Source organism: Siphateles boraxobius, unplaced genomic scaffold, assembly GCF_051911475.1.
Source record: "Siphateles boraxobius isolate OS27281-9 unplaced genomic scaffold, OSU_SipBor_1 5, whole genome shotgun sequence".
Taxonomy (NCBI): Eukaryota; Metazoa; Chordata; class Actinopteri; order Cypriniformes; family Leuciscidae; genus Siphateles; species Siphateles boraxobius.
Genome location: NW_027509141.1, coordinates 31,784,976 through 31,902,145, shown reverse-complemented (window position 1 = coordinate 31,902,145; position 117,170 = coordinate 31,784,976). Strand labels below are relative to the sequence as shown.

At 38.8% G+C, this 117,170-nt stretch overlaps 3 protein-coding genes and 1 long non-coding RNA gene across 6 annotated transcripts; all 4 read right to left on the bottom strand.

Moving 5' to 3' along the window:
* Positions 1-5,004: 5,004 nt before the first annotated feature.
* On the bottom strand, positions 5,005-116,108 carry LOC143711405 (uncharacterized). Its single transcript, XM_077202850.1, has 15 exons — positions 116,090-116,108; positions 115,486-115,818; positions 115,108-115,404; positions 114,245-114,544; positions 114,085-114,123; positions 113,550-113,588; positions 112,960-113,013; positions 112,770-112,805; positions 108,661-108,954; positions 108,279-108,574; positions 45,860-46,163; positions 45,482-45,778; positions 44,041-44,340; positions 43,193-43,240; positions 5,005-5,060 (listed from the first exon to the last, which is right to left on the bottom strand). The coding sequence occupies exons 1-15, from the start codon at positions 116,106-116,108 to the stop codon at positions 5,005-5,007; spliced, it is 2,712 nt and encodes a 903-aa protein (XP_077058965.1).
* LOC143711848 (uncharacterized) lies at positions 23,103-32,495 on the bottom strand. Of its 3 annotated transcripts, none has more exons than XM_077203916.1 (11): positions 32,485-32,495; positions 32,208-32,261; positions 32,056-32,106; positions 31,279-31,323; positions 30,607-30,681; positions 28,532-28,550; positions 28,213-28,264; positions 28,028-28,097; positions 24,296-24,382; positions 23,907-23,956; positions 23,103-23,789 (listed from the first exon to the last, which is right to left on the bottom strand). In XM_077203916.1, the coding sequence occupies exons 1-11, from the start codon at positions 32,489-32,491 to the stop codon at positions 23,703-23,705; spliced, it is 597 nt and encodes a 198-aa protein (XP_077060031.1). In that variant the 5' UTR covers positions 32,492-32,495; the 3' UTR covers positions 23,103-23,702. The 3 variants fall into 3 exon arrangements, with proteins under 3 accessions (XP_077060031.1, XP_077060032.1, XP_077060033.1); XM_077203917.1 differs by having other exon boundaries at positions 32,056-32,103; XM_077203918.1 differs by lacking the exons at positions 31,279-31,323; positions 32,485-32,495 and having other exon boundaries at positions 32,056-32,103.
* LOC143712129 (uncharacterized) lies at positions 53,354-56,012 on the bottom strand. The gene is made up of 2 exons (XR_013195006.1): positions 55,818-56,012; positions 53,354-54,139 (listed from the first exon to the last, which is right to left on the bottom strand). It is a non-coding gene; the product is annotated as an uncharacterized LOC143712129 (long non-coding RNA).
* Positions 58,739-62,890, bottom strand: LOC143711849 (uncharacterized). Its single transcript, XM_077203919.1, has 9 exons — positions 62,776-62,890; positions 62,600-62,662; positions 62,300-62,377; positions 62,146-62,164; positions 61,947-61,998; positions 61,759-61,831; positions 59,959-60,054; positions 59,003-59,052; positions 58,739-58,888 (listed from the first exon to the last, which is right to left on the bottom strand). Exons 5-9 carry the CDS (start codon positions 61,980-61,982, stop codon positions 58,805-58,807), a joined length of 339 nt encoding a protein of 112 aa, XP_077060034.1. The 5' UTR covers positions 61,983-61,998; positions 62,146-62,164; positions 62,300-62,377; positions 62,600-62,662; positions 62,776-62,890; the 3' UTR covers positions 58,739-58,804.
* Positions 116,109-117,170: the final 1,062 nt, after the last annotated feature.

Genomic DNA, 117,170 nt, shown 5'->3' with positions numbered 1-117,170 from the left:
TTTGACCAAAGCATGATGATTATATACAGTAATGTTAAGGCCGATTCACACAGCACAGAAAGACACCGACCAATGCCAACAATTACCAGATTAAAGAATTCACTTCTCAGACATTCCACGATCCGACACTAATGTCAACATGTTAAATCGGCAAAAACAAGAGCTGACCGATGGCATCAAGGCACCAACAGAAGTAACACACTGATACGACAAAGTACCTGTTGCCCATTGTTGGTGTCTGTTGGTGCATTGTGAATGGGCCTTTACAGTGTTTAATGAAGTCATTGAAAAAACAAAAAACTGACGATATTTAGTAAAGTTACCAGTGCTGATGGATGTTGGGGTTTTAATAGTGGAAACAGCAGCTACAGCTGAAAATACATTGCAAAATAATAAGCTATTTGAGATATAATAAACACTATGAAAGAATTGTAATGTTTGGTACGTGTTTTAATTGAACGCTAAACTATTGTTACAATGGGTTGCAGCAAGGATGAAACAGGATCTACGTGCAGTAGCTTTATTTAAAGATTAACAAAAAAAACATGATCACAGGAACAGGACAAGTAACTACATCTAACATTAAGAACTGACAAAGAGCAAGAAAGAACACAGAGTTTAAATAGACAGAACTGAAGAGCACATTAACATGACACCTGAACTAACAATCAAACACCATAGAAACAAATAGGCAGTGGGCAGAGAAAGACAGAACTGAACTAACTGACAGAACAGAGACAAAGACAAAAATTAAAACAGACTGACAATGTGACAACTATACTCACATGTTTTTGTGTCCATTTGTGAAGCTTTTTGAGTGGATGTTGCTGTTGAAACTGCAGTGAGAACATTATAGGGTGTATTTAAAATGAATTTTTTTTAACAAAGACTGGCATAAATCTTTAAATTAAGTTATAGCTGTAACTGTGATAATCAAACAATTGGAATGTGGAAGACCAATCCAATAGGAACTAAGAATTTTGAATGATATTAGGATGCTACAGGAGAGAGTGTTCAGCTCATAAGCAATATACAGTCTCATCTTGAGTCATGTGACTTCCCATTAGCTAAGTACTAGGTAACTTATGACATGCTTCGGTTAAAGGTGCAATATGCACGAATTTTCGCCACCAGGGGTCGCTAACCTCTTCCAATAACAAAGGCGTATAATGATGACGTGTATTCCGCATTAAGCATAAGTATGGATCTTGTAGTCAAGCTGATGGATCTTTTGTGAATGAGTGAATACACTGATATTTTTAACATGACTGTGGTATGAAGCAGGGTGCGATTGCTAGACGTATACCAGCGCCACACGCAACGTGAGTCCCGCGGATGTAAAGGAATAAGGACATTTTATTCTACCGAACTACACGCAACTGCTGAATTAATCCTCACACAGGTCAGTTTATTAGACGAATTAAACTTGAGGTAATGCAGCGCTGTTTCACTTGCTCTAACAGTTACACGATCACACTAAACGGCATTTGAGTGTTTTGAATGTTGTTAGTTAGGTTGTTTGTTGGCTGTATGAGACTAACAGTATGCTAGATCAACATTAGAATAACATACAGATCATATTGTAACATTTCATCATGTTGAACTAAATAACATTGATTAGTTTTATGTACATTTGCTCAGCTGTCTAATAAAGTACATGCAGAACTCGCGTCTCTGTCAAGTCGAAGTTAGTCACGGACGTGGAGCTCTCGGTATCTCGAAAGATGTTGATCTTCGTTTTAGCCCTCTTTTTGTCTCAAAGTCTGCTTGCCATGGTCCATAATGTTTAAACAAAACAACAACAGCGTGAGCGTCTTGCTAGGCATAACGGCAATAACCCGGTTGTCCACGTCTGTCGCCATGGTTACTAACGGAGTGTGAGCGCAAACCTGGCGGAAACCGAGGCTAACACGGATATGACGCCATTGACTGGCGACTCCTCACCCCTACTCACACGCCCCGTTTCCTTGGTTAAAATCGCAATTTTCTCACGATTTACAAATAGTTGGAAACATTTGGGATATAGTAAGTAATCAACAAAACATAATATATATCATTGGCCTAGTGGTTTTTGGATATTTTACTGCAAAAATCCTGCATATTGTACCTTTAACAGGCAGAGGTTGCCATGGAAACTGAAGGAAAAATAAGGCCACAAAAATGTAGATACATTATTAAACGTTAATGTCTGGGGGGAAATGCAATTCATAAACAGTTAAACATTGAGAAAAGCAACATAATTAAAGTAAAGTTGAGAATTTTCATGCTCAGTGTTTGGAATCTTAAGATCCTTGCACAACTTTCCGAAAGAGTCAGAAACTTTCATATTAGTTTTTTCTAATGTGTCATTCAGTGGCTGTGAATTGTCGAAACACCTCTCAAAATACTTGCTACGGATGCGAAAAATGCCGAAAATCTAACCCAATCTGAATTTTTTTATGAATGTATAGACTAGCTTTCATCAGGCACACAAGCAAGGGCTCTCGCTCTCTCCCTCTCTTCTTCTCACAATCATGACGTAAATCCACAGCTAAATCAGTGAGTATAGAAGCACTATGATTACAATGACCTCGGATTGAAGTGTCCCGGAATTATCGTACATTATGGGATTTTTTTTATTATTGATTGTACATCGTACAGAGGTCAAATGATCGTACAAATACGATAATTATCGTACGTCTGGCAAAAGTGTCGCTTATTATTATGAGTTCATGTAGTGTAACAGCACAGCGCTTCTGGGTTTTACGTCAGAACGTAGGTTCACTATTGGCCGACGCTGGTCATGTGTGTGATGCTGGCCAATAATGAGCCTGTTCTGATGTACAACGCAGAAGCGCTGCGCTGTTACACTACGTGAACTCACGTCAGAGGCCTACAAAGAAGAAAATGAATAGTTGAATAAAGTCGTTATTTTTGTTTGTTTTTGCACACAAAAATTATTCTCGTTGCTTGATAAACTTAAGGTTGAGACACTGTAGTCACTTGGACTATTTTAACGATGTCTTTACTAACTTTTCTGGGCTAAGAGATATCAATTACCTAGATTATGATAGATAGATCCTAGTTATATCACCATAGTTTAAAGTTTAAAGTAGTTTGAAGTTTGAAGTAGTTGGAAGTTTAAAGTAGTTGGAAGTTTAAAATAGTTTGAAGTTTAAGGTAGTTTAAAGTTTGAAGTTTAACGTCGATAGATAGTTAGATAGATAGATAGATAGATCGTCAAGAAGATTAGTTCCAATGAAAGAAAGGTTAGTTAGATAGATAGATCGTCAAGAAGATTAGTTCCAATGAAAGAAAGGTTAGTTAGAAATAAAGATTAGTTAGAAAGAAAAAGAATGTATAGTTAGAAAGAAAGAAAGATTAGTTAGAAAGAAATAGTAGATAGATAGTTAGAAAGATAGATAGAACGATCTAGATAGATAGATAGATTAGTAATATTAGATAGATAGATAGATTATGGTTGCTATGCGGTTGCTAAGGTACTCAGGGTGGTTGCTATGCTGTTGCTAGGGTACTCTGGGTGGTTGATATGCTGTTGCTAGGGTAATATGGGTGGTTGTCGGGTTGTTGCTATGCGGTTGCTAAGGTAATCTGTGTGGTTGCTAGGCTGTTGCTATGTGGTTGCTAGGATGTTGCTATCCGTTTTGCTAAGGTACTCAGGGTGGTTGCTATGCTGTTGCTACATGTTCTGTGTGGTTGCTAGGTGGTTGATACTGGGTGCTTCTCAATTCTTATTTGTGCATCCTCGTTTCCTTTCCTCGCTTCCTTTCCTTGCATCTCAGCTCCACCCCCTGTAGGTTGTGAGGGAAGGCTGCAAGGAAAGAAAATGAGAACGGAGGAATCGAATGAAAGCTTTTTTATACATTGGAAGACTCGATCACTCGAGCGTCACTTCACAGCGTCATCAGCAGCGCTCAAAGGATCTGCCCTTATGTAGTTTTAGTTTCGTTATTTAAGAAATTCATAATAATTAATAATAAAGCAAGATACCCTGTTGAAATATGTGAGATGTGTGGTTTATTTCAACTGCAAAGGTAAAGTATAAATACAAAAGATTGTAACCGATATGAAGAGGGAGGAGAATTTATACGTGCGTCACGTTTAGTCGATAAAACTCTTCCGCATATGATACACCCTTGTATCCTCGCTTATAACTCCTCAAGAAGCATCCTCACTCCTCGATTTACAGTCTCATGTTGAGTCATGCGACTTCACATTTGCTAAGTACTAGGTAACTTATGACATGCTTCAGTTAACAGGCAGAGGTTGCCATGGAAACTGAAGGAAAAATAATGCCACAAAAATGTAGATACATTATTAAACGTTAATGTCTGGGGGAAAATGCTATTCATAAACAGTTAAACATTGAGAAAAGCAGCATAATCAAAGAAAAGTTGAGAATTTTCATGCTCAGTGTTTGGAATCTTAAGATCCTTGCACAACTTTCCGAAAGAGTCAGCAACTTTTATAATAGTTTTTTTTGTATTTGTCATTCGGTGCCTGTGAATTGTCGAAACGCCTCTCAAAATACTTGCTACGGTTGCGAAAAACGCAGAAAATCTAACCCGATCTGAATTTTTTTATGAATGATGAAAGTTTCGGAGGCAGGGTGTAAACACGATTGACACAACGTGAGGTATTTGTATTTGTAAATATATTTATTTTTTAACGTTTGTAAATATCGGACGAGAATTTCGGATTCTGTATGCAAGGACCTTTAGAGTTGAGCCTTGGTTAAGTAAATGGTTCCCACATATATATTTTTTTAATCTGACGTGAGGAAGAGTGGATGAACTTACACGTGGTTATCTTTTTTGGCTTTTTTGTGCTGGTTGGCAGGTTTGACTTGGAAAGTAGGTCTACTACAAATACAAAAATCACTTTTGAGAAGGGAATCATTTTCACTTTTAATTCAGAAGTGTAATAAGTAACTTATCAGCTGCAAATATACAAATTATCACATCATTCAAGGTGTAATAATTTATTTTGATTTTACAAACTCAATTACTTACAGGTTTTCAGGGTTGTTGTAACATGTGCAGTGGTAGCTGATGTTGAAACTGTAAAGATAGTTTACCAGTATTATAGTAAATGTCAAGACATCATATAAACGTCAATATACAAAAATAACGTTTTTCTTACTATGTAGTATGTACAGGTTTATATTCAATGAGGAGATTACTGAACCAAATGAGATGAGTTGATTAGTTGTATATAAACTGACAATATTCTCACTTATTATGAGTTCACGTAGTGTAACAGCACAGCGCTTCTGGGTTGTACGTCAGAACGTAGGTTCACTATTGGCCGACGCTGGTCATGTGTGTGATGCTGGCCAATAATGAGCCTGTTCTGATGTACAACACAGAAGCGCTGCGCTGTTACACTACGTGAACTCACGTCAGAGGCCTACAAAGAAGAAAATGAATAGTTGAATAAAGTCGTTATTTTTGTTTGTTTTTTCGCACAAAAAGTATTCTCGTTGCTTGATAAACTTAAGGTTGAGACACTGTAGTCACTTGGACTATTTTAACGATGTCTTTACTAACTTTTCTGGGCTGTTAGATATCAATTACCTAGATTATGATAGATAGATCCTAGTTATATCACCATAGTTTGAAGTTTAAAGTAGTTTGAAGTTTTAAGTAATACTTTGTTATACTTTAATGGCCCCTCATTAATTATTCCTTACTTAATACTTTCATGCTGCTCATCTGGAATCCTTACCTCTGCAGAGTTGAGCCTCGGTTGAGCAAATGGATCCCAGTTTTTAAATCTGACTTTTAAATCCAACATATTAATTCTCCACAGTAATTTTTAACAGTGAATGAACTTACACATGGTTTCCTCTGATGTGCTGGATGACAGGTTTGACTTGGATTGGAGGTCTAATAATATAAAAAATAACTTATTGCAAGGTGAATTAGTTTTAATCCAGAATAACAAGAAAAAGTGGTATCAGTCATTGACCTGCTACTGTACGTTTCAGAAGTGGACATTAAAGGTAAAGCTGATAAAAAAAAAAAAAAACATTGTAAAATTTGCAGTGCTGTATAATAAAATGTTAAACCGCCACAGGTAATAATGAGCCTGAAAGAACAATTACCACATCATTCAAGGTGGAATAAGAATTATGTCCTTTTGTTTTACACTATTACAGGGAGCAATTGTAATATTTAACTTTACAGCAAACATAAAGACGGTCTTTGTTGTTAAGGGGTAACTTCAGAGCCTTCGAATACAACTTTATTATGCCATATGATGTAATTCTGCCCTGTAATGGTTTAAATCCAATAAGAATACATTTTTAAACATTATCAATATATAAATCTCAAGACTCACTCTGGATTGTTATTGTCATTGGATCAGAGTGAGGAGATGGTACGAGAACTTGTGACTTCTTCACAGTGTAGAAGCAGGTTATTCTCACAGATGAACTCTGACCTTCTGACCAAATACTGATCTGAGATCCAGTGAGTGAGAACTGACATGATGAGCTCTGTTTTGAGAAACTTTCTCTTCCGTTTATGTTAAAGACACACATCTCCATCTTCAGATCTCCAGTATTCTTACAGCTCAGCTGAACTGTGTCTGTTTCCATAATAACTGAAGTTGATGTTGTTAACTTGGCCTGAGGAAGACCTAATGAGAAAAGAAAGGAACATTTTATGTATTCATCAAGAGATCTCAGAATAGAAGCAGGTGACTCTTCTGAAAGGTAAAAAAAAACAGTGTCCTTAACTTTCATCATGTTAGTCTTTTGTTATTTTAAACTATTAAAAAGCAGTTTTTTATGACATCATCCTTAAGGAAGTGATATTTTTTGGAGGGGAAATTACAGCACAAACATCAGCATTAGCAATTGACGTATTTTCTGTGATTGCTTGTGTATTAGTTGTGTATCAAAAATCTGTTTGATCATATAAACACTTCAAAAGTTTTTTTAAACTGACTGTCAATCACTCACTGCAATGGCTATTACGGTGCAATTAATCCAGCCATAATGTCATGTGATGAGTTTAACCAGATCAGAGCATATTTCTGAAAGATACTTAAATTGAAATACTTCTGACTTCAACACACGTGTATTCATTTGTGAATTAATAACAAGAGTTCAAGAAGTGCCGCACAACAGTACTCGCCCAATAAGAACTTGCAAAGAAACGTTTAAAATTTTAAATAAATTGCTTGCCGTTTCTTCTCTCACCATCATAGATGTGCAGAAACAAGCTTCTTTCTCTAGACTCACTATCTTACAGGATCAACTGCCAGAATCAGCTTCAATATGTTGTTTCTGACTTCATACACCGATCAATACATTTATTGTATTTGACCCTTCAGTGTTGTAAAGGGTGGTTGTAAATAGTATCCATCAAGAAGTGCCATAAATGTAATACACAGTATCATTCAACTTTTCTCATATGTTTTTATTTGTTGTATATGCTGACCTTTTCTTTTAATGATCAAACTTTCATGTTCTAGCATACATAATATTGGCTTAAAAACTCTACAGTTGTCTCTCATTAAAAGTGCTCAATGATTACAGTAAAAAAGTCCTCACCTCTGATGGTGTGTGTGTCACTGCGCGGTGATCTGATCTCAGGTTCAGTGTTGATGTAATAATAACAGCTCAGCTCTCTGCTGTTCACTGGTCGTGTGAAGAGTTCAATATAGCTTAAATAAAACCTACAATAATTATCTCCAGACTGTCTCTTCTGAGAGACGCGTCTGTGCAGAAGAACATCCTCAGTGTAGAGACTACAGGTGAAATCAGCTCTGACTGAAAGTGGTATTTCACAGGCTATGTTGATCTGGACATCATCAACACTAACACTGATGAAGGGTTTCTGAAGTGAACCTAAAGTCAAATAATCCAGAGTTATTAAAAACATTGTAATAACAGTTTGCAACACAGAAGATCATCAGTGAAATCTCTCACCTAGAACCGTCACTGCAGCAGGAGAATGAGATGATGGTTTATCAATCTCGTGCTCATGTATTATGTAGAAGCAGTAAATGTCGACTGATGCAGGTGATTTTAAATCTGCCCATCTGAGCACTTCAGCACCAGTGAGCTCCAGTTCACATGATGGACTGACTTTTGTATTCTTCTGTTCACTGTTTATGTAGATATTACATTGTTTCACTGTAACATCTGCTGGTGTCTCACAGCTTATCTTCACTGATCTGGACTCTCTTAGCACATCTGGAGATACTTTTACAGCAGGAGATTCTGAAATAACCAAAACAGATCAATTAATCATTACATCTTCTTACTGATCACTTTCCAATCAAAGTCCATGTTTTGATTAAACCTTTAAACAAATTGAAATCTCATAAATGTCCTTGCAGCAGCACCAAACTGAATTTGAAATGTAGGGCAGGAGCTATTTGTTTACTGATTTAAAGTTGATAATTTTATCCCTTAAAATCATCTAAGTTAATAAAAATGACATATTTAAATGTTTTTTACATGTGAAAATAATTTTCAAGCTGTAAAATAGCTTGAATGTAACTCTACACCCTTGCTTCATTAATTTTACACAGATTCATGATTATGATTCACACAGTCAACTGTGGTAAACATTACGCAAGTGGAAAATATTGATTTAATTCTGCCATATATTTTCAAACCAGAAACGAATTACACATGGTCGCCTACAAATGTTATGTATCCCTCAATGTATCCCTTTCTTCACCGTCGGACACATAAAGGTAATTGTTATTGGCATCTGGCTTGATATCAAACAGCTAATAATGTATTGCTAATGTTATACACAAACCATGTTCCCGTTCACCATCTCAGAGTCAGACAGCTGGTTTCTAACAATCAGTATGCTTAGAAATGCTTTGAACATCAAAGTCAGTGGAGAAAGACATATTTCATCATAACATGTATCATATACATAATTCATCCACTTTATTGCTATACCGGATTTTTGATGTCCCTTCCTAAAAGTTATTTATTTTGTTCTTACTGTGTAAAATGCCCACAGAGTTATAGAAATGATAGGAAAAGCCCTGCACTTCACGTTGACAGGTTTTATTACGTTTGTGAAGGTAGAAAACGGATGGTTTCTAACTGCATTTTTGAGACTGTCTTCTTTGATTCACTGCAGTTTAAAGAAGAAAATACTGTTGACTGGTGAATTTGCACATAGTTGTCTTAAAATTATATTAAAAACACCCAATAGACATAAACAGCATTAAAAAATTAATTTTCACCTAAGGGGGGTCTTTAATTTTTTTGTCACTTTCTCATGCACTTCAAAAATGGCATTCCTCTGATTCTGATAGCTTTTTATCAGGATATATACATTAACACCAAAAATAACTTTTATATGAACATGTGCAGATGTAATAAGTTGTTTACGTGACGCAAAATTGTAGGTTTAACGTGTTTGCTGTGTTTGCAAATATTTTAGACAAACGTTTTTTCACTACAAATGTAGACATTCAGTGTTAAATTAACATTAAAATGACAAAGATCACTTACTGTAAGACTGAACCTCCATAAGAAGCTGAAAAGCAATGAAGATGAACAACTCCATTACAGCGAGAGTGAGACAAGAGACGAGACTCACACAATAGGTGAATTAGGAAGTAACACACCAGACCACAACCATTTGATGCTTGTACAGTCAGAACTATAGAGATGAACGTACATCATAAGACCACATGCTCAGCTGTGTTCACTGTAACAGAGGGCAGTTCTGGGCCTCAGGCATTAGAACAGCAGAAGGCAACAGTGTTCTGTTGGCGCTCGTGCACGCTGCGTAGTCTTCAAACGATTCAATCTATCATGTAAAAGGACCATTCACCCAAAAAGGAAAATTCTGTCATAATTTACTCACCGTCATGTTGTTCCAAACCTGTATGAATTTCTTTCTTCTGCTGAACACAAAATAAAATGCTCTGATGAATGTCAGTAAACAGACAGTTGACAGTAGCCATTGACTTTCATAGTATGTTTTTCCATACTATGAAAGTCAATTGGGAACATCAGCTGTTTGGTTACCCATATCCTTCAAAATCGTCCATATTCTCCATAATCGTCATAGTTGGCACGAGGCTTTAGTTTTGCGACCACAAGAAGCACAGGTAATCCCCGTCATTTTCTTGGACATGAAACTGGTGGAACGTTTTTTTGATGTCACATATTACAGCTATAGGATCCCTCAGGACACTACAGGACACCTGTGAGATTGTTTATCATGTCTGGTCCTGATGACAAAAAATGTTCATTGAGACTTGTACCTTTCAATTTCGTGGAACAATCAAAAACGACCCGTAGCTCGTCTGGCTTTTTTGGATGGTAGATGCTATGATGAGGTATGTACCACTTTTCACCATCAGTTCCATCATCATTCACTGTTTCTACATCACCTCTCTCGTTGTACTATGTCTTGTATTTCTCGTTTCTACAGAACTTCTTGTTGAAGTGATTGAGTCTGACTTTGGCAAGCTCTCAATTGTCAGGTAAGTATGGCGTTGTTTGAACGGAAGAGGCATTTCATAATTTCCTTGGAATTTTTCTTTATGCTTTATTTGAGTTTGTCTAGGAACGTGATATCATCTTGAGAGATTGTCTTGTCATCTGCTGTGACATTCCTAAAGTCTGTCTCGAGTACACGGATTGCAACCACAGGTGTCAATGCTGGTATCTCCTTTGTGGCTATTCTGTGAAAAAAACGGACTTCTTTTGATTCATTGATGCCTGGTGTGGAGCAGCCCACAATACTCCATCCTAGATGTGTTGGACTAGCAGGTTCAAAGGTTCATCATCTTGTATGGCTTGCCTGTGAGGTAGCACTCTGGGGCAGTGGCAGCCGATTAGTAAACCTACATCACAGCTGAGAAGAGGTCTTCTCTCTTGAAGGTAATCATGTCTCTGAGTGACTCCAGGGTAACACTTTATTTCGATGGTCCACTTTAGATATTCTACTAACTATAAGTACCTTTGCAGCAACAGGTTAACTAACTGTCATTGGAGTATTCATAGATTGTCTGCTTAATATTTGCTAACACTTTATTTTGTTGGTCCCCCAACAGATATTCTACGGACTATAAGTAACTTAGCAACTACAAGTCAACTTGTTCTCGTAACCCGAACCCGAACCCTAACACCTAACCATAACCTAACAGTCTACTGACAGTCTACTACAGCCTACTAATACTCTAATGAGAGTTAGTTGACATGTAGTTGAAAAGTTACTTATAGTTAGTAGAATGTCTAAAGTGGACTATCGAAATAAAGTGTAACTGACTCATGGTGGTAAGTTTGTGATTTATTGGTTTAGTATCCACTTATCAAATAATATAGTTTATCAGCTGCTGAGATGCCCTGTCCATCTATAAGTGACAGAAACTAGGCTTTCCAGTCCACAAACTAAATTGGGTCTCCGCTGAACACCGTAGGCTCGGGTATGGGTAACCGGTTGATGTCTTATCAGCTATACCAATGCTATCACCCTAACCTATGCTGTCCTGACACTTCAGTAAGAGGTGTTGACTGGACAACATTGTATTGCTGATGTGTCGTTGGGGAGATTTTTTTTCTCTTACTTTCATGTTTCTTACATGGTAACTTGCACAATACGTAGTGCTGAAATGTGTCATGTTGCGCCACGTTGTCGACCAAACTCCTAACTTAGAGCGTAAATGGAAACAAAATAATTTAGAGGTCTTTAGAATCGCGTGGAAAGACAGTATGTCACGTTTTAAAAGGCTCTAAAAGCAGCCAGGGCTGAGCATCTCCGCAAGCTAATAGAAAATAACCAAAATAATCCAAGGTTTTTATTTAACACCATGGCTAGACTAACAAATAAACAGACATCACCAGAGCAAAATATTCTGTTACAGTGTAGTAGTAATGATTTTATGAATTTCTTCACTGAGAAAATTGAAAGCATCAGAAACACAATTGTAAATGTACAATCTTTTATGGTGTCTTATGATTCAGCCTCAATTATCGCCCCTCAAGAACAACTACACCGCTTTACAAATATAGGACAGGAAGAGTTAAATAAACTTATCATTGCATCTAAACCAACAACCTGTTTATTAGATCCAATACCCACTAAACTACTGAAAGAAGTGTTACCTGTAGTGGAAGTGCCTCTTCTCAATATTATTAACTTGTCTTTATCTTTAGGTCATGTTCCAAAAATATTCAAGTTGGCAGTAATACAACCTCTCATTAAGAAACCGCAATTAGATCCAAATAACCTAGAAAATTACAGACCCATTTCAAATCTTCCATTTATGTCTAAAATACTAGAAAAAGTTGTGTCCGCTCATTTGTGCTCTTTCTTGCAAGAAAATGATATCTATGAAAAATTTCAGTCAGGATTCAGACCGCATCATAGCACAGAAACTGCGCTAGTTAAAATTACAAATGATTTACTTTTAGCTTCTGACCAAGGCTGTATCTCAATACTAGTTCTACTCGACCTTAGCGCTGCGTTCGACACTATAGATCATAAAATACTCTTGGATCGACTACAAAACTACACTGGTGTTCAGGGACAGGCATTAAGCTGGTTTAGATTGTACTTATCAGACCGTTATCATTTTACAACTTTATTTTAGAAGGATGGCCTTGTCAGGGTTCACCGTCTATCTCTGCACTACATTCCCCAGAATCCTCTTTGGCGCACCTGCAATCACTCTCCCCTGAATTCTAAATCACCCGCACCTGTTCACAATCAGCAAACCTCATCTGCAAGTCCCATAAGAACACTCTCCACAGCCTCAGTCTGGGTCAAGCCTCCAACAGGAACAGACCATCATCCATCGTCTCCCGAAGTCCCTGATGCACCCAGTACCTGCGAAGTTGTTTATACGTCACCTTTGTGTGTATGCTTTGTGTCTGCCTTAACCTGACCCTGGAAATGGAATAAATCTATGTTTGAATTGGAACCTGTCGATAGTGATGGCAAAATGAGGCTTCCTGAACCACTGAGACCTCGCAGACCATTGCTTCACCCAAAGGTTCATTACTCGAAGCTTCATTCAGCATTGCTCACTAGTGACACCTAGCTACTGTGCAAAGAAATAGCAGACCAATTAATTCATTCTGAAACAATGACCTGAGCAGACTTATGATGTCAGTATACCCCCCTGTTCTGTTTTATTTATTTATTTTCTTCTCACTGTTAATGTCTGTAACCTTTCATTTGCAATAATAAAAATACCTGAGTAGACATTTGTCCATTGCCTGGGTATAAAATAAAATATGTATATTTCTCTGTCTGAATTTACTTCTGCAGAGACAACTGACAACTGACGCACGCACGCACGCACGCACGCACGCACACACGCAAACACACACACAGTTATTTAATGATTCATAAATGGTTTGGATAGTGACAGTATGAACAACAAAAGTGACACTGTGTTGAGTGCAGTGCTTATGGTGGAGGGAGTGTAATAAAGTAAAGTGCAACAGAAAAGTGTGGGGTGGTGAAGGTTAAGAATTGTTTCTGGTGATTTTGTGCATTGAACTGTTACTATTTTTGTGCAGTGTTGTGCTTATGGGACTGGGGACGTAGAGGAACGAAGGAAGGATTAAAAATTATTTTTATTGAGGAACAGAATTTTTTCAAGTGTGTTGGGGCTTAGACGATTCCTCTTCTTGGACAGAACCTCTCCAGCCTTGGAAAGGATCCTTTCACATGGAACAGAGGATGCGGGGGAACATAAAAATGCCAGGGCCAGATGGTATAAATGAGGATACTGATGTTTATGTTGAGCCCAATATACCAGTGGATCCTCAGATCTTGTGAGATTCACTTCAGATAAATATCGGTCCACTTCTACAGTAGCATCTGCTGTTGCACTTGAGCTCCTTCTACCGTGTTCAACCGTGCTATCCAGCAGATGCCAAAGGTCACCTAATAATAGAGGTACAAAGAAAAAATACTCCATTAACAATGGTTCACATTACTAAATCACTAATGTGAACATTCACACAACAAACACATATAGTACTTACTGTTGTCTGTGGATTGGCCTGCTTCTGAAGAGGCTGGCAGCTGAGTTGGGGGTATATTGGTGGAAGCAGAATGGAGACCAGAACTTCTGATTACAGTAGCGCATTCAGATTTTAATCTTGATATGCCTTCTTGCAGTTTCCCTTGATTTAAGAATCCCAGTTTTTTTAATCTGGGATCCAATAACGTGGGTATGGTCATCACACTTATTGATTCTAAATTTACTGCTTGTTCCCTGACCCTCCGTACAAGGCTGTCACCCAGCTGCCTTGCTGGATTGGACTTGAGGCCTTCTAGCTTACTCGTTACAGCGTGATTAAGTATCTTCATCAAAGGAATCACTTTGGAGGCAGACACCCTTTTCTCTCCTGAAAGCTCTACTGTAGCCTGGCGGAAAGGGGCAAGAACATGTAAAGCATCCTGGACTGCCTCATACTCCAGGGCTGTAGGAGGGGTGATGTCGGTCTTTAGAGAGGCCAGGGCTGCCCCCACTGGCTCTCTCAGCTGATAGAGACGTTCCAGCATGTTGTAAGTGCTGTTCCAGCGAGTGTCCACTTCAATTATCATTTTCAGAACTGGTCTCCCCATCTGCTCCTGTACTTGGGCCAGTCTCTCTTTTGCTACATTTGGTTCGAATGTCGTTGAAGCTACTGATGTCATCAAAAGATTTCCTCACAATAAGGTTTAGTGCATGTGCAATGCATACCGCATGCCTAACATTCAGTGATCGTACACATGCTATCATGTTGGCTGCTGCATCAGTTACCTTCCACTTAACTTTATCCTTTATGCCCCACTCCTCCATGAGCTTGATATGTCCAGTAGCCAAGTTCTCAGCAGTATGGCTCTTAGGGAAATGCTGTACACCTAGTAAAATAGTGCAGAGCTTGTCATTGTCTATAAAATGGCAAGTCACTGCTAGGTAGGCATCCGTGTTTAGCGATGTCCACATGTCAGAGGTAAGGCTTATAGCCTGAACGTTCTGCAACTGCTCTCTTGCCTTCTCCTTAGCCTCCTTGTACTTATGATCAACCATGACCTTCAAAGCCTGTGGATAGAAATAAATGCAGTTACTCTTACTTTTAACTTCTTAAATAATGATGAACCACTTTATTAATCACATACCTTTCTAGTTGGGATCACGTAAGTGGGATCCAACACATGCAGGAGCTCCCTAAATCCATCATCATCCACAATGGAAAAGGGTTGGGAGTCCTTGATGACCATGTTCACCAGGGCCTCATTCACCATTTCTTTTTTGGAATCTATAATAAAATAAAATGCAGGTGTATTGTAGGAGCCTAAAACATTATTTAAATAATGTTTTTTACTGATTATTATCAATTACTTTGACTACTGTGTGGATTGTTAGTAGTCTGTGCATGCTCGTGCAGTGCTCGATAATGCCTGAGCATAGAGGACGTGTTATTGCTTTATGTCAGCTCCTGTCAGCAAGCATTTCACCTTGAAACATAAATGAATAGACATTAAATATAATACAGCCATATAGTGAGGATTATTATATAAAGACAGTAAAATAATAATAATAACAATAATAATACAAATTGTGTTTGTACCTTATTGTGAGCAACCATTTCAAAAAACTCCCAGACAGGGGAGGATTTCCTCTTTCTTGCTGGCTCCATTACAAGGAAAAAGGAAGAGGTCACAAAAAGCAAACAATTCCAAAAGGGCAATCCAAATCAAAAAGCAGTCCAGTCCAAATCCAAAAATCCAAAGCAATCCAAATAATCTTATCTAATTAATATAACAATACTATAATATAGCTACTATAATTAATACTAACAATATACTATAACTAATCTAACCTGATATAATGTAATAATATACAGCCCTGATACATATATTGCACAATAACGACGATGAAACAACTCTCTAACTCCAACTCTCCAACTCTCTAACTCTAACTCTAACTCTCTGTCTCTCTGACACTACTACAACTGATTCTACTACTCCTGCAACACCCACAAGGAGGCGCGAGTTTCGAACCCCCTTTATCCGGAAACGACACTCAGACCGAACAGATGACGTATCCACACAAACCGAGGCCTCGTTTGTCATTAGTCACGTGATTTTCACCTTAACAACACAAGCCTCGAATCGCGGCTTCATCTGGCACGGCCATTTTTGCTCGACACAAGCTCCGACGCCTCGCTTCAAATGTCACATCACTACCTGTCGACCATCGTCTTCTTCAACCCGCACACACCCGTGACAGGCCTGTTACTTTATCCACTACAGTAAAAGACCTGGGTGTTATTCTAGACCGCAACTTGTCTTTCGAAAATCATATTTCATATGTTACAAGAACAGCCTTTTTCCACCTTAGAAACATTGCTAAGCTACGTAACATGCTATCTGTTTCTGATGCAGAAAAGGTTCATGCATTCATGACCTCAAGACTAGATTACTGTAATGCTTTATTAGCTGGCTGTCCTGCATCCTCAATAAACAAGCTACAGTTGCAAAATGCAGCTGCTAGAGTTCTTACTAGGTCAAGAAAATATGATCATATAACACCAATTTTGTCATCTCTACACTGGTTACCTATTAAGTTTCATATCAATTACAAAGTACTACTACTGAGCAATAAAGCCCTAAATGGTCTAGCTCCTGTGTATTTAATGGACCTTCTATCGCCCTACAATCCATTGCGTTCTTTAAGATCACTAAATTCGAGGCCTCTGGTCATTCCTAGGATATCTAAGTCCACTAAAGGAGGGAGGGCGTTCTCACATTTAGCTCCTAAACTCTGGAATAGCCTTCCTGATTTTTCGAGGCTCAGACTCGCTGTCCCAGTTTAAAACTAGATTAAAGACGCATCTCTTTAGCCAAGCATTCACATACTGCTTACCTTTTATACTACTGTTGAATTAGATCGAATGCATTCATTTTATGAACAGCAGCTATGCTAATTATTTCCCTTTTGCTTTTATGCTGTTATCTCGGGGCGCTAGTCCCGATGTAAATGACGTTCGTCAGCTCCAGTTTGTATCCAGGCTCTCACAGAGACTTCAGATGCCCCAACACGTGCGATGAGATGACTAAACGCCTTTGAAGAGACGACTCGACGCCTGTGAAGAGACGACTCGACGCCTGTGAAGAGACGACTCAAAGCCAGCGATATGTTATGCCCTAAATTAATACATGATTAACTAACTGTTTTTTCTCTATGTACATTTCTGAAATGCACTTTCTGTAAAGCTGCTTTGAAACAATATGTATTGTGAAAAGCGCTATACAAATAAATTTGAATTGAATTGAATGTTCATTCTGTGTTGACTGAATCTTTGTCTCTTGTTTTATTTCTTCATCATATGATTTTACTCGGGCACGAGCGACCTCTAAATCTCTGGTCTCAAACTCAGTTCCTCGAGGGCCACAGCTCTACAGAGTTTTGCTCCAGCCCTAATTAAACACACCTTATCCAGATAATCAAGGTCTTCAGGATTACTAGAAGCTTACAAGGTGTAAGTTGGAGATAACTCTGCAGAGCTGTGGCCTTAGTGCTCTAAATCCTTTTCTCTCTGCAGCCGTTCTAATTCAAACCTCTGAGTTTCTAGCTCTTTTCTGAGTTGCTCTTCTAGAGTTCTTATTTTTTTCATTTCCTGGTCTTTCTATTTGCATCATCTTGTATTCAGTCTCTTTAGCAGCATATGCTTGTAGAAAATAAGAAGATCCAGAATGGCTGCTAAGTGTAACTATGAGCTAAAACTTAATGTAGACGGCCCTTTCCTGTTCTGCATCAAACTCGCCATCTACTGTTGACAACCTTTTCAGCACAAATTTGACAATGTTATTGGTCACCGCTTCACATACATTAATTTTACATCTTAAATCAGCAGTGTGTGTGATATGTTCCCTTATTTCTATATTAGCTCCACAGATTCTGCCTTACTTGCTGATCAATATATGAATTGAATAGCTATAGAGTAGTCAACATATTATATAATTTCTGTACATATTGTTTTTTTCTTTTTAGAGGTGCAACAAGTGAAGAAATGAAACGGTTCATTCATGTTTTTAAGAGCATAAAAGAGATGTTGTTTCCACCTGGCAGGAGGTGTAGATTCTGTAGCTGTTTTCAAAGTTTCACCAGTAGAGATCGCCACTGAATCAGCAAAGAGAATTCAACAATGTCACAGAGTCCATTTAGTTTGGAAATACCACTTTAATAATAGCAGGCTACTGGTATCAATATTACAGCATAATAAATCATCGTAAAACATATCAGAAACGCTTTACTTTATGAATGTTCCACATATACTCTGCAGTTCAGAAGGTTTGGGATCGACAAGATTTTTTTATGTTTTAAAAATAAGTATCTTATGCTCACCAAGGCTGCATTTATTTGATTAAAAATACAACAACAAAAAGGAAATATTGTAAAATAATACAATTTAATATAACTGTTTTCTATATTAATATATTCTTAAAGTTATTCCTAATTATCATAATTTTATAATTTATTAAAAAGTTATAATTTATTCCTGTGATCAAAGCTGAATTTTCAGCATCATTAGCCTACTCCAGTCTTCAGTGACAAAATCAACATTGTGATGTCTGGATTTCTGAACATAGATGATATGTATTACCGTCAAAGACAATGTTAGAATGTGCTGAGTGTTTTATTCTTACATGTGGACAAGTGAACATACCAGGATATGAGTGGTCGCACGAGCCGTCAGCTAACCACAGTCCATGTCATCATCATCATCATCATCATTGGTCGGGTCCCCTGGCATGGAGCTCGACAATGTTTCCACAATTCTCTATTCTTGGCGATGCTGATGATCACTTTTGTTTCCTCTTCCCTTTCGACATGGGTGAGTGACTGACTGCACTTCGCTGCGGGGAGAGTTATTTGATTTCGGGCTTTTTGACTTTTGTTGTACTCGTCGATAGAGCCCCGGATTTTGTGTCTGAAGGTTAGGCGAGGGGCTCCTCGCTTGTTCTTATCAGACAGTGGCCCACGAACTCTAGCTGTAGCTGACTGGACGTTGTTTGGTCAGTATGTAGAGTTCCTCGTTTGTCATATGGGCGTCTGCTTGTCTATTTCCCAGCATGGTTCGGTAACACTTTCTTGCAAACACATCCAGTTCTTCCTCTAGAGCTTTCGTTAGAACCCATGTATTGCAGCTATAAAGCAACACAGATAGGCAAGTTGTATTAAAGAGCCGAGTCGTGAATTCTGTCGTTGGTTTGGGTGGTGGAGCGGTGAGCAGTTTCTTTAACTTGGTAAAGGCCACCCATGCAAGAGATATATGATTTTTGACTTCTTTCTCCGTCGATATTATGTAGGATCCAAGATACTTGAATTCGTCGACGATTTCAACGTCCTTTCCGTTGATTAGTAGATGTTGTTCATTGTCACTGGAAGCATTCATTTGCACTTGGACAGTCTTCTCCTCGTTTAATTCTAGTCTGACTGTGCCAGCTTTTGGTTGTAGTTGGGTGAGCTGTTGTTGTGCCCTGGTGAGAGAATTTTCCAGGGGAGAAATATCTTCGGCAAATGCTAAATCATTAAGCTTGCATTCGGCTCTAGATTCTTTGGCTATTGCTGTACCGCGTTGCGGTCTCGTATTACTCGACGAACGTGATGTACAGCGGTAGTAGTTGTGCTCTTGTACCTTCAATGACTCTTCGCAGGATGTGGATCTGCTGTGTGCAGCTGCGCCTGCTTCTGAAGCCTGCCTGGTTGTTTCTGAGCAGCTTGTCGATTGGATTCTGGATGCGGTTGAGGAGAATGGGATTGTATGTTTTTGTTGCGATGGACGTCAAGCTGATTTCTGTAGGTTGCCCTTGTTGGGCAGTGGGATAATCAAGCTCGACGTCCATTGTTTCGGTGCGCAGCAATGCTTAAAAACGAGCTTGCAGAGTTTGAGCAATTCGTTTACTATGAATTCGCAGCCGTCTTTAAGGACTTCTGCCGTCATTGCATAATCGGGTCCTGGCGACTTGTTCCGCTTAAGCTGTTCAATCGCTCTCACCGCAGCCTATCGCGTTGGACTCGTTGTTGAAATAGAGATGTCTGGGCTTGGTTGGAAAGTTGAATGTTTCCACCTTCGCGCTCTTGTTGTTGAAGAGTTTGCAAGTTGAAGTACTTTTGCCCCAGTCGCTGATGAGCTCGGTCTTCGAGTTTGGTTGAGAGCCATCGAGCATTCGGACTTTGCTTGCTGCAGCATTTTGCAGCAAGTTCCAGGTCGAAATTCGCTTGGATGTTCACGTCTTTCAGCTTGTGATTCTGAAAGGTGCACCTGGCGATGGATGAGCTTCTTGCTGTTCTCAGCGCCAGTTTGAATGGCGCTCACCATCTTGTGGTCCGGTCCAATGGCGCAGGTGTTGCGCGACAGTTTTTGACTGACTTCCACCACTTGGTGTTGAAGACAATGTGGTCTAGTTGAGTGAAGTCTCCTTTTGGGCTCTTAAATGTGCGGATTCTCGTCGGTCAATTTCGGAACCAAGAGTTCGCTGGGCGCAGACTTGAAAACTTGCACATGCTGATTAGTCTTCGACCATTGTCGTTTGAGATTGCGAGGTAGCTGAAGTTGCCTATCACTTCAGGATTGGAGTCGTGGCTGTCCTTACCAATTCTTGCGTTCATGTCACCGGCAAAAATGGTGATGACAATGTGTGGCGGAATTGACTTTATCAGCTTGTTGAGATCGCCGTAGAACGTGTATTTTGCTGAAGAATCTGATGTCTCCGTCAGGGCGTATGCGGACACGAAGCATATTTTGGGATTGCCTTCTAAATGCATGGCAATTGTGTGCTTTAGTGGTGACGGAGATGATCGACTGAACGATTCTGGTGTTATATCAGTCCATGTAGCTGTTCTTCAAGATTATTTCATACACCTCAACCTTAGGCTTAATCTGTACTGTTAAGCACAGACAAAACTGAGCAGAAATGTTATTTATAGAATTATTATTTGCCTGCTTCTCAGATTGATTCAGCATTTAATTTGTCAAAGTCAATAAATCAATAAATAAGTCTTAAGATGCATGACGTAACAAAATAGGAATGTTTCACAGTGCTGTTTGTAAGAATAGCATACACTGTCATCAAAAGATGAGATGTGGATTCTTCACAAACTTTATAAGTTTTACCAGCCTAAAAAAAGTACTTGGAAAATAACTTTTAATTGCCTAATCCCTTTACATTAAAGGAAAGCCATGTTATGTAAATAAAAACATATTTTCCATCAGTTTTCTATAATTTATTTAAATTCTCTGAATGCACTATTTGTAATCTTTGGGTTATAATAAGAGATCTCTCATTTCTCTTAGGGGTCCAGCAACTCATGAAAGCAATAAAATCTGACAACATTGATATCATTGCTTTTTCAGAAAACTTAATTTCATGGTAAAAGGCAGCAGCATGGTTGCCAGAAATTCACTTAAACTAATACTGTGAGAGTATTTGTTTACAGTATAGCATATTGGTCCCTGTATTTTGTAAAACATTTAAATGTATATTCAATTAATGGTATAATGTTAGTATAGCAATTGGCTTGAATGACCAAAATAAGCTTTTATTTTGTAATGATAAATGTATTGATAACCACTATGATAGTACAGGTAAAACAGAAAGTCACATGATGAATCAGAGTGACCTGTCCATAAAATTCAGCCAGTACTCATATTTGCACAGGGTCATACACACAAATACACTAAAACAATGCAATAAACATTAACTAAATAACTTAAAATGTAACAAAACATTTTAAATGTACATTATTCAAAGCAAAAATAATAAACAAATCTATATAAAATATAGCCCAGGCCCAGTCTAATCGTAAGAGATGTCACACAGGGACTTGTACTTTTACTGTTTTTCACCATAAATACATATAATTCATGATAATATATGATAATTCATTGTTTTTACTTCCAAAACCCATCAATTTGACAGTATTTTACAGTTAAAGGGTCAAGATGACATGACAAGATTACATCAAATTTGATCTTTTGACATATAAACGGTCTTTGTGTCATGAAAACATCCTGCAAGTTTCATAGCCTAAAAAGTCCTCGGTATAAACAAAGCATTTATTTAATCAAGCTCCAAAAACGTTTAATTAGGATATTGTGGGACTGCAAGATTCGGTTTACATCATCGGACCATAGGCCCCGCCCACTGGTGACACTCGTCTTAACCAGACACAAACGTTGCGTCGTGTCAAAAGCAAATAAGCCATTTATAATAACTCACGCTGTATATAGATAGGTTACAATATACAGAATACAGATACCCTTTAAATTTAAGATGTATCCATGCGCTACTGACAAGGACGAGTAAAAGAACTTTGGTTAGACTGTTTAAACAGCATTTTCGTTTCTGTAGCTACAGACTTCAGAAGGACACCTTCCAAAGGAACAAGTGGATGGTTTATTTTTATTGGCGTCCTGGATCAGGTCGAAGAATTATATGTTTGTTCAGAGCTTTTTACTGCGTTTTTTAAACGAAGGCACGGTATAATTGAGAGTTCGCACTAAAACTTTTGTTGAATTATGAACTTTAAACTGTGTGCATCGACTGTAAAAAAAGATTGATGACGCTGGATTGGATATGACAGCAGCTACATCCCAAACTGTAAGTAAACAATTTCATCTGTAAAAGACAGTTTTATATGGATTGTGTTTTCAAAGCAATAGCTGTTGATTATTTTTTCAATGGAATGACTTTAGCTAACGGTGAAAGTTTACTGATAAGGCTTAAAGTAGCCGCCTATTAAAACTGTCTAATTTCAGACAGAGGGATGGTTAAAAATAAATTTGATAAATATGTTTTAATATTTTAAAGGGATAGTTCACCCAAAAATGAAAATTCTGTCAGTAATTACTCACCCCCATGTTGTTCCAACCCCGTAAGACTTTCATCTTCGGAACACGAATTAAGATATTTTTGATTAAATCTGAGAGCTGGATCATTCCTCCATAGGCTACTTAAGGGATTGAAACTTGTTCCCCGAAAAGTTAAGACATTGTTAAAATAGTCCAAGTGACTACAATGGCTCAATCTTAAGTTTATCAAGCAACAAGAATACTTTTTGTGCGCAAAAACAAACAAAAATAACGACTTTATTTCAACTATTCATTTCCTTCTCTGTGGGCCTCGAGTCAGTTCACTAGTATAATAGCTTAAGCTTCTGTTGTTATACGTCACACGCATCACACACATGACCAGCGTCGGCCAATAGTGAGCCTACGTGTGACGTAGCACTACGCTATCACACTACGTTAACTGACTAGAGGCCCACAGAGAAGGAAATGAATATAAAGTCGTTATTTTTGTTTGTTTTTGCGCACAAAAAGTATTCTTGTCGTTTGATAAACTTAAGATTGAGCCACTGTAGTCACTTGGACTATTTTAACGATGTCTTTAATAACTTTTCGGGGCTGGCAAGTTTCAATCCCTTAAGAAGCCTATGGAGGAGTGATCCAGCTCTCAGATTTAATCAAAATATCTTAATTCGTGTTCCGAAGATGAACGAAGGTCTTACGGGGTTGGACAAACATGAGGGTGAGTAATTACTGACAGAATTTAAATTTTTGGGTGAACTAACCCTTTAGGTTCAATATTATAAGTGGTTCCACACTAAACACAGAAAAACGAAAGTAAGCACCATTTTTTTCTGCAAGTAAAGATACATAATAATTGATATACTGAAACAACAGAGGCTCATCAGTGGTTCACCAAACTGTAGTCTTGATCTCCTGCCTTTGAATGAACTGGTTTGTCAGGGATCGTGCAGTACAGGTGGTAAACATTCTTAAGGAATAAAACAGAAAGATAGGAAAGACACACAGGATAAATGTCTTGGCATTCTGTACATGATGGACGTCTCATTCGTTTGTGTGTTTGTGGTGTGACTGTGTTTACACATACCTCATTTTCCTTTGTATTTCCCTCTTTCTGTTGTTTATTGACCAAAACACCTGTAATGCAATGCAGAAATGTCATATCACTTCTATCACATGTTGACCTTCATGAACAAGCTCTTTGTCATAAAGCTTTAATGTATTTAAAGCTTTGACACTTTGCACAGCAGAATCATCTCTTCTCTGACTCATTCTGTGCAACAGTGTTGTGATGAATTTAATATTTGTCTCACTTCCTCAATGCTTATATGTGAGCATCAAAAATGCTGTTTTTGGACTAGAGGCAGTTTTGAGTTGGGAAACCACAGTGTGTTTGCATTGAAGGTTTAGTACTAGTATTAGTAGGTTTGATTCCTCATGATATGACCACTTAAATGAAAGAAATTATTGTATTACCTGAGGGCTGGCAAATTGAATTTTCAGACATAATGGAAGAGTAAGTTGCTGTGGGATCTGGTGTGCTGTCCTGATGGGTGTTTGAGACTTTTGGAAGAACAGCATGATGAAAAGGGTCAAACAGAGTCAATAGAAAACCATCCAAAACAAGAGGACAAATGTCAAATTGCTTCTCCTAAAGATTCATACGTGGTGTGTGAAGATACATCACGCTTTGACGTCAGTGACTGCAAACACATGTCTTGATACCAAACATGATGCACCATTATTGAATTATTGAGTTCAGTTACAAAATAGCTGTGAGAGCTACACAGTGCTGCAGGGGTTGTGTATTTTTGTTGCCAAAACCCGTAAATGAAAATCAATGGGTTTTTTTTTATGGGTTTTTGGTTAATACAAGATTTTTTCACACTTTATTTATATGACATAATATATATTGTAAAACCCCTTTAGGATTTTTTAACATTTTAAAGCTTTTTTCTTGTCTTGAAATAAGGCAGTTGCAAACAAGTGACTAAATTGGACTACACAGGTTTTTGGAGCACATTAAGGTGCAGTTTACATGCATTTTGGCCATTCATTTATGATGTTTTGGGGGCCTGAAAACTTTGGAAACGGATTTCAAAGGGCAAGTTTTTGAAAATGTTACTGTCACGGGGTTGACAAGCATCTTGGCGGAACTTTTCTTTTTGGGGATATGTTCCCCTGGGGGACAATGACGGCTGAACACCAGAACGGTTCCGGTTCCTTATGAGAAGATCATGGCGGCGGGCGAGGTTTGATGAGAAAACTCGCGTCAGGTGGCGGCGAGTGGGATTACGATCCGTGATTGGGACACGTATTAGGAGAGAGCGTTATAAAAGCCATTCTGAATGAGAGAACAGTGTTGTGGTGGACTCGGAGGGATACAGGCAGTGGGGCAGAGATTGTGAAGACTCCTATCAATTCAAGTGGGTGAAGAGTTATATATTCTTTGAATGAATAATGAGGATTGTGGAAAACGCGCTCTGAGTTTGGCTGAGCTTCGACTCTTCCTCCGATTGACTTCTGATTATTACTGTGGCAACCTTGGACAGTTAAGTACCATCTTTAATTCTAAAGAGAAGGTAAAGATTTACAGTTTCTACTGTGGAGGCTGAGTCATGTGTCTGAAAGCTGGGAATTAACCAAAACGTCTTTCTGATTTCTTTGATGCCAGTGAACAACAGTGTTAAACTGACTCGTGTACAGCCCCTGCTTATTCGATCCATCGGGGAGGAAATGTCAGCTGGACGGTGAGGGGAATGCCTTGGGGTGCACCGTGCGTCTGTTCAATTTTGCAGTCCCATGTGGAAGTGAGCACAAGTGAGTTCTTGTAGTGTTCTGGTGAATTTGCGTGAGTGTGGATTTGTGGTTTCTGCTTTCCACTCCAAATCACAGCTGACTACTTTCTTCCATGCCTGGGCCGTTGAACTATGTTGTTTAAATGACTCCATGTCTATCGAAGAGGTGTTATACAGAGAGAATTTCCAGTCCCTTCTGCTTTCTGGGGCAAAGTAATGGAGTCGACAGAAAGTCCTGAGGAGGCCGACACCGTCTAGACCACACTGGTGAGATCGACCAATTCGATTGTGTTGTATACTGATAAGTGACTCTGATGTGTTCTCCATCAGAAGACTAATATCGAAGCTCTGCTGTTTGAGAACCCACCTGGCCCACGCTGTTCCGTTGTGAAGCTCTGTTGTTTGAGCGGTCATCTCCCCAGAGTCCAGTATGCCCTGAAGAGGAGTCGTTATAAGTTACCCGTCGCCTACCTGGCCCTTGCTGTTCCACTGTGAAGCTCTGCCGTCCGAGAACCCACCTGGTCCACGCTGTTCCGTTGTGAAGCTCTGTTGTCTGAGCGGCCATCTGCCCAGAGTCCAGTATCCACTGAAGAGGAGTCATTATACGTTACCCGCCACCTACCTGGCCCTTGCTGCTCCACTGTGAAGCTCTGCTGTTTGAGGACCCACCTGGCCCACGCTGTTCCACTGTGAAGCTCTGCCGTCCGAGAACCCACCTGGTCCACGCTGTTCCGTTGTGAAGCTCTGTTGTCTGAGCGGCCATCTGCCCAGAGTCCAGTATCCACTGAAGAGGAGTCATTATACGTTACCCGCCACCTACCTGGCCCTTGCTGCTCCACTGTGAAGCTCTGCTGTTTGAGGACCCACCTGGCCCACGCTGTTCCGTTGTGAAGCTCTGTTGTTTGAGCGGCCATCTGCCCAGAGTTCAGTATCCCCTGAAGAGGAGTCGTTATACGTTACCCGCCACCTACCTGGCCCTTGCTGTTCCACTGTGAAGCTCTGCCGTCCAAGAATCTACCTGGTCCACGCTGTTCAGTTGTGAAGCTCTGTTGTCTGAGCGGCCACCTGCCCAGAGTCCAGTATCCACTGAAGAGGAGTCGTTATACGTTACCCGTCACCTACCTGGCCCTTGTTGCTCCACTGTGAAGCTCTGCTGTTTGAGAACCCACCTGGCCCACGCTGTTCCGTTGTGAAGCTCTGTTGTTTGAGCGGCCATCTGCCCAGAGGGCAGTATCACCTGAAGAGGAGTCATTATACGTTACCCGCCACCTACCTGGCCCTTGCTGCCCCACTGTGAAGCTCTGCTGTTTGAGAACCCACCTAGTCCACGCTGTTACGTTGCGAAGCTCTGTTGTCTGAGCGGCCATCTGCTCAGAGTCCAGTATCCATTGAAGAGGAGTAGTTATACGTTACCCGTCACCTACCTGGCCCTTGCTGTTCCACTGTGAAGCTCTGCCGTCCGAGAACCCACCTGGTCCACGCTGTTCCGTTGTGAAGTTCTGTTGTCTGAGCGGCCATCTGCCCAGAGTCCAGTATCCACTGAAGAGGAGTCGTTATACGTTACCCGCCACCTACCTGGCTCTGTCTGAGCGGCCATCTGCCTAGAGCTCAGTATTCGCTGAAGAGGAATCATTATACGTTATCTGGTCCTCCCCTCACTTGAAGCCTAGAAAAGATACGCCGATTGATTCTTAATATTCTTGTTCTTGACCTAATAAAGCAAAGATTTTTATTCTTTTAACTTTGTTGTTCTGCCTTTTCACTGGTCTGCTCCTCAAGGGGACACACCTATTAGGGGTGGTGGTGGTGGGTCGGCCACTCCGGCCTGTGACTACCGTTACAGTTTCTGCAGAAATAGCTCATTTTGTGTTCCACAGAAGAAAGAAAGACTTATGGGTTTGGAACAGCAGGAAAGTGAGTAAATTATTTTTATTTTGTCGTGAACTGTTCCTTTAAAGCTGCAGTCCTTTACTTTTTTGTGTTCAAAATGTATATAAGAAGCAAGTACATCATGAAACCATTTTCCAAACCGTGTTTTTGTCTTATCCTGAATCACTACGGTACACCTATAATAAGTGTTTGTATTCAGACTATTTTAGACTGGTGTGGGTTGTACCGCTGCAGAGTAGCCCAGTCTGTGTGACCAGACCATAGTCACCATAGACATAAACCGCTACAATGTTCCTCCACAAGACACATGCAGTTCTGTTTATTAACCGTTAGAGCGCCAAAAGCTGCAGACTTCAGCTTTAGGGAAAGATGTGGCTAATAATGCTGAAGACTTGAAAGGAAATGGTAATAGTTTCTGAGAAGCTGTGGTCACTATATCGTGTTTTTGATTTAGCAGATTTATGTATCGTTCTTGGTTCACATTATCTGAAATCATTTACTTAGAATGATGTTCTCTCACCTACAGAGATGGGCCGAGATGTGACTGGTACAGAAGTAATCAGAGAATATGTCTCTGCAGGTCCAGAACTCTAAAAGACATATAGAATAATTAAGGTCATGTCCATGTTAAGGTTCAGCCATTCTTACTCCTCATGGTATTATATATATTTATTACCTTGTGATTTTAAATGCACAGATACTCACCATACCAATTCCTTGATTGGGCCCATCTGATCTTGTTGGTCTCATTTTATTACTAAGAATCAAATATTGATCTTTATGGCATATTTTCATATATATATCAGATAAGGTGCTAAACATTTACACTTATAGTTACCTAGATTACAAAAAATATACAATAAGTCATTGTATCACAGACTACTGAAAAAGATGTCATGATATGCAGAAGTAGTCTGCATTAAATAAATAGTCATATCACTTTAAATAACAAAAGTTTTAATCTTCATGAACAAGCTCTTTGTCATAATTCAGACTACTGAGTTGATTGCATGAAAAAACTTACTGTCGTCTTCTTTTTTTACCTACAAAACAATGGGCATTAAGTGTTCAGTTTTAGCTTGCATGATAAATTCTATATTGAACAACATAAAACGTTTCGGGTTACGTATGTAACCCTGGTTCCCTGAAGAGGCATGGTGGGTACGCCCCTGCGTGATTGCGTCGTGAAGCAGGTGTATAATCAGTCCAATGGTGTGATGAGACGTCATAGGCGGGTGACGTCATCGACTAGGAAACTATAAAGCACGCCTGAAAACAGACCGCGCTAGCTTCTCATAGGCCGAAGCAAGTTGATCACAGGCATGCAGGGAGCATTGCAGGGCGACGTAGCATCTCGTTCCCTCTTCAGGGAACCAGGGTTACATGCGTAACCAGAGACGTTCCCTTTCAAGGGAACTCGAGCTGCGTCGAGATGCGGTGGGAACACCATACCCACGACGCCATAATAACAAATGCCTGTTCTGTATGAAATCATTGTGCAAACTAAGAAGCAAGCACCCTAGAACCTGGAGTGGAGCCTAGATCCAAGTTGTAAAATCTAACAAATGTATGCGGTGAGGACCAGCCTGCCGCATCACAAATGTCATGAAGGGAAACCCCCGATAATAAAGCCTTTGAGGCAGCCATACTCATGGTAGAATGGGCTCGGACAGCCAAAGGTGAAGGCTGACCCGCCGCTTCATAAGCAAGTGAGAGAGCCTTGACTACCCACTTGCTCATCCTCTGCTTGGATGCAGGGTAACCTTTTCTTGGTAACCTGGAACCACAATTCTCATGTCAGCGCTGACTTCCTCACAATCATCCATGTCCCTAAGCAGATTAGCCTGGTATGCCTGCAAAATTGACATGGTATGCAAGCATGCCGCAGCCTGACCCCCTGCCAAACACGCTTTACCCACCAGCGCTGATGTGGATTTTAGTGCCTTGGTGGGTAACATCTGGGCTTTTAATGACGATGCTGAATTGGGAGAGAGATGGCTCACGAGCGTCTCTTCAGCCTGAGGCATCGTCACATAACCTTCATCTTTAATACCAATAACATTGCTATTTGATGTTTGAGGATTAAAAACACTATATGAGACTGGTTTCTTCCACAACCTCGACACCTCAGTATGGACGTCAGGAAAAAATGGCAACCCCGACGAGGAGGCTGTGATCTAGATGGTAGGTATCTTTCATCTAGCAAACTTTTCTTTTTATAATCATCATGTTTCTCGGCTGGCCAATCTATATTTAATTTAGCCACAGCACGAGTCACAAGCTCCATAAGCTCCTCATCAACAGGGGTATGAGATGGCGAATTCTCATAATCCCCTGCATCAATGCTGACGACATCCAATTCCTCAGAACTGGATAATCACAGCACTGGTGCCTCATCCCGGGGATTAGAAACTGCAGCGCGTACTTCTCCCTGAGATAAGGCACTGGATCTGGCAGGTGAAGGCTGAGATAGGGCTGGGCCCGTCTCAAACCCTGCTTTCAGATCCATTTGCGAACCCCAAAATGTGCGTCGCTGCTGTGCCTCGGCAGCAATGGGACCCGCACCCTGGGGAGCGCGCACTGAACTCCTCAAAGAACGCCTGGTGGGAGCGGAGCGTCCTCGCGGACAGCTCCTCGAAATGCTCACAGTCAGCCCCCTCGAGAACTGACTGGGCATACTTCATTCCCAAACAAGCAACACGAAGCTGGTATGTGTCCCCACTCATGATGAAACGAGGGCAGGGAACAACAAACCGCTTAAACTCTTGCTTGCTCGCCATTTTTATATATATATATATATCTTTGTGTGAATATTGTGCTTGCAATGACAGACAACACCAAATAGACAGAGACAGTATACAGAGAGCGGTTGCTGAAGGCACAGAAGCTAGCTGTTTTCAGCTGTGCTTTATAGTTTCCTGACCGATGACGTCACCCGCCTATGACGTCTCGTCAAACCGTTGGACAGTTTATACACGTGCTTCATGACGCAATCACGCAGGGGCGTTCCCAACGCGTCTCAACGCAGCTTGAGTTCCCTTGAAAGGGAACCCAGTACATACAGAACAAACAATGAATACATGTGAAAACTTTACTTACATGCAAACCAGCACAGACAGATGAGTCCAGCCAAAACACCAGTGGAAACCAGACCTATAATCAATAAGCTATAATCTGTGTCAAAACAAAACCAACACTTTAATACATGTTTATATAATGGTGAAATTTAATTTGGTTGTTTTTAGTTTTGGACTGATTAATCGCATCCAAAATAAAAGTTTGTGTTTACATAATATATATGTGTGTACTGTGTATAATAATTTTGTATATATAAATACACACATATGCATGTATATATTTAAGAAATATGTGCATGTATATACTGTGTGTGTGAGTGAGTGTGAGTGTGTGTGTCTGTCTGTGTGTGTGTGTCTGTGTGTGTGTGTATATATATATATATATATATATATATATATATATATATATATATATATATATTTATATATTTATACATTTATATTTATATATAATTTATATTTTATAAATAACATATATTTCTTAAATATATACATGCATATGTGTATTTATATATACAAAATAATTATACACAGTAGTACACTTCACACACACACACATATATTATGTAAACACAAACTTTTATTTTGGATGCGATAAATCGTTGCCCAGCACTAGTTGTTTTATATAGGTCAGTCTACCTGACAATTGAAGTGATACACAAAAGATTGAGAAAATGTATATAGTTTGTTTTACTTTTGTTCTGTGGATGGTGTGGTGTGTTTGGACAGTCAGTATGATCTGTTGAAGTGTGAAAATTAGGAGCATCTGCATCAGAAAAGACCTCAAATTAAATCACAAAGCTTGATGATTACACAGCAGTGTTAAGGATAATTCACACCACACAGAAAGACACCGACCAATGCCAACAATGACCAGATTAAATTATAATAATAATAAGTTTATTTATATAGCGCTTTTCTATAAACTCAAGGTCGCTTTACAATATGATACAAATAAACATGACAGTAGACAAAGAAACAATACAGATGAAGTTAAACTGAATAGGTAACATAATTAAACTGAAAAGATAAACATGACAAGAATCAGATCATAAAGTCAGGGATCAGAGAAACAAAAAGCAAAAATATATGTTTGAAGGTGGGTTTTGAAATCATGTAATGATTGAAGTTCACAAATGTGTTGGGGAATAGAATTCCAGAGAGTGCTGGCAGCAGTACAAAATGCCCTTCCACCAAATGATGAGAATTAAAGACTTCACTTATCAGACATTCCACGATCTGACAAACACCGATTCAACATGTTAAATAGGCAAAAACGAGAGCTGACCGATGCGTCCAGAGCGTCACAGCAACAGACTCCAAAAGGAGTAACACACTGATCCGAAAAAATGATGGCATTTTTTGGCATCAGTCAGTACAATGTGAATTGGCCTTTACAGTGTTTAATGAAGTCACTGTAAAAAGAAGAATTTTCCTTATATGGCATTCTAGTGCTATTAATAAAAGTTACCAGTTCTGGTGTATGTTGGAGTTTCAGTAGTGGAAATAACATTCATTACTGCTGAAAATACATTGCAAAATAATGAGCTATATGGGTTAACACACTTTGAAAGAATTTTAATGTTAGGAATGTGTTTTAATTGAACACTAAACTTTACTCACATGTTTGTGTGTCCATTCGTGAAGCAATTTGAGTGGACGCTGCTGTTGATACTGCTGTCAGAACATACATCATGGGTGTATTTGTGAGAACATACATCATGGGTGTATTTAAAATGAAAATTGTCTTAACAAAGAGCGGCATTAATCTTTAAATTAAAATTTATAGCAGTAACTATTAAAACAAATACCAATACAAACAAAATTATGATGCTACAGAGAGTCCAGCTCAGCTGTCTCATCTTGAGTCATGTGACGTTTGAGTAATTTGTTTACTAACTTGGCATCCAAGTACTGATCAGTGGTTCTGTAGATGTTGCCATGGAAACTAAAAAAAAAACAATGACACAAAATGTTACTGAACTTTAATGTTTGGGGAAATACTGCAATTCATAAACAATTGAACATTGAGAAAACATCATCGCTGTAAACCATGTCACACTGTAAGATCTCAGTTGTAATTAATGTCAGACTGTACGGCAGTCAAGACACGTTAAAAACGGATGCACGCAAGAAAACAGTTGTATAGCATCAACCAATGATCGCAACGGTCATTAATAATTTTAAACGGCTGTCGGTGTCGGTGAACATGTCAACGGCTGTCGGTGAACATGTCAAACTAACGTTCAAACAGTTCAGATTTTTGCATAGGACCAGAGGGTTATTTTAGGATTTGCAAATTTTGTCTCAAAATCGCACAGTGTGGACCAGGCTTAAATGGATATATATTCCCAGATAAATTTTTTTTATTCAAAATAAAGTGATTTTACCAATCAGGAAGAGTGGTTGAACTTGCTTGTGGTTTCCTTTGTTGTGCTGTTTGGCAGGTTTGACTTGTGGCTCGTTTCCACTGAGCAGTACGGTACGGTACAGTACGGTTCGGGTCGGGTCGGGTCAGTAAACCATGATCCGGCTAGCGTTTCCACCGCCAACAATACCCTACTTGATAGGCGTGGTGTTTGCAGGAAAGAAGCGATCAACGTCATTTTCGCGCGAAGAAGAAAGCGACAAAGTAAACACTAATGGATGGCATACAGCAGATCTTGTCCTTGCTTCTCGGCATGTTTGTCACAAGAAGACAAGCGCCGACATTAGGCATTTCTCAATAACAAGTACGCAAAGTTCTCAGCAGAATGACTCCCGAGGACGCGAGTCCGGTAATTCTCCAAATGGAACAGCGCGTTCTTGAAAGCGTCACTCAGCTCTGCATGTACATTTTAGGCAACAATAAAACGAAATATATTATAAAACACCACTCTGTCCCTTTTCGTTTTCATTTAAATACATTTTAAACATTATAGGCAAACAAATGTGGTTCAGGCAATGTATAGACCTGATTATATTATTTACTGCATGTTTAACGTTAGCCTATTTATAACAAAACGAAATATAAAACACAACAAGTAAAAGGTAACGTTACAAGAAGCTATACAATAAGAGATAAAGCAAAAAATTCAGTCAAATATACAAATTCAGCGCTGGTCTAACATTAACGTTACAACGGAAAAGTTAAATAGCCTAAATATATGAAACTTCACTTAACCCTCAGCCAAAACGATTGGCCAGGGAACGAATTATCGATTCACGAGACCAAAGATCACCCGTTAGATATACACAAGACGAATTACCACTACAGAGTCAGCGGCAAACGTCAGAACGACTAGCCGAGGAAAGGCTGTTCCAGGCGGGGAACATGAGCGCCGAGCGCCCGGTGATCGCCTGGAATGGATCAAATTATCATAAAACATTATAAATAAACCACAGATTTGAGCTTTAAACAACTACATTCTCGTCTGAAAAACTCTTAAAACTACATTTCGTGAAAGAATAACCATACTATTATATTCCAACTGTATATTAAAAAAATGGCGCTGCTTTTGTTGTCATTCCCCTTGTAGCTCGCGCAAGTGACGATACTCTGTCAACCAATCAGCGTTCTGCAGTGAGTCTAGCTCCACCCTTTAGTACCGTTCCACTGTGCTAGGTACCCCAACGGAAGGGTACCCAAAAAGTGGTACGGTACGGTTCGGCTTTTTGGTACCATTCACAACTTTTGACAGTGGAAACGCAAATAATTGCGTACCGTACCGAACTGTACCGTACCGTACCGCTCAGTGGAAACGAGCCATTAGACAGTAAAGCACTATTCACATTGGATTAGTATTACCTGGTGACCCCTAGTTATTTGTAATAATTGCGGAGGTTGTTTGTGATCTTATCCGAGCGAATCGGCCATGTCTGTAATTTGTTAAGTAAAAATTCACACGCAAATGACCTAACGTTTGTCACGGTTCATGGATTCACTGTCTCGCCCTCGAGCTATGAGTATGGTTGTGTGTGTATTGGTAGGCGTGGCTCATGATTGCGGCTGATGAGCGGATCAGCGTCAGCTGTTTCTCATCACGGCACCCTATTTTTATAGAGATCGCTAAGACATGTGACCAACTGGGCGGCAACGTCACCAGAACGCAAAGAATTATGGGTATGTTTGGCCCGTTTACATGGGCTGGCTAGTGATGGGCAGATCGAGGCTTCGTGAAGCAATGAAACAGTTGAACCAAATGGCATAGACAGTAATGGTCCATATTGTTTCGAGGCTTCGAATCAATCCGACACCCGTCTCAATGGTGACACCTAGTGGTCACTTGCAGGTGTTGATCTGAAACAACCTTGACGAGCCATGAAATTTTTTTATTTTTTTATTATTGTACTTTTCTAATATGTGAATCTTGTAACCTATAGGCTCCTCCCTGTGCATAATGTTATTTTGGTCCTGCAAAATGAATATTAATAAAATAAACCAAGCCACAATGTCTCACTTTTTTACATATTTTTATTCAAAAATATTAATTTTTCTGCTGTGGAAGGACTTCGCCTACTTCTTTTTTTACAGATAATTTCTTTTTACAGATAATTACAGCCTTTGAAAAAATCCTCTCACAAGGGACACTTGTTGCTGGCATGCAAAGATATTTTTTAGCTAGGACATACAAATGAGGAAAGATTACTGCTCTCTCTTTCAAGTAAATTAGTGGATCATGAGTTCTGGGCAAATACGCATCGTTGATGTATTTTTTCACTTCCACTGTGGCATCAGCTGTAGCATTGTGTATCATCTGGGTTTGATGGATACGAGTATCAAAAAGTTCCCATAAAATGCCCTGGTGATGGTGATGGTGATGATGTTGATAGTGATGGATACATCTATGCATACCTTGCTTAGATGGCCCAGCAGTGTCAGTAGCAGGCCTAGGTACAGGGGGAATGCCATCCTCTGCACCCTGCAAAATGGCAGGATGAGTGCTCCTCAAATGGCGCATCATGGATGATGTAGGCAGTAGGCGAGCTGCCGATCACAATACACACAAGATGCCTCACTCACTCACTCACGCCAAGATGGGCGTGGCCAAGGGCTATATATTGGGCGCCCCGTCGTCTGAGTTCTTTAGGTTCAATCGACTGAAGCAAATTGACCAAGCACAAGCACGGCAGATTACGCAATACTCGTTCCCTCCTCTCAGGGAACCGAGGTTACGTTAGTAACCGAGTCGTTCCCTTTCGAGAGGTCTCTCCTATTGCGTAATGCTTACGCTATGGGAACGCCATGTAAAACGCCATGTAAAACGCCGTGCGTGCTGACTTCGCTTCTATTAAGCCGGAGGCCGGTGCCTGAGCTTTTGAGCGAAGTAATTATCCAACGAGCCAGCCGAAGGCGGGCTTTATAAAGGGACAACGTGGAACGGCCCAAAGGGCGTCCAAAGACACACACAAGCACATTTTTATGTACTGTCATGTATGAAAAATCCTCCACATTAGATGCAAAGATTTGATTCTATGAGGGAGGAGACAATGCTCAGCATGTACACACCCCAGCCTATGCATAGTTAGACCGACAGTATGTTAGAGTGCAATGAGGGGACCTGCAGCCGCACAAATATCTTGAATGGGTATCCCACTCGACCACGCCCACGAGGAGGCCATGCCTCTCGTAGAGTGAGCTCTGATGCCCAAGGGGCACTGAAGGCCCTTGGCTTCATAAGCCAGCGCTATAGCATCAACTATCCAGCGCGATATTCTTTGCTTTGACACAGCCAGACCCTTAGTGCGGCCGCCAAAGCATACGAACAACTGCTCTGTCTGTCTGAACAGGGCAGAACGTTCCAAATATACTCTGAGTGCCCTGACCGGGCAGAGTAAATTAGCGTCACTTTCGTCTGCTGGGGACGATAGCGCGGCCAAAGATATCACCTGTGCTCTGGAGGGAGTAGAGAGCACTTTAGGAATATACCCGTGTCTTGGCCTGAGGACAACCCTGTTGTCGTTAGGTCCAAACTCCAGGCAGGTAGCGCTTGATGACAGCGCGTGCAGGTCGCCCACTCTCTTGACCGAGGCGAGAGCCAGCAAGAGAGCAGTTTTGAGCGAGAGCTGTTTAAGGTGCACAGTTCGGAGGGGTTCGAACGGGGCACGCTTAAGTGCGTCCAGGATCGTGGCCAGGTCCCAAATCGGCACCGAGGGGGGGCGTGGGGGATTTATCCTCCTGGCGCCCCTCAGGAAACGAACAACTAGGTAGTTTTTCCCTAGTGTGCGTCCTTCGACCGGTTCATGTGATGCCGCTATGGCAGCCACATATACTTTGAGCGTGGAGGGGGTGCGGCCTGCCTCCAATAGCTCTTGTAAGAAAACGAGCACACTCTGTACTTCGCATGTCTCAGGATTCAGGTTCCTGGACTTGCACCAGTCACTGAACACCTTCCATTTCTGGGCATATAAGCGCCTCGTAGAGGGCGCTCGCGCCTCAGTGATGGTTCTCAACACTCCACTGGGGAGGTTCCCGGGAATCCGTTGAGGGGCCACGCATGGAGGGCCCACAGATCGGGGCGGGGATGGAGGATCGTCCCGTTGGCCTGCCTGAGGAGATCTAGCCTCAGTGGAATCGGCCATGGGGCAGATTGTATCATCTGCATCAGTTCTGGAAACCACGTCTGGTTTTTCCAGAGTGGGGCTACCAGGAGCACTGCACATTTCTCCTCCCTGATCCGACTGATGACCTGAGGTAGCATCGCAACCGGAGGGAAGGCATACAGCGGGCGGCTCGGCCAGACTTGGGCGAGCGCGTCCGTGCTCTTTGAAAAGAAGAGAGGGCAGTGCGTATTTTCCTTGGAGGCAAAGAGGTCGACCTCTGCTCTGCCAAAGGTTTGCCATAACCACTGAATCGTCAGGGGGTGGAGAGACCATTCTCCTGGGAGAACTTTGTCTCTGGACAGCATGTCCGCTCCCTGGTTCAGAACACCTGGCACATGCGCTACTCTCAGCGAGCGCAGGTTGCGCTGGGACCATAGGAGGAGCTCCCTGGCCATCGAGTGCAGGGAGCTCGATCTGAGTCCACCCTGACGATTTATATGCGAGACTACCGTCATGTTGTCCGTTCGGACTAGGACGTGCTCGTCCCTCAGGTACGGGAGCAGGGCTCTGAGAGCCAAAGCGACCGCTTTCAATTCCAGACAGTTTATATGTAGGCGCTTCACCGGGTTTGACCACAAGCCGGAGACAGGCCTGCCCTCGTAAAGGGCCCCCCAACCTATTTTGGAGGCATCTGTCGTGATCATCTTTCTCCTTGTGTTTACACCCAAACTCACGCCGGACTGATACCAGTCGACAGCTTTCCAGGGCGTCAGGGCTTTTATGCAGCCGTGATTTGCTCTGATTAAAAAGTGGCCCGAGCGCCACGCGTGGGTGGGGACACGGCTTTTGAGCCAGCGTTGGAGAGGACGCATGTGCAACAATCCTAGCTGGAGTACAGCTGATGCTGAGGCCATGAGACCGAGCATCCTCTGAAACCGCTTGACGGGGGCGCGCGCGCCCGCTCTGAACGATGTTGCAAGGCGCCGGATAGTGAGCGCGCGCTCTGATGAGAGGCGCGCCGTCATCTGCACTGAGTCTAGCACTATTCCCAGGAAAGAAATATTCTGGCTGGGGGATAGCATGCTCTTTGAAAAATTGATTTTTAGACCTAGGCACTCTAGATGACTGATAATCCAAGACCTGTGTGTCACTAACTGGCTCTCTGATTGTGCTAGTATTAGCCAATCGTCGAGATAATTCAGTATTCGCACTCCCCGCTGTCTCAGGGGGGAAAGTGCTGCATCCATACATTTCGTAAATGTACGGGGTGCCAGTGACAGGCCGAATGGTAGTACTGTGTACTGGTATGACTGTCCCTCGAAAGCGAATCTCAGAAATGGCCTGTGATGAGGTGCTATTGGAATGTGAAAGTAAGCGTCTTTCAGATCCACTGACAGAAACCAATCCCTCGGGCGAACTTGCGCGAGGATATGCTTGGTAGTTATCATTCTGAACGAACGAATCATTAAAGCTTTGTTCAGATGTCTGAGATCTAGAATGGGGCGGAGACCGCCGTCCTTTTTCGGAACGAGAAAATAGCGGCTGTAAAAACCTGCCTCGCTCATAGAGGGGGGGACTGTTTCTATAGCGCCTTTCTCTATCAGTTTGAGCATCTCGGTGCGTAGAACATGTGAAACATCTTTTCTCACTTTCGTCTCTACCACCGCTGTGAAGCGGGGCGGTCTGCGAGCGAATTGAAGCGAGTAACCGTGTTTTATTATGTTCAAAACCCATTTCGGCATGTCGGGGATATTTTGCCAAGCTTTCGCTCGCACAGATATGGGCTGAATGTTGGCCGGGGGCGTGTCGCAGTGACGTATGGCTCCCACCAGCGAATCGTTCTGTGTTAACACCGAGCTTACAGCTCTCAGCGGCGCGGACGCGCGCTGAGCAGCTCTGCTGAATGCCGAGTGCAGGGGTGCGTGTGAGATTACAGGCACGCTCGCTGTAATGCTCACAGAGTGAGTGAGGAAATGTTTAACACTGCGTGTATAGTGTTTATGGGTGGGGGTGCATAGACTGTGGTAGGCACGCGCGCCACTTTCATAAAACTTCCCGCTCGTGGCGGGAGGTTTTTGGCCATATAAACAGTGTTTGTGAGTTGGGGTGCGTGCATAACAGCGGGCACACGCGCTACTCTTATACAACTTCCCGCTTTTACTGGGGAAGTGTTTATAACTGTGGGAACAGTGCTTGTGTGTAGTGGTGCATACGTAACAGTTGGCACACAATCTACATTTATGGGGCGTCCAGCCTGAGCTGGGAAAACATTTGGCACTGCGTTGACAGTTTTGATATGTGGGAATGCGCACTTTGGTGTGGACACGTGACCCTTTAATGACACAGGCAGAAAATAGCTCTGCCTGTGCCGTAAAAACGGCGTTTGTTGGCAGGTGGGCGAGCTGTGTTGCTGGCACATTGGCTGCTGTATAGACATTTCCAGCCGCCTGTAAGGGGACTGGGTAATGCTTTAGACGTTTTGGAGAGAGCGGTCCGGCTCTCGCGAGACACGCGCTCTCCCTTTTCCTCCCTGTAGCTAGGAGGACTTACGAGGCTCTGGGTTCAGCACAATCCTGGGCCGAGGTCCCCGTCGCTCGGGCGGTTGCTTCCTGTTGGCAGAGCGCTCGCGGCGTCGAAAATCCGTTTCAGGTTTGGGCTGAGAAACGGGGGGCGCCGTCTTAGCTCGCTGCTGTTGAGGCGGACGTTGGCGGCTCTGCGATGAGCTAGATCGCTTGGGCAGGAAGTGACGCATAGCCTGTGAGTCCTTACGGGCTTCGGTGAAGCGCTCGGCGAACTCCTTCACCGCTGGTCCAAACAGGCCGTCTTGGGAGATAGGCGCGTCGAGGAAAGACGCCTTATCTGCATCCTTCATATCTGTTAGCGTCAGCCACAGATGGCGCTCAAGGACAGTCAGGTTAGCCATAGCACGGCCGATGGATTGGGCGGTGGCTTTTGTGGCTCGCAGCGCTATGTCAGTGGCGCTGCGTAGGTCCTTAAATGCCTCAGGCTCGGGTCCAGACTCGTCCATACTGCGGAGAAGTTTGGCTTGAAACACCTGGAGGACAGCCATAGAGTGAAGCGCTGATGCGCCAAACGAGACGAGCCCCATCGCTCCGCTGGAGGGGTGCTAGTCCGCCTGTGTGAACTGGACTGGCGGCGGGGAGTCTTCGGGTGGCGGTGAAGCACGCGGGGATTGGCCCGGCGTGACATCACTGCAAACCGCATGCTCCGGCAGCCTCTGTGAGCGGCGTTTTTTCTTTCGCGGCTCGACCAGAGGAGATGGCAGCACGGAAGAGGTGGGCTCTTTCGGGGTGAAAACCGCGAAGCGAGCGCGCAGCTGGGTGAGGCCCAGGGCGTCACACTCGGGACATCCGCCTCGAGTAAGGGCAGCCTCTGCGTGGTCCGGTCCCAGGCAGCGGGCGCAAATGATGTGACGATCCCCGTCTTGAAGAGGGCCTCGACACGAAGCGCAGGAAGGCATTTGACGCCTTGAAAAATTGCTCTTTTAGAAAAAGTGTCGCGGGGGCGAACACTGAAAGCTTTGAAAAGGATATGGTGATGATGCGCGCCGGATGGCTTAGCAGAAGGGCGATCGAAGGCGGCTGAAGGCGCCGGCGTCCTCGAAGCAGTCCTGCTGTAGGCTTGTCGACGGCGGCGGCGGCGAAAGACTCCAATAAATCCGGAGGATCAGCGAAGAGAAGGTTCTTTGCTGAAGGAGATTAAATCTAAAGAACTCAGACGACGGGGCGCCCAATATATAGCCCTTGGCCACGCCCATCTTGGCGGGCTCTGACGCGCGTGGACGCGAAGCACGCTCATTGGAAGCGGGTTCAGAGTCGCCCCGTCATTGGTTCGTGCAAGTTGCCGCAGCACAGCCAATGACCGAGCTGCCTCGCTCATTGCTGTATGCTCTGCAGCTGCAATGCGTTTTACATAAAGACTTCAATATTTCTCGAGAAAAGGAGTTTTCCCATAGCGTAAGCATTACGCAATAGGAGAGACCTCTCGAAAGGGAACGTTGTCTGACCATACCAGAAAACTGTCGTCCGTTCAAATGTAATGTTTTAAGTACCACACTCCTCGCTCTCTCTCATCTATCTGCATGCAGTCAGAATTCATGTCAAGAGAGACGCGATCGAACTGTGTGTGTGTGTGTGTGTGTGTGTGTGTGTGTGTGTGTGTGTGTGTGTGTGTGTGTGTGTGTGTGAGAGAGAGAGAGATAGAGAGAGAGAGAGGCGCGGTCGAACAGTGGAAGTTGGAAACATAAAAAAACATACTCCGTCATTTTGTTCATAGAGGTTATCATTCAAACTGTAAAGTGTTTACTTATATTTGTGTAACTTACACTCGCAATAAAACACAACATTGTGCTTTTGTCACACTCTAAACTCTTGTCAAACTGTAACCTACAACTGTCACCCAACCAAACACACACAGTTTTAAAAGCAACATATTTATCCAACCCCATTTCAAAACAGTCTGTGGGTTACATCTTTTGGACATTAATCATATCGCATTGGTTTTCATTTATTTTCTTCAGAGCAGTTACATATTCTATGTACATTGATCTAAAAAATCAAATGTGTTTTTAATGGTAGAATAATTTTATACGAAAATCAATTATTTACCATTCAGATGAGAATAAAGTTAGGGTTCATTAAAATTAAGGAAAACAAATATATTGATCTGTTCTTAAAGGATAATTCAGGTATTTAGCACTTTGAGTCTATTTTCTAGTTTGTTTTGGATGAACTAAGTTAGAGTGGTGGGTAGAATTTTTAGGATAGGTCCTGTCTCGACTTTTTGAATCTTTTAGAATCGCCTCTGACCGCTTCAGAGTGAGTGTCTACGAGCATACACAAACATGTCCTTAAAACAACTCTTAGCGTTCGTTTTCAAAACTGTGCAAGAAGGACTATTGCAATTTATAACACAGCAGGTAGACGGCATCTTGAACACTGCGTTCTTCCCTCCATGCAATCAAATCTGGCGCCTTCTGTTTGTGCCGCGGATTCCCAAAATGCTTTGCGTTCACCACTGGCAATACGTCACGATGACGTCACATTAGCAATCTCTATTGTGTGTGAGTTTGTCCTGTCTTTGGCAGATCGTTGTCGAGGCTCTCTGGACTTACCTGTGTCTCCTATCCAGTTCTCCTGTCTGATCGTTGCCCGGATCGCCTTTGTTCCTGCCTGGATGCCTGGAGTCTGCCCATCTGCGTCCCTGCGTTGCCAGTGCCCTATAGAGACTGAGACTTCCATCTGAACCTACTACTTCTATTCTTTTGTGAATAAACAGTTGTTCATTGCACTTGAATCCTATCGTTCTTTCTGGCCCTCACTGACAACGTTACCATATTTCGCCGAACACAGAGGTCCCATGATATAATAGTCCCGTGCGAATCGGCATCTCTGTGATTTGACGGGGTCGTATATAATTTTTTCATGGTTTTTGTTTACTGTGCCCCTTTTTATCCATATTTCGCGAAGAATGGAATCTGCGCTGGAGTGTTTTGATAGTATTTTGGGTGCTGGGTCATATCGCTATACCTACTATACACCACTATACTATTTGCAGAAAGAAAGCTAAAAATCATCAGAAGAAAAAAAAATTATTAGATGGAGTTGGATGACATAGGCCTACAGCTGCATTCTGTAAAGAACATTATTCTGTTTATGACATATCATAGGCTACAGCTAGACCTATAAAAAGAGATGTCCAAACAATAGCCTATTGACATCAGTTCCGGGAGATAAGTCAGTAAATTCGAGTAAAATAACATGGCTTCGCTTATCCCGTGCAAATGCGCCACACGAAATTCAGATGTGGGTGGGTAATTTCAAAATCACACAAGGTCCCCAGATAATACTAATCCAGTGTGAATTTAACTCTACAAATATAAAAATAACTTACTGTAGCCTATATTGCAAGGGGAATCACTTTTGACATTTTTCTATTCCTCTTTAATTCAGAATAACCACACAGTGTTATTAGTAACTAATCAGCTGAAAATTTACCAATTATCACGTAATTCATGGTGTGATAAGAATAATTTCTTTTTGATTTTAGAGGAGTCAATTACTCACTGGTTTTCATGGTTGTTGTCACATGTGCAGTGGTAGCGGATGTTGAAACTGTAAAGACAGTTTACCAATTTTTTCATACCATGTAAAATGTTCAGGTCTTGTACATGTTTATATCCAATGAGGACATTACTGAACCAAATAAGACAATAAGTTGATTATAGTTGTATACTGTAAACTGACACTATTTTTGCTTTCTATAATCCTGCTGTACAGAGAAACATTACAAGAGTGAATAACCCATAAACTCATAAAGCTAAATAATGAGCTTAAGTAAATCTAATTGAAGTAAAGTACTTTCATGCTGCTCATCTGGAATCTTTACCTGTGCAGAGTTGAGCCTCGGTTGAGCAAATGGAGCCCAGATATATTTTTGTATTTGACTTTTAAAGCCAGCATATTAATACTACACAGTAATTTTTCCATTGAGGAGGAGTTAAAGGACTTGCACATGGTTTCCTTTGATGTGCTGGATGGCAAATTTGACTTGGAATGTTCATTGTTTTTTGTTTTTTTTCATATTATATGTATGATGTAATTCTGGCCTGTACTGGTTTATATCCAATAAGGATTTACAGAACCAAAGAACCAGCACTGTAACATTTAAGAATGAAACAATGAGTTTATATATTTAGTTGTATATAAACTGACACTAATTTTGTTTTCAATAACCCTGCTGTAGAAACATTATAAGAGTGAACAGCCCATATTATAGATTCATAAAGCTGAATAATGAGCTTAAGTACAGTAAATAACAGTGGATATATATGTAAAGGATTTTAGTGTTTGTTTTTTTTATAGAAATTACTTTTTTAAACAGATTATGAATACATAAATATCTCAAGACTCACTCTGGATTGTTGTTGTCACTGGATCAGAGTGAGGAGATGGTACGAGAACTTGTGACTTCTCCACAGTGTAGAAGCAGGTTATTCTCACAGATGAACTCTGACCTTCTGACCAAATACTGATCTGAGATCCAGTGAGTGAGAACTGACATGATGAGCTCTGTTTTGAGAAACTTTCTCTTCCGTTTATGTTAAAGACACACATCTCCATCTTCAGATTTTCAGTATTCTCACAGCTCAGCTGAACTGTGTCTGTTTCCATAATAACTGAAGCTGATGCTGTTAACTTGGCCTGAGGAAGACCTAATGAGCAAACAAAGGAAATTTAAATGTATTTATTAAGAGATCTCAGATTAGAAGCAGATGAATTCCGAAAGTTGCAAAAATTGAAAGAAAGCAAAAAACAGTGTCTTTAAATTTAATCATGTTAGTCTTTTGTCATTTTAAACTATTAAAACTATCAAATACTATTACTTTAATGACATCATCAGGAAGTGACATCATTTTGGAGGGAAAACTACAGCACAAACATCATCATTAGCATTTGACTTATTTTCTGTGATGGTTTGTGGTATTAGTTGGTTTGACAAAATACAAAAATTGCTAACACTTTATTTTGATGGTCCCTTTTGAATGATAATATCAAAACTTCAAAAGTTGTTTTAAACTGACTGTCAATCACTCACTGTGCAATGGTTCTTTATTTGCACGTATAATCATAATTAATCCAGCCATAATGTCAACATGTCATATGATAAGCTTAACCAGAGCATATTTCTGAAACTTCAACACAAGTGTATTAATTTGTGTATTAATTAAAAAAAAAATCAAGAAGTGGGACTGGCACTGGCCCAATAAGAACTTGCAGAGAAACGTTTAAAATATTAAATAAATTGCTTGCCGTTTCTTCTCTCACCATCATAGATGTGCAGAAACAAGCTTCTTTCTCTAGATGTGTCAGATATTGTCTAGCTCTCTGACATGATCAGCTGAAGAGACTCTTCCTTCCTGACTAAGATAGTTCACTTGCTGAAGTCACACTGTGGTTAAGCGTTTGTATGAGAAGAACCCACAAGTTATTCAGTGAAAGATTTCACAGATCACCGTCTACTGACTCACTATCTTACAGGATCCCACAACTGCTAGAATCAGCTTCAATATATTGTTTCTGACTTCATAGACACGATCAATACATTAAGTGTATTTGACCTTTCAGTGTTGTATTATACAGCCTATTGAAAAGGGTCTTTATCAATAGTATCCGTCAAGAAAGGCCCTAGACAGTAGTATCATTCAACTTTTCTCATAGGTTTTTATTTGTTTATTTCTCAAACTGTCGTGTTCTAATGACCTATGTGAATCAAACTGGCTTAAGAATTCTACAGGTGTCTCTGATTAAAAGTGCTCATATGTTAAAAAATGATTACAGTAAAAAAGTCCTCACCTCTGATGGTGTGTGTGTCACTGCGCGGTGATCTGATCTCAGGTTCAGTGTTGATGTAATAATCACAGCTCAGCTCTCTGCTGTTCACTGGTCGTGTGATGAGTTCATTATAGCTTAAATAAAACATACAATAATTATCTCCAGACTGTCTCTTCTGAGAGACGCGTCTGTGCAGAAGAACATCCTCAGTGTAGAGACTACAGGTGAAATCAGCTCTGACTGAAAGTGGTATTTCACAGGCTATGTTGATCTGGACATCATTGTCTCCAACACTGATGATAGGTTTCTGAAGTGAACCTAAAGTGAAATAATCCAGAGTTATTAAAAACATTGTAATAACAGTTTCTAATGCAGAAGAACATCAGTGAAATCTCTCACCTAGAACCGTCACTGTAGCAGCAGGAGAATGAGATGATGGTTTATCAATCTCGTGCTCATGTCTTATGTAGAAGCAGTAAATGTCGACTGATGCAGGTGATTTTACATCTGCCCATCTGAGCACTTCAGCACCAGTGAGCTCCAGTTCACATGATGGACTGACTTTTGTATTCTTCTGTTCACTGTTTATGTAGAAATTACACTGTTTCACTGTAACATCTGCTGGTGTCTCACAGATTATCTTCACTGATCTGAACTCTCTCACATCTGGAGATACTTTTACAGCAGGAGATTCTGAAACAACCCAAAACAGATCAAACACTACATTACATCTTCTTACTGACCACTTTTCCATGCATAATTTTCCAATCATGGTCTATGTTTTGGTGAAACTTATAAACAAATTTAAATTCATAAATGTCCTTGCAGCAGCGCCAAACTACACTATGAATGGAAAATGTAGGCCAGCTCATGAAGGTATTTGTTTACTAATTTAAAGTCCCCCTGCAGTCAATTATTTTATCCCTTAAAACTTATCTTAGATAATCAGAACGACATATTTAAACGTTTTCCCCTGTCAAAATAGTTTCTTCATTCCTTAAAATGTAACTTTACACCCTTGCTTAATTTAATGTACACATAACTATAGATATGCATATTAGCTCTGGCTCAACTCAATCACACCAGCTCAGACTACCTGATACACTCTCTCAACTTAAATGCGACACAATGGCAAGCGAAAATATTGGTTTACTTCAGTCATATATGATTGAAACAGACACTTAAGAGGATTCAGAAGAAGAAGAATTTACAGGGTCATCTACAAGAAAATGTATCAGAATGGTGATTGTGTTTTATGTATCGCTCTCTACAATGTCGGACACATAACACTAGACTTATTGAAATCCATAGTGAAAAAGAAACATGGTCCAAAATGTATTTAAAATACATTTATTTCATACTAAGAATACAACAAATCCATTAACATAAAAAAAAGTCAAATAGAAGAGAACGCATCTAAAGGCGAACTATCCAGTCAAGGTGGTCATATGGTCTAGGGTTTTTCAGTAGTCCATCAAAGAAACTTGAGGATGACCATGGCACTCTATAAAATTAAAAAGCCTTCATTATCAGATGGCTACATATAAATCTAAAAACTCTCCAACGTGTTTCATCCCATGCCTTCCTCAGGGAGAGCAACTCCACAATCTCAGCCACAGGTGCACTTTCATTCATGAAGACATCTGATTAGTTAACATTGTCATGTGATCAACATCTCTTTCAGTATTAAACATTCATTAAGACATCTAATTAGTAAACATTGTCATGTGACAAACTTCTCTTTCAGTATTAAACATTCATTAAGACATCTGATTAGTAAACATTGTCATGTGATCCACTTCTCTTTACAGTATTAAACATTCACCAATACAGTTTCATACTCAAAAACACCATTTTTTTTAAATCAACAGAAAAAAAGAAAAGAAAAGAAACATAAGAAAGGAGTAAAATCCAAGTCTTCGTTCAATCCTGGATTTATTTTGGCCTTTAATTTATAAATCCAAAATGTCTCCTTCTGATTCAGTTTAAGTTCTCTATTGCCTTTCCTAATAGTACTGTTCACATGATCAATACCTTCTCAGGATAGAAGGGATATACTGTTATGCATTAATTTAAAATGTCTTGCCATATATTCTTCATGTCCCTCCTGATGGCATATTAATGTTCAGCCAATCGATCTAATAACAGTTTGTTTGTTCTTCCAATATAAAATACTTTACATTGAGGATATTCCAGTCTATAAATTACATGAGTAGTTTGACAATTAATAAATGTTTAATACAGATCTTGTTTGTCTGTACATCTAGAAACGTTTTATCTTGTACAACATTAACACAATGATTACAGTAATGTCATTTAAAGCCACCCTTTGGTTTAACCGCTAACCAGGAGCTTCCACGAGTAGGTGGTAAATAACTATGAACTAATTTGTCCCCTATAAATCCAGGATTGAATAAAGACTTGGATTTTACTCCTTTCTTGTGGTGCTTTTTTTTTCTGTTGATTTATGAGGTGGTGTTTCTGAGATTGAAAATGTATTGGTGAATGTTTAATACTGAAAGAGATGTTGATCACATGACAATGTTAACTAATTAGATGTCTTCATGAATGAAAGTGCACCTGTGGCTGAGATTGTGGAGTTGCTCTCCCTGAGGAAGGCATGAGCCGTGTTGGAGAGTTTTTAGATTTTTTAGTATGTAGCCATCTGATAATAAAGGCTTTTTCATTTTAAAGAGTGCCATGGTCATCCTAAAGTTTTCTTTGATGGACTACTAAAAAATCCATTAACATGTTTACCGACATATCGCTTGAGACTTACTGATATAAATATTATAACTAAACTTTATTTGGAGTGGTTTTTTTTTTGTTGCACAATCCCCATTTCTTAATATTAAGCCTAAAATGTGTTTTAATATCATCATTAGTAAGGTTAGTATGATCTCTGTATAATATCAGTTTTTAAATGCAAGATATTTAAAGTGTACCTAAAGTACATTTCATCAAGATCACTGTCAAATCACTGTTCATAATCAAATATAAGTATATCTTCATGTGAACCTCAGTACTATTTCAGGATAACTAAAGTGCATCAAGTATACAGAATTAGTTGTACCAATTTAGCAGACCAAGAGTTGAATTGCAGGGTATTACCTATTATATTAATAAGCCTACATAAATATGTGAATGTATTTTTATACTTAGCATAAAATAAATGTATTTCAAATCAACTTTAGTATATGTTTTTCATTAGGGATGATTAGCCTTTGGCTTGACTACGTTATTTAACAGCTCTTAATGTGTTGCTAATGTTACACAAACCATGTTCCCGTTTGCCATCTCAGAGTCAGTGAGCTGCCTTCTGAAAATCAGTATCCGCAGAAATGCTTTGAACAACTCAGAACATCAATGGAGAAAGACATATATTTCATCATATATGCATCATATAATATAATTCACCCACATTGCTGTATGTACACTGTTTTTCCTGTCCCTTCCCCTTTAACTGTGCCCCCCCCCCTCCCCCCCACCCGCTTTCGCATAGACATAAAAATGCCTATCCAAACTTAAATGGTTGTAATTCAAGAATGCTTTGGAATATAGACCTATGGTTGGTCTTGTTTTAAAGAAGACATTTGCCTTGCCTTGTAGAAATTATGAAAGTGAAACAGAAAAATGTTATATAAGTTTAAGTTTATGAACATGTGCAATGTAAAAATATAATTATTTATATTTTATATAAAATATATATATTACAAAATGTATTTTACTCTAAAACTGCAAGAAAATGTAAGCCAAAAATCTGAACAAGTTGTGTTCCAAATTTTAGGTTGACATCTCAAAAAATGAACTTTCAGTAAGATTTAATTTGGGCGCAGTACCAAACTTTTTCACTAGATGGACAGCCAAGCTTCCTTACTAACCATATAAGGGCACCTCCATTTTCATATACGTTTTGAGTGATCTGAACCAGGTATTTCCATAATTTTCATACGATTTATGAAGTAGACATCCTATTCAGAAGTAGTGTGGGTGGTTTGGCAGTATTTGATTTGAATTCAACCTCTAATAAATGCATAAAATTAGCACTTATGTGCGTTATAGCTCGCAGCCGCATCACAAATCGAGAATCCATAATAGTTTTCTTTATATTTAAAACACTTTTTTTCTCATAAAATTGAATTGGTGTTATCTTTTGAAATCTTGGCATGAAAACAAACTGAGGTTTCTAACAATCTTTCATAATTTTTCATGTTTATTGCTATTTCAAAATAAAGGCCTAAACACTCCAAATGAATATGAAATATTCTTGTTGGAAATTGATAAATTACTGCTCCTCTGTAAATTATTTTAGAAAACAGACACCTAATAGGAAAACTAGAGATTGTAAGCTTTCAAATGATATATAGTTTGTCAAAATTACTTTAGGTTTTTACTAAGACGTTATTGTTCTAAATCTATAATGGAAAACGTCCCACCTGTGGGACGGTGACACGGGTTTTTTGGGATTTTTGTGGTTTTTTGGGGGATTTTGTGCTCATTGTGTTAAAATGTCAACTGCATGATAGAAAAGATAGGTAACGCCCCGCACTGCACGTTGACAGGATTTATTACATTTGTGACTGCAGGAAACGGGTGGTTTCTAACTGCGTTTTTGTCTCGAATAATAACCAATTGCAGAACTGCAGAGCCATACATCACATTAGTGTGAGGACGACAGCTCCAGCCTAAGAGTCTGATGCCGGAAGTGGGCGGAGTTCATGTTTAACTATGGCGAAGCAAAAAGTTGTTCTATCTTTGATGGATGCAACATAGCCTACTTAACGTTATACGCTTATACAAAACGGCTCTAAGTATTTTGTAAGTTAATATTCAACAATACTATTGATCTTTTTTACATGTTTGTTTGTAAATTGTTTTTCTTTTTTCCCTTTGCATTTGAAGTTGACCCAAATAAAACTTAACTAACTAACTTAAATCTGTCATTGACACCATTATATGAGAACTGAACTGAGCTGGACGATGACATCACTGTTTTCTCCAGAATGGCTATATAGATTAATTAACTGAATTAATAACTTTTTTACAACATAAATGAATCAACACTGAACTTAGGCTACTTAAGCTGTATTATGACACTATTTTGTTCTAGGTCTGCAGAGACAAACTTTGTTGCACTATTTTCCTATTATCCCTGTAAAGCTGCTTTGAAACAATCTGTATTGTAAAAAGTGCTATAATAAATGTGACTAAGTGAGAATTGTGACGAAGGCACTTGATCATGTATTGTTATTTTACAGTTGGATTGTATCACTTTGTTAGGTTACATATTCATGAATTGTGATTTGATTTATTGTTGGCGTTGTATTTTACAGCATTTGTTAAATTTTCTGACCATGAGAATTGCATTAATTGTATTTTATTTCACCTATAGAAGCAACATGCTGCAGAAATACTCACTGCCCTTTTTGTGATAGCAGTATTTTTAAACTGACAAGACGGGACAAATTGAATAATCACATTAAAATCCACTTTAAAAAGGCTGTTGTTCATGGAGGTATGAACATCTGGAGTTATTTTTTAATATACAGTGGCAATAGATATTACTTTATGCATTTGGCAGACGCTTTTATCCAAAGTTACTTACATTGCATTTCAAGGTACACATAGTAGTCCCTGTGGAATTAGATGGTTTTCTGCATGAATTAGCCATAAAAAATTAATTTATCTTCATTAATGTCTAAAGGTTAAACAAACAATGCACACTGAAACTTAAGCTCACAAAACACAAACAATTATATATATTTGTGTATTTGTATTTTGTTATAATAATATTTTATATATATGAAGTCATCCAATTAAACATTTAAACACACAACAGGGATACGTTTGGGTAGGGTTGGAGTTACACTCTGAAGCACAGGAACTGAGTGCTTCCTTTTTCCCCGTCATATTTCACATTTCATCATATAATTGTTGGGTATGGTCTATGAAAAAATTTGTTGGTTGAGTAGCTATTAAAAATTATTTTCAATTAAATCAAATGTTCAAACGCTCAAGCTTTGTTTTCATTGTATTATTTTTGTTTTAAGCTTTGTTCAATTTACAGTTAGTCATTTGACTCCACAAAACAAATGGATAAAGTATAATTTTAACTTTTAAAAAACGATTAACATTTGTTAATAGTACTAGTAGGCTATATTGTCTTTTGTTAATAGGACAGAACATAATTCTTATCTTTTATACCATTTGATATATATATATTTTTTTTTTTATATATTTTTTTTTTTTTATATTTATGCATATTTTTTTTTTCAATTAAATCATTTTTAAAAAAGTCTTTATAATAAGGTTGTTTTAAACTTTAAAACGTTCCAAAACACTAAAGTAGCGCAATGTCTTGCCGCGCCCACTTCCGGCTTCAGACTGTTAGGCTCGTGCTGTCGTCCTTACACTGCTATGACGTATGGTTCTGCGGCTCTGCAGTTAGACCTATCTCTTTTTGACACTGTCTCTTTGATACACTGCAGTTTTTAGGAGAAAATACTCAGCAATGCTGTTGACTGATGAATTTGCACATTGTTTGGCTTTGAGTATATTAAAAACACCACATAGACATGAACAACATTAAAAACTTGATTTTCATCAAAGGGGGTCTTTAAATCCATTTCTTATGTTTGGCAAAAAAAAGAAAGAGAGTCTCTTTCTCATGCACTTCAAAAATGCATTTCCATTGTTCTGATAGCCTTTATCAGCATATATAGCCTACAGCAGCACCAAGAGTTAGCCTACTTTCATATGAACATGTGCAGATGTAAGTGTATTCTATTGTACACCAAATAAGGTGTTTACGTGACACATAATTCTAATTAATGGAATAATCAGGTTATTACAATCATGTTCATGAATTTTAATGACATTGCTAAAGTAAAACTGCTTTAAGGTTGTAGGTTCATGTGTCTGCTGTGTTCTACTAAAACACAAACATATCACACAGGCTGAAATTCTGCATTTTAGACAAATGTTTTTTCACTACAAATGTGGACATACAGTATTAAATTCAAATTAAGTAACAAAGATCACTTACTGTAAGACTGAATCTCCATAAGAAGCTGAAAAGCAATGAAGATGAACAACTCCATTACAGCGAGTTTGAGACAAGAGACGAGACTCACACAATAGTTTGATTAGGAAGTAACAAGACCACAAGAAACCATATAATGTGGTCAGTTCTATGAAGATGAACGTACATCAGGAGAACACATGTTCAGCTGTATTCACTGTAACTTAGGTCAGTTCTGGGCCTCAGGCATACTGTAGGTGGGACGTTTGGGACATGTCCCCACCACTTTTTGCCATGCAGGGTCAATATTGTCCCCACCACTTTTTGAAACATCTCACAGCATGGATGTACCTAATACAAAAGAAAGAAGATATTTTGAAGAATGTCGGTAACCAAACAGTTGATGGGCCTCATTCACTTCCATAGTGTGAAAAAAAAAAAATAATAATAAAAAAAAATATATATATATATATTAAAATATATACAGGTCCTTCTCAAAAAATTAGCATATTGTGATAAAGTTAATTATTTTCCATAATGTAATGATAAAAATTAAACTTTCATATATTTTAGATTCATTGCACACCAACTGAAATATTTCAGGTCTTTTATTGTTTTAATACTGATGATTTTGGCATACAGCTCATGAAAACCCAAAATTCCTATCTAAAAAAATTAGCATCACTTAAAAATGTTGGGTTAAAAATAACCCAACGAATAACCCAACTATGGGGTGGTATAGCACCTTCCCAACTGTGGGTTATTTTAACCCAATGCATTGGGTTAAATACCAGTTGGGTTAAATTAAACCAACAGTTGAGTTAAATATTTATTTTTATTTAGGACCTTATTTTAATAAATAAAATGCACTGTTTTCAAATACAGTATTTGTTTTATTTGTATAAAACAATACATATGTTTCAACAAATATATTTTTAAATTACAAACTATATATTGGGAGTCTAGCATTTAATGTAAATATACATAGTGTACATAAATTCAAAATACACAAGTGTACAACACACATATATTATATACATATATTATTATAATAAATTCAAAACCTATGCAAATATGTACGAACAGTACACATGCAAAACCTACACAAACATGTACATTGAGTACAAATACATAAAATACACACAGCACACAAAAATTCAAAATGAACACTAAATTTAAAATTACACATTAAATTCAAAACCTATACAAATATGGACAGAATACACAAAGAACATTAAATCCTAATCACAACTTTATTAAAATGTCTTCAACTGTACACTGAATGCATTGATGCGTTATTGTAAACATGCCTTAAGTAATAAAACTACAAATACATATGTTGACTACTGGACCTAATGATGATGATGATCAAAGTTCTTAATGAGGCAGCAATGTGTTGAAGGAACTCTTCCAGATATATTAAAGTTTGCATGCTACAAAAATTCCCAAATGGGTGCAGAGGTCTTGAAATAGTTTTTCATAGATGTTAAACATTTTTTTAAACAGATCCATTGCTTGAAATAAAGTCTTCTGTTCAACTGCTTTCACACTGAATATGATAAAAACTTGCGAGTTCTCTTTGTCCCCAAGCATCAAGTCACGTGGATCCGGGCTTGTCTCACTGTTCAGATAGGCACCATGTCAGTTCCACTTCCAACCTTAAAAGAATAAATAAAGTTCAGTTGGGCATGCACTGTGACAACATCAACAGTGTTAAATTATGAAAAAGTTACATCACAGCAGTGCTGTATTGAATTAAATTATGGTCACTCTAATTAGTCATTACACCTGCTGTTAAAGGGTTAGTTCACCCAAAAATGTAAATTCTGTCATTAATTACTTGCCCTCATATCATTCCAAACCTGTAAGACTTTCGTTCATCTTTGGAACATAAATAAAGATATTTTTGATGAGTCTGAGAGGTTTTTGTCCCTTCATTGACAGCTACGCAACTATCACTTTTAAGCCCCAGAAAGGAAGCAAAGACGTCATTAAAGTGATCCATGTGACTCCAGTGGTTCAACCTCAATTTTATGAAGTGTGATGGGTGTATTCTATCCCTAAATTATAATTGACCACTTTATTTGCAAAATATTAAACTCAAACGCATGTTCACGAGAGCACCTCGACGCATGCGTGTTGTGTTAAATGCGAGAGCAGACGACAAGAGCTTGAGCGTGAACACAACAATTATGATTTTTTGCACAAAGCACTCGCGTCGGTTCATAAAATGATTCGTTCATTTTGTGTTGACCGCGCATGCACAACATCCTATAAGTTCTGTACTGGAAACAGAAATGATTAGTAGATCTCTTGAGTCTTCGGTCCAAATCTTTCGTTCTTCCCGTCAGCCCCATAGAGGCTATGCTGTCAGTACCGGAAAGAGAAATGATTAGTTCACCTCTCGAGTCTTCGGGTCTGAGTCTTTCGTTCTTTTGTCACGTGATGTGATGTGACAGCGCTGGACACATAAAGAAGTTAATAATTCCCAAACTTTCTTATAATAATTTCTTATAACTTTCTTATAGTTTTTTAACAGTAACATGCTGCGTTTTTGGTCTCAAATTATAGCTTTTTAATTTCTTTCAATTTAAGATTTTCTGTTATGATGGTTCTTTTCCATATGAATGTGGTACGAAAGTTGGTAATGCTTTAAACTTTATCTATGATGGGGAAAATCACTTTGCTAAAGATATATATTATACTTATAATCCAATAAAAACACACAGTTACGTGACATAAAACTGAACGACTTAGTTGACGACAACGAGATGAACTAATTAATTCTGTATCCGGTACCGGCTGCTTAAGCTTCAGTCTATGGGGCTGTTACGTGTAGAAAGGAATGACTCGAACCCGAAGTCGATAGACTCGAAACGTGAACAAATCAATTCTGTATCCGGTACCGACTGCATAGCTCACTTTATGAGGATGTCACGGGATGAATGAACGGCTTAGATCAGGAGGTGAGGTAAACTAACAGACTGCATAGCCTGAAATTAATTAATTAAATTAATTAATCGTTTCCGTTTCTCATAATTTGGCCATAATTTTTTGGTGAATGTGTTTGGTGAATTTGGCAATTGACATGAACGAAATGACTTGAAAAAAGGAGATTCAAAGATCCGAGTCAGTAAAATTTTCCAAACTTCCCACTACTACTGTACAGTAGCTTTCGGCAGTCTGTAAAAATATACCGCAGATTTCTTGTCAAATCTAGTTGTGTGTTTTGTGTGTTTTTTGCAGCAGTCATTATGCCACTCAGTGGGCGTAACCGTAGTCACTCGACAGTGACGTCACGCGCATACTCTCTATTCTGAACATCATTAAACTCACCATTCCAAGAAAACTGTGAAGTCTGGGATGTTCTCTAATGGTTTCTTCGATAGTTTTTGTTCCAGAGGACCAATTCCACGCACTGCAGTTTATTGAGTTGGTGTTTGTCTCATGAACTCCTCGACTTGGCTGTGAGGACTTCTTGCTTTCTTTTGCCACTCAATCATTGTCAGTCATCAGACAGCTTAGACTCTACTGAAATGAAAACATACTGTATTAAAATGAGGGAAGACAGCTGAAAAAACAAACATAAGCAATTAACTGGATCTGTAGTAGTCCCAGCACTGCACATTTGGTCTCTCTAATCATTATTCAACTTACCAGCTTGTTAGTATAGGGACTCCAAGACTGGTGCCAGATAAGGAAGACATCCAAAATGTGTACTGTTGTACACTTTCCAGGACCAGAGTTGAGAACCATTGTCATCCAGCAGTGTAAAACTTTCATTTACTCCTTCCTGTGTGAAGAAATATTTTCAGAAAAGTAAACTAGTCCTTAAAAATAAGTTTGTAAAAACCCTTTTATATATCACTTATTTCAATAGCTTACTCACCTTGAAAGGTTTCAATTAAAAGGCAGAAGATCAACTGTTGTAGTCTACTTCACAAATTAACCCATTTGTCTAAAACAAAAGTATATTACACTTAGTACAACATTTAAATAAAAGGCAAAAACGTATTATGAAAAAAGTACTATAATTGGATGCTTCAATCACTCCTGTATTAATACAGTTGCATGCACATACATGACTATTTATATAACAACATTCATTATGAATATACCACATTTCTGCCAAAATACCATAGTTGCTGTTTGTGTTACTACAGTAAATCAAGGTAAACTGTGTTTTGGAAAACATAAACTTTCTTTAACTAATCATGAACTAATCGTTTATTTGTTGCACAGTGTTTCTAATGTTTTACGCTTCAATGTTGTTGAGAATATCTGCACTTTTTCATCTTTCTTTCATCTCGGAGATTTCATCGAATTCAAACGGTTCTCACTGCATCTCACACCGCTGTTGTGGTGTCGTCTGACCGACCGATGTCTGAGCTCGCGTCGCTGGGCCGAGCTGATAAATGGTCCGTGCACTACGGTTCAAATTAGTAGAGCTCTTTCGTTCCGCATTTAGTGACAGTAGAGTCACCGGTACAAAAAAAAAAAAAGTAGTCTGGAGCACTGCTTCAGCCTGTGACAGACCATCACTAAAGTCCCTTTAATACATTTGCTATAACGAATAACGTTACCGTAAAACAGGCGTAATGCTATAGTGATTTCAGACTAGGCCTAACATTACTTATTTTATTGTAACGTTAGTAGGTAACTTACTGGTAGTACATCTCTAAACGGTTTCACTAGTATAATGTTTTAATTAATTACTTTATTACTGCTAGCGAGCTAGCGGGGATAACTAGGATTAGTTTCCCAATCGATCTCACTTCCCGGAAATCATTAAAACGGACTAAAGGCAACTTCGTTTTTAAAAAATATAAAATTCAGTTTTATACTAATTAGCAGCTATATTCAACGTTTCAGTACACATAGTTAATGTTATATAAAAATTATATGACTTACCTTTCATAATCAGGATGCAGCAGCAGCTTCTGTGTTGACTATCCTTCACTGGACCGTTAAAATTTGAACCGTCGCTGTGGAAACCGTAGGTTATTTAACCCAACAGTCGGGTTAATTCTAAAAATTACCCAACGATTTTATAAATGACCCAATATTTTGAGAAAATAACCCAACACATTGACACAATATGTTTAACCCATCGGTTGGCTTAAACAAATAACCCAACGTTTTTTACTGTGAGAAACACTACATGAATGTTGGAGGAGCTATTATACACCACGCACTGTTTCTGTGACTGTCTACTCTAAAGCATGTGAATATGACAAGTGCCATTCACTGCAAATGACATCCAGCTCCCCATCTCTGGACATAATATGGGTAGAGGTTGAGCTAGTCCAGCTTCACCTCTGTGGATCTAATGGGTGGAGCTTACCCTAATCATAGAGGATAGGGTTATGGGTAGGGTTATAGAGCTGGTAAGTCCCGCCCATCCGTAAAACTCCAAGTGGACCTCTAGGTTGAAAAAGCGTCAATGCAAGTGAATGAGAGAAAATAATTATTTTCTGATCCCGTTTGAATTGTGCCATGAATGTGAACATATGTTGTCTGTGAATTTTTTATATAATTTCTCAAGTAACGAGTTTGACAGTATATTGTATGATTCTTTGGCTAGCAGTTGTGGAATAGACATAACGAGAAAGACTACACGTCGCATATGTGACGTCACCGCATAACACATTTTCCCTCCACAAATCACGGTGCGATAATCTAAGGAATTAGATCGAGATGCCTGTGTGTTTGTCTCCCTGAAAGAAGGCGGTGAAGTGCACCAAAGACACAGGCATGTTTAGCGGGATCCGTGTGCTAGTGGTGGTGACGTATATCAAACGCGTCGAAAGCAGCGAAGAGTTGTAGTCCACAAAGTGCTCTCACACAAAGTCTAACCGTATGAAAATTCTACCCGGTAAATTGTAGCACTCTTTACACGAAAACTTATCTAAAAAATTCACAGACAACATATGTTCACATTCATTGCAAAATTCAAACGGGATTAGAAAATAATTATTTTCTCTCATTCACTTGCATTGACGATTTTTCAACCTAGAGGTCCAGCGGGGTTAGCGGAAGGGGCGGGACTTACCAGCTCTATAGTGTGCCTGATCCTTCAATTATCCATTACATCCAGAGAGGCTAAGCTGGACCTCCATTGGCTCTGCAGTGAATCTCAAGCACTTCTTACAAGGCAGTATTGGTCTAGAGAGTCTTGCCAGAGAAAGTCTTCTACTTGTTCACAGAGATCACAATGCATTCCACACCAAACAATAAATGATGGAAATAAAAATCTATTTGTCAGCTAGTAAAGATATTTTATTTATAATGAATGTACATAATGAAATTAGACTTGAGGCTCATCAGTGCATCTTCACCAAGACTTGATCTCCTGCGTTTGAATGAACTGGTTTGTCAGGGATCGTGCAGTACAGGTGGTAAACGTTCTTAAGGAAGACAACAGAAAGATTGACAAGACAGACAAGATAAATGTTTGTAATCTGTTCATGATGGACTTCTCATTTGTTTATGTGGGTTTGTGGTGTCTGTTCACATATTACCTCATTTTCCTCTGTATTGCCCTGTTTCTGTTGTTTATTGACCAAGACTTCTGTAAAGTAGAAGTGTCATTTAACTTTAAATAACATGTTTTGACCGTCAAGAACAAGCTCTCTGTAATAAAACTTGATTGTATTTTAAGCTTTGACACTTTGCCCAGCAGAATCATCTCTTCTCTGACTCATTCTGTGCAACACTGTTGTAATGAATTTAATATTTGTCCCACTTCCTCAATATGAGCTGTAGGAAACTCAGAAGTGAAGACCAGGAGACTTGGTTGTATCTTCAGCGGGATTCTTTATGGAGAACACGAGCTGTCAGTAGCTACAGTCATCAAGTCTAACTAAGGCAGTGTACATACAGGCTAAGTATTGAGAAACTTGGCCCACTCATTGTAGTTTGGAGAAACTTGGAGAAACTTGGCCCACTACATTGTAGTTTATATAGATTTTAGTGCTTTAGATATGGAGACAAAGCACCTGGGTGACGACCTTAAACAAAGCATGCAAATTAAGTATCCAGGATTAGGAACCCGTCCTAGAGTGTTACCAATCCTAATCCAATCATCATAACAATTCAAAGACTGGGACATGGGCTCCAAGAGCCATTAAAGACAAAGGGTGAGAGTCTCTTGGTGGGAACTTAGTTTAACAGCTGATATCATCATCATAATCTTAAATGCTAAATACAATGTACTCTACCTTAGTTTTTCATGTTATGTTATGTGAGGACATAAGATCAGCAGATCTTAAACAGATTCTTAAATTTGTAATCCCACAGAGCTCATCGTGATTGAGTGGGCCAAGTTTCTCAATACTTAGCCTGTATGTGAGCATCAAAAATGCTGTTTTGGACAAGTGAGGAAGATTTGAGTTGTGAAACCACAGTGTTTTTTTATAGAAAAGAACAAGAATGATTTGATTCGTCATGATATGACCACTTTAATGTTTTATCTTACCTGAGGGCTGGTAAATTGAATTTTCAGACATAATGAAAGAGCAAGTCGCTGTGGGATCTGGTGTGCTGTCCAGATGGGACTCTGGGTGTTCGAAACCTTTGGAAGAATAACAGCATGATGAAAAGGGTCAAACAGAGTCAGTAGAAAACCATCCAAAATAAGAGGACAAATGTCAAATGGCTTTGTATAAAAAATGAAACGTGTAATTTTAGAAGCTTTACGGCCCCTCATCATTGCTTTCATTGGATAGTGTAAGACTGGAAAAACTTGAAGGACTTTAAGAGAGGGCCACTCTCTGAGAAAACAAAGGAAATTAACATTTGAACTCCCCCTCATGCACTATTGAGACGAAGGTCTCACCTCCCTCATCCTAATCTACATTTCTCTCCCCCATTCTTCATCCTGGCAGAGGTCTCCCAAATTCACACAAGAATCTAAATGGTTTAATGTGAATGATTATCATCTAGTTTTATACATATTTGGTATTATTTGAAATGTCTCGGTACGACTGGTACAAATGTCTCATTCCCAAAGAAGTAAACCCAAAAGGTAATAAAGTTGTTAGGAAGTTTAGAAATATCTTCCACACCCTCCAATACGGGTGTGGAAGATATTTCTAAACTTCCTAACAACTTTATTACCTTTTGGGTTTACTTCTTTGGGAAGGTTTACTTCTTTGGGAATGAGACATTTGTACCAGTCGTACCAGACACCCTCCAATACTGGAGGGTGTGTCTTTGAGTTAACACCTTCGACCATTTGACTGAATGCTAATTTTCCACTGCTAGCAAATGGTGACTTACAGGTAAATTTCCACTGTGAATGATGTTTAGATTTGAAAAGAGGTCTACATTTACATTTTTACATTTAGCTGACGCTTTTATCCAAAGCGACTTACAATTGCTATATATGTCAGAGGTCGCACGCCTCTGGAGCAACTAGGGGTTAAGTGTCACATTGGTGTCTCACAGTGGATTCGAACCCGGGTCTCTCACACCAAAGGCATGTGTCTTATCCACTGCGCCATCACCACCCCCGGTCTAGATATATAATGAAACGCAGCGAGAGCTCAGGGCCTTTTCTATATCTGAGATCGGCCCGTGAGGCTGAGAGTTGCGAGACTCTGAGCCTCACGTATTTCTTGTCGGGTAAACTTTTTCCTCTTTGTTCTAGAGCATTTGATGTTTTGCATTGATTATCCTTGAATTGATTATGAAATTATAATGATACATTTACCTGACATATTAAATTGTGACATTTGATTATTCTAATTGACTTTGACATTATTTGCATTCAAGAGTTTAAAAGAATAGTAAAATATTCGCTCACATTTAATGATGCACAGATATCATTAAAGCCTTTTCATTTATGGAGTCAGATGAAATAACGAGAAAATACATAAGATAAAATGTATTGCATTTAACCAAAAATACTTTGCCGCGAGAAAAGACAGTAACACGCAAAGACCTTCACCGCTAATTCGAATACCGCCATTGGATCGAGTTAGACGGCCTCAAAGATTCAGAAAAATAGCTTATTTTGTGTTCCACTATAGAACAAGTTTTGAACAGCAAGACAGTGAGCAAATTATTTTCATTTTGGCGTGAGCTGTTCCTATAAGAGAAGATGTGGCTAATAATGCTGATCTGCTGAATTGAAAGAGGAACTGGTACCTGTTTCCGAGAAGCTGTGGTGATTATATGGTGTTTAACTTAGCAGATTTATTTTTCTTTCTTGGTGACATCTGTTACTAAGCTTCACGTTGTCTGAGATCATTTACTGAGAATGATGTTCTCTCACCTACAGAGACGGGCTGAGATGTGGCTGGTACAGATGTGATCAGAGAATATGTCTCTGCAGGGCCAGAACAACTCTAAAAAGCATAAAGAATAATTACGGTCATGTCCATTTCAGCAATTCCTACTCAATATGGTATTACAAATATTTATTACTTTGTGACTTAAAAACAATTATTGCAAAATACTCACCGTACCAATTCCTTGACTGGGCTCATCTGATCTCATTAATCTTATTTTATTGCTATAAGAATCAAATATTAATCTTTTATGGCATCTTTTCATGCATGCATGCATGCATATATAATAATGATAATAATAATGTTTATTTTATATAGCGACTTTCTGCAAACTCAAGGTCGCTTTACAATATGATACAAATAAAACTTACTGTTTTCTTCGTTTTTTACCTAGAAAACAATGAGCTACTGTATTATGTTCAGTTTATACTCCTGTACAGCATTTTGATCAAAATTCACCTGAAAAATGATCTCACATGATAATTTCTATTGAATATGGAGTGTACAATTATAAACTTTACTTACTTGCAAAAGAACACAGACAGATGAATCCAGTCAAAATGACACCAACACCAGTGGAAACCAGCACTATAAACCATGTGTCTGTATCAAAACAAAACCAACACTTTTATACATGTTTATGTGCATTATGATGATTAATATAGGTGAGTTAGATACATCACTCCACCTGACAACTGAAGTGATACATGTAGATTTATTTTACATTTGTTGTGTGCATGGAAATAAGTAAATGTTCTGCATAGATCAGAAAGAGAATGCAATGGTCAAATCATTTCAAATATGGAAAAGTTTTTATAATAAAACCTGTATATTGTGTTGCGTGTGGATCTTTAGGATCAGCTGTTGAAGTGTGAACACTAGAAACCTCTGCAACAGAAAGAACTCAAATGATATGCGAACATGCACTCGGATATGCATATGAAGTCACTGTAAAAAGAATTGTTCTTAAATGGCATTCTACTGATATTGATGAAAGTTACCAGTTCTGGTGGATGCTGGGGTTTTAGTAGTGGAAATGGCAGCTGAAAGTGAAATGGTAAAATAATGAACTATATGATTTACAATAAATACTATGAAAGAGTATTTTTATTGTCAGGTATACACTAAACTTTACTCATATGTTTCTGAGTTCAAAATCTTTTGCCATTTGATTGGTAATTTGGCATCTAAATATGTACCATGTTCTGATATATTGCTGTTACCAGCAGGGCCGGATTAACCATTACAGATGTTTAACACAACGTCTAAGGGGCCCTGGGCACCAGGGGCGGAGTGGCAATCGGGAGAGTCGGGAGTTTCCCCGGTGGGCCGGTAGTGTTTCGAGGCCGCGAGGGCCGGTCTGATAAAATGTATTCATTGCAAGTTCGCCATGCGCAATTGTGGCGCAAGCGAGGGGAAGAAAACAAATATTTTAGATAACGGAGCGTATATTTGCACTAAGTGCCTGCCTTTTTAGCAAAAAGACGCCCTTCACGGAATAACTACAGTGGCGCACGCGGGCGCGTGAAGTGCTAGAAAGCGCTCGACCCGAGTTCGAATCCGCCTTTTGCCGAACTCTCTCTTCTCCCTTTTCCCAACACATATGAGATGTAAAATGTATAACCTTACCTAACATAAAGGTCTCTAGCGTTATATTTTGCCAACGAACAAAAATCGAAACCATGATATGGCTTTGTGCCTTTATAAAACAGCACAAGACTTGTGTTTAACCTTAAAATGTACAAAAATTTCTTGCGGGGGAGCATGCCCCCGAACCCCCCTAGAGCCACAGAGGTCCACCCAACATATAGTTTTACAAAATTGGGAAAGAACCACCATTAATGAACTTTACTCCAGCATAGTACAACAAGGTTCCTTTTAAGTCAGTTAAACTGTAAATGCCATATTAAAATGTCCTTGGACAAAATATAAACTTGGCCTGCCTAAGGGGGGGCCTACAAGACATTGTGCCCAGGGGCCTCTGAACTCTTAAAGGGTTAGTTCGCCCATTTAAGACATGAAGTTGTATGCAATCATTACCAGCACTATAGTGTATACACACTGACCCACTCTGTTGTCACCCCCCTGGTCCGAGTTCTGACCGCTGGAAGTTTTTGAATGAAGTAATCCCGGCTACTTTCCGGGGCCACAAAACTGTGCGTTTTTACGTGAAAAAAAGATTTGCGTTTCAAAGCTTGATTAATTTAACACAAAAAAACACGCCGGGCAAAATTCATACCTCAGTTTTAATGCGGCACTATTTTCCTTCCGTTTCTATCAATCCGCGCTGCTGTCAATGTCAACAGTGCGCACGTGACGATCAGCTCTTCCATAGTGTTTACACAATCGATCGACAACAAGGTAAAAAATATTAAATTAACAATGGTGCGAACTTGTAAATTCCCAGGCTGTGACAACAAGGATGTGCCGGGATCAAAGTTCAAATTTCATCGTTTTCCTGCATCAAATATGAATATGAGACAGCTTTGGCTGGTTGCCATCGGCTACTCAGCGGGAGCTAAATTATCTCGAATAAAGGATTTTCATGTGTGTAGTGCTCACTTCAGCGAAGACGATTACATCTCCAACCAAGGAGGAAAAGGAAAAAACATGATTTTAAAGAGTTTTGCTGTACCAGTACCACGGGTAAGCTCTATTTACTAACTTTATGATCCCATGTCTAAACTGTTTTTTTTTGTGTTAAATTAATCAAGCTTTGAAACGCAAATCTTTTTTTCACGTAAAAACGCACAGTTTTGTGGCCCCGGAAAGTAGCCGGGATTACTTCATTCAAAAACTTCCAGCGGTCAGAACTCGGACCAGGGGGGTGACAACAGAGTGGGTCAGTGTGTATACACTATAGTGCTGGTAAGGATTGCATACAACTTCATGTCTTAAATGGGCGAACTAACCCTTTAATCCGGCCCTGGTTACCAGGCAGAGTAGAAGTTGATGTAAAAACTGCAGAGAAAAAAACAACAACAGTGTATTATAGTATTAAAATAGAATGTTTGAAAAAATATACACATAACACATTAGCAATTGGTAACCATGTTTAAAAAAGCAGCACAATCATGAGCCTCGTGTTTGTTGAATTCATTCTGTACTTCCCACTTACCTTCAAGGACTTCCTCTTTGAGTTACAGATGTATGAATAAACTTTAAATGAATCCCAGACATATTTTTAAACCTGACATTTGAATCCAACATATTCTACACAGTCACTTTTATCATGGGGGAAAAGTGGATGAACTTACACATGGTTTCTTTTGTTGTGTTTGTTGGCAGGTTTGTCTTGGAATAGAGATAAACTAATGTATGTATGTGTATATATATATATATCAATCGCTTCTGAAATTGGATCTAACCAGAAATGATGTTGTTAGTACTTACCAGTTCTACTGTATGTTGTGGTTTCAGAAGTGGACCTCTCCGTTAATGCTGTTGAACATAAATTGTGAAATTTGTTGTACAGAATAGTAAATGTTCAACAAGTAATCATGAGCAAGGCATCATCTACTGCATAGACAAATTACCAGTGTTATATTATATAACACTGGTAATTTGTCTATGCAGTTTCAACAACAGATGCCACTGCACATATTACTACAACAGCCATCAAAACCTGTGAGTAATTGAGTTTGTAAATCAAAAACAGCATTATTATTACTCCACCTTAAATGTATTTGGAACGGAAAAACATTATTCCTTGCTCATGATTACTTGCTGAACATTTACTATTCTGTACAACAAATTTCACAATTTATGTTCAACAGCATTAACGGAGAGGTCCACTTCTAGGGCAAGCTTTAAAGCAAAGTTTGTTTGTTAAAGACACAGGTCCTTCAAATACAATGAAGAAGCAGGTGACTTCCTAATGTTGCAAAAACACTGTTAACTTTAATCCTGTTAGTACTTTTGTAATGTGTAATTTTGGGGGGAATACAACTCCATAAACAAATGTATTAGCAGCAATTGATTTGATGATGTCTTTGATGTCTGTGGCATTGATTCAACAAAATACAAACATCTGTATGGTAATATCAATGCTTCAAAGATAGGTTGACACCATGTAAACTGTCAATCACTCACTGAGTAATTGCTCTTTATCTTCATCCTGTTCATTTTATTGCCATTATTTATAAATCACAATTAATCAATTCAGAATCAATAAGCATGTTTCTGAAAGATATTTTAATTGAAATACGTCTGCAGACCGGGCGGGCCATAGGGGGCCGGGCCTGCCCCAAAAAATGCTTGTGCCCCCCTCAACTTGAAGCACAGATAATTTAATTTTAATTAAATTTTAATATTATCATAGTTGCTAAATTTGTAATGCATTAATGTTGCATTCTTTATCATTAAAATATTAAAAATATAAAGAAACAATGGTGTGACTTAGTTTGATTGATGGGAATCTACACTGCAACAGCCTATCACGGCCTTACAAAAGAACGTTAGGCTACGTACGTGACATAGGCCTACAACTAAGCCGCTCAACTGTTACCCCGCATTTTTGAAAGCTGTTTCAAAACGAGTTTTCGCCGGCTTACTCGCTTCAGTTCCTTCCGAGTGGAATGATACTTTGACGAGGAGGTTCTTCTCGGAGAAACGCTTCCTCCCGCTGTACTGGGACTGGAGAGAGGACAGCACTGCCTCCACTTAAAGTATCTGTGAGAGTGAATTTGCGTGCGTGTGTAGGCTATGTATGTATGTGTGTGTGTGTGTGTGTCATGGCAATGCATATCCCTCTGTTGACTGCTTTAAAATGCAATGTTTGAGAGATGCTTCTAGTGTTACATCTAATATGTTGTTTAGTCAAGTGTTTTATGGATATTCATAACATTGCTTCTGTGTAATTATTGGTTATATGTTTAACGTGATGATTACGTGCTGCGCGACTAGAGTTGATTATTATAAATATACACACTGTAGGCTAATAATAATTGTGCCCCCCCCATACATTTCATATGCCCCCCTTAAGACTGAGGTCTGGCGACGGGTCTGTACGTCTGACCTCTTTCTTATCCTTTCCGTATTGCATTATACAGCCGATTGAAAGGGTCTTTAAATAGTATCTGTCTAGAAGTGTCCTATAACATTGCTAACACTGATGGCGGGTTTCTCAAGTGAATCTGTTTGAAGTGAAATAGTCCATAGTTACTAAACACATTGAAATAACGGTTTCTAACCCAGAAGAACAGAAGTGAAATAGCTCACCTTGAACTGTCACTGTGGTAGCAGGAGAATGAGATGATATTTTATTTTTGTTACACTCATAGAAGCAGTAAATGTCGACTGATGGAGGTGATTTTACATCTGCCCATCTGAGCACTTCAGCACCAGTGAGCTCGAGCTCACACTTCCAACTGGCTTTTGTATTGTTCTCATCTCTGTTTATGTAGAAATAACATTGATCCACTGTAACATCTGCTGGTGTCTCACAGATTATCTTCACTGATCTGGACTCTCTTAGGACATCTGGAAATACTTTTACAGCAGGAGCTTCTGAAACAACCCAAAAAAGACAAATAAATCATTACATCTACTTATTGACCACGTTTACATGCAGCATTTTTCAACTACGGTCCACGTTTTGGTCTAACCTTTAAACAAATGAATGCCTGGTTTCACAGACAAGGCTTTAATCTAAAACGCATGTTTGAGCAATTTTAACTGAAAGAAACTTGCACTGACGTATCCTAAAATATGTCAGTGCCAATGTTTTGTCTCAAGATGTACACAAGTAATGGGGTTTTTTTTTTTCTAAGGCACCTGTAGAAAAGATTCTTAAATGCCCTAATTTAACTAAAGCCTATTCCTGGCTTAATCTAAACCCTGTCTGTGAAATCGGGCCTTAAACTCATGTGAACAGTAAACTTTTATATGAACATCTGCAGATGTAAAGAAACAGTGGATTTTCCAAATGTAAGGAACTCAGCTTTTTGGAAATATTAATAATCAATAATATCTTGTTATTATTAATTATAAATATTTGGGTCAGTTAATTGGATTAACTTGATGTGGCTGAATTAATATTACAATCAATTAATCAGTTCTTCCAACGAACTCTTTTGATTATTAATTTATTCTAATAAAGGGTATCTTCCATGGCCACCGAAGAATAATTATTTCTTCGCCTGTACAGTACTTTGAGCCAGTAGCAAAAACCGTGATCGTAAAGTGACTTGTATTGCAAACAAAACAGAACCAAATACATATTATGTACAAGTTTTATTAACTAAATATAGATATTTATATGAATATAAATAAACTAAACAACATACACACATGAATACATAAATAGGTTAGTGATAGGATGAAATTGGAAACCGGAAGAGGGTCTATGAGAAGAACCATCAGAATTTCATTTTCACATTTCATTGAATTGAATACTTGCATTTGTAATGGGAACAATTCTTGAAGTTGTTGAAAATTGAAGTCGTTGATGGTTCCGGCAGTGTAAAGTAGAAGTTGGTTGAGCGTTCTCTTTCTCCAGGAACGCATGACTGGTTTGGTGAAGGCCTGGGACTCTGTTGAGGCCACGCCGAGCACCCAGGAGAAGTGAGGAAGTCGGAAGGATGGGTGATTGGAGTCGTTGTTGGTTGGAGTCTTTGTTCCTAAACTCTTGAGATTGTCCTTGGTTCTTTGTAAGAGAGTCATCTCTCTCCTGCCTGAGCCCATATCTGGTTGGAATCGAGGCCTGCTGGGCCCTGGGGCCCTCGTGGAGGGGGAAGGGGGTTCCCCAGTAACACCAGAACAGTGTTCCGGCTGGATGAAAGAACTAAGAGAGGGAGGTCACATGTGGAATGTCTCTAATAAGGCCTGGAGAAGATCCTCCCCTAAGGGTTGAACTCGACCAATCAGAAAGGGGACATGTCTGAGAGGGAAAGTGGCTCTTAGTTGATTTACGGATCTTTGTCCCATAATATGATTATACCTTCATTAATGCTAAAATAGCTATAACACATCCACACTGCATTCTAGAAGAAGGTGATGTACATCAAAGTGTGAGTCATTAAATGAGGATTATTTAGGTAGGAGGCATTATACAGGTGAGGTTACATTGATCGTTAGTTGGTTGTATACCAGGATACATACCATAATATATACCTAATAGTACACGAGACAGTAAACCATTTACACTGTTTCTTTCACAGTTTTATGCATGTTCATTTATAGATCAGTTAGTCTATGATTAACGCAGCAAAGTCTGTTTTAAAGAGGGTTTCTGTTTCATAGTCTCTCTCTTGAGTATGTGGTCACATTCCTCGGAGGTCGTAAAATCTCCTTATCATGCCCTGTAATATGACACTGTTTCTTTCACTTGTGTTTGTTCATTTGGGCTGTGTGAGGAGTTTCATAAACCTTTGTATATAATGAATAAATAGTATGTGTCTGATTGGTCCATACCCTACAGATCCCCCCTCTCGATCGTTGTTGTCCCCCCTCAAGGACAACCACGAGCGAAGTTGGAAGTGCAGAGAGATCGGACACACACTTGTCATAGAAGGCTGGAAGGCCATGGTGGCCTCTGGTTGCTCGTGTCTTCTGGAGCGGTGGTCGTTCCACGGCTGGTGATGTGGACAGTAGCCAAGTCCAGGTCTCTGCAGCAGGTGTTGAGGCAGCAGGTGTTGGGACATTCTGAAGTTCATTAGTTTTGGGGCAGGTGTTTCCTTGTGGTTGCAGGAAGTGGTTAGGCCTCTATGTAGCATAGAGAGGTTTTCAAGCTGACATGGTGCTGGTGGCCGGAGGTCAGAAGGTGGTTGTTAGCCTCTCAGTCACGAGAGGTCTGAAGGATTGAAGTGTTGTTCTGTCCTTATGGTGGTGCCGACGCAAGCTTGCCTAAGCTGGGGTGGGCAAGGAGTCGGAAGCTTGTACCTTACAGGACTCCTCGGGTGAGTCCTGTGCAGGGAGCTATTTTGCGTGTGTCAGCGGCTCCAGTAACTCTGAGGCAGGTGCGTCCAGCTGTCCTTGCGGAGCCTCAGATTGACACCTGTGTGAAGGGTATGGAAGAGGATGCTGTCGTTGACAGCCGTGGTCTTCCTGTGGTGTTTGCAGGTTGAGGGTGCTGTCCTCCATGGCTTCTCCAAGGGGCTTGGCTGGTACCTGGGTTGTTGCCATGGTGACAGTTCTGTGCTGGTCCTGGGCATGCTCAGTCCAGCTGCATTGAATCTGGTTCGAACCTCAGTGTCTAGCTGGTCTGTAAGGCTTTGGGCACAGGTCCGCTCCTTGTGGGACGCTGTGATCTATTATGTGAGGTTGTTTACCTTCTGTTTTATACCCATAAGGTGGGGTAAGGAGATGAGAATCTTGATCACCCCGGTGTGGCTGTAACTCTGGCTTGGGTCATGGGTCGGATGTCAGCAGCCATGGGTGGAACAGTGTTCCTCGCGATGGCTTGTCAGTCTTTTCGTTCTCCTAACCGGTTAAGGTCAGGTTAAGCAGAGGATCTGCAACATTTTGGCACACCTGTGGTGAGAGACTAATGCATGACCCTAGAAAGTTCAGAGCCACGGTTTAATGGGTTCGCTAGATATGTAGCATAAAGCTAGGTATTTCATGTGTAGCTAGCTAGTGAAGTGTGTAATGTATCCTTATCATCTTAGCTGTGAATGTTAGGAGGCTAAGACTTGTGTGGTTCCGAAAGTATTTCCTGGAAAGGGCATAGCCGAGATGAAATAAATGACTTAAGATGGTTCTTATGACTAAAATATTTCGCTGGACTTAACTGGTGGTTCACTACGGCTTGACGAAGTGAAGAATAGGAGGAAAAAGGACAGCTTTCCTATTCAAATTATGCTTATTATCAATCCTCAGGACTATAGTTATGCCCTAGTAATCGTTGAAGTTACTTGTGTTGCAGGGTCATAAAAATTAGTGCACTTGTTGAAAATAAACAAAATCACAAATAAAGGTGTCTCTGGTTCCTTTCTGGGCCCTATGGGAAATGGAACCACATTTGAACAAGAGAAGAAATGGAAATAAATCATATACATGACAGTATAGACAAGTGAATAGCTGACTGCTATTATTATCGAAGTAAAATAAAAATAAAAAGGACTTAAGTAAGTGATCAAAACAGCGGGAATGATCTGAAATTGAGAGTAATCAATAGCACTAGTGACTAACCTTTAGATTTGCCTGGACCAACACTCCATAGTGGGTCACAGCTGTTGCGTGTTTAAGACCACACCGTGTGTGTCCCTCCAAAGGTTTAGTCAACATGCTGATGAAAATTCTCATAACTATAAGAATTCTTCTCTAGCTACACAGCTTACATGTAATTAAACTTGGGTTTAATTGACAGGGCATCTGCAAATTTAGCCTACAGCGCTCAGTAAACTATGCCTAAACTAGTGAAGGTGAAATTCAGCTGAGAAGAATTGAAAGTAAGGAAAGAGAAAAATTAGAAACCCTAAATGGGGTTAAAGAAAGTATTTTAGAATACTTTGCACTGTATACATAAAAGCTGTAATTAAGGCTTCAAGTAAATGATGCTAACCGCTAACTGTAGAAGTTATTATGTAGCTTAGCCTAAGCTGGATTGATGCTAGGTTAGCTTAGCTTAGCCTAAGCTGGATGGACGCTAGGTTAAGTTAGCTTAGCCACCTAGGCTGGTTTGTTTACAAAATGACGTCACGAGTTAGCACTTCCTGTGACAAGCCGTTGTCATGGGAACCAGTGCATGTCAGAACAATTCAACAGTACCTGAAGAATGTCTACACATTTTACTGAGTTATGAATGTTTAAACGGTTTAAAAGGGGGCACCTATACTTTAAGTCTTTCAAGAACTTGATGTTACATTCAGTAAAATGCTAATGTGTTTTGGCATTTGCTAATTTTACTCATGGAACTCTTCTCTTTACTTTACACAACTTATTCTATTTGTTTACAGAGTAAGGAAATAGATTTGCTGTAAGTCAAAGCTTGTCTAAGCCTATATAGTTACGTCCCTCTCATGCATAAATGCTGACTTTTCAGCGAGTGAACAGTTTTGATCACTAGGTAGCTCTCTGCTTGTGGATGCAGCTAAAAATTTAGGTGAATTACATCAATCTAACAATAATTTGTAAGGCCGTTACATTGTAGAAAGGGGAGCATCACCCAGGTCTACGTATATATAACACTGTCCTGAGCTTTCTTTGTCAGAAACAGGTTTAGCAATACTGCAATTTGGATTTCTTTAACCAAAGCAGGATAGATATCGGTACAGTTTACAAGCTGCTGAGATGAGATTCCTTTGTCAAACAGACTTACGCTTTAATGCTGAACTTACTGATACCAGTTGGAAATCTAAGACTCTTTCACTTACAGTAGAGATGTCAATTCCCGCTATCGTTTTATCTGCATTTAGACAAGCCAGCAACCAGTGATCAAAATGCGTATCGCATGTTGTGTTCCAGTTGGACCGCAATGGTCAAATGCACGCCTGTAGGTTAACAGTAGTTTAAAACTCAGGTGGTTTTCCTACACTATGGCGTCAAGGTATGCCCTATTTGGAGCTAGTGTTTCCTGTAACCCGTCATTGTCATGGAAACTAATGTGTAGCAGTGCCAATTCAACCAGCATGTAGCAAATGTTTGTTTCAAAAGAGTCGTGCATAGTCTGTTGGCAGGTGAGGCTTACACGTCCATTCAAGATTTTCTTTATATCAGTAAAATTCTACTTTTACTAATGCAGAGTCTTGCTGTTCTTTGAGCACACATTTTCATCTACTTTAAAAGTTTTATGTCCTATGTTGACCAGGGACTTTTTAGCAGAGTCTTGCATTGTTTTCATGCTGTGTGCCTTCTGGCTTTGCAGTTCAGAATCAATGGGGTCTTAGGAACCTTTTCTGGGGAGGCCTTCTGTGTTAGAGGCCTTCTGCATCAGGTCACGCATCGTTGAGTGTGCATTGCGTGGGGGCAGGTGAAAATATGGTGACTAACTGGTTTTGGAGGAAAAGTTTCTTGAAGCTGGTGTCCTCCTCCGTCACAGGTTCGTTGTAAGTTCCACAGAAAACTCGTTCGGAGTCGGTGGTGGTAGCACAGGCCCTTCTAGGTCTGTCCTGCTTGGTGTTTGGGCAGGGCCCAGCTGGGCTGGATGTGTCTAGATCAGATGGAGTCTGTCTCGGTGTGCCACACCGGCTGCAGGTGCAGACTGCAGGTGAAAATCAATGTCTCGTGGATTGGCAGGGATGTCTCTGACCTTTCACTTGAGATTGTTGAGTGTCACTTCATGTGCCATTTCAGGGATTGTCTGAGTTACCTTTTCCTCCTGCAGCTGCAGGGGCTCTCAGGACACTGTCTGGTGAAGTGTTAAGCCGAGGGCTTTGGCTCCTCCCCCCCTTTGTGCAGGGCTGGGGAAGCTTACGCTGCTAATGTGAAGGTCAGCAGGGTCCATCTTTCTTGTGTGGTCCATTTGCAGTGGGTTGGACTGTTGCAGCTCTCTTTGGACCACATGGAGTGCGTCAATAATGTTACAGCATCGCTAAGTCAGTGTTCGGACTTCCGCTGCACATTGATGGCTTTAGCTCTCTTTGAGTTCAACCATTTCTTTAAGTTCTTTGAGTGAAACAGTTCTTTACCTGTCGGTTTGCAGGTGCTCAGAGCTGTCGTCCGCCTGAAAACTGATGATCTCTTTCAGTTGCTCTGCTCTGTCAGGGTCCTTGCATCTGTCCTGTGCCTTCTCCCGTTGAGCAGGGTTCGTTCTCTGTGGAGTCCTGTGGCTGGCAGCGTTAGTTCATTTACCTCCTGTTTGAGGCCTGCGGGAACATGGCCAAGGAGAAGATAATGCTGGTCAGCTCTTGGTGGCTCAGGCTGGGTGTCAGACGTCTGCTTTCATTGTTGCCTAACTGTTCCTTCCTCTGCCGTGGCAGGTCGTTGCCTGCTTCAGGCTGAAGGATGTCCATGACACTGCTCTGCCGGGTCTTCAGGTGGTCCTGGTGGCAGGGCTGGGTGTCTGAGGCCTACTGGAACACTTGTGGGAACACGAGAGAGAAATGGCAAAGGCAAATGCAAGTTTCTACAGAGGTGGTGAGCTATCTGTGTGGGAGAATGGCTATGTGGAGCAGCTAAAATTTAGTGTTGGTGAGCACACACAACAAAAAAAAATTTTTGAGTATCTTAGTTGACGTGCTTTAAGCAGCATCGACTGATGACTGGGCTCTTACATGTCATAACCTATTACTCAAAAATGCTGATGGTTCTTCTCACATGTTGTGCTACGAGAGTAACAGATAGAGCAAAACCAAAATAAAACAATGGGATGAAACCAGAAAAGAAGAGGAAGAAAGGAGTGTTTTACCTATTTAGGTTTAGCTAGGAGACATAGGTAAACAGGAGTCACTTATGGGTTATGCTGCTGTTAGACTAAGCTACCAGGGACACATCAGACATCTCAAGGTCCAAAAGAAGAAGAAGAAACAATGGGAAGTGTTTCCAGTTCTGTCTGGGGCCTACTGTGCGTTTGTGTTTAGCCGTACTTCATGTACTTAGCTTGGTGCTAAGGAGTGAGGATGGGTAAAACACAGACAGGAAGTAGGATATTAATGACCTGTGTAACTCGCTATGGAAACAACAGTCGCTAGATATTGTAATCCTATAGAGAGAGAGAAGATGAGGATAGTGACTAGTGATCTAAAATAAGGTAAAGGTAAAGTTAGAACGTCCTTATAGCTCTAAGAAAACTAAAAGGAAAGGGAAGCGTATCAAGTAATTTAATTAAATTTCAAATTTAGTTAAGCCCTTCTTTTTTTCTTTAGCTGAATATAAGAATTCAGGCTGAAACAAACGTAAATAACTAAATTGAAATAAAATAAAATAAAATGTATGTAAACATTGTGTGTTCTCATGGCTCTGGTAACTAGAGGGGAACTTGACTAAGCAAATTGATTTAATTAAATTCCCAATTTAATTAAATTCAATTTAACTGAATAGGACTATTCAGGCTCAACAGGTGTAAATACACAAAATAAAATAGGGGTAGATTTAAGTAAAAATAAAAGAAACACAAATAAAAACCCAAAGTATCTGGGTTTCAATCTGAAAGTGAAACCAAGAGGAAGGGGTCGAGAGAGAGAAAGAGAGAGAGAAGAGGGTGGTTTAACCCTCTTATGAGACGTGCTTCGTGAAGCTCTGACACCAGGGTGAATCATTCGTCTCAAATCATTCGGAGTGTATCACTGCTAAGGTCACGTGATTTTATTAAACTGGGCTTCGTTACGCGTCATAGCTGTTTCGAAATTGTTTTAAATTTCAACGGTTCGTGAACCATTGTGTATCTGGTCTCTATGTGATCTCGTATCACTTTATAGATTCGTACACATTTAATGACGCATTTGATAAAGGGTCTGATTGACTTTCAAGTCAAGCTTTCATAAAACGAGCCCTACGGTTTACTAAGATATTATGCCTTGAAAGACACCTCATATTAAACGATATTAGGTAGCTCGCGGATTGCCATTACCTGATTACACCTTTTGATAAAACCTTTGCGATTGGTTTGTAAAAGGTGTTCCGTTGATTTGAGTTTCCGCTACACTTCCACTGTTTTGACCAGCAGGGGTCGCCAGCAAGGGCGCTTCAAACAAAGAATAATTTGTGACTCAGTTGACTCCTTTGATTCAAAGCCTCGAAGAGCTTTGACTCTCATTACTCGTGTTCAAATCACTCAGTTCAAATCACGCAAAATCTATAGTCTTTGGTTTAAGGTTACACTTTACGCTCTAACGTGTCTAAGTTTTTAGGCGGTGCTAAAACTATCACTCGAGGTAGAGGGTTTTACTTGTAAGTCATGCGTGTAAGTTAGGATTGAGGGAGCTATTGGCTACAACCGTCGCTTGTTTACACGAGGGTCTGTGAGATTGGTGCTGTTGTCAGAAAAACTAGATAGGAACGCCTGCTCGCGTTCCGGACGCAATGCAAACCAACAACACAGATCGTTCGGAGCAGCGATCGAGCTGTGCTGACAGTTTGCACTGAGTCTCTCGCTTAGACACGACGTTGCGTGTGAGTGACTCTTTTTAACAAATCAAAACAGCACCATTCTTTCACAGACAATGGCAAATTACTAGTTAGCTAAGCTAGAATTTATACCACTAATTCGACGCGATTGTTTCATATGAGCGCTTCAGCGGTTTAATATGAATACAATGACGTAACGCATAATAAGGCCTTAATCGGTGATTGAGGAACATCGCTCAGATCACATTCAAAAATGCTGAAAATGGAGATTTCTTCGTCCATATCAGGTTAATTAGTTCTGGTACCATTTATGCGCGCGGCTAATCTGAGATTTCTTCGTCAGAGAAGGCTTATGCTCGATTTATATCTGAAATTAGGCTTTCTTCGCTAATATCAGGAGTTTCTTATCGTACGATTTAAATATGCATTACAGCATTTGTGAACTTTCTGCCATTCGTAGGAAGGCATATTCAAGCTATAGTTTTGCTGATTTACTCAGAAACTTGTACGTGCATGTATGAGATGTTAATAAAACTTATGGGACAACATATGATTGATTACTGTCTGCTTGCATACAATGTTTAATACGATGCCTGCATTCTCCACCATATATGTAAGGAACTCAGCTTTTTGGAAATATTAATAATCAATAATATCTTGTTATTATTAATTGTAAATATTTGGGTCAGTTAATTGGATTAACTTGATGTGGCTGAATTAATATTACAATCAATTAATCAGTTCTTCCAACGAACTCTTTTGATTATTAATTTATTCTAATAAAGGGTATCTTCCATGGCCACCGAAGAATAATTATTTCTTCGCCTGTACAGTACTTTGAGCCAGTAGCAAAAACCGTGATCGTAAAGTGACTTGTATTGCAAACAAAACAGAACCAAATACATATTATGTACAAGTTTTATTAACTAAATATAGATATTTATATGAATATAAATAAACTAAACAACATACACACATGAATACATAAATAGGTTAGTGATAGGATGAAATTGGAAACCGGAAGAGGGTCTATGAGAAGAACCATCAGAATTTCATTTTCACATTTCATTGAATTGAATACTTGCATTTGTAATGGGAACAATTCTTGAAGTTGTTGAAAATTGAAGTCGTTGATGGTTCCGGCAGTGTCAAGTAGAAGTTGGTTGAGCGTTCTCTTTCTCCAGGAACGCATGACTGGTTTGGTGAAGGCCTGGGACTCTGTTGAGGCCACGCCGAGCACCCAGGAGAAGTGAGGAAGTCGGAAGGATGGGTGATTGGAGTCGTTGTTGGTTGGAGTCTTTGTTCCAAAACTCTTGAGATTGTCCTTGGTTCTTTGTGAGAGAGTCATCTCTCTCCTGCCTGAGCCCATATCTGGTTGGAATCGAGGCCTGCTGGGCCCTGGGGCCCCCGTGGAGGGGGAAGGGGGTTCCCCAGTAACACCAGAACAGTGTTCCGGCTGGATGAAAGAACTAAGAGAGGGAGGTCACATGTGGACTGTCTCTAATAAGGCCTGGAGAAGATCCTCTTCCCATAATGGTTGAACTCGACCAATCAGAAAGGGGACATGTCTGAGAGGGAAAGTGGCTCTTAGTTGATTTACGGATCTTTGTCCCATAATATGATTATACCTTCATTAATGCTAAAATAGCTATAACACATCCACACTGCATTCTAGAAGAAGGTGATGTACATCAAAGTGTGAGTCATTAAATGAGGATTATTTAGGTAGGAGGCATTATACAGGTGAGGTTACATTGATCGTTAGTTGGTTGTATACCAGGATACATACCATAATATATACCTAATAGTACACGAGACAGTAAACCATTTACACTGTTTCTTTCACAGTTTTATGCATGTTCATTTATAGATCAGTTAGTCTATGATTAACGCATCAAAGTCTGTTTTAAAGAGGGTTTCTGTTTCATAGTCTCTCTCTTGAGTATGTGGCCACATTCCTCGGAGGTCGTAAAATCTCCTTATCATGCCCTGTAACATGACACTGTTTCTTTCACTTGTGTTTGTTCATTTGGGCTGTGTGAGGAGTTTCATAAACCTTTGTATATAATGAATAAATAGTATGTGTCTGATTGGTCCATACCCTACACAAATAACTAATTTACATGAACATGTGCAATTAATATAGATTCTTATTTCACCCAAACATTAGCTTAATCGGGTAATTGTAATTTAGTTCAGTTCAACAAATTGTAATTAAATTGCTAACAAAAATGAATATGCTTTAGGTTAGGTTCATGTGTTTGCTCCAACATAACTTTACTGATCACACATGCTGAAATATTTTAGAAAATTAAACTTTTTTAGCTGCAATTGAGGACATTCAGTATTTAATCAACATTAAGCAGTGATTACTTACTGTCAGACTGAACCTCCATAAACAGCTGAAATGCAATGAAGATAATCAACTCCATTAGAGCAAGAGGGAAAAGAGAAGAGACTAGACTCTCACAATGGGTGAATAAGGAAGTAACACATTAGGCCACAACTATTTAATGCTTGTGCAGTCAGAACTATGAAGATGAACGTACATCATGAGAACACATTTACAGCAGAACTGGGTCACCGATAAAATTTTTTGTAGGCTCACAGAATACAGGCACATTATGTCTGTTACGCTCTGCCTGTTTTACTTTCGTTTTCATGGACTTTTAGTTTGTTTCTCTTATTAACCTGTTTCCCGTGTTCATTTGTTCCCGCCAGTCCTTAGTTGCCATGGATATTCATTTAATTAGCACACCTGTCAGTTTGAGTTCAACACCCTTTGTATTTAAGTCCTTCAGTTTCCTCACTTCATTATCTGGTATTGTTTGTGCATTGCACGCTGTTTGTGTTGTCATATTGGAGCCTGAGTTTTATTTAGTTATAAAAAAGGCTGTTATTTTGATTTACCTTATCTATCTTCATCTTTGGACTAAAACGTTACAAAAAGTCAAGTGGTTCAGTTTCTCATTGAACAGACAGTTGTTTAACAGAAAATAACACATATTTATAGAACAACCTGTAAATTATATAATTTATAACTAATTTACAAACACACACTCACATTTTAAACCAGTAAATCCGACAGCTCTTTTCTGCTGAATTATTAAGGTCACTCTGATACTAAAATCTGTTATACTTTGAACATATACCGAAATCCACCATAATAACAGTAAAGAGAAGTAACATGTAAAATGTCACAAAATATAAAGTGTCACACAGGGAATGTTAGTTTATTCTAATTCACTGTCAATTATTAGATGGTTTGTTGTTTTTTACTTCCAGAAATGGCACAATATTTTACTGTAAAATTACATGAATGTAATACAGATTAGATCTATTAAAGTTTTTCATATATATATATGTATATATATATACATATATATACATATATATATACATAGTACGGGAACTTAATGTTAACCAATTAACATGGCATTTTTACAGTCTTTTACAGTTAAAATTACTATTATTTTTTACAATGAATACAAACTGAACAATTCGAGCACTATATGCTAATTTTGTTAAATTGTTTATAAGATGCTGCAGTTAAAATGCAACTTTATTGTTAGCACTCAATAGTTGATTAAAAAAGTGTAAAAAACTATAGAAAATAGATTTTATATTTTTGAAGCGTCGAGTCTGTCACTGAATCGCAATTAATCTGCATGACTGAACTGAGATGACTGGAAGATGCTTTCAGCTCTGAATATAAAATCTATTTTCTCCCAAAATCAAAATGTGGGAAAAAGCTCCACAGATTCTGGCTTGGCCTGCTGATCAGTATATATGAATTCAGTCGCTACATACTGCAAATATACTATCATTCTGTCTGTACAAATCATTTTTCTCTTTAGTTGCAAGTGAAGAAATGAAACTGTTCATCCATGTTTTGTGGAGCACACAGAGGAAGTTAACAGAGATGTTGTTTCCACATCAGGAACTTTAGTTCACCTCTGTGAGAACGTCATCAGAACTTGCACAGATACAGACTTTATTATTATTGCATATGTTTCTATCATGGAGGTCAGTTTATGAATAACTATACTTGAACATTGTTCTTACTGTCAAAGGGGCATAGACAGATGAATCCCATGAATCCAGACAGAAATAAACCAATACTAGTGAAAACCAGCACTACCAAAAGCCATGAGCCTGTCAAGGGACTAAAATAAGATTTTATTCCATGTTTGTATTTATTTCAGATATATTATGTGCAGATTTTTTTTTTTTTTTGCATTTGCATTTGCATTTGCATTTGAAGGAAATTTCCTAGGTTTATTTTCTACAGATATAAATAATATAAGTTTTGTATTGTGTTGTGAGTGAATGAACAGCCTTCAGAGTGAATGTGATCAGTAGGAAGAACAGCTGCCTGCAACAGAAAAGATCTCAGATGAAAACATATTAAAATAAAAAACTGAACTACTGAATCATGATTAGGCTACAGACGTCATCACTGTTTCAAGATGATCTCATTGTCAGGAAAATGATTCATCTTATACCACATTGTTCACTTGCCAGAGTCACACTGTGGTTAAGAGTTTGTCGTCACAGATCACTGTCTACTGATTCAGTGTTTAAAGGGTAAGTTCGGCGTTTTACAAGTAAAGCCCTGTTTTAAGATCGTTTCTGATGAAATCGAGCGGTTAAGATTAAAATTTGGACACATGCTGCTGTCCCGAGAATTTTAGGTTTTTGTGTTAGCATTAACCCCCCCATACAACGAATGGTAAAACACCTGTTGGAAAGCATCTTTTGCAGCGACTATGCGTGATTATATCAGTGAACACCCCAGACCACTCGGTGAGTTTCACGTCTTTGTAAACTAAAGTTGAATGCGTTTATATGAATGATTGTTCCAATGCACCTATGAAACCATTGTATAGGAGGTGGGGGGTGCTAACACAGAAACCTAAAATTCTCGGACAGCAGCATTTGTCCAAATTTTAATCTTAACCGTTCGATTTCATCAGAAACGATCTTAAAACAGGGCTTTACTTGTAAAACGCCGAACTTACCCTTTAACAGTAGTTCCCAAACTTCTTGAAATATGGCACCCTTTTGTAGGCCTATAGTGTTTTTTTTTTCCCACGGCACCCCAACCCAATTCAACTAGACGTAGGCCTACATGTGTACATATTCCATACATATATAAAATTAAATCTAGATGAGCAAACAACAGATGAAGCATAAACAGCAGCATGAATTTATTATGAATGCATCACAACAGATAGGTCTAACACCGTGTCCTAACCAGACGCGATAAAAGGTATCTTTTCCATGTTAATCAGAGTTTTTGTCGTAAGCAGCCGTGACGGCAAAACGCGTCGATTCTATTTTAGAAATGGTTTCTATCTCTGTGACGTCGCAGCTGGAACAACAGAAAGTACCCAGCCGGCATTTCAACGTTGATTCACCGGTGAATCAACGTCAGGGACCAAGGTTGAATCAACGTTGGATTATGATTCGATTTTGCAAAACGATTCAACGTTGAAATCGTGACGTTGTTTCACCGTTGATTTCGTGACATTGTTTCACCGTCTTGCAGCGACGTCGAGGTTGAAAAATGATTTTGCAAAACGAAACAACGTTGAAAATGCAACCTTATATCTTATTTTTTAACATTGAATAAACTATAGATTGAGTTTCCTTTTCACTGTACTCTCTGAAGACATGACATTTGTACAGAAAATCAAAGGAACTGTAATTATGTAACTTGCTATGCATAATTTGCAATACTACCCTGTGGCATCTGGGAAAACATTTGGTTCAAACTGTGTACAGATCGGTAGTTCAGGGGTGAGATGTTACACATTGTATAGGGGGAAAAAATGTTGGCACTATGCCAGATTTTAAAATAAAAAAACCATTTTGTTAGAATACTTATATTTATATATGCTTTTTTATTAGTCTTGTTCAACAGCAAAACTATAATGAAATAAATTGAATTCATCAATTAAAAGCATCATTAAACATCAAAAATTTGGTCTTTAAAAAGGTTCTTACAGCACTACAAGCCAGAATAATAATACATATAATTTCATTGAGTTCAACAGGTCTTTAAAAACGGTCTTACAGTACAAGCCAGAATAATAATAATAAATATATAATTTCAAGTAACATCAACAGATCTTTAAAAAAGGCATTACAGTACAAGCCAGAATAATAATAAACTAGAGTAATATTGTTCAACAGCAAAACTATAATGAAACTATCATTTTAGAAGCCTCATTAAACCCATTATCATTCAAACTCTTTTTTATGTGGGTTTCAAGTAAGTTCTTATAAAACTACATGCCAGAATTATCATCAAGTAACATCTTTCAACATCAGTAAATCACTAATGAACCAAAAACATTTTATTCATTCTTGAATTATATATTGATCTAGAAACAATAATTAAACTTTTTTTTTTTTTAAGTGAATTGAGTCTTCATGGAAGAGTCGTCTTACGGCCACCACCACCCATCCTCTCTGGTGCATATTTTAAGTATTTTGACATCGTCTCCAATATTTGTGTACATGTTGTGTTGTATGCACTGATGACAGCGTCTAAAGAGAAAAATAAAGACAGTTTAGATCAACATAACTGCTGTATATTTCAGCCCATGAAACATCCTGTGTTTTACTTTTTCACAAAGATAGAATAGAATCACATGTAGGTGCATGTTAAGAAATATTTGCAAACATTCTTGATGCGTGAAGCCAGAAAACCACTTTGTTGGTGCTAACTTTTGACTATTGGAAGTAAAAGAGGCACAAACAATTAAAAGACTGCCATTAACTTGTTAAATGATCGATAAGAATTACAATTTGTAACTACTGTAACTAATTTAATTTAATTACATTTGGATAAGCACAACCAAAATGATCACAAAAAAACCAAAACAATCAAACACAAATGTCCCACAAATGAGTTGTTCTGCACCCGTTTTCTTTTTCTTTTTTTACTTACCACAGATGATCTGACATAGCAGAGACTGAGAAAATGGCAGCTTCCCACGTTTCCCCTTTAAATTCATCTGTGCCATCAAGGCATTTGAGAGAGTTCTAAAAAACAAACATGCATGTAAATATATATTAAGTACTCATTTATAAAAGGTATCTTTTCCATGTTAAATACATGACAATACATTTGCAACGTCTTTTGCATAGAGCAGAGACATTGCAACGACAGCAAGAAACTAGAGCTTAATGTGTGGCGTAATTATTTATTTTAAATAAATGCAGCAATGTGTGGCATAAATGGTACTTACGCAGACATTGATTTTTTCACCATGTCTACCTCATCAACACCTCCCAGTCTTTTCAAATATGCTTGCTGTAAAGGAGTAAAACAGAACAACAAAAATTACTTGTCTGTAAGATGAACTTGACAATAGAAATCTGACTAAATAAAAGGGTCTACCCCTTCACCCTGGGTTAGCATAATTTCTAACTGGGGTGTAAATTGGACAGTTCATCACGATACGATATCGATTCTCTCAGCCAGCAATACGATATCTGTCGATACCTCAACAAATTCTGATACAATTCAGGGATATATTGATAGATTTATCGATATTTAGATATTATGTGCTAAGTTTACACTCACAAATGCAACAAAAAAATATATAACATGTCTTTTTGTTTGTGCATTTGAAGTAATATCAAACTGCAGCTGGGTTGTTTTTATTAAGTAATAAGAATCCAAAAACATACAGGTAACTTACCAAATAAAAAGTTAATTGAAAGTATGTTTTATATTTGTTTTACCAAAAGCTAAACTGAGTTTCAGGGTTAAACAAAACCAAGTAATTGCTATGATACATAAAAAAAAAAAAAACACTTGGTTAATCTCCTCAGCTGACATAGACGCCTGTCAAACTTTGTTGTTGTGATCACATCCAGCGAGCTTTCCCCTCACCACTGTAACATGCTGCTTTAGCAAGCCTCTGTGAAAAAGTTTCAGCTTTTATTTTCCTTTTACGTAAAAATAATAATTTAATTAATTATAGAACACATAGAATTATCATTAACATTTGGGAATAGTCACTTTGAGGCTAGAACTGTGATTGATTGCGTATTTCATCTGAAACTTACCAAGGCTGCTCTTTCCATTTTGTCTTCTAAACGACTCTCCAGTTCTTGGAATTCGATCTTACTGTTTGCCTGCTTCAGATTAAATGTAGTCCCACCAGAGGTTCCAATAGCAATTTTTATTGAATCTCTTATGTCAATAAGCATTTGAAGCACTTTATTCTGGAATTCTAGGATTTAGGGAAGTGAGAACATGAGTTAATAGGGTTGGGCAATAACCTCTATAGGTACTATGTGGTTTACAGCAGTTAACATAACTTCAATACCCATTACAGATCATGTATCCAAGCTTATTCTTCATAGTCTGACAAATTATTAACTTAAAAAATAAATTATACTGCCCAGCACTAATACAAATCACTATGAAAAGTCAGTAAAATTAAAAGTGACTACTTACTTTCCTCTGATAGAGGAAAGTTTGATGCCTTCAATTTTGGAGTTGAGGTCTGTTGGCACACTTCAGAGAAAGCAGGTTCTGATCTTTCCCTGTCCTCATTGTTGTATGGAACACAATATCGTTTTCCCTCACTTGACAGTTCTGCACTCATGGACCTTACTCTCTTCTTGTTGGATTTAAGTGGTGGGTGACTACTCGGATGCTGGCTCAAGCTTCTCTGTAAACCTCTTATTCTCTGGCTGTCACTTTTGAGGGGGACATCAATATACCAACAAATGTTAAATAGGTTGTGGTCTTAGTGTTAAAATGAAATTAAAGTTTAGACACTGTCTAACAAAACAATACTTAACACCAAAGATAGTTTATTCTTCTACTTATCTATTATGGTATAAATCCATAATTATAAATTCAGGTAGGTCGTCAATGGTATTTTTTAGTGAGAGGCTCACCTCTTACTGCCATTTCGGCATTTGTCACGGGAGGCTGATTTAGAGGGTCTCCTTTTGCTGTGTGACTGGGTGTCTATGGATCTATCTGACAGACTCCAGTTGCTGTGTGACTCTGAAGAAATACTTCTCAAGCTGTGCGAGAGGGATTTACTTGGGCCTCTTCTGTGGCCGTGTGAGAGGGACTCACTGGACTGATCTCTCCTGTGATTCTGTGAGAGGGACTCTATGGGGCTTCTGTGGCCGTGTGAGAGGGACTCACTGGACCGATCTCTCCTGTGATTCCGTGAGAGGGATTTACTTGGGCCTCTTCTCTGGTCGTGTGAGAGGGACTCACTGGACTGATCTCTCCTGTGATTCCGCGAGAGGGATTTACTTGGGCCTCTTCTCTGGTCGTGTGAGAGGGACTCTATGGGGCTTCTGTGGCCGTGTGAGAGGGACTCACTGGACTGATCTCTCCTGTGATTCTGTGAGAGGGATTTACTTGGGCCTCTTCTCTGGTCGTGTGAGAGGGACTCACTGGACTGATCTCTCCTGTGATTCTGTGAGAGGGACTCTATGGGGCTTCTCTGGCTGTGTGAGAGGGACTCACTGGACTGATCTCTCATGTGATTCTGTGAGAGGGACTCTATGGGGCTTCTCTGGCTGTGTGAGAGGGACTCAGAGGGATTACTTGGGCTGCATGTGGATGGTCTGCTTTGGTTTGGACAGATGCCAACAGTTTCTGCTAAAAAAGAATAGATGACAATAAAGACAAAATACTAAAAAACAGTTATGTACCGAGCCGATCTTAAGGATCAATATCAGGGCTGATTAAACTTTAACTATCCTAAGCCCAATCCCTTATTTTATATCAGCTATATTAAGTGACTCGGATCGGGGGCACAAAAAAAATTGGATTGGGACATCCCTACTAAACTTTTACTATGCACTACCTTTCATGGAACAAAATTTAAGTTTTATTGTTGAAATAAGACAAGATTTTGATTTAAGTTCAGCAGAAAAAAAGGGTTGAACAAACACCAACCAGAATGCACATTCTTCTGAACTTTCTTGGGTACATCAGGAAGAAAGAGGTCATCTACGAGGAAAAAAGAATATAGATACTAAATATCTCTGACCATAGGCTCCATTCAGTTCATATTTATAAGCATCATTGGCAGGCATAAACAATTTATCAATTTTAATGTGAAAAATGTTTTTTACAACTATGTCAGATACCTGCGTGCTCACGTATTTGGGGCCCAGCAACAGCCACCATTTCAAATCCATTTACATTAGTGTCAGGAAGGTCATCTGAAATAATTTACATTCAATATTTTTATTTTTAAAAGGTTCAGTCTTACACAAAAGGAAAACAACTAAAATCAAAACTCTTCTCATTTATCTTTATGGCATTTTAAGTAGAAAATCAAAATACCAGAAGGTACACCGAACGCCATGAAAGTTTTATGGATATTATTAAAAATGCACTGGCTGGTAACTTAAAAATAAAATGCAGGCGGGGAAACAGTTAATAATAAACTACCAACCCATTTGATAGTCAGGATAGCTCTTCTTCTTTGACTTCCTCTTTTCTGGGATCTTTAATGGTTCTTCCTCTGGGCAGCTCAATTCAGCAGTGGTTGTTAAATCATAGTTTTCACATTCCTGTCTGTTATCTGAAAGACATTGTTTTGCACAGGTATAATGGAATTATTAATGTTACACCTACTCTGATAACAGCTTGTAAACTAGGGCTGGGTATTCACACACAAATTAAAAAATAAAATAAAAAATCCACTGTAAACTATACAGGGAGTCATGTATGTACAACATTAGGCTGCTATACTATTGAAGGTTAAAATTAAATGATTTGTATACAAACACTTAAAGGGGAAATGAAGCAGTCAATCAAGTTTACATCATTTACAAGATGGATTTCCACTATAATCAACAATTATATAAGAAACATGACAAATGTAAACATTTAAAAGAAAAACCGTTATATCTTTCGCCGCCAGGGCGCCACCATTGTGCAGTTTTCTAACCTGTGACAGGAGGTATGACAAGAGACAGGAATATGATGGCAGACATCGCGAACAATGTTTCCATGTGCAGTTTGTTAACATATAACGTGAGACGTCGTCTTTTTGTCTGGTACTAATAAACTTCACTAAGTTAGCTAAACACTAAGTTAGCACTAGCTTGTTCATGCTTACAGCTGTTAGCTAATAATGACTGTACCTAACGTTAGTTGTTCGCGGTCAAAACACTGTGGTGTAGACAGTTTGATGTCGGGATATTCACTGCCCAGAGCCTTTAAACTAAAGCCAACCAACCCCGTGACGTCACAGGTTAGAAAACTGCACAATGGTGGCGCCCTGGCGGCGAAAGATATAACGGTTTTTCTTTTATATGTTTACATTTGTCATGTTTCTTATATAATTGTTGATTATAGTGGAAATCCATCTTGTAAATCATGTAAACTTGATTGACTGCTTCATTTCCCCTTTAAAGAACGCCAAAACGGTATTCATAATAAAATAGACAGAATCTGATACTTTTTTTTTCACATCAGAAGTAAAAAAGCTTATTGAGATTTACTGGATGCATACACGCTACAAACTTTTGTTCATTCATCAACTGAAAACAGTATAGAACAAAAAATTAAAAGACTAAAATGTTATTGGGATTCAAGAATTTATAGCCTACCAGTTCACAAAAAAAGACAATAGATTATAAAATCGAGAAATTTATATTTTTCTCAGCCGTAATGTAAACAAAATAATTACATACCTGACTGAAATTTTACTTTGATAAGAGGAAACTTCATCCATATATCGTCAGGCTCTTTGCAGGTTTTCATGGCTTTTTTCACTCCTTGATCAGGCCAAAACACACAACCATTTTTAACCCAACATGATGGTATGACTCCCTCCATCTCTCCATTGCATTCTCTCCATACAGCTCTGGCCCACATTGTTCTTGTCTTCCACTATACATAAACAAACATAAAAACAATAACAGTTTAAAAGCTATGACATCTTGTGACAATTGTGCAGATGGTTAAACGGAAAAGGATACTGGTGAAATGTTATTGCCATAACATTTAGTACAAAACATATAGTACAAAACATTAGTAGGATTGGGGTTACCTATTACAAATACTAAATTTGTCCAGTTTTGAAAACATGGATTTTAAGTTAGTCTCCACTCCAGAAACCACTTGTCTTCAGATTTCCTCCCCTCTTATTTTGTAAAAACCTTATCAATTTTGCGAGCACCATTTTATACCTGTCTTAAGCACAGACCACTTGTGATCTGATCTTAAAAATGAATCACAATACCAGGTGTAAACGGTGTCAATATTTTTACAGGTGTACACACATTTAAAGTATGAACACCTTCACAGTGAGATATCTGTGTTTGAAATTTGCTTTTTTGTTATAATACAACAAAAAATGAGTGACATCCCTTGAAACAGAACATTTGTGTGAAAAAAATTACCATGTCTTTAACACCTCTTGCACACACTTGGACAGTTCTTAATGCTTTTCACTGCCATGAAGCATTGGTATCAGAACAAATCCATTTCCATATGGAAGACAGACAGCTTTCTTTCTCAGGTCTTTCAGTTCAATGAGCTTTCGTTTTCCAGGTCTTCTTTTATCCCTTAGAAGCGCAATGTTTATAAGTTTGGAGTTGCATGGAGTGTCAAAGAAACTGTCTAAATGGTCAAGGTTGTACACCTCACACACACACACTTTATCCATTGTCTTTTCCTTTACAAAGGCAAAACCATCTCCAACAAGAAAACAGGAGTCCTTCTTTTTGGTGGACACAAATGTCCGGTGGAGTGCTGGTGTAATGCATACTTTGGCATTATCCATTTCAGTTATCCTCTTGTAAAGTTGTGTAATGGGTTTTTTTGCATTCCTGACACTTTTCTTCAGCTTTTGCAGATGGTTCTCGAATGAAAAAGCACTTATCTCATTTAGTGAAGTTCCAAAATTCCTAACATCTTCTGCTAAGTGGGTAAGAGAGTGAACATTGTAAGAAGGAAAGATGGGACTGTATAGCTTAGTAGATGCTTTATAAAAATACATCAGTAGTTCTTCAGCATAGGCAGTATATGCACTCCTAGTGTAGTCATCAGAGTCCAACAGTATGGACATGGCAACAGTCAGTGTCAGGAAGTGGTGGTAGAAGCTCTCAGGCAGCACTGCACGAAGAGCAACAGGTCCAGTGTACAGTAAGAACTGTCGGAATTCAGTTGCTTTCCATCTGTCCAGAAGAGCAAGAGACCGCGGCTGTCTGGCAAATTCCCTTGGCAATGTTCCATTGAGGGACTCAAGTTTGGATGAAATTTCACCAATTTGTCTCTGAGAAAGTTTACACTCTCTTGGACCCTGTCTGAGGAAATTCAGTAAGCGTCTAACCACCCCTAGGCAGACAAGATGCATGTAGTCTAAGACAAATGACTGTATGCATGGAAAGCCTACATCTACGAGGGGTGAGTGTCCACTTTGGTGAGAAGAGTAGGACTGCCTGTTGAATTCCTCTTCTGTTCTTGATGAAACATTCTCTTGTGATTGGTGATTAAACACAACCCTGTGGTTCACATATTGTCCTTTAATAGTGCATCGCTCGCAACTATTGTATCCAGTGTGTCCCTTTATGCATTTTAAGAAGGCTCTTGCTGGAGCATCACAAATGAAAGCATTAACTTTCACATTTAAGGTTTCATCTTTGAAAGCAATTCCATCTTGTTGGAGCCTAGTAAGCTCTTCAAGAAATTCTGACATGAAATCACTCACAGAATTGGGTTTTTCATTGCCACAAAATACAGCTACAATAAAAGGCTGAAACCTTTTGACACTGCAAAGGATTGGCCAAATCGGGACATTTGATGACTTGAACAATGGCAAACCGTCTATGTTAAAATTCAGGAGTACATGATTTTCTCTGGAGAAGTCATCAGGGTATTGTGAACATATTTTCAAAATTCCTGACTCAAGACCAAAATACAGATATTGTCCACCACATAATTCCCGTTCTTCTACTTGGCGAGGAGTTCCTAACAGTGTTCTTGCATCTTTAGGCAGACGATGTCCATGTTTTCTTAACACAGAGAGGAGCTCATCAACAGATGTTCGTGTTGCTTTGTTCTGAACAGCCCATTTAGCCAAATCACTCCTCAAATCACTTAATTCATCTGAGGTGGTGTCGGTTTCAGTACCATGATCACTTTCACTGTAACTATCATACGGCTGGCCATCATGATCATAAGCAAGATCATCGATGTCTGCAGCACTCTCTGCACCATTTTCTCTCTGAAAGCTGTTACTGGTTGCACCCAGGTCAGACCCAGAAGCAAAAGAAGAATGATCCTCCTCTGTGTCACTGCTAGACAGCGCTATTGCATGCAATTCAGCATTCTGCCTCCTCCATTTTTTATGGTACGCCATCTATGAAAAAAGTATGTATTTTTACTGTCATAACAGAAGGGAAAGACAAAGGTAAAATGTGTTTAGGTAACAGTCTGTCAGAACAAGAATTATTTTCAGTATGATTAATCTTTTCTGCAAGTTATAGTTTAAATGAGTGTATTAGTATTTATATTATTATAATAACATTAGATAAAAAGTTACATTTTAATCTAATAGTATACTGTTAGCATGTTAATATATTCATAATTTACTATTTTACTATAGGCCTATGCATTGTAATTTTATGTAATAATATGCTATATAGCTCACCACAGGTATAATATTTATTCCAGTCGGACAAAACAGCTGTTTCATATTTGTGAGTTGTTTTCATTTATTAAATCCCTGTTCAAGAAAAATGGCCTACATTGGTCACTAATTTGTTAATGCTACCATCTCATCAATAATCAGAACTATTCATGCAGGAGGAGATCAACATTTGAAAGTTTATTGTAGCACGTCAAACTTTTTTTTTTGCTGTGCACTTTACTACCTGTGGTCCTTTAAGTGTATTAGAAAAACTGATGGCTGACTGACTCAAAACATTATTTTGGCTATAGCCTTTTTTGTAGTAGTTTTTAGTTTAAAGTAGTCTAAAGCTAAATTTAAAGACTCAGATGTTCTGTCTTTTGTCTTTTTTTATTTTATATTCTACAGGAAAGTTGTATTTGTCAAGCCCTAAGCTGTTCCCAATAACCAAGCACAGGCTGCTAATTTAATATGCTGGAAATGTTGCTTGCAAATAAATACACAGGTGTCAATTCATGATACGTTGTCTTCTCTTAATTGGGTAACACTTTACGGTAAGGGTACATGAATTATCATGAATTCATGCATGCATTAATATCTCATGAATCATCAGGAACTAACACGAGTTCAACGTTTTTCATTCATGACTTCATGGATGAACAACACCTTAATTAAAACATTAACTAAGATGAGTACATCATCATGAATTATGATTTATTACGCATGATCATGATGTTTTCTTTGTTCACAGTTATGCCACTAGCACATTGTTCAGCAGTGTTTCAAAGGACCTAGTCACCACTTTAGTTGAGGGGCCACACACATGATGAAGTCCTTGATAGATAATGCTTAGTTCATGATGACTACTGTGTTTGAATGTCAACAGAATTTGTGTGCTATGAGCTGTGATTGGTCTATTTTGGGGTCTGTCAAATACAGTAGTCATCATGCCAAAAAGCCAGATTCAGACATATCCCTGCCTTTTGATTCCACTAAAACAAAAATATGGATAATATGATGCTTTGAGTGACAGCATGAGCTCCGCTGTTTGCAGTAACAGTTAAAACAGATAAATAATGCAATTTTCATTGTCTTTTTAAAGGGGTCATATAATGGTACATGCACTTTTACAAGTTGATTGTACTGAAATGTGTGTTGGCAGTGCCTGTACACAACCATCATATAATGATAAAAATCCATCCAGTGATTTTGTTTTAATCTCCTTATATGTTTTCCCCTGCCTCAAATTGAGCCGTTCAATTTTGAAGGTTGGATTTTTCCTTATTTTTCCAATTAAGCCATTAAGATCAATTTCCAAAAGATGATTTTTTATTCCTCTTTTTAGGCAACTTTAGCATGGGGGGCCTAACTTATTCACATCACTGTAGATGCAGAAGCCTCTAAATGCCAATTGTAATTTTCTTGTATAATTAGTATTTGTATCAGTGTAGGTTCAGTTATTTAACTTTTAAATAGGTTATTTTCTGGAATTTACCACTGCCTCTGATGTCTCTATAATTGTTAAAGATGATACAATTCTGACGATAGGATGTTATGAAAGCATATCGCCCAACATTAGTCTAATTAAACTATTATTTGCTCAGACAACTTGCAAAACAGTAACTAACATGAAAAAGAATCGTGATAATATTGTGAATCAGAGGGTTTTCACGACGCGTCATCAATCCGGAAGTCTAAACATTTAGAGTTCTATATGATACTCTGTGTATCGCAACTGTTCAGATCCGAGTTGTGTGATCATGCAGGTCTTTGGCTATATGTCAATGACATTGCGTTGATGGAGGGTTTGCGTTTGCAATAGAGATCTTGTCTTATTTAAATTTTACAACATGGGAATGTGTATCCGCCACGACTCCTGCATCTCGAGCTGCAGAACTGGAGGAGGCTGGGATGCACAGCTTTTTTTCAGCGCCGGTTTCAAAAATAATAAATCTTCTGCTTGTCCGGCACTTTGCAACAACACAACCTTGTTTCGGCAGCGACTTTCAGCATGTTCCCTATAACAACGTCTGGCGTGTATCTTGAAATGGATTTCATGTGCTTTTTTTGGACTGACAATCTGAACGTAAGCCTACGTCTGGATTAGAAATAGAAGGAATGAGAAGCTAGCTCGTTCGGATCTTTACCACATATTAACTTTAGTTCGTCAAAATTCTGCGCTCTTTCCTGCTTAAGTCCCTCTCTATATGATTTTGCAGCTTTCATGTGTTTTTTCCCCGTGGTTTAGACATCATTAGTGTAACAATGTGTTACGTAGTACATAAACAGTGCAATCCATGCTGTTGTTTACATCCGAGTCCCTCCGAAATGGCCGCACATCCGGGTAACTGACCAAATCGTGACGTAGGTGAAAACCCTCATGCTCTTTCCCTTGGCCAGTCTCGCTTCGAATCTCGCGATATTACCGTGAATGGACATTAATGACGACGACTGTTAAACGGAAAAATTAGCTTATCGAACGTTACACTTTTGTTTCCTGAAATGTTTTATCTGTGTGCACACGTATAATGCCTTCTCCCTGAAAATTGACGTAGCAACCACAAAAGCACTAAACGACACTGAAGCGGCACGAGTAACGTTAGACCTCAATCGACATCTGTAAAAGTAGGCCTCCGCGACACAAATGTGGAAAAGCATTCCCTGAATATCGAGTTAGTAAATTCATTCAACAAACTGTGCATTTACAATTCTCCAAGCACTGACATATGCGTTTAACTCATGACCTTGCGTATATTTGTGAAATCAGACCTTTTTGATCCCGCGCCCTCGCAGTTTCGTGCTCTTCCCTTGGCCAGTCTCGCGATCTAAAAGACGGTAAGGATAACGGTCATATTTTCAAACTTAAAATGGCGCGCACAGTTTCATTGGCCAGTTTCATGAATGACAGACAGATTAACCAATAATGATCAAAGCAAATAAGGTTAAATAACCAATAGGAATTGTTTCAGTGTGGTAAAGCGGCGCAATGTTTTATAATATTTATATCAGATAAAAATGTAAAATGATAATATAATAAAATAATAATGATCTTAATAATAACTTAAAAGGCAGAAATTATTTATTCTGTACATACATTGATTCAACATAAATCTTGTAAAAAAAAAATCAAAGTTGATTTATAAGTGTTTTTTTTACCCTTTTTCAACCATTTAGCATTAAACATTATTTCAACGTAGTTTCAACATTGAAACAACAACTGTCATTATTTCAACCATATTTCAACGTTGAAGGTTGGTCATGTACCGGTTGGTTAACATTAAACGTTATTTCAACGTTGTTTCAACGTTGAAACGACAACTGACATTATTTCAACCATATTTCAACGTTGAAGGTCGGTCATGTGCCGGCTGGGTAGATGATAAACTCAGGAACCGTTTATGTTCTTTGTTTAATGTTAAAAGCGTCTGTGTGAGTTTGAATCACTGGCGTAGCCACGGGTGTGCCAGGGTGTGCCGGTGCCACCCACAGTGGCAGCTGGCACACCTAAAATAGATGCAAAATTATTTTTTAAAGTTTTAATAAAAACGTTTCCTAAACTTGGACTATTGTTGTTTAATTAAATATTTTACATTTAAAATGTATTTTAATTTTTAAATTATTATTTAAACAAAATAATGTTAAAATATCTGCCGACATTCGGACTGCCAACCAATCCGCAAACAGCCGCTGACTGGTAATACGCTTGTGCTGTTGAGGCTCGCGCAGCCTCATGAGGAGAAATGGAAACAAATGAGCGCAGATCATACAAAGAAACTTTACGAACATAGAGCGGTTAAAAAATTGATGTGGAGTTTTTATATTTATAACATATGATACAGGGCTGCCAACTCTCACCCATTGAGCGTGAGACTCACGCAATTGACCCTATTCTCACGCTCTCACGCCACACCCCCGATTTCTCACGCTGAAGTGTCAACCCGGTCGGTCAAATGCCTGAAAGATGAGTTTATCTATATATCTACCTGTTGAGCCACTCGTGACCGACTAGTTATACTGCAAATTAGTTAAAATATCCCGTAATCTATCTAGAGCGAGCGTGCATGCGAGACAGATATGCTTCAAACCGTGCGCGTGCACGGCAGAGACGTAAGCGAGCGAGAGACCTTGCTGCGTGTGCAGACAGTACAAAGCTATGTTTTGGTAAAAATATTGAAAGTGTGGGGCCCCTTCTTCCCTTGTAATTAGTCACCCATATATTTTAATAAACAGATATAATTCATGCATTTCCGTGAGAAAGTAATTCCTTTCACGGCGTTCATGGTTCGACCTGGTCGAGACTGTTTTTCAAAGATGGTTCCTGCTTATATAAGTGAAGTGTACTGTCTTTATAATGTATCTTCTTATTAAACTGTCTGTACACTTACAAAGTTCTCTTCGGTTTGCAGGTAGAGACCCTAATTATGCTAGCGTGTTAGTGTGGGGCTATTTTGAGCCTTGTTAGTGACATTAACTAGTGATTTATATTTTTACTTACTCTATGCCCATATACTAGCGTTATAAGCTAATCTGTGGTTCGAGCTAAAACTGGGTTCGATAATCATGAAAAGACAACCCAGAGAACGGTCGACTCAGTACCCATGTGTTATTAACCCCTAGGTTCATTTTGCGCCGGAATTGTACTTTAATGTGAACTGACTGAACCAGCATTTGGCAGGTAGTGGTGGAGTATTTGTTTTTCATCAACAAATGAGATTGTTTGTCTTAAATACTTTATCTTTTATCTCAAAGGGAGCTGCAGAGACCACTGTTAATGAGGACCTGCCAATGAAGAATATGAACATATATGTTTGCCGTGAGCCAGATACAGTAGGAATCATCATTGAGGGAATACCAGTTCTTACCAATCTTGGAAATAGTTGCCAAAGCATGCTGCTTGGTTGACATTGTAGGATTACAAATTTTATTTTAAATGTATAATTGAGCTTCCAATACAATAGCATAGAAACTGAGAAAGTTTATTAGTGTGAATTTTGTATCTAAGGTAAATGATGTCACAAACCTGCCTGTTCCTGTCTGTCCAGCTCTCTATTGTAAGTTAAATTGGTCAGAGCACTGAGACTATCACCTTTTGTCTTTATGCACTGCCTGGCCATTAAGATAATGTGAAGGTATCGGTGAAGAGTCTGGCTGATTGGATTAGGATATTTACATTACACTGTTATGCTGATTGGATTAGGATTGGTAACACTCTCAGTCTAGGGCACATCCTTAACCCAGATGCCTCATTTGCATGCTTTTGTTTCCACCTTTATGTAACTCCTCCTCCTGAAAGGGTATATGAACTAAATGTATACTGCCTTAGTTAGACTTGATTGAGATGACTACAGCGACGAAATAAAGAACTTATACCTCAACAATCTCCTGGTCTGCAACTCTATCTTTTCTACACTTGAGAAGAAGAAGTTCACAACAGATGGTGCCGTGACCCGGATGGAGCTGAAACACCTGAATCCAGAACTGAATCTCAACAAAAGATTTCAACAAAGACAGAATTCCAGACTGAATCTTGAAACTTCAAGCTCAAAAAAAGAATCTCAACAAAGAATGAACTTCTGACTGAATTCCAGACTGAATTTTGAAACTTCAAGCTCAACAAAGATTTCAACAAAGAATTATCTTTCTGACTGAGTTCCAGACGGAATCTTTCCGTACAACTAAAGATTTGGTGAGTTTCACTCTATTCAAAGAACAACTGCAGACCAGTACGAATTTTGTGCCTCTGCGCCGTCAGAGAAAGAGTTATCAGACAGCTGTAGTGTTTGATTACCTAAAGTTATCCTTTAAAAGTTGTCTTTTAAAGATGAAAATATATCCTCTGTTCAGGCAGGGACGTTTTTAACATCACATGTTAAAAAGATATCCTCTGTGTCAGGCAGGGAAGATTAGTATTATTTTGCTAATTATTTGTTTTGTTGTTTGTTACCTTGTGGTGTTACCCTCTAAAAAATTTCTTTTAGAGAAGAGAGTTTGATCCTCTGAATAGTCAGGGAAGTTGTTGGTATCCTCTGTGCAGACAGGGAAGATTTTAGCATTCAAGTTAAAATATTGTTAGCCTCTGTGCAAGCAGAGAAGAGGTAGTCTTACAGGCTATTTATTTTGGTTACCCTTTTAAAAGTTTTTCTTTTAGAGAGGAAAGTTTGATCCTCTGTTTCAGGCAGGGAAGAGTTAGCAATACATGCTAGTAATTTTGTTTTATCCTCTAAAAAGTTAGGAAGGTGAAAGATCCTTTCCGTTTCTTTCAGGGAAGATTAGCGTAATGTGCTAATAATTTGTGTTTTATCCTCTGCTTTGCCAGGGAAGTGGAAAAAGTTTTTTTCAGGCAGGGAAGATTTTAGTATAAATTGCTAATATTTTGTGTGTTACCCTTTGCTCTGGGCATGGAAGGTTAACTGTGTTATCGAGTGTAGCCTCTTTTGATCAGAGAAGATTTAGTGTTTTTGTTTGTTTTATCCTCTAAAAGTTAAGAAGGTGAAAGATCCTTTGCATTTTTCTTTTAGGGAAGATTAGCGTAACGTACTAATTGTTTGTGATCTGTTGATAACAAGGAAGTTTAACAATAGTTGATTTGTGTTAACAAGCGTACCCTCTGTGATCAGAGAAGTTTAGTGCTTCTTTGTGTGGTAACAAAGAAATCCACAAAATGATTAAGAAAAGTGCTAGACTAATCTCCACAACTAAAAAAGGTGGTCTTGCTAATCCTTTGTGGTCAGATAGCGAATTTAAAACACTGTTAGGAGAACAGATGGATCTAATAGTCACTGAAAAAGTTAGACAAGAACTAACACAGAAATATGAGATTCATCCAGATAAGATTTGGTCTATTGAAGAATGCAAGAAGGTGTTAGGTGCATGTATCAGAAAGAAAAACATGAAAGGCATAATCTGTTGCCATAGGGAATTTAGCTTATCCATTGCACAAGAACAATCTAGGTGTATAGCTAAATTAAAAGAACAGAACAAACAAATGCACACTATGGTGGGCCATAACAAGGCCTCAACCAAATGTGACTCAGAAGACCAACAGTCAGATGAAACTTATCCTGACTTAAAAGCATTCTTTGAAACAGATGTAGACATCCCATCAGTAACTGATAAGCCTGTAGATTCAGTAAAGGTTTGTGTTGCAAGAAGATCTCAGGGAATTGAGGGAACTGAAAGTGTTCCTACCAACTCTTCTGTTGTCCAAAACCAAACTGTTGCCAAAGCACTCGGACCTAGAGATATAGAAAGCCTATCCCAAAGCTTACCTTCAGTACGCACTGATGTTTCTGAATTTAGAAGGGCATTCATAGGCAAAATTCGTCTATATGACATGTCGTTAACAGAAGTCACACAGTTAATGTCACAAATTTTAACTGATTCTGAATTCAACAGTTTTGAATCTGCAGTGACTTCTGAACTACAACATGCCAGTAGAGGCGATATGAGAGAAGGTGTTTTGAAAATCCTAAAGACTATCTTAGGACCCAAAATAGACTGGTCTAGAGTTACTAGCTGTGTACAAAAGAAAGAAGAAACGGTAAATGAATATACTGAACGGTTTTGTCAGTCAGCCATAACTTACAGTGGAATAGTGGATGATTCCGAAAGTGTGCTCGATGACAAAGGACCACTAATTCGTATCTGGTCAGATGGCCTTGTAGCCGAATACAGAAGAGCTTTGCCATTCCTAGATCTAACTTGGTCTAACAGAACTCTCAGAAGTAACGTTGACAGGTTAGCTGCATGGGAAAGAGATGCTGATGTTAAAACCAAAGTGAGAGTAGCAGCAGCAGCTACATTTAGCACAGCAAAACAAGAAAACAGGTGGTCTAAAAAAGAAGGGAGCTGCCACTATTGTGGAAGATTAGGACATTGGGAGAAAGAGTGTAGGAAGAAATTGCAAGATACAAAAAGAAATGCTATGCATAATTCTGCTCCTTCTCAGCCTGCTTACAACCCGGAAGCAGTTCCGCAAGTGTCCACTGAAACTTTAGGACAGCTTGTTCAGGCTCTTTTAAGAGCACAAAAAGACCAGGAAAAAAACTAATTGTTGGGGCTGTGAGTAGCTACCTTACCCCTGTAATACATCATAATGACACAAGAATTTTTGTGAAAGGTAGCATACAAGAGAAAGAAATTGATTTTTTGCTTGATACAGGTGCAGAAATTACCATAATTCCTACAAAATTGGCTAAAGGTTTAGACATTCCGTACAAGAAAACCAAATTTTCTTTAACTGGCGTAATAGGTGAAGATTCTGATTTGTATGAAACCCCGCCCATAGATGTACAATTTGGCCCAAAAACTCTGACTACAAAATTGTTATGTGCTCCATTAAATACAGGTGCAATTTTAGGCAGTGCATCTAGCGCTTCAGGCTTCATCAGGAATGGTGTTAGGACAGTCTGTAAACGTAAGATGTCCGCACGCAGTGTCCGCATTAATGAATCAAGCAAAAGTCACTTCTGTCACTTCCTCTCGCTGGGGAAATTGGTTAGCAACTCTCACAGCCCCGAATATTGTCTTACAGCGTGCACCTGTCACGAATCCGTCCTCATGTATGATGTCTGCTATGACTGAAGTTTTGTTAGAGGATGAAGGAGAAATGACACACGATTGTGTTACGCTTACATATACACCTATGAGTGAAATAAAAGAAACTCCCACAGAGAATTCAGAATTTGAGTTGTTTGTTGACGGTTCAGCTCAAGTAATTGAAGGTAACAGACGAGCAGGTTATGCAGTAACGTCCACCACGGAAGTGTTAGCTTCAGGACGTCTTCCAGATCATTTTTCAGCTCAAGCTGCAGAACTAGTAGCCCTAACAAGAGCATGCACGCTAGCTTCAGGATCAGTTGCTAATATCTACACAGATTCCAGATATGCTTTTGGGGTAATTCATGATTTTGGTGTCATTTGGCAAACCAGACAGTTTCTAACTTCTGCTGGATCCCCCATTAAGCATGCTGAATTAGTGAAAGATCTAATGTTTTCCATGAAACTTCCAAAGAAATTAGCAGTGATCAAAGTGAAAGCACATCTCACAACTAATACTACGGAAGCTAAAGGTAATGCTCTTGCTGATATGGCAGCTAAACAGGCTTGTTTCTATGCAACTGTACAAGTGTGTTCAGGTAGTGCAGCACAGAAGACAATTATGCCTCCTGAATCAATAATTGATCTGTACAAAGACGTTCCTCTGTATGAAGCATGGACATGGTTAGACAAAGGAGCCACAGTGGATTCATCTGGTTGCTGGACCAAAGGGGGAAAGTATGTCGCTCCCGAATCACTGCTGCCATATTTGGCTCAACAAATACACAGTTTAGGTCACAGTGGTCCAGCAACGATGAATCACAGGTTCTCAAATCAGTGGTGGAATCCAAAATTCAGAAATGTAGCCACAGAAACAGCCAAGAGGTGTGTTACATGTCAGAAAAATAATGATATACCAGCAGCCACTACACCAGCAGCACATACCCCAGCTCCACCAGGACCATTTCGTCACCTGCAAGTTGATTACATATCATTGCCTCGTTGTAAGGGAAAAACTGATGTTTTGGTAGTAATAGACAAGTTCTCAAGATGGGTAGAAGCTTATCCAACAGGGCGTGCTACAGCTGCACATACTGCTAAATGTCTTGTCACTGATTTCATTCCCAGATGGGGATTACCAGATTGGATTGACTCAGATCAAGGTACACACTTCACAGGACAGATAGTCAAGGAAGTGTCTAGAATGTTGCAGATTAAGTGGAACCTTCACTGCCCCTATAGGCCACAAGCATCAGGACAGGTTGAACGTGCAAACAGAACAATCAAAATCAGGCTAAGCAAAATGCATCAGGAAGGAGTACCATGGGTTGAAGCGTTGCCAGCAGTACTGTGTAGTATGAGAGCATCACCTAACAGAACAGTAGGACTGAGCCCTCATGAGATTATTACTGGACGCCCCATGCAGATGCCAGGTGTGATTGATCTTAGAAATGCTGATGTACACATTACCTCAGATGCCCTGATTGCTTACTGTGAAAACCTAACAAAGGCGGTACAGAGTGCCAGAGGGAGAGTTGAGTCATGTTGGCAGACTTCACCAGAAGGGGGACACACAATCATCCCAGGTCAATGGGTCATGATAAAGTCATTCAGAAATAAGCCATTAGAACCAAAGTGGCATGGGCCACATCAAGTGATGTTGATTACAGCCGCTGCAGTATTGTGTCAGGGAAGGAAAACCTGGACTCATTGTACACACTGTAAGGTTGTTCCCCCACCAACAGGGATAGGTTAGGACACAGAACCAGTGAGGAGCCCCGGGAAGAACCGAATGCAATAGGCTTCGGGGGTTAACCCTGGGGTGAAGACTTCCCTCATAGGCCCTATCCTAGTCCATCCTTACCTCACTGTTCTTTAGGTGTCAAAGGAATTAAGAAATAGGGAGAGATGGAACGACAATAGCAGACCCAGAAAAAGTTTACAACCCTAGTGTTTGAACAAATACTGCTCTACTGCTTAGCAGACTCGGAAGTTTACAACCCTAGTGTTTGAACAAATACTGCTCTCCTGTCTTTTGTTTTCTTTCTTACTCTGTGCAGATACCACTGATGACTTCCCGAGACCCATACGCACTGACCTCGTCATCTGCGTATGAAGCCACAAGAAAACCTCAAGAAACAACTTGACCCTCTTCCGAGCCAACTATCACAAAAGGATAAAGAAAAGAAAAAGAAAAAAATACACAACGCAGAGACTCACATACGAAACCTTCAGTCATCCATCAACATGATCAAGATTGTCGTACCAGTAACATCACAGACACTCTCGCTTCGCACAAGATAATGATCTTACAGAACAGAGTGGCCTTAGATTACATTCTAGCAACGGAAGGAGCCTGCACCATCATCGGACCTGAGTGCTGCACCGGGTTTTAATGGATCCAACAGAGAACTTGAACAAAATCCAACAAGACATTCTTGATCTTTCAGCAAAATTACACCAGATGACTGAAGTAAATTTTTCATGGTTCGGAAACTTGATTGGGAAACCCTGGCTGTGGATAAAGGAAATAGCAATTCTGCTGTTATTTCTTCTAATAGCATACTATCTATGCGTCCACAGTATCAAGTGTTTCATTCAACAAATGACTCACGCCCCTCACAAAGAAATGACAGTTCCAAACAGAAAAGACTATTACCCTTAAGAACTTCACGGACCCTAAATTTGCATGTTTGTTTCTGTGTCAGCATGCAATTGCAGAAAAGCAAACATAGAACACGCATTATGTGCCTGTAACGATCACAAGTTACAAGAATGAACTTTTAAGTCTTTAAATTTGTATTTTGTGAGAGTTATTTAGAACTCTCAAAGGGGGAACTGTAGGATTACAAATTTTATTTTAAATGTATAATTGAGCTTCCAATACAATAGCATAGAAACTGAGAAAGTTTATTAGTGTGAATTTTGTATCTAAGGTAAATGATGTCACAAACCTGCCTGTTCCTGTCTGTCCAGCTCTCTATTGTAAGTTAAATTGGTCAGAGCACTGAGACTATCACCTTTTGTCTTTATGCACTGCCTGGCCATTAAGATAATGTGAAGGTATCGGTGAAGAGTCTGGCTGATTGGATTAGGATATTTACATTACACTGTTATGCTGATTGGATTAGGATTGGTAACACTCTCAGTCTAGGGCACATCCTTAACCCAGATGCCTCATTTGCATGCTTTTGTTTCCACCTTTATGTAACTCCTCCTCCTGAAAGGGTATATGAACTAAATGTATACTGCCTTAGTTAGACTTGATTGAGATGACTACAGCGACGAAATAAAGAACTTATACCTCAACAATCTCCTGGTCTGCAACTCTATCTTTTCTACACTTGAGAAGAAGAAGTTCACAACAACATGCAAGTAATCTTGAGTATCCATCCAAGCTTTCCAAAACATTTGAGGTGTTTCAAAGACCTTTTTGTGGGACTTGACACACTGCGTCCAAAACCAAGCCCCAAGTTCATGACTCTGAAAAACAAGCTCCTTGCCTAGGCACTCAGACATGACTGTCACTCTGCACTTGTGAACAGTTGTTTCCTTTGTCTGTTCTACATCATTATATATTTGACATAACATTGAATTTTTCAGGATGTTGTAATGGTTTGTCCTTGTCATGTTTTATACTATGCTATTGGTCATACTTTCTGATGTGAAAAATGCTTTCTTTAATGCATAAATACAGATGTTATTGATTGTTTATACTGTCCAGCTCGTTGCTACTGTTTGGAAATATCAATGATTTAATAAATGTTGGAAAATGACATAATAGCAACTAATTATTTGAAGCCGTTTACATTTCCAAAACAAAAAAGGGCAAATTGGTCAAAAATAATAAATCAGAGTACATTATCTAGTATTTTTTCATTTAAATGTTACCTATTTTAATTAACCTATTTATAATTAAATATAATATGCTGATATTTTTTTACATTGATTGTACTCAATTTATTGGCTTCTTCTGAAAATGTTACTTAATCTTTTCGCATACATTGAAATGCATATTTTTAAGTTTTCCTTACTCAAAATATCCGTTAGTTCACTAAACTTCTAAAAAGTAGTTTGGAAAATGTTGTGTTAATTTTATTGAGTTAGATCCAAGTAACAGTTTTAACAGAACGCAGTGTCATGCACAAATGACACTAAACTAATGCAATAAACATTAAACAACATAAGATTAATATAAAACTCTGATGTACTTAACTAATAACAAAAAACAAGAAACATAATTATTCAAATTAAAAAACATCAAATGTGAAGCATCACACAAGAAGGTCAATTTATGGCTATTCACTGTAAATTATAAGATGATTTTCTCCCAAAATCAAAATGTGGGAAAAACCTCCAAGATGCCTTGGCCTTCTGATTATGAATTCAGTAGCTACATTCTGAACTATCTTTCTTTCTGTACATAATTGTTGTCTTTTATATTAGCAAGAAGGGAAGAAAGGAAACGGTTCATCCATGTTTTGAGGAGCATAAAAGAGCCGCTGTTTCCAGCTGACAGGAGCTATAGATCACCTCTGTGAGAACGTCATCAGAACCTGCACAGATACAGACTTTATTATATGTTTCTATATCATGGAGCTCAGTTTATGAATATGTAAACTTACTGTCAAAGGGGCAGAGACAGATGAATCCCATTAATCCAGACAGAAATAAAGCAATACCAGTGAAAACCAGCACTACTAAAAGCCATGAGACTGTCAAAAGACAAAAATAAGACTTTAATCTATGTTTATATCTACATATATTACCTGCAGATATTTTATATTAAATTCATTTTAAATTAACATGCCACATCACATGATCGTGAAAAGAGGAAATTTCAAGGTTTGTTTTAGTTTTTACAAATGTTAAGAAAATCAGTTTTGTTTTGTGTTGAGAGTGAATAAACAACCTTCAGAGTGAATGTGATCAGGAGGAGGAACAGCTGCAACAGAAAAGATCTCAGATTAAATCATATTACAATAAAAAAAAAACTGATCTACATCATGATTACACACTGTCAGGAAAAGGATTCTTCTTATTTAACATTTAACCCAGGTTTAATATTCTCTTATCAACAAAGCAAAAATACAATTGCATGTTTCTGACACTCTGGTCTTTTCTCTGAAGCCTCCTCTTATCTGCCTCAGAGCAACTAGTATACCACACTATGATACATTAGGTCAGCACACTCGCAATGGAAGAACCATAGAAATTCACCAGCAGCTTTTCACCCATGTTGTTTTTCCTGAGAAGTCTCTGGAAGTGTAGCTGATGCCTTGCCTTCTGGATGACCACCGTAGTATTTGCAGGTCCAGGAGAAGTCAGCAGAGATAAAAGTGCCCAGAAATTAAACATGTTATACCATCTCAACACAGTCCCTGTTGATGTTAAGGGGAAACAGATCCCCCTTCTGTTTCCTGAAGTCTATAATGAGCTCCTTCGTTTTTGAGATGTTTAGAGTCAGGTTGTTGACTGAACTCCATGATGTTATTTTCTGGATCTCGTCTCTATAAGCTGTCTCATCACCACATTCAATAAGTCCAATCATTGTTGTGTCGTCTGCAACTTTGATGATGGTATTACTGTGGTGGGCTCTGCTGCAGTCATACTGTAGGTGTATAGGGAGTACAGTAAAGGGCTCAGAACACACCCTTGTGGAGAACTGGTACTAAGTGTACGGGTGGATGACACGTAAGGACCATTTTCACAGTCTGGGAGCGACTGGTGAGGAAATTCTTTATCCAGGAACATTGTAACAGCCCATAGTCCTGTTACTATGAATTATAGTAGGTTGTAGTACTTCTACCATCCTCTGGGGGCTCTAAGCTGCTCTCCTCCTCTAGATTAAATCCAGGTGAAGTAATAGAGGAAGGGAGATAGTTTGGATAGCGTGATTTTTTTTCCCAAACCACTTCAGTGGAAATCCCGCCCTGCAGCCGATTTAAAAGTTTTCATTGGTCATGTCAATCACTGTACTGATTGCCTACACCAAACACTGATCCCTAAACCTACCCGTCACTGTAACCTAAACCAATGAAATCGGCTGCAGGGCGGGATTTCCGCTGAAGTGGTTTGGGAAAAAAAATCACGCGTTTGGATAGGAGGACGCATGGCATTCTACACGGGTTAACAGCAATACTGGATTGAGAACATTTGTGCTTCAAGCTCAATCTGTGTAAGTGGGGTTTTTTTCGCTCTCAGTTTGTATAGAAGTTGAAATTTGTTTCACATGTTTATGTTGTACGTGTTGGTTTAGCAAGCTAACGCTCAGTTTGATATCTCATTTTAGAAGGACTCTTTTGTATTAGTAGTTTGAATACTACTAATACTCTCATTGAAGGGACATCACATCCTAAAGTGAGAGCACTCAGGAATTAAGTGTTTGTGTGGGATCACATTGGATGGTTGTCATTTGGACTATCGTTTGTCATTTACGGAACTGTATATCATCATGAACATCATCATCATCACTGTCTGTCTACACAAAGTATGACTAGGACTATAGTATTAAAAGCTGAACTGTAGTCAAGGAACAGCATCCTGACGTAACTTCCCTGTGCTCTAGATGGCTCAAAACAGTGTGAAGAGTTAGGACTATGGTGTCTTCAGTTTGCCTACAGAGCGAACAGGTCTACTGATGCTTGTCAAAGGTAAGAGGGAGACTGGTTTTAACGTGATACAAGACCAGTCTCTCGAAGCACTTCATAATCACCGGTGCGAGTGCCACCGGACGGTAAGAATGCCTAAAACAGATGTTTTGGGTATTGGTATGGTGGTGGCTGACTTCAGGCAGGGTGGAATGATGGCTTGTATCAGGGACTGATTGAAGATGTTGATGCAGACCTGTGAAAGCTAGTCAACACATGCTCTGAGTACCTTCTCATGTTCCCCGTCTGGGCTGGTTGCCTTTCTCGGGTTCACTGCCCTGAGCACCCTTCTCATCTCATACTCCTGTAAGATGAGTGTGTGCGTGTTAGAGGCAGACACAGGCTGAGGTAGTGAAGCTGTGTTCTGCTGGGTTACCTCAAAACGAGCAAAGAAGCAGGTCAGCTCCTCTGGCAGTTGAGCAGAGTAAACATTCACCGGAGTGTTACTGCAACCCCTGAAGTTTGTGATAGTCTGTATGCCCTGCCACATCCGCCTTGGCTCATTTCCTGAGAGATGATCTATTCTCTTCTTGTAGACCCTCTTTGCTTCTCTGATTCCTCTCTTTAGTTTAGCTCTTGCAATGTTGTAAAGAGCTCTGTCGCCTGACCTGAAGGCAGTGTCGCGGTCTCTGAGGAGTGTGCCGACCTGGCTGGTCAACCAGGGCTTCTAGGGAAGGTCTGTATGCATTTGTCCACAGTGACATTATCAGCACAGAACTTAATGTAGGACAAAACAGTCTCAGTGTATACACCTAAGTCCTGATGTTGAAATAAGCCCCACTCAGTGTCTGCAAAACAGTCCCGAAGCTGAAAAATGCATCCTCAGGCTACGTTTTAATGGTCACCTTATGCGGCCTAGTCTTCCTCCTGAGAGGGGTATATGCTGGAGTAAGAAGTAGAGAAAGGTGGTCTGACTGGCCTAGGTGAGGAAGAGGTATAGCTCTACAGTATATGCGTGCTTAATCATAGTGTACACATGGTCAAGTATATTCTCACCTCTAGTCGGACACTTCACATGTTGGTAGAATTTACTGACTTCAGTTTTGCCTGAATAAAATCCCCAGCTATAATATGATGTATAGTTAACTATTTATATAATATTTTTGCTCTACTGTGTACACTTCTGTGTTCCTTTTTAGGTATTCTTCTTTTTTACTTGAATAGGCCTAACATAACAATATCAGAAATGCTGAGAATCCTCTACAAGTGTATTGAGACAATAAGGTTGCTCACTTCTTTTTGTGGCAGTTGTAAAAGTTTGACCAGTAGAGACTATCACACAAATGAAAGTAGATGTAAAGTTTTTTTTTTTTTTTTATTTTTTTTTTTTAAGAAAGTGATTTAGTTTTACTGTTGTATATAAGTCAGTTATTTCAACATATGAATTAAAAAAAAAACGTACATCTGGATTGTTATTGTCACTGGATCAGAGTGAGGAGATGATACGAGATGATTAAACGACTGATTAATCATCTCGTATCATCCGACTGATTAATCATAGTAGTAAGAAAGCTACCCAATAAACTAATAAATAATAATTTTTACATTTTAAGTGATATAAAGTGAAATGAGCAAAATGCCTCAGTGTGATTGTCAAGTAGGTTTTATTTTCAAAATAAACTTCACTCACAAGTTGTTTTGGCTGTCAAAGTTTCACCAGCAGAGGTCGCTGTTGAAGATGCAAAGAGAATTCAAATTATGCATTTAGTTTGAAAATAAAAAGTTGAAGTAGTACTGCTATTAATATTCTAGTATGACATTATAACATAATATCAGAAACACTCTATGAGAATCCTCTACGGGTATATTAAGACATAAGATTGCTCACTTGTTATTGTGGCTGTTGTCAAAGTTTGACCAGTAGAGACTATCACACATTGGACAAATAAAAGTAGATGTAAAGTAATTCATTTGTTTTTAAGAAAAGTAATTAAGTTTTACTGTTGCATATAAATCAGTTATTTCAACAAATGCATTTAAAAAACTTACTCTGGATTGTTATTGTCACTGGATCAGAGTGAGGAGGTGGTACGAGATCTTGTGACTTCTTCACAATGTAGAAGCAGGTTATTCTCACAGATGAACTCTGACCTTCTGACCAAATACTGATCTGAGATCCAGTGAGTGAGAACTGACATGATGAGCTCTGTTTTGAGAAATGAAAAAATGAAAAAGACTGAGTAAAGACTAAAAGCAATGGGACATTTTGATTAATTGGTTTCTGTTTTTAAAAATGTCAGAGAAACCTCATTGATCAAACAGTCTCATTGGTATTTTCAGGATTCACAAATGTTTGACTAATGAATTTCCATGACTTATCCATGATCTTCCAAGTGAATGTTAGATTTTTTGGATAATTACATAAATATTTGGACAGATTTATAAATGACTTTTGCATTTGACTTTGTAAGTTCCACTCCACACAAGCTCTTGCATAAACGAATATCTGGGTGATTAAAAAGATTTTTTGAATCTATATTCGATACATACAGTTTTACTCATCTGCATGACTTTTTGTCGGCCTGAATTTTGTGATTTCAAAATGTATGTATTAATATATTAAATCTAAAAAAATGTTTTTACAGTTTTATCATTGTCTAATGTTATTTGGACATGTTTTACCTCTGTATTTTACAGATACAGTAACAATATTAAATTGTTTTGTTTAATAATTTATTTACTATTATAATATAAATATAGCTTATAATGTATGAAGTCCTCACCTCTGATGGTGTGTGTGTCACTGCGCGGTGATCTGATCTCAGGTTCAGTGTTGATGTAATAATCACAGCTCAGCTCTCTGCTGTTCACTGGTCGTGTGAAGAGTTCAATATAGCTTAAATAAAACCTACAATAATTATCTCCAGACTGTCTCTTCTGAGAGACGCGTCTGTGCTGAAGAACATCCTCAGTGTAGAGACTACAGGTGAAATCAGCTCTGACTGAAAGTGGTATTTCACAGACTATGTTGATCTGGACATCGTCATCATCAACACTGATGATGGGTTTCTGAAGTGAACCTGTTTAAGTCAATTTATCCATAATTAATGAAAAGAAAACATTGCAATAGCAGTTTCCAAACTAGAACATCAGTGAAATCTCTCACCTAGAACCGTCACTGAAGCAGCAGGAGAATGAGATGATGGTTTATCAATCTTGAGCTCATGTATTATGTAGTAGCAGTAAATGTCGACTGATGCAGGTGATTTTACATCTGCCCATCTGAGCACTTCAGCACCAGTGAGCTCCAGTTCACATGATGGACTGACTTTTGTATTCTTCTGTTCACTGTTTACGTAGAAATTACACTGTTTCACTGTAACATCTGCTGGTGTCACACAGCTTATCTTCACTGATCTGGACTCTCTTAGCACATCTGGAGATACTTTTACAGCAGGAGCTTCAGAAACAACCAAAAACGGATTCTCATTGACAATGTTTATTAATGTTTAAAATTACAAAGTATGCCTAGAATAATATTCCGAAATCACATTTTCGGTTCAAAAATTTTAAAAGGACAGCTGCTGATGTATACAGTAATACTCTAGTAAAACATATATATTGGGTAGTTTGCAGTTCACATGTTTGTATGTTCATATTAAAACTTCAGACACATCACACATGCTGAAATATTTTATCCAATAAAAATTTGTTCACTATAAATGTGGACTTATTTTAAAAGACATTATACAGCATAAATCACTTACTGTAAGACTCAACCTCTGTAAGAAGCTGAAAAAAAATGAAGATGAACAACTCCATTACAGCGAGAGTGAGAAGAGAGATGAGACTGGTAGTAACACATCAGACCACAGGAAATGTATTGTACTGAGCAGTTTTAAGTAGCCTAGATGAAAGTATAGATAAAAAATTACACTTAGCCATGTGCAGTGACACATTTATCATATGTGTGCATAATATTTTCTCATATAGTTGTATAATGTCCAATGAATACTGACAACCATACTGGTGAGTTATAGAGTTATCTAAAGCTGTCCATTCTCTGACTAATAAATCCTCATATTAGTCTTCTGCATATTATACATAATAGAATTTAGCATTTTTGTAAACCCCCTGAATAGAAAACATATAGTGCACAGATCTTATTGTCCTTAATATAATGTATAGCAGTGACGATTAGTATGAAACAGAAGTTAAAATGTTAATGCATGTTATAAAGAGACAATATCTAAATCTGACACCACTTTGAATCAAAATGTATTGAAAGAGTAAGAAAAATATATAAAATTAAAAGAGATCAGGTCCTCCTGAAATAAGTTTAAAGGGATATGTAGCAAATTAGCTCAAAATTAAAATATGTATCATTAATTATAACCAATTATAATTAATTATAAATATTTGGATTGGTTTTAGAATTGACTGTAGCAGAATTAGTACAATTATTTAATCAGTTTGTTCAATGAACAGACAGCATAATTATTAATCAATTCTAGGAAATAAATTATCTTCCTGGCCAAAAAAGAATAACATTTTCTTACTATATGAAGTACTAGCAGGGTAAAAGCATATAGCTAGATCAAGATGTTTAAGTGACTTTGATTTTGTGAGTGGCAAACAGAGACAATATAGCATGGATATAATGGTTTAATAAACAAAACTACGGGTAGGCTACACGCACAACTAAACTAAGCAAAGTTTATATACAGAATAAAGAAAGAGAGAAGAGAAGAGAGATTACAATCAGTTAACCACAACGCACGAGAAACATCAGAGAATCAGGCCAGGGTCACCTTGAAACGGGCACAATAACTTAGAAACGCATCTAAAGGCTGGCAACGGGTGCTTGCATTGACTTCAGTGTCTAAACAAGTCCAGATGCAGGAGATTCTGGATGATTTTGCCAGGAGTACGCTGTAGCGTTCGTTTGGGTTCTTCGGGGTGGTCCACGTTGAGTCCAACAAAGTTAACTTGAAGATAAAGTTGCCGGAAAGAGACAGGCAACGCGGTGTCTCAAAAGAGATCTGAACTGATCAGAGAACTCTTACAGGCCTGTGGAAGACATTTTATCTTTCAGATGTGTGTAACCCGACAGTAAAAGAGCACACACAATCCTTATTCTAATATGGAATTGTAATGGAATGGTAAAAGGGTGTTGGTACGTGACAGGAGGGCTTCCACTGAAGAATATAATATAATGAACAAGTCTAAGAATGCTCCATTTATGGTTGAAAGTTCCATCATTGACCTAGAGAGATAACATTCTGAGAGATGAGGCTATAAAAGAGGAAGGATTCGTCCCCTCACTGTCACACTCTATGACTGCTGACCTTTTCTTGGAAGAAAATAAACCTCATCAAAGACAATTCATTTATTTGTCTCTTATTCAGTACTCTTATACTCTCGGAGAAGAGTATAAGAGTATAAGAGAAGAAGAGAAGAGAAAAATAATATCAGGAGAATATTTGTAATGGTCCTTTCAAGTCCATAAAAGGTTCAAGGTCCCATCATAAAACATACAAATCCAGAATATTTTCATTGGACAAATATTTTACATACTGAAGAAAGACAAAAAAAATATATCATTGCAACAAAAATAAAATGTAAATGTGAAGGGAAAAAAATTGCAGTACACTTACAATATCTACCTATGTTCAATCGCAACACATTCTCAGCCATTTTGACCAGTACTAGTAAAATTTATCAATGTTTAATCTTAGAGAGAATCACTATCAATCACTATTACAATCACTATCCACTCTTCTTTTGTTGGTTGACTCTCATGCAGCCATTTCTTAGTTATAGCTTTTTTTACTAGCAACCAATAATATTTTAAAGGGTACAACCCCTGCTCGGAGCCTGACTACACCCACTGGCACTATAAAACAGCAGAGAGGGGGGGGGGGTGGGGGGTGGTTGGGGGGGTGTGCACCTGAGACCCGCTCTCTCTGTAGGCGAGGGCCTTGTGAGCTGGTCCCTGCAGTGCTTACGCCACGCAGTATCACAACATTCAATAGGAAAACTCAACTGCAGTAGCCACCGTTCAACCTGAAGAGGGCAGCACTCAGATGTTTTTACACCATATATTGTAGAATTAAAACACTTTATACCCAAATGTCAAAAAATTTACTTGAATCAATGAACAGGATTAATGAAGCCCCAGTCTTACAGATCATTAACTTAAAAAAGTTGTTTTAAGGTTTAGTTACCCTTTAAGTAGGTACTTGTCTTGAGTATTAAGATTAGTTGGTTTGTTTCTTAAATATGTGGCTGAAACTATACTCCATCTCGAATCCCAGTATCAATTTTATTTCAGTGACTAGCTCTAATCAAAAAGGCTGAATAGTTGGACATTTCCAAAATATCTGAAAGTAATCTGCCATAGAGTTACTACATTGTCTCCAAGAGTACAGATTCCGGATTACCTTTCTGTAAATATTTTCTTTTGGGAGTATTAAAGAATCTTATGATATTCTTCCATGAGAATTCTCTTCACTGATCTGAACTGGAGGTAGTATACTGTGTTTTACAAATGTTTAACCACTCTTCCTCAGATAAAATTATGTTTGCTTCCTTCTCATCTTTCACATATAATGTAGCCTACATTTTACCAATATAGAATCAAATTTCCCTCAAAATCAAGGCTCCACAGATTCTGCCTTGGCCTGCTGATCAGTTTATTTGAATTCAGTAGCTACATACTGCAAATATAGGCTACTATCAATCTTTCTGTACAAATCTTTTTCTCTCTCTTTAGAGGTGGAAGTGAAGAAATGAAACTGTTCATCCATGTTTTGTGGAGCACACAGAGGAAGTTAACAGAGATGTTGTTTCCACATGGCAGGAACTGTAGTTCACCTCTGTGAGAACATCATCAGAACCTGCACAGATACAGACTTTATTATTATTATTATTATTATTATATGTTTCTATCATGGAGCTCAGTTTATGAATAACTAAACTTGTCTACATTGTACTTACTGGCAGATTGGCAGAGACAGATGAATCCCATGGATCCAGACAGAAATAAACCAATACCAGTGAAAACCAGCACTACTAAAAGCCATGAGTCTGTCAAAAGAAAGAACAAGGCTTTAATCCATGTTTATATCTATATCAGATTTATTATGTTTTATTCAATTAATTTAAAATTAACATGCCACATCATATGATCATGAAAGGAGGAAATTTCAATGTGTTTGCGTTTTTACAAATGTCCCGAAAATCAGTTTTGTATTGTGTTGTGAGTGAATAAACAACCTTCACAGTGAATCTGATCAGGAGGAGGAACAGCTGCAACAGAAAAGATCTCGGATGAAATCATATTACAAAACAAAAAAAACCTGAACTACTGAATCATGATTACAGACATCAGTGTTTCTAGATGATCTCACTGTAAGGAAAATGATTTAATATTCTATTATCAACAAAGCAAAAATACACTTACATGTTTCTGACTGTCTGGTGGTTTCAGGCAGAGCAGAAGCTGGTGTGAAAACAGCTGATAGAATCAACAGTGTGTCAGAGAGGAATGAGATATGAGAGATATGAAACTATTAGACTACAGCTAGTATGTTGTAAATGATACAGTTTAGCTGTAATTTTACTGTATAACAATATTTGACTGCTAAATCCTGCGACTTATTAATCATAGTACTCAAGAAAGCTACACAATCAACTAAAAAATTATAATTTTCACATTTTAAGTGAAATGAGCAAAATGCCTCAGTGTGATTGTCAAGTATGTTTTATTTTCAAAATAATCATAACTCACAAGTTTTTTTGGCAGTCAAAGTTTCACCAGTAGAGGTCGCTGTTGAAGATGCAAATAGAATTCAAATTATGCATTTAGTTTGGAAATAAAACTGTCAAAAGAGAATAAACTTCTCTTGTGTAAGGGTAATCAGTCACATAAGAAAGCTGTGCAATACACTAATAAGGAATAATATTCACATTGAAGCAATTTAAAGTGAAATTAGCAAAATACTTCTGTGTGCTTGTTAGGTACGTTTTATTTGAGAAATAAACATAACTCACAAGTTGTTTTGGCTGTCAAAGTTTCACCAGTAGAAGTCACTGTTGAAGATGCAAATAGAATTCAAATAATGCATTTAGTTTGGAAATAAAACTCTAGTTGAAGTAGTACTGCTATTAATATTGGAGTATGACATACATTATAACATAATATTGTCACGGTGTGTGTATGGCAGGAACCACAAGGAGACGAGGATTTCCAGAAACAATCACTTTTACTTCTAAACAAAACAATAAACAGATGCAGGCAGGGAATACACTCAGGTAACATAGACAATGACCGACCAAGACTAACTGAACAGAAGGATACTAAATACAGATACAAATCAAACATAACTAGGTGAAGACAGGTGACACGGATGAAGATAACGATGAACAGGCTGGTAATTTAGGGAGTGAGTACAGGTGTGGAAACAAGAGGGATTCTGGGTAGTGTAGTGAAGACCAAGACAGACAGGTGCAGACGAAGACTGTGACAAATATCAGAAATACTTTATGAGAATCCTCTATGGGTATAATAAGACATAAGATTGCTCACTTGTTATTGTGGCTGTTGTCAAAGTTTGACCAGTAGAGACTATCACACATTGGACAAAAAAAAAAGATGTAAAGGAATTCATTTGTTTTTAAGAAAAGTGATTAAGTTTTACTGTTGTACATAAATCAGTTATTTCAACAAATGCATTTAAAAAACTTACTCTGGATTGTTATTGTCACTGGATCAGAGTGAGGAGATGATACGAGAACTTGTGACTTCTCCACAGTGTAGAAGCAGGTTATTCTCACAGATGAACTCTGACCTTCTGACCAAATACTGATCTGAGATCCAGTGAGTGAGAACTGACATGATGAGCTCTGTTTTGAGAAACTTTCTCTTCCGTTTATGTTAAAGACACACATCTCCATCTTCAGATCTTCAGTATTCTCACAGCTCAGCTGAACTGTGTCTGTTTCCATAATAACTGAAGCTGAGGCTGTTAACTTGGCCTGAGGAAGACCTAATGAGCAAAAATGAAAAAGACTGAGTAATGACAAAAAGCAATGGGACATTTTGATTGCTTTCCGTTTTTAAAAATGTCTGGCAGAGAAACCTCATTGATCAAACAGTGTCATTGGTATTTTCAGGATTCACAAATGTTTGACTAATGAATCTAACATTCCAAGTGAATGTTAGATTGATTGATTGATAATTACATAAATATTTGGACAGATTTATAAATGACTTTCACATTTGACTTTGTAAGTTTCACTCCACACAAGCTCTCGCATAAACGAATATTCAGTTGATTAAAAGATTTTTTGAATCTATATTTGATGCATAAAATTTTACTCATCTGCATGACTTTTTGTCGGCCTGAATTTTGTGATTTAAAAATGTATGTATTAATATATTAAATCTAAAAAAATGTTTTTACAGTTTTATCATTGTCTAATGTTAACCACATTTGGACATGTTTTACCTATGCATTTTAAAAATACAGTGACAATATTAAATTGTTTTGTTTACTAATTCATTTATTATTATTATATAAATATAGCTTATAACGTATGAAGTTCCTACCTCTGATGGTGTGTGTGTCACTGCGCGGTGATCTGATCTCAGGTTCAGTGTTGATGTAATAATCACAGCTCAGCTCTCTGCTGTTCACTGGTCGTGTGAAGAGTTCATTATAGCTTAAATAAAACATACAATAATTATCTCCAGACTGTCTCTTCTGAGAGACGCGTCTGTGCAGAAGAACATCCTCAGTGTAGAGACTACAGGTGAAATCAGCTCTGACTGAAAGTGGTATTTCACACACTATGTTGATCTGGACATCATTGTCTCCAACACTGATGATAGGTTTCTGAAGTGAACCTAAAGTGAAATAATCCAGAGTTATTAAAAACATTGTAATAACAGTTTCTAATGCAGAAGAACATCAGTGAAATCTCTCACCTAGAACCGTCACTGTAGCAGCAGGAGAATGAGATGATGGTTTATCAATCTTGAGCTCATGTATTATGTAGTAGCAGTAAATGTCGACTGATGCAGGTGATTTTACATCTGCCCATCTGAGCACTTCAGCACCAGTGAGCTCCAGTTCACATGATGGACTGACTTTTGTATTCTTCTGTTCACTGTTTACGTAGAAATAACAGTGTTTCACTGTAACATCTGCTGGTGTCTCACAGCTTATCTTCACTGATCTGGACTCTCTTAGCACATCTGGAGATACTTTTACAGCAGGAGATTCTGAAACAACCCAAAACAGATCATTTAAGGTTACATCTCATTGACAATGTTTTTTAATATTTACAATGGACAATAATATTCCAAAATTAATCACATATTTTCAGTTCAAAAATGTGAAAAAGACAGCTGCTTATTTTTGCTGATGTATACAATTAAATTAAAACAAATATATCAGGAAGGTTGTTGTTCACATGTTCATATAAAAACGTCACACATCACACGTGCTGAAATATTTTACCTAATAAAACTTTCTTCACTATAAATTTGGACTTATTTTAAAAGACATTAAACAGCATATATCACTTACTGTAAGACTGAACCCCCATAAGAAGCAGAAAAGAAATGAAGATAAACAACTCCATGACAGCGAGAGTGAGAAAAGAGACGAGACTCACACAACAGGTGAATTAGTTAGTAACACATCAGACCACAGGAAACCATTTAATGCACTGAGCAGTTTGAAGTAGAGGAAAGTATAGATAAAAATACTACACTTACAGCCATGAGCAATGTAACATGTATCACAGAGTGTGCTGTGGCGAGGGGGGCGTGGTCTCGCAAAGTCTGTAGCGAGAGACGAGTCAGCGAGCTGTGCGGTGAGTAAGTAGGTCAAGTGCAGACAGGGGCGGATCTACAGGGGGGCAAGGGGGGGCAGGTGCCCCCCACTCTAGTGCCTTGGCCCCCCAGCTACCCCCCTAACTTTGATGATCCAAAAACTGTACTTTAAAAAACAACTCGCAAGCTTTCTCAAAACAGTGAACTAAACGATACATTTACCAAAATTGAACAATTTAATTTTTATTAAAGCCCCTCCCCCTACCCCTCAAATACTTAGTAAGTCCCTGATTCAAACGTGCAGTGCCAGAACGGCGTTCGCACAGTCTGACTCTCACACACACACACACACACACACACAGCGAGTCGGCTGCGGTGCGGTGGCCCTGCAACACGACTGGAGAGACTGAGCTGCCCCAGAGCCTCTGAAGGTGAAATGAGTTTCCCCAGGTGTAGTTAAACACACATTTAACTTAGTTGCATTTTTAATGAATGTAGTGTATGCTAAAGACGATCCAGCATCATCAGCAAAAACAGCGATTACGTTAGCCAAAATCAGCGGTCAAATCGCTCCCTCGTGATTTGTAAGAGCACTCGTCCCTTTGATTAGCCTATTTTTGATTTTTGTAAAGACATACAGCTTAATAAAAAATAAAAATTGTTTGTATCAATAACGTTTACTTATGGTCGCCGTTACGTTACAACAATACAGTGCCAGTTAGGAGATCGATCATTTGATTAGCTAATCCAATTCCTCTCAGATATCACAGCAATGAAACCAGGTTACAACTGGGGAAATAACAAATGCAATTAGGATTATTATATTAAGTAGT

Coding starts and splice junctions, on each gene's coding strand:
- LOC143711405 (XM_077202850.1), bottom strand. Junction 108,575..108,660: donor TGCTTCAGTGACGGTTCTAG/GTGAGAGATTTC, acceptor TGACTTAAACAG/GTTCACTTCAGAAACCCATC. Junction 44,341..45,481: donor TGACACACACACCATCAGAG/GTGAGGACTTTT, acceptor TTTGCTCATTAG/GTCTTCCTCAGGCCAAGTTA.
- LOC143711848 (XM_077203916.1), bottom strand. Junction 32,107..32,207: donor ACGAATGGACACACAAACAT/GTGAGTAAAGTT, acceptor ATGTATTTTCAG/CAGTAATGAATGTTATTTCC. Junction 28,098..28,212: donor CCAATCAAGGAATTGGTATG/GTGAGTATCTGT, acceptor TATGTCTTTTAG/AGTTCTGGACCTGCAGAGAC.
- LOC143711849 (XM_077203919.1), bottom strand. CDS start 61,982: ATGAGATCAGATGAGCCCAGTCAAGGAATTGGTACG. Junction 61,832..61,946: donor CCAGTCAAGGAATTGGTACG/GTGAGTATTTTG, acceptor TATGCTTTTTAG/AGTTGTTCTGGCCCTGCAGA. Junction 58,889..59,002: donor GCAATACAGAGGAAAATGAG/GTAATATGTGAA, acceptor GTCTTCCTTAAG/AACGTTTACCACCTGTACTG.